This window comes from Cavia porcellus, unplaced genomic scaffold (assembly GCF_034190915.1).
Source record: "Cavia porcellus strain 051 isolate PalLab524CR breed Dunkin Hartley unplaced genomic scaffold, mCavPor4.1 scaffold_14, whole genome shotgun sequence".
Lineage (NCBI taxonomy): Eukaryota > Metazoa > Chordata > Mammalia > Rodentia > Caviidae > Cavia > Cavia porcellus.
In genome coordinates this window covers 61,735,382-61,876,321 of record NW_026947497.1, presented here as the reverse complement: position 1 = coordinate 61,876,321, position 140,940 = coordinate 61,735,382, and the positions used below count along the sequence as shown (strand labels likewise).

Below are 140,940 nucleotides of genomic sequence, written 5' to 3'. Positions count from 1 at the left end.
ACTTCTCACGCATTTTCCCACGTACACAGGTACGGGTGTTCCGTCTGCATAATGGACCTGCACATGGGAAGCTCCAGACCGGCTGTTTGTCACCTAGCAGCACCACAGACGTCTTAATGACTGAGCGTATTCCATGGCAGCAGTTCTTTTTTAAAAAATCCTCTAGTGTGGGACATGATGGTTAATTCATCACTCTCTTTTTTAAAAATGTTATAAACAAGGTCTTAGGGCAAATCCTTGATTATTTCCTTACAACAAATTCCTAGAAGTAAACGCTAGGCAAATGGTTTGTGAAATTTTAGGAGTTTTTAATATATACAGTCAGATTAATGTGTACAGAGTTAAAATAATTTGTACTCCTCCCCTCATATGCTGCAGATTCCCTGCGCCATGGTCCAGATTAGATGCTATATTTTTCTTCAAAGTCAGAACTTTGAGCCAGTGGGGCGCATAATCCTCAGGGGTAGACCCGCAGTTCCAATCTGCCCCCACCCCCGGAGAGCTTTCCTTCCAGATGATTCCATCAGAGACCTTGACACCAAAGCAGGTCTCACGGCACCTCATGTTTCTGCCCACCCTGGACATACATCTCACCAAACCACTCTGTGAACCGCAACCCGTGTGGACGCGGTGCTGACCTAGTTAGCCACCGCGTCTGCCTGGTCACCAGCCCTTCCAGCCATCTGGTCCTGGTGGGACAGGTTCCCTGCTCGGTTGGAGTCTCCACCACTCAGTTAGCTTTCTTCTTGCCAGGTTCCTGACAAGGGAAAATAAAAATATTTCCTACCTTGTTCATTACACCAAAAAGAAGGGATGGAAGTATTTTTCTCCAGTACTGAAGGGAATCCACAGACTTTCCACAGACAGACATCCGCAGGCTTTTTTGTGTTTTAGTTTGATACACTAAGTTGCTAAGTTACCCCAGCTGGGTTTTAACTTGGGATTCTCCTGCCTCAGCCTCCCAGAATGTTTGGATTATATGCGTGTGCCATCACACCTTGCTGGGATGGAAATTTTTTTTTACTTGGTAACTAGGTAACTTTTTTATTTTTTAAATTTTACAATCCTTTGGAACCTATTATGGCTTTCTGAAAGCTCTGGGAGAGCGTAGAGAGAGACCAGCTTCCCAAGGTTACAGGGATGTGGGCGTAAGGAGGCGCCTATGTGCTCTTGAGATTTTTTAAATATTTAAGATAGTTGTGCTTGGGAGGAAATGCCAATCATCTTCAAAAATGAGATTCTGCTCTGGGCTACAAGTGCTTTTCTGAATTCTTAGGATGGAGGTGAGTTGCTCCTCCAGGATGGTGAGATGTTTCTCCCTGCAGCCACACGGAACACTCACACGTGTCTGCGCGTGCATCTGTGTGCCTGGACTTCTGCCAGCAGTGAGTTCTCAGCAGGCTGACAAGAAGGCAGGACCGGGTCTCCGCCTGGCGTGGATGTGTCCTCCTGTGGGATAAAGGGCCGGCTCCCCAGTCACCCCTTTTCCTATGTGACAATGGGGGACATTGAGACCAATCACGTGAAGCAGCGTAGCCCTGTTTTTAGACCCTGTGATAACTGTGTTGCCTGTGGTCTCTGTCCTCTGCCCAGGTGTTCACTGAATCATAGAAGCGTCCTTCAAGGCAAAGCTGTATGCCCAGTGTCAGGGCAGGCACCACAGGCAGAACCCACACCAGTAATGCGACAGACCGGCTGTCACAAAGGCGTCCCTGCACTTTGGGAGCCTCAGTTTACCCACCTTGGAACAAGGCATCTCTGCTCATCGTCCCAGGGCGCCTGCAGCTCCCCTGCATGTGGAGCACCTGGCCTGATTCCCCCCCGGCCATTCTAGTCTGGTTTCAGGAAAACTGTCTATTTGATACTTTGTCTTGTTTCTAAATTGGGTTATTTCGTTTTTTGTTACTGATTTTTCAGTTTCTTCTCTAGTTTGGATTTCAGCTCCTTGTGAGTCTCACAGTTTGCAAAGCTTTCCTCCAGAACTGCGAGAGGCCTTTCCTTGTGCCCATTGCTTCTCTGGCTGTAGAGCAGTGGGATGGGGCGGGGGTGTGGTCCGGAGCAAGTGGCCCTTGCCACATGTGAGAGCCACTCAGCCACTCTGGAAGTCAGGCTGATCAAGCCTCCAGGGAATGGCCCGGCCAGCTGGGGCGGGGGAGGGAGGCGCGGCACGGGTGAGCTTGTTTTGCACACGTAATTATGAAAGCTTTAAAGCGTGCACAGTAAAGATGGAAAAGGAGACTGAAAACTCAGCTCCCTCATCTCACTCTGGCCCCCGGGGTCGGGGAACCCACAGCCCCCACACATCCTGACATTGCATTTCCCTGTGCTCTGTGATTGAGAAGGACTCTAGAAGGGCAGCTCTGAAACCGTCATCACCCTCACAAGACTGACAGTTACTCCCTGACGTTAGGTGAGCTCTCCTCCAGACACCACTTTAGACTGATCGCTTCCAGGCCAAGCTCCAGTGAGAGTCCTGGTTCTCAGCCGGGTGTCTTGTCTCCTAGGACTCTGTCATCCCTCAGCAATTCCACTCTCAGCTTCATCCAGCTGCAAAGCTTCTGGACAGCGAGAGAATCAGTCAACTAATGCAACCTATGGATGTGCAGAAGTGAAGCATATAAAACACAAATCTGAGTTCATATTAATGTACAAATGTCACTGGTCATTCAGGAGATGCAAATTGAAACCACATTGAGATTCCATCTCACCCCAGAATGAATGGCTGCCACCAAGAAATCAACCAATAACAAATGCTGGCAGGGCTGTGGGGGCAGGGAACCTTTCTCCACTGTTGGTGGGAGGTGCAGACTGGTACAATCACTGTGGAAATAAGTGTAGAGATTCCCCAAAACACTAGAATCAGGGATCCTATTTGACCCTTCATGCGTATCTTCCCAGAAGAATTTTTTAAAAATCCCACCACAGCAATATGTGCACACCGATGTTTATAGCAGCACGATTTGTAATAGATAAATCTTGGAAACAACCTAAATGCCCATCAACTGAGGAATGGATTAAAAGAGACTTTTTAAAAATATAACAGAATATTACTCTGCCATAAAGAAGTATAAAACTGAGACATTTCTAGGTAAATGGATGCACCTTGAGACTGTATTCTTAAGTGAAATAAATGAGACACGTGTGTATAAATATTGTTTTGCTTCTCTGGTGTGAAACTGAAAGTGTAAATAAGGACCAAAGTGTGTAATAGGTGTTGTGAAACAGGAAGAAATTATTCAAAAGAAAGGGGAACTAAAGAGGGGAGGGGGAAAGGGAGAGAAAACAAAGAAGGATAAAACAGAAACAAAGCTTTGTAAATAAGGAGGGGAAGAGGGGTTAAAAGGTGGGAAGGGATGGGGAAACAAAAGAATCCGGACATATTGTGCACAGGTACAAATTCCCTATGATGAATGTGATCATTATGTCTATTACATCTAAATTGTACTGATAAATTAAAGAATTTTTAAAAAATAAAAATAAATTGAAAATACCAGCTGCCTGTCCTTTCCTTCTCTTCTTCTCTATGCCATTGATCTGCTGGAGGAACTAGCTCACTGGTCTTGGGACGGCCCCTCCTTCCAGGTGGGGTGATTGCTTCTCAGCAGCGTCTGTTCTTCAGTTCTTATCCACTTTCCACAAGCCACCAAGGCTTGCTGAACGGCAGATCAGTCTCTCCAAGGCGAGATGGTGCCCTGGCTTCACACCCCACCCGCTCTAGCCGCACGCGGCCTAGGGGTTTTCAGTCAACGCATTCCCTAAGCTCTTCAGCCTCTGGTACTGGTTGCTTCCTAAATTCACATTCATCAAGGTTCCATGTGGAATGTTAACATTCATTCCTTCTACCTTTAACAGAGAAAATTTTTCCATGGGGGAATTTCCCCCAGCAACAGTTCCCTTGCCCAGTGTATAGTTATGCAGACCAGAAAGGCACTATAAATGTTTCAGTTTCTCTTTATTTACCCAATTTTGAAGCAACAGTTTAAAATCTTGCTCACTCTAGCAGAGAACCGTGATTTTTTCTTATATGTCCTGAGCTCAGGGAGTGTGTGCAGTTGATGTGTGTGTGCCCCGTTACTTCAATGCTGCTGTAAACTGTCTCCATCTCTGGAGTGGAACCCTTCAAACTGACCTCAGGGTCCCTTTGATGCGACTTCACTGGTCTTTCCAGTCTCTTTTCTGGCTTTCGATGTCCCAGGCCTGTCTGGGCCATCTCTAACCACCCTTGGGATCCTCATTTCTCCAAGGAGCCCTGCCTCTTCCCCTGGGAAATGGTATTTAGGGACCATAGTCTGGCCTGGAGAGGCGCTCACTGCCACCAGGGCTTTTCAGTGGAAAGAGCTGCAAAGGCATGTTTTTAAAGGGAGAGAAATACTAAATTGCGGGATTTCATTTAGCGTGTGGCTCTCCCGTCTGTGCAGCCTGTCGCCCTGGTGTGGTTATTTGGGAAAGGCTCCTCCTCTGGGTCTGAGTGCGGTAGGACACCTGCCTTCACAGCCTTTCTGTCTCCTTTCTTCTCTCAGCACCAGGAAGGTACTAACTGCTCGGTCCATAAGGGCAACACAAGGGCTGCTGAGTGTGTTTGCCTCCACAGAGCCAACCCCAGCTCACGGGTGGCAAACAGCACCCAGCTCTCATGTGGGTGCGCAGCCAGAGCCTGGCTTGGTTGCCTGGGGAGGTGGAGGGTGCAGCGAAGAGCATTACCGGCCTCAATCCCCCACTCACCGGCTGAGAGGATTACACATCTGGGTCACTGAGCAATCCTCCCGTCCCGTGGCAGGCAGAGCATGTGGGTCTCGGTCGGTGGAACGTGGGGGAGGGTGGAGCGAGCCCAGGACTGTGATGGAATCTTGGGGTTTGGCTTGAGAGTTTGAGTCTTCTGCATCAACCATGGGCAACATGGCCTGGACAGTCATGGTGCTTTCTGCCTGGGCCCCAGAATGAACACAATGACGCTGACAGGACCTCATGCTTCCTCAGCATGTGGCCACCAACCCCAGCCACCCTTAGCATGTGGAGCCGTCAGCCAGCCCAGCCTAAGTCAGCGAGCCAACAGGAACTGCTGGCCTTGCTTGTGGGATGAAATGCTTGCTTCCTAGCAGCTGGTTTCAGAAAAATCTGTTAGGCAGCATCATCAAACCAGTGCTGTCAGATCCAGGTGGGTAAAGATTGACACAGCTCAAGGGAGCAGGAGCCTGTGTGACCAGAGCGTCTCCGAGCTTCACTCCAGCACACTCTGCCTCCAAGTCAATGTCACAGCAGTTTCCCCCTCCTCTCTTGCTGTCCTCTGCCCAGCCGCAGGCTGTCGGCCTCTCTCTGGAAAAGAAGCCATACAGAAAGGAAGCAGAGGACAGGGGACTTGAGCCTCCTGACCAGACTCCGGCACTCACTACCTTAGCCACTACACTGCCCCACAGGAAGAATTCTGTTTCTAGAGTCCCTGCGCTCATCACCTCCCCACCCCGCCCATGCGGAGACCCAGCCATGATCACCAAGTCGTGGAGTTGGCACTGGGAATAAACCCAGGCCGGGTGTCGTGGGCCAGGTGTTGGTCCCAGGTGCTGCTGCTAAGAGTCTTTCCCAACAGCTGCTTTTCCCTTTGGCCTAAAACCTTCCACTGGGCCTCAAGGGCTGCTGAACCCCTAGAACAACAGGTCCAGGGGATTCAGAATGACCTGGAAAGAATGAGGTCTCATGTTCAGGGCCCAGTCTTTGTAATGAACTTCCTGTTTCCTTAGATGGCCTCCCTGCTGTCCCCTCTCTGCTATGACCTTTGTCATGGTTTGGATCCAGAGCTGGGGCTTTTAGAAGGTGCTGGGGCCCTGGGGGTGCTGTACTCAGTGGATTCACCTGCTGATGTGATCACAGCTGACTTGCTGCTAGGAAGTGGGCCTGGCTGGAGGAGGTCACCTGACCCGGAAGGGTTTATGTCCCTTCCTGTTCCCTCTGGACTCTGTCTTTCTCTAGTTTCCTGTCAGCCATGCCTTGAGCAGCTCCTTTCCACTTTGCCTCACTGCCATGCTGTCCTGTCCACGAGCCGAAATAAGGCTCTCCGCCTGCGAGTTTTGGCTGTTGGGTCTCTCGGCCCACCTATAAGGAGAGCGACTGAAACACTGTTCCCTATTTGATGAGATAGGTTTCTACTGGGTCCACCTGTCTCTTTCCAGCCTCATGGGCCAGGAGTCTCTCGGCAGAATCACACACCGAAACCACACCCTCCAAGCCAGTCTCTAGGTCTTGGGAAGTCCTAAATCTAAAATAGCACCCCCTAAGTAAGCAGAGACCCCACAAGTAACAGCCAGCCAGGTCCTGGCACAAGGACTTTCATGGAGGCAAGGAAGGCAGAGGGAAAGCCGAAGGGAGAGAGACTGTGCCCGCTGCCTCTGGCCGCTGTGTGTGTGGCTCTAGGCCACAGGCCTTGACAATGGCAGGAGGAAAGGACCAGGGCCAGCAGTCCCCTCAGTCACAGATGCAGGGACTGACTGGTTGTCTTCACTAGGCCTCGAACCTATGAACTGCTGTCTTCCCTCGAGACCTTCCTTCTCCAGAGCACATCATCTCCTTTCTTCCAGGCCCCATGACTCTTCTGCCAAGAGCTGAGGTGAGAGCCAGTGACACCTGACTCCCTGGGGCCCGTGTCCTGCAGGACATGGCCGATGTGGCTCGGAATGGAGCAGAGCTCTGAGGCCTCCTTTCCTGCTCTGGTTAGCTACGGTTCCCGTGTTCTGGGTGTCCCCTGGGGGACCTTTCCATGTTGTTATCGCAGTCTGCTGTTTCTTTTTAATTTAGAAATTATGCTTTCTTCAATCCTAGGAGTCCTGCTCTCATTTGAGAATTTACAGAAATAGAAGCACAAAAAAAAAGAGAAAACTTCGCTGGTCGCCTGTCACCCTGAGTCATAGTGAAGAGTTGGCTTCCCTTTTGCCCTCATCTCCTGGGCTCCCAGACCCAGGCCCTTGCCGTCTAGGCCCTGTACCCTCTCCATTGGCTGGGGCCACCACTGGGGCACCCTTAATGGTGCCTTCCCACCTGATTTTGTAAACAGCCCCTCCCCAGGAGTCCTGAGTTGAGCCCACCATTGCTCTCCTGCTGGGCATCAGCCTGCTGTTCCTTCACAGCTCGAACTGTCGAGCCTGAGCCTCCAGGGCTCCCCAGAGTAGCGCAGGGAGAGGTCTCCCCCCTCTCCCAAGAAGCTCCAGCTGCTGCTGCTCCCAGCCCTACCCGAGAGCAACCCTTGAGTACCAGAATTATCTCCGAATGTTGCAGGTGGACAGGAAGCTGGAAAGGAGACAGGAGCCACGGCTTCACGTAAAAGATGTCACCTTGGACTGGCATGCATGGCTGGCTGGGTCCCTGTCACCTCTCTGGTGGAAGCTTTGGTATTGCGGGAAACTAACCACTGTCCAGGAGCCCAGAAGAGGTGTGGTGGACCCGCACAGCAAGCCTGCTCTGAGCTCCCACCCTGGCTGGGGCCTCCCTCACGCCATAGTTTCTTCAAAGTCCGATTACAGGGAGCCCTGTTGCCAGTCTCACCCCCCATCTGGGTGTGGCACATAAGTAAAAAGTGCTCGGTAACCATGTTGACCATTGTATATTTGGACATCTTCCAGGACCAAGTCTCTTCCAAGACAACTATTTTCAAGAGCTATTTCCACTTGCAAGAACTCTTGAGGCCACCTCAGTGATTCCTTTAATATGACTTTGACTTTGGAACTGTAAGGTTTTGTAGCCTAGTCAAAAAGTGCTACATTTTTAAGTTTTCCCAGAGGAGAGGAATAACCCTCTACCTCATTTTAAACAACCACCTCCTACTTGAGTACCACAGCCCTTAGAGTCCCTGTCCCTGTGCCTGCAGGTGGAGACGGGGTAAACAAAAGTAGACCTTTGTCAGAGACCTTGTGAGGACGTTGATAATGTGAAGTATTACTGGAAGACAGACCAGGGACAATTTCCGTCTTCTGGGGTCACTTCTGAATTGATCCACCTGTTGGACTTTACCTTTCACTGTGAAGTCGGAGGGGTTTCTGTGTTCGTGAATCATTTACAACCTCCTTTCTGGAGGTTTTAAACATTCTCTTCCCAGCCGGCTTGGTGGTGCACGTCTGTAATCCCAGCACTTGGGAGGTAGTCTATATAGCAAGACCTTGCCTCAGAATCAAAATATTCTGTTCCATTTTAGGAGAAAATTAAAAAATGCATATCTGCATAAAAATCACTGGAACAACATACAGAGGGCCAAAAAAATGGTGGCTTGCAGAGGCCGCAAAATGAAACCCTGATGCCGTCAGTCACGGGGCCACCTCAGTGATTCCTTTAATATGACTTTGACTTTGGAACTGTAAGGTTTTGTAGCCTAGTCAAAAAGTGCTACATTTTTAAGTTTTCCCAGAGGAGAGGAATAACCCTCTACCTCATTTTAAACTGCAGCCCACAGCAGTGTGACAAAAAGACCTCGTTGTCTGTGTGTGGTACCATTCATACCTTCTGACGGGAGGGAAAGAGCCCTGTTAGTAACAGCAGCATGGCACTGCATGGATGCTTGTCCCAGCATTAGTTTCTGGAGTCTCCCATGGGAACCACCATAGTTATCAGAGACTCCCATGCTCCTGACACCATCGAGGTGGTACAGAAAGCAAACCACCATCCGGGAGGTCAGACCACCTTTGGTGGACCCGCACAGCAGGCAGCCAAGCCTGTCTCCTCCTCAGCCTGGGCTCCAGTTGCCTGCAGCTCTGGACACGTAGTAGGGACTGAGCTGCCACCCTGCATGTGCCAGCTTCCGAGGCAGAGTGCGGAACAAAGCGCTCAGCTTGTGCCCTCTGTTGGGTTCACAACTCCTCTTCCAGGACCTTCAGTGATTCTCAGGCTAAGTCACAGGTGAGCAGCTCTCCGTGCTCCACACAAGGCTCCGGGAGGATCCTGAGGCATCCTTCGGAAAAGCAGAGAGGATCCAGGGAGTCTGGAGAGGTCCCAGGTCCGCTTTGAGAATGGCTGTCACCCCACACAGAGCACAGGCACGCCTGCCACCCGAGCCAGCCCAAGACCCAGAGCATGGGACTCTGCAGTGGGAACCCCTAGCGCTGCTCTGCAGGCGGGCAGAGTGTGGAAGCGAGGCCGGTCCTGGGGCTCTGGCTCTGGCATCTGAATGTCTCCCCTAGAAGGAGGCATCCTGCCTGCTGCACACCCTCGGGGAAACCCCTTCCTAAGGGATCTTGAGAGTTCACAAGCCTCAGGCTGCTCTGCCCACTCTGCACTGCCACCCACAGCAAAGCCACACCGAGCTCAGGTGGTGACAGGAGCCTCTCTTGGTTCACCGAGCCTCAGGCTTTCCCACCTGTCCTAGGTGCATCCCAGCAGCTACCCTGTTACTGGTCTCTTGGGTCTGATCCCTACATGACATTCACCCTCTGGGCTTGGGGGCCCTCTTGGGCTCCCCAGCTTGGGCTGCTTGTCACTTGTGATTCATCCCTACTTTCAGGTTCTTCGTGGTTTGTTGATTTCAGGTAGCCTGCAATCCCTGCAATCCCCGGAACCCAAACAGCCCTGCTCATGGCTGCTGCTATCAGCTGGCATGGATATTTAGGGACATGTCTGTGTCTGCCATGTGCTATGAAGCTGTACTGTCTCCCTGTTCTTCCTCTTCTTCCTCTTCCTCTTCTTTATTCTGTTGCAGCACTTGAGGACTGTACCTAGACCTTTATACTAAGCTATATCGCAGGCTATTTTGTTATTTTATTTTGTTTTATTTTACTGTATTCAGAATCTCACTAAGTCTCTCAATTGCCCAGGCTGGGCTTGAATGTACAAACCTCCTGCCTCACCCTCCCAGAGTACTGGGATTATAGGTATGCACCACCACACCAGGTTTGTGGATCTATACTTTCTAGGCACTTGGTATAGTTATGACTTCTAGGTTGGCAAACCTGCTAGGTGAACACCGCTTTTCCCACACCACTTGGTGTGGCCATTTCCCTACCTGGGGGTTTCCCTAGCTGGCCCCAGAGCCCCTGGACTCGCCCAGACCCTGAAACTTGAAGGCCAAAGCCAGGCTCCAGGGATGGGGCTGGCAGGGGGGGGGGATTCTAATCAGTCTCCTTTTCTGAACACCTTTTCTGATGGTCAGTGCCTGAGCCACACTAATTATGAAAAACCTTAAATATGAACCTTGAACCAGTGAGCCCTGGCCCTAGAAATTTCCATATAAAAATTAAAAAAGGGAAAAAGCCCACCCCAAATTGTCCCAGCTCACAGCCTCCTCTCTTCGAAGGTCACCCTGAAACGTGAAGGTTGGTTTGTGACAAGCAGATGATTTCCTAAACTGCTCTTTGCCAAATCCCCAGAAGCCCTTGTGTGCTATGTGCACAGAGAGCCCAGACTATTATTAGGCACGTGATCTGTGTTGGGCATGGCCAGGTACTGTCACGGAGAAAGGTTGACATGGCACGGTGCCATCCCACACAGAGCACCACAGCCTTCTCCAAGGTGAAGCAGGTGGATGCTGCTCCCCTCTTTGTCTCCTGGGACTTGGTTTCCCCATCTGCAGAACAGAGGTCAGGAGAAGGACCTCCTCCATCAGTGTGGGGGCAGAAAGGGGACCCCAGAGGGTATGGGAGCAGGGAGACACGGGCTCTTCCTCTGGAAGACCCAGAGGGGAGTGTGGTCTGTGCGTGCACAGGAGAAGCTCAAGGACTGCCACTCCACCTTGGCAGCTGTTTCAGATGCTCACAAGAAGGGGACCGAGGCAAGCAGTCAGCCTCTTGGAAAGCACTAAGGATTGTTCTCAGGGAGACCTCTTCCTGGCAGGAGGACACACACGTCTCCCCAGCATCCTATCAGGGCAACATCCTCCTTTCCCAAGTGCAGGCAGCAGAGGTGCTGGGTAGCCTGGACTGGAGGAGAATGGGAAGACTGGAGGTGTCTGGGTGCCAGATTTGGGAGGAAAGTTGGGGAAGAGGAAGGACCAAGGGGCAGAGGCGGTGGACCCCCTTGTGCTAATCGTGACCCCCCAAAAAAGGTTCCAGGCTGCATTGTCCACTCTGACCCTGGGTCGAGTGAAGGGGGCATCTCAGGCTAAGCTGGCAGCGGGGTTCCTGGGACCTAAATACGCTCCTTTATTTTGTTTTTAAGAGAGAGTCCCTGCCCCCTCAGCTAACATCTGCTTCCTCCTGCTTTTAGGATACTGGTGGCAAACTGCATCTTTCCCTGTGAAATAACCCAGAGAAATGCTGGTCTAGTCCAGGCCTCTGGCAGGGCTTGGTGGGAGGGAAACCCAAGTCCTATGGCTCCTGGGGGGCTGTTTGACCCCCACAATGCACTTTGAAGAAGCCGGCCACCGAAGGGGAAGTGGCTCATCTCCAAGACCACACGGCCAGCAGGCAGAAGCTGTCACCGATTCCAAGCAGCTGGGTACCCAGGCCTGTGCTCTTGACCTTTGACCTGATGTCTTGAAGATAGACTTTATTTTCCAGAACACACTTTTTAAATCTTTTTGAGACAAGGTCTCAGTATGCAGTTCAGGCTGACCTTGAACTCACTTTGTAGCCCAGACTGGCCTTGAATTCGCAGTGATCCTCTTGCCTCAGTCTCCAAATTTACAGAGACTTAAGAAGGCGGTACTAAGGGTGCCCGGGAAGTGCATGTCTGGTTTCCCTATGAGAACCATCTTAGGTTAGTGCACACGCTTGTTAGGGTCAATGCCGCCGTGCTGATAAACGTGAGGACCGCTGCTCCTTTGTGCCCTAGTTTTTACTTTCTGTTTTCCTTCCTGTTCCAAGATGATTCTGCTTGGCGGTGGTTGTCGCATCTCCTCCGGGTGGTGACAGCTCCTCTAGCTAACCTCGTTCCTGCAACCCTGATAGTGTTTGGGATGTGTCTGGTACCTTGTGCTCTGAGGGCCAGGCTGGGCTCTGTCCCCGACTGAACGGACCCAGGAGCTCCTGCGGAGGGGACACTGCATTCGTTCTGCTACGGCAGAACCCACATAGTGCCTTCCATTCCTCTGTCGTCTCTGCTGCGTTTGGAAAGGAGAGCAACGACATTCCTGGGTCCACCTCGTCTGCTTCCTATTTGAAAGAACAATCTGAAGACAGCTGAGCTGTCGGGTGAACCACAGGGCCCAGGTCTGTGCCGGGCTCTGTTTCAGGGTCGCACGGTGCATTCATTCATCCCCTTCCACCCTCCCTGCAGCCCTGCTCATCCCTGCGACGACGACTGGGGCTGCCGGGGTTTGGCCCTGGAGGTCTCTGCCTGCCTCTTAGCCCTGCCCGGTTCTCTGGCTTCCTGTGCCATCCCTCATTGTGCCTTTGTCTCAACCTGTAGCACTGCACACCCAACTGCCTCCCAGCTCCTTTGGCTCCATCTCTGCAGTCTCCCGAGCCTCCACAACCTCCAGCCTGCCACACTCTCATAGCCAGCTGCCCATGTGTGTCCCCAGGAGACCCGCCACCCAGCACCCAATCATGCCCTGGAGGCTGGGGACACAGCCCTCACTCTTCACAGGGAGAACTCAGACTGGGAGAGAGGTGTGGAGATATGGTCTTGCACTTATAAAAATACATATGACCTTTTAAAACCATGGCAACACAGAGGCAAGGAGGCTGTAAGGGGAAGCATACTGGAAAAATGGCTCTGGACTTCAGGTTTGGGAATATTTTAGGGTGCTGGGCATGGTGGCGCATGCCTGTAATCCCAGTTCTTGGGAGGCTGAGGCAGGAGGATGGCAGTGGTTGTCACATCTCTTGGAGTGGGAGGCCAGCCTGGGCTACATGAGTCCTGCTTCACTCTTACCCACATCTTGCCCAGCTCAGAGTCTCTCCCAGCTCCAGGCCCAAGCCCTGATTATTGTCTGTTGACTTCCAAAGTGAATGGAATACAGGAGACACTTGGGGTGCTTCCTCCCAAGGGTCGAGCATCCCTCACCCTTGTCCTTTGATCAGAGAGTGGCTCTGTGGCTCACACTGCCCTGCACTGAATCGACAGCCTCACCTCTTCCCCTCATCACACCCTGACCAGGACATGTCGGGGACTAGGAGGCCGGGGTGCTGCTGAGATTTCATTTTGGGTCCCCAGCCCAGCCGGTGACACCCTCCCCACCCCAGCTCTTGGAAACCTGCACAGGCGGTGGGGTTCTGGGAAGAGGAATCGTCATGTCCAGTCCTGTCCCAGGGGCCTCTCCTCCCTCTGTGAGCCACTGCGGTGATGTCACGGTCACCATGACTCACTTCTCCCAGAAAGGTTCCTGTGGCAGTAATGACGGTCATTAGCGCTCACCTGGGATCTGCAGGCAGCAGGTAGCTCTGGCTGCCCCTGTGTGTGACTCAGGAGAGGCCTAGATGGTTGTGCCCGCTTGCCAAAGAGAAAGCAAAAACTTATCAAGGGGGTGGGCATCCCAGGACTGGGCCAGGTGGAGTGACAGCTGCCTGTGTGTCTGCCTGTGCTTCCGTGTTTTGTGACTTTTCATTGTAAAAGGGGTACCCACCACTTGTAGAAAACAGGAAGGGCAGGCATAAATGCCTGCCAGCTTATGGGGCAGGTTGTGAGTTCAATCCCTGATACTGATAAAAAAAAATTTAAAAGAAAACAGGAAAATTCAGAAAGCCTGTTTGGGGCACCTCACAACCCAAGACCACGAAGGTTTCTGTCCTCGCTCAGGTTTGATTTTGCACTGAGAACCAAGTCTCAGCAAAGCAGGATTTTCTTTGAACCACCTGCTTGTCTGTTTTCTACATGGTTCTCAAACTTTAATGAGAGCCATAACCCTGTGGTGGCTTCAGACCAGAGAGCCGAGCTTGGCCTCGGAGTTTCTGCTGTCGCATTTTAACAAGACCCTACCATGCAGTGCTGCGGCTGCTGGCCTGGGACCAGCTTGGGAATCACGGTCTAACTGCTTTTGCCTGACACTACCTAAGGCACCCGGTCCAAAGAGCTGGGTGTGTAAGGTGCCAGCCACTGAGCTAGGCCAGCTGTAATCGCTCCCAGCTCAGGCTGCCAGTGTCTTTTCCTAGCAGAAGGACATACGGAACAGGGCTGCCCCAGCCTGTGTGAGGTCCTCAGGGCCCAACAGTTCTTGCTTTGGGGCCTGACACCCTGTCAGGGCATTGCATCACTCTGTGGAAAAGCATGTGACACTGGAGGCAAGACGGAATTCCCGTCCCAGAAAACCCACAGCTCTGGGAGCTAATCTTTCTACTGAGGGGCTGATCTGTCCCTGCCAGAGGCCACAGCTCCTCAGACACATGTCCTGGCTGTCCCTCTGGGGCCCCTGTATTCCACTCCTCTGAACTTGAGCCCACCTTCTGTTTTCTGATCTTTACTAGAGAAGCCTGGCTAGGACTGGCTGAGACTCACTCTCCACCAATGTCCCCCTCACACGTTAAATACAGCCTGACTGCTGGTCACAGCCCATGGCTGCCCGCTGCCTAGACATCACATCTGCAGGAGGCTTCCTGCGCCCTCCCTCCCTGCAGCAGCCCTGCCTCCCCCCTGCACCTCTGTCCTACGCTCAGAGTCGGTGTCACCTGACCTGTGCTTAGGAATCTGTTTACTGGCTCGTGACATCTGCTCTTCCGACTTCCTGAGAGCAGAAGCCCTGTGAGGCAGGGACCTTGCCTACTGCCCCTCAACTGTGTCCCCCATTCCTCAAGGGTGCCTAGCACACAGCGCCTGTTCCGCACAGATTCGAGAATGAATTTGTGGCTCTGCGGAGTCTACTGTGATGGCAGGACCTGAAGTCCTCAGCTACACAGCTCAGATCTGGACTCTCAAATCCAAAATGGGTCTCCAGGTTTCTTAACGGCGTGATCAGATGAGGGGAGCCAGGGCCACACGTGGAGTGTGTTGTCAGCCTCTGCCTGGGCAGCCCCCTCGATAGTGTTGGCTAGAGGGCTTCCTCCAAAGGGCTGGAAAACCAGGGCAGAATCAAAGCCCAGAGGCAGACAAAGTGCTAGGCCAGGGGCGAGGCCACCCAGCAATGTGGAGAGTTAGGGATGGGGTCTCCCCGGATGTCTCCACAATCCTCAGTGGCATTTAATTTTAGATGTGCTTTTCATCCTCATTGTAGTTTAAGAAATACTGTCTAACTTTCTACGCTTAAGGCATGTTCATCACAGACTAAAAATCTAAGCGATTGTGTTTGTTTGCAAAAGAAATTCCAGAAATGGATGCCTTGCTAAAGAACCCTTCTCTCAGTCACCGCTCCTCTCTCAGTTCCTCCTCAGGAGTGGCTGCACTGCCAGCGCAGCATAAGGGCATTTGAACGTGATGAAAAGAATGGCTTGGGGTCCACCGTCCTACCCTGAGCAGCAGGGGCTGACCCTCGGAAAGCGAGTTCAGTTGACTTCTGCTCAACAGCTTGAGCAGAAGGATCTGAACCTTTCCCGTGGCCTGAAAAGGAATCCTCTGTGGTTACTAAGTCTCCCATTTCTGATCTTGGCAGTGTATTAGTGGAGTGAAGTCCTTGGGGTAGGGCTGACCAGAGTCAGCAAATAACAATACAAGATGACTGACCGGTTATCAGTTTCAGAGTAGGCAACCAATACTGTTTGCATGCACATCCCGTGAGATACTGGGAACCTGCTCATGCTTGAAAAAGGGCATGTTGTCTATTGGAAGTTCAGATTTCACTGGTGTGTCCTACATTCCTCGCACTGACCCTACCTTGGTGGCCCACTCTGATGCTGGGAGTGGAGGGACAGGAAGTCTGTGTGCCCTTTTCCTTGCCTGTGTCACCTGCAGCTGAGACTGGTTTGCTCTGCCAGACCTGTCCCCTACCCTCCAGCTGGCTGTGGGTCATGAGCAGCCGATGGCTGTGACCTTGAGCTGCCTGTCCGCCAAGGCAGCTCCATTCCCTGCACTGAGGGCTTTTACAAAGCCTGGCTCATAAGGCAAATCAGGGCAGTGATATTTTACAGCTGCTAGGAGCATTTGGTACTTAGACAAAGGGCTGTGGAGGCCGTGGAGGCCATGGAGGCCCATTTGTGGCTCTGCTCTCAAATGCAGAACACAACGCCTGTGTTATTTGTTGTGCTATTCCTCAGTTCCACTTTTATGCTAATAATACCTTGCACTCATGGTGTGCTTTAGATCTAGGACTCTCTGGGTGCTTTATTAACATAAAGCAGCATCACCTCCAAGCTTCTGGGTTACGTAACCCAACAGAGAGAGCTTTGGAGGCAGGCGGCGTGGCCCTTCCCAGAGGGGGCCTGGATGGAGGGGAGGACCAGCTGCGCTCACACCAGCTTGGTGCAGGCTCCCCACTCCTATTGGACCGTCGGCTTCTCAAGGACGAGGTCGGTGCTATCTCCTTCACTACCAAAATCGCAGCATGCACAGGGTCCTGAAATACAGCAGTGAACAGAAAATGTTCACTTAAATGAGTAAATGATGAGCACAGGGAAGCATCTGGGAGGAAACTGTGGGTTCCTCGCTTTTCCTGAGGTTCCGAGGGTGCGTCAGCCCCTGGGCCTAGAGTGTTCCTGTGTACAGGAGGGCCCTGGGCCAGGTTTCCGTCAGGTCAGGGAGGCCTGGGGAGGCTTGAGTGTTGGATGTCTTTCCCCCGCAGCAGGCATGAAATTGTTCAGCTCTCCCTGCCTCGGGGGTACTCAGGTGTGCCCTGAGCTCCAGGAGACTCACTTGACATCAGAACCTGCATTTGCTCTTTCCCTTCCCAACCCCTCTCCTGCTTTACTCAGGTTTTCCCAAGAACTCCTTCTGTGGAGTCCCTGTCACTAGGACCCACTGTCGGGGATGCCCTGCGGGCAGACGCCAACTCCAGGCAGACATTTGGTTCATGTTGCCAGTGACACTGTCTTTATGCACACCTTGAAGGACTTCCAGGAGAAAATCAACACCCACTACCCATCTAACTTTAGAGTGAGAAGTAGTAGGAGAAGAGAATCCATCAAGACTCTCTGTTGGGGCAAGAAGGTCATTTCAGCATGGACGCTGCCTGAAGAAAGGCATGGATCGCGCTGCCACTGGAGCTACAGACTCTTAGGCCCAAAGTGAGCCACCTTCAGAAAAACCTTTCGTAATCCAAGGGCTGAGACCCTGGGGGCTGCACGAAGGTTAGGACCCTGGAACCAAGATCGGAGGGGGCTCTCAGCTTCCACTTGCTCAGATGGACAGCAGGACCTGGTGCCCCTGGGCCCTGTCACATCTTGTTGGTTTATAATCTTTTCAGGGTTCAGGCTGATACCACTGTAACCTACTTCAGAAGGAGACATTTATTATTAACAGTGGTTTCACACTTCACTTTCTAGGGTACCTGCAGGTGATGCACTCTTACTTTAGCCTTTTTATAGTGCTTCATGGCAGAGCACAAGACCTTCTGGCTGACACCTCATAGATCATCAAAATGAAGACCTCTCAGCGATGGAAAAAAGTGGGGCGGGTGGGGTGGGAACAGCAACCTGGAGTGACTCAGATAGTGCCTGAGTTCACTGGTCTTCAGAGAGGGACCGTTTTCATTAGAGAATAAATGGTTCTTAGCATCAAGATGTCCCTGTTTCCCTGGAAACCCACAACAACTTGAAAAGAGCCATCTTCGGCAGCCAGGAAGCCAAGGGACACAGCCTGGCTCCCAGGTGGTGCAGCTGTGGGGTCACTGAGGCTGCCCACTCTCTTGGGTTGAGGCTGGGAGAGAGCTGGAGTTGGCCAGCCCTAAGAGACCTTCTCTCTCCAACACGGACCAAGTCATCCTGGCATTAGAATTTTTGCTGGCACTTTTTAAAAAAAATCATATCAGGAAGAAACATGTCTATTTTTTTTAACCAAGTTCTGCTTGAAGCCCCGCCTGGGCTGTGAGAGGCAACGTCTTCCTGTTCCTAGGTATGGAAGGGGGCACAAGAAGCCGTGGTCTTTGGGTTCTTTTTGCTCTCATGTCCTTGAGCTTGTCTCCCTCTCCCCACATGGCTGACTATGACAAATGGGAAGTTCCTTGCTGTCCCCTGATGTTTAATAGGTTATGCAGGCCAAACTCAACTGGCCACGAAGGGCAATTTTAGGGTCCTTAGTCCTAGAATCCCAGCATGTCTGAGGAGGATAAAGAGAATCACGGGAAGCAATTCTCAGAGAAGAGGAGAGAAACCAGACAGGGCACTCCTGCTTAGTAGACATAGGACCCTGTCAGAGTGCCTGCAGTCTGCTCTGGGGTGTCTGGGAGTCAGCCGTGTGTCATAGGCAATGTAAAACCCATCCATCTGCAAGGACCATCTTCCCTGTGTTCTTCTGTCAGCCATGTGACGGGAACCACCCACAGGACATTCATGTTATGCATCAAATACTTGCCTGTTGGTTTCCAAACCACACGTCCAATACAAGCAGAGCAACACAACCCAAGAGGAAATGGGCCTGGTGGGCACTGCGGCCCTGCTGCTGCTGCTGCTGGGCCTGTGAGCTTGGGGGTGGGCTCTGTGTACCAGGGGCAGGGAAGCAGCAGAGAAAATTAAAAAGGATCAGACAAATGACAGCTACCACCTCTTCACTAAGTCCTCCTTCGCACCCCCACTGACAATCTCCAGGGGTTGAAATCCTAAATGATAAAGCTGTGCCTGGTTGTACATGCTTGTAATCACAGTGCCTGGAAGGCTGAGGCAGGAGGATTGCTGTGAGTTCCAGGTCAGCCTGGGCTACAGAACAAGATCCTGTCTCAAAAGCAACAAAAAGCCCCAAAAGACAGAGCCTTTGAGCCGGCAGTCTCTGCTACATGTACGCGCACAGGATCCTTTATGAGAAGAAGGAAAAGCCCCTCAAAAGATTTCCGGAAAGATGGCAGAGTGGCAAGCAGCTGAGAAAGAGCCTCCTGCCCAGAGGCCCCGCCGCCTTCAGGATCCAGGCACCCTGCACCCCCTACCCCTGCCTCAAAGAGAAGATGCCACACCCCAAGGTTCCACTGTCACGGAAGCGGTAGTATCTCAGGGCCGCCACCCCAGCCTCTCTACCACCCTGGGAGCCTCAGGTCGGAGGAGCCCAAGTGCCTGTTCTAGTCCCCTGCACACCCAACACAAGTCCAAGAGGCATAGAACAAACCAGAAATTTCTGAAATGATGGCCACTGAAGTCAAGAAACAACTTCATGCTTGCATTGTTTGATTGGCTTTGCAGGCCTATGTCTGGTAGTCTGAGAATCTATTTAGAGGATAGCGGTGCACATTACAGTAACTGCGGATGATTTCCGACTGTCCTGTTTTTGAGATCCAATATTGTTCTCTTTGTTTTATTTCCTTTACAATAAAAAAAAAGGAAAGTAAAATCCCTCAAAGTGTGGCTTCATCCACCACAGAACCGCAGCCACGGTGCCAGGGCATCCAGGGTTTCTGCCCGCCACCTTCACAGTAGGGAGACACAGCAAGGCTCTGACACCCGGCTGGTTTGTGCGGGTGACCAGAGAGCACACACCGAGGCCTGCAGGTACCAGCTTCCATGGTTGTCGTGATAGTCATGCTGGCCTGGAGGGTTTGATGACAGAATGACCCTGTGAAGGTCATGTGAAGTCACCAGGACTGTGATCTGTCCTCTTCTGGGAACCTTGTCCCAGTTCTTATCTGCTCTTGCCCTTTTCTCCTGACCCTGCCTATCTACGCCCCCTCCACCCCTGCACACACTTCCCCCTCCTGTCCTTGTGGTTTCCCCCAGCCTGGCCACCCTTCCTCCTGCTGACTGAGCAGGCTGCGTCCTGGGCGGGGCCCAGGAGCTAAAGGGCGTTTCCTCTCACAGGGACCTGAGGGCTCCAGGCTGCCCGTGGGGATGCACTGAGTCCCAAGGGGAGCATGGGGCGTGGGGCTGGGAAAGAGGACTGGTTCCTAAGAACATGGCTGCGTTGGTGCTGGACTGGCTACGTAGCTGTGTGCATGTGTGTATTTGTGCGTGTGTGGGTGTGTGTGGGTGTGTGTGCATCCCGTTTATTAAAAGACAAAGTAAAACCGAGCCAGACTCCTGAGCAAAGCTCCCTCTCTCCTGAAATTGGTGGTAGCTGGGAGGGGGGGGGGGTGAACCCTAAGAAGCAGTGTAGTGTGGTGTCAGGGCATAGACAGCGTGGGACACATCTGTGATCCTGGGAGCCCCTGGGTCTCAAGTATTGTATGCAAATATGGGATGTCCCTCACCCTCTGCATCAGCGTTCAGTGATTGATACATAAAAAGCACTTGAACTTGTGTCTGGCTGTGTGCATGTTCCATACGTGTCAGCGGTCATGGTCCACCAACCTGACAAGGGCCAACTGCATGAGTAATACCTATGTGGTAGCCTCACACTTGAAGTCTTATTTTGCTGTTATAATGTTGAAATCCTTAATAATTTTGTCTTTTTCTGTGTTCTATCAGTGAAGGTTAGGAGATGATGGTCCACACATGGGAGCAGAATGTGGGCACCATGTGTGTCTTCTGCCCCCTCTTCCAGATGAGCATAAAATTTGGTCAGAGAAACTCAAAGTAAGAATGACTGACAGCTCCTGAGGGCCCAGAGGGGCCCAGCTTTCCAGGAACTGGACTTTGTCTCAAGTGTAGAAAGAGTGTCCTACACTCCGACCACAGCCACAGAGCCCCAGCACACATGACTTTCCCGGGTTAATCAGCCACATGCACTGGAAATAATGACACAGGAGGAAAGGGAAGGGCTGGGGATTTAGCTTAGTGGCTTAAGCGCCTGCCTGGCAAGCACAAGTCATGAGTTTGATCCCCAGAACCAAAAAAAAAAAGAAAAACAAACTGGTAGGAGTTACTCATACACCATCAGGTCTGTGGTTAGGAAGGAAAGGGTAAAACTGGGCAACCGTGATGTCTTAGTCTCTCTCCTGTCACTGAAATAAAATACTGATGCTTAAAGGAAGAAAGGTTGTTTTGGATTATGGTTCCAGAGGATTCAGTCCATGGTTGACAGATCCAGGGCAGAAGCAACATGGTGGAAGGATCCAGTGGAGGAAAGTTGCTCAACCCATAACAGCCAGAAGGGGTCAGTGGGTGTTAGAGATTAAAAACTGGTGGTCAATTTAATGCCAGCAGAATTAAATCACCATGATGCTGAGCACAGAGGTTCTACCTGAGAAAAGTTGCCAGCATAAATAGAGATGTGAAAACAAAGAGGAGAGGCATCGAGGCATTGAGGACTTGTGGGTTCTCCTATGAGTTGCTGTTTGAGCCTTTGGCTCTCCTGGAGAAGCTCTGGTCCTCCCGTTGAGCATTGTTTTCTGGCTCCAGAGAGGAAGACGTGTGCTGCTTGGTCTCCAGGATGAACTCATCACACTGCTTCCTAAAAGGTACTCGACTGTGCTTATTGTCAGAGGAGCTTGGGGCCTCCATGTTACTGAGGATGGCTGTGGTGCTTTTCAGGACAGCCCTGGTCTTGTTTTGAGCAGATTTCTTGGCTCCAGCATAGAACCCTTAACCTATCAGTACAGTTCCTTCATCCTGCTGGCATAGATTTTCTGGCTTCCACCACTGACCCTTGGGACTTCCCAGCACAGATCCATAAAACAGACTGGTGTGAGTCCTTCTGTGGGCTCTAGATCTCCAGCTGGACTCATGGGAGGCATTATCATGAGCCCTAGGTCTTCGTCTGGACTCATGTGGGACATTGCTGTGGGATTCAGGTCCTTGGCTAAATATTCTATCTTTGGTGTTGTGGGTAGATTTCCTGCACTTTGTGTTAACTCTGAGTGACCATCATAAAATAATATTATAGATCCATGTCCTGATTCTAATTGTTCTCACAACCTCTGATGACAACAGTGGGGTAAGGAGGCCTCCTTCCAGGTCACACCCCACTGAGCACCTCCCACCAGGCCCCACCTCCTCACAAACTCATCCACGGAGCCCACAGATGGGCACAGCATCCCATGATGCAGGCGCCTTTAAATTCCTACCTCTGAGCATAGGGAACTTTAGGGGACGTTTCGTATCCAAACCAGGATACATGTTGTCTTTGCCTTTCATTTCTGGACCGTTCAGCTGTGAGATGAAAGTAAAGTGAGTTGATGGAATGTATACACATTAGGAGTGAAGCAGGAACTTGGTTTTGCTCTTGTGGGAGTGAAATATACAGACCTGCACTGGCTCGAAATACAAATCATGTCATTTTGGAGATTCCATACCCAAGTCCAACACTGTTGTTTGTATATTCAAAATTGAGGTTGCATACTACAAAGGAAAACAGTAAAATTCACACTGATAATTTAAATTATGTATTTATCTATTTATATAGACTTGGAACAGCATTGTATAGCAAACAAAAAACTGACAAGGACAGATCCCAGAAGAATGGAACCAGCTTCACAGTTTAGGACTTTTAGCTATTTTTACTCACTGTCTTTGAACAAGAGGCCCCACGTCTTATTTTGCACCAGCCCTGATGTTTAAGGCACAAAGAGAACTGTTGGGGTGTCTTCAGCTGGGGCCTACTTCCTTTGGGCTCTTAATCTCCCAAAGAGTCCTTCAAGGCCCCTGTGGTGGCCTGCAAATGCTCTGTCACTAGCTGAGAAAATGACAGGAGCCCCCCCTGAGCCCTCAGTCCATGTTTGCTGAATTTCAGGCTGACAGGAAGCCCCAGCCAGAGGGAAGGGAGGGAGGAAGCCGAAGACCCTAACCCTGCCGTGGGCACTGGTGGCCGGAGTGTCAGCCCAGGGCCAGCCTGGTTTCTTGGGTGAATGGCAGGAGGGGAGCACGGGTTGCCATTTTTCTTTCCTGGATCAAAATCAGACAAATCTCCTGTTTGGCTTACCAGGCACTAAGTGGATAAGCCTGTGAATGTCAGTGCAAATTACAAGGCTGGCCTCCTGTCATCAGCCTTGTGCTGCTTCTTGTCACTTTAATGCAAAGAGACAGCAGAGCTGATAACAAGCCAGAAGGGTGGGGGATGGCTGTGTCAGGGACAGGGTAAACCATGCTGGAGAGGCCGATTGGAGACGGCAAAACCTCACAGTGATGCTTTTCCTTGATCACCTGTTTAAGGGCATTGGATACCTGGATAAGGCCTCCTGTATAGCCATAAAACTGAGCAGTTACATCCTCCATCCACCCCCCACCCATCCACCCACACGTGCAGCTGCCCACCCACCCACCCAGCCATCAGCTTCTCTTCATCTGTGAACCTCCTTGGAACCCTAGAACCTAAGAGGTTTGTGGGTCTCCTTATACTGCTCATAATCACTTTCCACACGTTTTCAAGTTAAAGTTTGAAGAATTCTTAGGGGAAAACTTCTCTCTTCCAAATGAAAAGCAAAGGCTTTGGAGATTTTTTTGTTTTGTCAGAAACAGCCTAGCACGGTGTCTGCCTGGCAAGCATGAGGTCCTGAGTTCAATTCCCAGTTCCAAAAACAAAAACAATAACAAAACAGCCCAGCGAGTGCTTAAGAGCTCTGTTTGTTCTCTATTAAATTTCATTTTCTAGACTGGTGGGTGAATGCTACTGTCTGAGACCCCTCAGCAGAGACATAAGATCCCTGATGGTGGAGGGATGCCGCGCGCTCTGCACACCCAGACTGGAGCATGCCCATCTGTCTTGGAGTCAGGCAGGTCAGCTTGCAAAGATATGCAGCCCCACTCCACCCTTCACCCACACGGAACAGTGGAGGAACTGGCACGGCCCAGACATGGGAATCCAGACATCTCCAGAGCTGTGCTTGCAGTTCTTTATGCCTGTATTTTGGCCTGAAAGGCCGTGCTGAAAGAAGGACTCAGAGAATAACTCCCTGGGGAGCACCCCTGTACCCTCTCTTTTTGCTCCCTCTCCTAGAAGATGCCCTGCCTGCCCTTGGATGCCATCCGCCTCTCCTGGGCGTGGGATCTGGCTTCCTGGACACATTGGGCAGGATAAGTTAAGCGAGGTAACTAACACCCCACAGGATGGGCTAGGAGAAGAGAGGTGGGAGCAGATAACACCCCCTTCCGTCGTCCTGCAGACCACCTTGTCCTCACCTCTTCTTACAACTTTCCAGCGAAGTCCCCATGCTAGGTGAGGAAGCAGCCATGTGCCCCGTCCCTGCTTGTGGTGAGCCCAGGCATCCCACTCATGCATGATTGCTTCTCCTGCCTCAGTTTCTCTTTTTCCCTCCTTGCCTCCCTCGCCCTGGCTGGCACCTTCTGAGCAGTTATGTGAATGCCAGTCTTTGTTCAGGTCCTGCTTGCTGGGGGACCTGCACCAAGACAGTGAGCACTGGCACAGCACCCTGCATTGCCCGCAGGTGCTTGTAGGGGTGCTGGTGAAGAAGCCTGGAACACCCACTCAGAAATGCAGAGACGAGCCCTGAGAGCATTCAGGCTGGCACTGGTGGAGCAGGCATGAAATGCTGGAAATGGGACTAAAAAAAATGGTGAGAAAAGAGGAAAAGAGGGGGAGCAGAGAGGAAAAGGGAGCATCCAGAGGTCTCCCCAGGGCTTCCACACCTTGAGAGTTTGAGGGTCAACCCCACCCATTGAATTTGGCCCCAAGCTTGCAAAGATTTCTAGTTTGAAGACTTAGCTTATAGCATGCATTCATGTTTTCTTTGTGGCAGAAGTAAAGAGTGGGGGTGATAAGTGTTGTGTGCTGGTGTGTCAGTATCTGCTGCTGTGTAACAAACTGTTCTGCAAACCACTGGTTGAAGCAACTATCAGTGACTTCTCACGATGTCTCTGGGCTACGTGTTTGGGAGTGTTTTGATGAGGTGGTGCCCTGTAGGTTTCTCAAAAGATCAAAAGATCAAGACCCTCAGGTCTTGGCTGGGGCTGACCCAGAGCTGGAGGTCCTGTTTGCAGACGGCTCACTCGAAGGACTGCAGGCAGGAGCTCTTGTTAACTTCCTTTGGGGACCCTCCCAGGGCAGCTGGAGAGTTCTCAGAATGTGGGAGATAGTGTCCTCTGGAACAGGAGCCATGGTCCCCCTGCAACTTAGCCCAGCTCTCTGCCCTGCTTATCACCCCGAAAGCCTTCATTTGATGTAGGCTTACATGGGGATAGGACCCCAGCAGGGGAACAAGTTCGGGGAGGAGACCGGACCCCATGCAGCTGGGATAACCCGGAGGTACCGGCTTCGACACCCTTCTGTGGTAGCTGGAAACCCAAAGGTCAGACAGGTTATGCAACCTGCTCCTAGCTGTTCAGTGACTCATCTGTTCATAACCCATAACCCAGCACTCAGCAGCCCGAAAAAGAAAGCCCATCTACGAGGTCAGAAGAGAACTGGACGCCAAGGTCAACCCACATCGCTGTGCTGCTGAAGATAAAGGGGAGGGTGAGCTTTAAATAGTGAATCCACCGCAAAGCTGAATACAAGAGCCCTGTCACTCATTCCAAGGGTATTCATGGAGTGCTTGGCCCCAACCTGGCTCTGGGCTGGGCCCTGGCACGGAGGGAAGGAGACCGTGATTCTGCCCACCTGGTCCGAACCCCAGTGGGGAAGCGGATGTGAGTGGTAGATTTCCACCCACAGTGGGGACTGCCAGGGGAAAGGAGGAGGGGTGAAGCCCCATGATCAAGAGCATAGAAAAAAAAAAAGAGCATAGAACACTGGGTTCTGCTGCCAGCTAGGCTTCTCCAAAGATGTGTTGATCCAATTATCACCTGACAGCCTGCAAGTGTTCCAGCACCTACCAGATAACGATGTCTGTTCACGATTTGTTTTTTTTCAGATATTGTATTTCCCACCTCCAGAAGTTCTGTTTGAATTTTCTTTTGTGTCTTGTGTTTCTCTCTTAATTGAGTTCATGTTTCCTTGAACATCCTTAAGTACGTTTATTTATGAGCTCTTTTAGAGCCATCCCGCCGCCCTTGTCTTCCAGTTTCATCATCTCTGTCATTTCTGGGCCTTTTTCCACATTTCACCCCCACCCCAGCTCTGAGCCAGGGGTCCCTGCAGCTTGCACACCTGGAACTTGTCACCTGGATGCCAGGCAATGGGAACTGTCGTGTTGGGTGTTGGATTTTGTTTTATTCTTTTAAAGAGGCCTGAGCTTTGGTCTGGCCCTGGATTACTCAGAAACAGTTTGATCCTGGCAGGGCTCAGTCTAAGGCTTTGCCATGAGAAGCACACTGAGTCCCTGCTTCTTCAGCACTGTCAGGGAGGTGATGCCTGTCTGAAGCCGTTGCCCATGCAGCACCAGGTCTTTTCAGGTCGCTGGCAAGAACACCATTATTCCAGATCCTGTACAGATGCTGGGATGCTTCTCTCCTTTTTTCAGGTGTCTTTTCCCAGCCTCGAGGAATTTCTTTACATACAGAGATCAAAGATGAGGTTTTTACCCTGCGGGCACCAGAACTCTGCCTGTAGAACGGCTTCTCAGGTGCTCTCCTGAAAACCTTGCCTCTCAGAAATTTGAATTCTGGGCCTCAACTCTGCAGGCTCCCCAGGCTTCCTGTGGGCACTCTGGGTGGCGAGCTGATGCCTTTGCAGGGCTAACTTTGTGTCCTTTTCTGGCCAATCTCAATCTTGCTTGGACTGTCCCTGTTGAAAACTGTTGTTTCATATGCTTGTCTGGTTTCTAGGCTGTTTAAGGGTATCGATTCATTCCTATAGCTGTACAATGGTGTGTTTTTTCTTTTTTAGCAACTGTAAACAGCTTTATCCAAGTGTAACTGATACACTACACTACACATGTTTGATGTGTAAAATTAGGTTTTGACATATGTGTGCATACAGGAAACCATCATGAAATTCAAGACAACAAACATATCCCCCACCCCCCAGATTCTTCATGCCCTTTCATAATCCTCCCTAACCCCCCTCCCCCGCCAGCTGCCTGGACCATATTTACTTATTAATCACTTATATTTGGGTGGTGTCCATGCTTTGGTTATTGCACATGAAGCACCGAAGTCTTTATGGACGTTTGCTTATTCCCAGGCAAACACCTAGGTAGGCGGGGCTGGGCCAGATGGTGGGTGTACACGGGTAATTTCCAAGGAACCTAACCTGCCCAACTTCTCCAGTGGGATCTGTCTTCAAGCTAGTTTTTATTTGTTTGTGTTTAGATCCATGTGGCTGTGTGGTAAATCCATGAGATATTTAGATGCAAATGTTCAACACCATTTATTCCAAAGCAATAAAGACACAGTGCCAAGGGTCATGCCGATAAGCACAGGGCCACCCTGGTCTGATGGGGAAATTCGGACAGCAGTGGGAAAAGAGTCACGACCTTTGGACTTTTTGTGTGGAGGTATTTAAATGAAAATGAAAGTGGATTTATTATTTGGGGACAGTTCATCCTTTTCTGGTGATTTTTTTTTTTTGAAACTATGAGATGTTGGAGAACTTGGGACAGAGCTGATTTTGATCTATGTCCTTGATGTTTGGACTTTGAAGCTCCTGTCCGTGAATAAATTCTGCCTTTGTTCCACCTTTCCCTGCTGAACAATGCCAGGAAACGGGAAGGAAATGTCCTGCAGGGCTAAGTAGCTTTCTTTTGATCCACATACCGATCAAGCTTCCAACTCCACAAGCCACGAGAGGATGAGGAATCACAGACACCCTGTACCATGTGGAACTGAATGGGCCGCTCAGAGCAGTCCACTCCCAATGCCCTCTTCTGCTCCCCAGTGCCCAGCACACAAGGGTCCTCTCCGTGGAGAATCCTTGAGGCAGCCAGCAATCCCTGCCTGCTATGATGAGTATCTCACACAGCCCAAGATTTCTCACACTTGGAGATGTAATGACTGAGGCCCTCGAACACCACATTACGCCACGGACTGGGGTGGTAGCTGTGTGGAATGGGGTGGGGGTGCTAATTTGCTCTGCAGCCTACGCATCACCCTGGGGATACAGAATGAACCAGAGACCACAGGGTCTGCAGGTGCTGCCGTGCCTGACCTAAGGAAAAACGGCACAGAGGCCATGGAGGAGGTGGCAGCTCCTCTGGCAGTGGCAGCCCCTCCCTTAGGAACAACTGATCCCCAGACTGTGGCTGGTGCAGCTCAAGGCACAGCTGGAAGAAACCTTCAACAGAACCTTCCTGCCCAGACCCAGAACCTTCCCCGAGAGGAGTGAGGAACAGCCTCAGCACCGTTCCGCTTTAGCTGTGGCTAGGATGGGGTCCCTGCTGTCATTTCTAGTTTCCCATCACTAGGTTTGGGCTTTTTTTGTCAGCAACTGTGTTCTTATTGGGTGGAGTTCTCCTCTTGCCTCCTACCCTCAGGCAGGATTTGGGGAGTGGGCTTGCAGAGAGCTGTCACAGGCACAGGGTCACCCTGGCACGGGCCACGCCCTGTCCTCGGCTGGGGTCAGAAGCCACACTAACAGCCTGTGGCCAAGCCCTGTTGCTGGGCTCACTGGGCTCCTGGTCACTGCAGCCCCCTGGTGAATACAGATGAAGCATGAGAGCCCGATTGGGAGAGAAGTCAGAGTGGACAGCAGACCGGAGAGAAGGGCCGACCTCACCCCGCCTTCCGCTTCTCCCACTAAGGCCCAGAGCCTACTCCTGTGGCCTCCACCTCCCACGGCGCTGGTCCCCTGGAGAATAAACGGTCGGTTGGTACCATGGCCTCTGCGCCCTGGGTACTGTAGCAGAGTGAGTGTGGTTGTCATGGCAGCAAGCAACATTTTCACTATCATCCCCAGCCAGTCCCTCCCCTGGGAGATGCCTCCCAGGACTCTCGCCTTTCCTGGCTTCTGCTCCTTGCCTTTGGGGAGGGCTGTTTCTCCCCTGTCTTCAGTAAGGGGGAATTTCAGATGGGCTGGGGGCCAGAGGGTTTTGAGGGAGATGAGCCAGCTAGGTGGAAGGCAAAGCGTGTGTTGGGGGAGGTTGGAAAGGTCGTCACTGGGGACAGAACCAGCCCCTGCACGTGGGGGAAGGTGGGCTCCTCGGGGTGCCCCTGCACCAGGCTTGTCTCTGAGAGGCCTGGGTGGCAGCTTCCACCCTTCCCTGGACCGCTAGGGTGCAAGGTCCATGCTCCATCACTGCCCCTGTGCCCTGGGCTTGTCAGTGATTTGCTGCTGAGTGAAGACACACGGGAATAAACATGGAAACACTGTTTAAAGAAGTTATTGCAAGGGGCTGGGGATTTAGCTCAGGGGCATAAGTGCCTGCCTTGCAAGCGCACCATCACTCCCAGGTACTTCAGCGGCTGGAAAGATCCCAGTGCAGAGCTTGTTCCCTGTGCCACCTGCTCTCCGATGACAAATACACTCATGGACCTGTGGGCATGGCCTTCCAGGCCGGCCTGGCATCCCATGTCACTTCGTTTCCTTGGCAGAATAGCCTGGCTGCACCCACAGGCCATCACTCGGGTCCCACACCTCGGCTATGGTGTCACCACCACCTGCCTAAGCAGGCATCACAGAGCCCCGGTGGCTGGCACAGCATCAAGAGGGAGCTGGGGTGACTCAGAGAAGAGCGTGTGTGGCGGAACTGGCGAGAGCTCACCAACCTGCTGACCTCAGGCCCTCCCTCCCCCCATGCTGTCTGTAGATGCTGGCAAGGAGCCCTTTCTCTAGGGAGCACAAAGGGCACCAAGAGAGGAAGGAGATGCTCCGGGGGACGCTGGCCATGCAGGAAGCCTATGGGAGTCTATGATGACTCCCACCCCAGCCACATGACATCCAAAGCAGGACAAATCAGAGCCCAGGACCTATCTAATGACGTCCTCACGTCTCGCTGCATCCCATCACAACCCTGTACCAAAGTTTATATCATTCTTGAGGGAGCAGTCAGGGCTGGGGGAAACAGGACAACTAACTGGGCAGAATGAAAAACCCACAGCTAAGGGGTCAAGGGAGGTGGGTCCTAAAAAGAAAGGACATGCACAGAACACAGACCCGGGGCCAGGGATTTAGCTCAGTGACTTAAGCACCTGCCAGAACACAGACCCACATCGACCTCAGGCTTGTAACTGAGCACTGTGGACAAATCAAAAAAGTGCTACTTTCATCCTTCATTTGAATCTGGTGCTGTTCACAGGCCCAATCAGAAATGCTCCTTTCTATTTTTATTTGCATATTGGCATTGCTGATCAAAAGGTACTTCCTGATCACTTACATATGGTAGGAAACCCAGTGAGTTTTTCAGCAGGGCAGGGTACACACACCTGACATCAAGTGGAGTTGGAGGGGACGACTGTCCATTGCCTCATTCGCGTGAGAGGGAAGCCAACCCAGGGGTTTTGATACAAAAGCTCCCTTCTCCTGTCCTCAAGGTCACTGCGAGGCTGCCACCCAGCTGCCCTCACTCTGCACAGCGAACTTCTTTTCCACCTTCACTTGTGCCCTTCCCTGTGGGTCTCGTCCACTTCTCTGTTTAGGACACCAAGACCCTGGAAGAAGCCCTCCTGTTGGGACCTTCCCTGCAGCACCACGTCACACCCATCTTCCAGATAAGGAAATAGAAACACAGAAGTGCAGTCACTTGCTTCGGGTCACCAGCAGGCCAGAGCTGTGGTGACAGTCCCTGCAGTTGTTGGGCATGACACATATCTCTCTTGGACTCAGCACAGTGGACAGGGGGCTCTAAGACCTTCCACAGCTCCGTGCAGAGAAAGCTGGGGGCTGCACAGGAGTCACGTCTGGCCAAGGCTTGAGAAGCTGGGGCTCTCTCAGGAGAGCACCTTGGAGAAGGGGCCTGCGGTGCACCCAGGATCTCAGAGAGCTGAGGCCTCTGGCTGCGAAGCCTGAAGCACATTTGCTCTGTTACCTAAGATTGTTTGGAAATGTCAAAGGCTTGATTTAGGTCGGTCCAGATGTTCGCCAAGGCTCCAGCTGACAAAGGAAGATTGGTTTTTAAAAACCGGCTACGAACATACTTTCCTCCTGTAGTTCCGCTGGGCTGCATCCAGGGCCCCACCTTGAAGTAGCTCGGTGTGTGCGCTGCATGTGTTCAGGACACTCAGGAGAGCCTGAGCCACCTCACCCGCTGCCTCCATGGGGCCAGATGGCTGTGAGAAGGCTGTGCAACCCCACTGGGGAGCAGGGACCCTCAAGTAGCTGCCAGCCAGGAGTCCAAAGTCCAGCTCCACTGTGTCCAGCCATGTAAACACAGGCACTGTACCTCTCTGTGTGTCTGATTTTCATCTGGACACTGTGAGGATGCTTGAAAATCATTTGGCCTGGACAGAGCCTGGCATAAGCCTTTCCCCAAAGTTAGCTAGGGGCACTGTGCTGTCCCTACCGCCTCCTGGTAGTGTTTGAAGGGGCCTGGGTGTGTTTGGTCTCTCCAGCTCATGCATGGTTCCTCCTGCTGTCAGCTCTGCCTCTGAGAAGGGCAGACCCACTCTCTCCACAGAGCCTTCTATGGCTCCCTATTACCCAATCAAAATCGCCCTGTCCTTGTATCTGCCTGCCATCCAACCCAGGGTGAACAAGCCAGGGGGAACACTTGAACAGACGAGATGGCATTTTACCCAGGCCAGAGACCATGCTTCCGGATAGTTCAGGCTGTGGTCAGGCCACATGTGCCTAGATGTTTGGACCAAGAGCTGGATTTGGCAGTGCTGTACCTATCCCCTGAAGGGAGCCTATAGCAACACAGCAGGCAGAAGTTGACCTTGGCCCTGCACTTGAGGCCACGCCACACAGGTGACCGCCCTCCTGCCCTGTGTTCACACCACCTCTCCCTTCCTGGAGCCCACGGCCCAGGGAGGAAAGGCAGCCTCCAGAGCTACGTGCAGCCCGTGCCTGCTCCCAGCCCTGCAGTCCAGGGCAAAGACGGAGCCACGCCAGGGTCCAGGGATCAGGGTGGACCCCACGCCTCATGACTCATGGGTGACCCAGGGTGAGCACTGGCTCCCAGCTGCCTTTGCATGGCGCCTGCCTCTCCGAGCCTCTAGAGGGTGACTCCGTGGATTAGGCAGGAAGTGAGCACCAGCTCTCTGAATGCTGGCTCTGTGCCTACACCCAGGCCTCTGATTACCTCTAGGAGCACTGAGAAAGGGCACAGTCCAGAGCTCCCTCCTCATGAGCCTGAGGTCCAACGTCACAGGAGGCCCCTTCTCCCGAATGGCTTGGGGCCTCGCATCTGCCTTGCTGCCACCGGTGGCCCAGGGGTCACCTTTCCAAAGTGGGAGTGTGGCAGGGTGCTGGCTCCTCAGCGGCCAGGTCAGCCCGCAGGCCCCTCCCAAGGTCTGCGTGACTATGACAGTGCTGCCCTCGGTCTCCAGGGAGGGGAGGCGGCTGTCTGACCCTGCTCTCCAAGGTCAGCTTCCTTGGCAGTTTAATCTCACCATCTCTCCAGCCAGTTGACAACCCCATGACACTGAGACTCTGGTGGCCAAGGCCAGGACCGCAGGACAGCAGGAGGAGGGAGGGGAGCAGGGGGTTAGCACTGGCTGTGGCCCTGGTCCACACAGCTGCTCGGAGAGCAGCTTCCCTGGCCCCGTGGGTTTTTCTGTCTGTGGCCAGGCGCTGCCTGGGAAGAGGTCTGGATTGTGTGAGCCTGATTCCCGAGTAATCCGATTTGAGGCAGCGCAGATCCCTTCTGGTTTCATCTTGTCTGGTCGAGAAAGCTACACATGGCCAGGAATCAACATAGCATAACCGAGAGGCTTTGTCCTGTGGGTGCTCCAAGCCTGTGCCGGAGGGAGCTCTTCCCAGGTACACGTCTCCCCACAGGCCACGTCCCTCTCCTCACCTTTTCTGCAATGCCATCAAACTCCCCTGAGGACGAGGACACCTATGTCGTCTGCTCTGGTGGGGAAGTGGCCCACAGTATCCATATCCCCCAGCCTATGGGGTGTCCCTTCCCTGGGATTCTGAAGCACCGCAGTGCCCTCCCCTCCAGATATGCCCAAGAAGTGTAGGGTGTCCTGCTCGGCTGGACGTCGCCTGACCCTTCATCCTGCCCTGGCTCCTCCCTTCCCTTCCTGCTCTTGGCTCTCAGCTGTGTCTCCACACACTGCAGGACCCCAGCTCCCCCGCCCCTCACAGGGCCTGGAGCCCTAGGCCCTGGCGGAACATCGAGTCCTTGGGGTGTGGGGACAGTGGGGTGCCACAGCACACGCAGCCATGGACGTCAGCAGTCCTCCCAGCTGGCAAGAGCCACTGCCAGCCTGGCCCCGGGAGCTCTCTCCACCATCTGTCTCCCTGGCCCCTGCCACTGCGTGTCACTGGGGCTTCTCCATCCTTTCTTCTAGTCTCTCTCCCCTGAGACCTGACATGGCCCCGCCTGCCGGTCCTCGGCCAGCTCTGCCCCTCTCCCTTTCCTTCACAAAGCAGTTGAGCTCCCTTGTGTCTCCAAGTCCCCTCCAGCTGCTTTGCTCAAGCCTGAGGGCTGTGTCCTCCCTGCAGGAACCCTGCCCCCACCAGAGGATCCAAAAGAAGCCGGATACAGAAGGTTCAATCTTCCAGTAGCTGCGTTAGAAAAAATTAAGAGGAACAGGTACGACTAATTTCCATATTTTCTGCGCAACTCCAGGTAGACAAAATACCATCATTTTCACATTTATCCAATCAGTAGAGAATTGTGAGATTTTTTAATTTTTGCTTATCACAGTCAGGAACCACATGTGGCCTGTGGCTTCCCCGAAGGACACGGAAGCTTCTGCCACCAACCTTCACAAGCGGTCTGTGCTGTCCAGGCCTCTGGGTGGACAGTGAGTTCGAGTCAGCACTCTGCGCTGTTCCCTGTCCTTGCTTCTGGGGCTCCTGCGCCCTTAGCAGCTCACCCAGATCTTTCTAGGGATGAAGCTCCTGCTCTTCTGCCCTGGACCCCAGGGCCCAGCTCAGCCTCTGCTCTCAGAGCCTGTGGGGACAGCTATACCCTGGGGGACTCTGGGGCTGGGGCCAGAGCCCCTAGGTGCCTCCAACAGCAGAAGCATTCCTGGCCCCTGGGCCCATGGTGACCCAAGGGCCACCAACCACCCAGGGGAATCAGCTCCTTCCAGAGATTTGCATGTGGATCCACAGATATGGGGAAGAAACAACGTGTTAGACAGAACAAGTGTCGTCCCCAAGACCCTTCTCCAGCGCCATGCAGACTCCCTGCTTGTCCTGTTTCCTTATGTCAACATGTGGAGGAAAATGTGATTAGGTGGCTCAGTTTCCCCAAAGCAGGTTTTAGGGTAATTATTGCCTTTCCCAATCCCAGAAAAAGGGTGAGAGGGGTCACGTCGTCAAACTAAGCAGATGTCTGAACTCTGCTGCAGTTCCCAGGGATCTGACTTTGGTGTGACCCCCTTTTCTGTAGCTTATTATGAGGGGTAAGAACTTTGGAAAACATTTTGTAGGTCTTCTGATCAATAAGTAAAGCAATCTCTGTATCTTATTAAATGTTCTCACTCTTCCTAAGCAGGGCTCTGGGAAAGGGTCCCCACCAGGACGGGGAACACAAGAGCTCCCACTCGGTCCCCAGCTCCATACCAGTTCTATGGTGTCTTAGGGACCTTGGGTGCCTTGCCCAAACCCTGCCAGATCCAGGACAGAGACAAGCAGACATGGCGAGCTGACACCCCCAGGGTGGGCTCCAGCCAGATGAAGCTAAGCTGGAGCCTCAGCCAGTGCATGTCCTGGTGACCTTGGACACTGCTCCCCTGACCTTTGGTTACCTTTAGAACATTAATGTTTTTTTAGAGCTAAGGATTGAACACAGGGCTTCGGGCACACGAAGCTCACTCTCCACCCTTGAGCTATATGTCCAGCCCTTAAAAATTCATACTGTATAACTTGCTTTTTCTCATTAATATTTAAAAAATGAACCTCCTCATTCTCACTAACAAGTATAACAAGTATAACAAGTATAACATCTATTATGAGCTGGGTCTTTAAACTCCACTGTTTTCTTTGTACTATGGAAATATCAGTGGAGATTGGATTCATGGACTTTTTAAAAATTCAACACATTGTGTGGGTCTTTCTGCAATTTTCACTGAATGACAAGCCTTCATGATCTTTTCCTATCAGCAGCTCATGTCGTATCTCATTATTTCCCACTGGGCCATGGGACTTCATAGTGTGTATTTAAGATGTTTGTAATTCTCATGTTTGCAAATAAACTTGCAGCAAATATCTTTGTGTAGACCTCAAAATGGAACCAGCTCAATGGAGGTTTACATACATTTAGGATTTTGCTATATTGTCCTCCAGAAATGATTGTACTGGTCTACATCTCCCTCAGAAGTGCCAGGGAACCCATCCCCACAAGCTAGGCAGCTCTAAAAACCACCAAATGTTAAAGTCTTCCGTGCAGGGGGGGTCACAGGAGACAGGAAGGCAAACTATTTTAGAGCCAGCATCTTGAAAGGGGGGCCCCTGGCCCACTCTCCCAAAAACCCAGATTAGCAGAGCAAGAGTGAGGGGCCTCCAAAAGCAGCATCCCCAGAGGAATTGAGGAGGACGTCACATCCACACAAGCAGGCCGATTTGTAAATAGAAATAATTAAACACACCAGACTAAGTCTGTCTACCCACGTCTAAAAACCAGCACAGACAGCAATGAAACAGCAAAGAGCAAGTTGGTATTGTCACTCACAAAACCTAGTTGAGGTTCTTAGATGCCAGAAGGGAACACAAATTAGCAAACGTATAGGGTACAGGAGGAAAACTAGCAAAGGCCTGGAAGTTTGAACATGCTTCTAATACAACTCTCAGAGGAAAAGAGGAAGAGAAATAATACAAGAGAATAGTCCTGAGCTGATGGATTATTGGCAAGAAAAAGCAGAGTGGACTCACACCTTGATACTGGCTGTTTTGTTTTAGAAGTTTTTCCGTGTCGGAATGTAAACATGCATTTTAGTTCTCTTGATGCTACACGGAAGTCCACGATGTGTCCAGATATGTACGCACAGGCGTACTATCATTTGCTTACTCCTTCTTTTAATAGCATCTAATTTATAAGAGTCACTGTACACAGTGTCTAATCAACATCCTGGACACACATCTTTGTGGACCTGGAGGAATATATTTGCCCAGTGATTCTTAGAGATGTTAATGCTGAGTTCCCTCTAAGTTCTGCATAGCTGCGGCCCAGATGGCCTCTGGAAAGGTGGAACAAATGAAGGTTATGAAAAATTTGACATCACATCAGTATCAGCACTGGATCTTGGGGTCTATTTCATTTATAGTAAATTGATGGTGGGTGAGAGGCACAATTTATACTTCCCCAGGAATGTGTCAGGCTGAGATTTCTTCATCTATTTGTGAGTAATACTTACATTCTCTTATGTGAATTGTCTGCCCCTCCATTCATTTCTCATTAGGTTTGTTGCTTCTTTGTACACTGAGTTTTAGAAGTTAGCTTCTATTCTTGCTCAGCTCTTTGTATTGTCATTCAATAAATCTTTTTCTACAGTGGTACCTTCTTCATGAATACTTCTATTTGCAAATAACTTGGTTCTGAATCAGCAGCATTTGGCAAAATTTGTGTTTGCAAACTGCATCGGGTGACCAACACAGCCACGGCCATCTCTCCCGCATGAACACACACGTGGCCTCTTTTCCAAAATCACGGAATGAATTAAGTTCCCGAACTGAGGTATCACTGCATCTACCATCTTCCTCCAGGACTACAACATTTTCTTCTACTATGTCTTTCGTATTTTTTCTAGCTCTCTCCGTGTTTTTCTAAAGATGTTATCACTGGCTGTACACTTAATATCACTTGACTTTCAGAAAGATGGCCTCTCCTCATTTTTTCTTCTAATAGCTTTTGGGAGACCCATTAGCTTGATCTTGCAGTTTGCTAACCTTCTTTTCATTTGTCTGTTCAGCCCATACGTTGAGTTTTTAAAAATGTTTCAGCAAGCATGGCCTTAATTTCCAAGGACTCTGATGGTATGTTTTCACAGAGGCTTTGTTTTTAGGTAAATGGGGCATTCTCTTAACTCTCTTGCCTGTTTGCTTGAGATTACCCTTCCTCCTGGTGCTGTGGCCTCTGCCCTGGCGTCCGGTGGGGAATCCACTCTGCCGTGATTGCGCATCACAGCTTCTGCTGTGATTCATCGCCAGGCTGCTCTTAGACTGGCGTCCCTGTTCCCAGAAACCCCTCCCGCTTCGGGACAGCAACCCACTCCTGACTGCCCACCACCACCCGGGCTCCATTTATGCTGTTTCTTCCACCCTCTTAGTGGGATCCTGGGAAACGAAGAGGTGAACCCAGAGCGCCCTTAGCCACAGTGAACTGTAAGATACTTCCCGAACGATTTCACGAGAACACTTTCCCAGAGCAGGGTTATTGGGTCAGAGAGCAGGAATGTTTGGGAGCTGTTGATACATATTTACAAACTGCTTGCCAGATGGAGGGACAGACTGGCCGGCAGTGCCCTGGACGGGGACTCAGCCGGGCAGGGTGTGATTCCTTGAACAGTCGAGTTCAGGGAGTTCCGTTTCCTCATTGGCGAGGTTGGGAGGTGGCAAGAGCGACATGAAAGAACACATCAAGGATGAATTATAGGAAGCATCTTCCCCGAGGCCCAGGCTATAAAAGCTGCTTGATTAACGCTGTTCGTCAGCGTCATTTCAAATAACTGGTTTGTCAGCATCAAAGAGTTATGGGCTCAGCCAGGCACTGAGAGAGAGTTTGCTCTGGGCCACGGGGCTTCACGCTGCTGATAAATTGCCTCCCAGCTTGGTTCCCCGGCTCCACCAGGGCAAGCTCCTTTTGCTTCCGCTCTGTGAAGGTTTGCAGTGGCCACGGAAGCCCTTGTAGAGGCAGTGGTGGAAATCCCTGGGCCTGCCTGGGCTGTTTCACTGCAGTGCTAGGTCCTGATCCCCCAGGCCCAGGCTGAGCCAAGGCCAGATGTGTTCCTCTGAGCTCAGCGAGGAGGAACTTCTTAGAGCAAAAATACCTGATCCTTGTTCTGGGCCAATTTCTAGTAATTTAACTCCCGTACCTAGAATGTTGACTCTTATGACTTCTTTTCCTTCTCAAAAATGTATTCATCAGAAATCCCAGGAAACCTCCCTGGGGAGGAGGACTGAAGCATGACCGTGGGCCCTGGTGCCTTCAGCCCAGAATGCCAGAAACCAAGGATTTCTGCAGGCCAGGGCCAGAGGAACGGCTGGAGGCGGCCCTTGCCGGACCACCCAGGTCACCGGCCAGGGAGATAGTCTGGGTTATCAGGAAGCATGTGATAAGATTATTCAATTAAATTAAAAAGACACAAAAGTCCAGCTTAATGGCAGAGAAGCAGAGGGAAAAGTATGCACTCCCAGCAGTACGGCAGGCCCAGAGCTGTGGTCAGGCTGGGCCAGCACTATGAAAGGTCACTGAGGCAAGGGTCCCGCCCAGAGGGCAGAGGCCATGTGGGGCAGAAGGGGAAGGGAGAGTCTTGAAGGGTGCAGCAGGGTATGCTGCTACCGTTTTGATTCAGTGAGCAGTCAAATGAACACATGACATAAAAAATAAAACCAAAGTGCAGGGCGTGAGCTTGATGTAACTGGTCTCCGGGAAACAAGAGTCGTGGCCCCAAGGCTCTCTTCCTTCCTCCTCCTTTGGGTCCACCCACAGAGTGGTGGGCCCCTGGGGAGTGGGCCAGTGAGAGGGGCCTTGTGGAGGCTGAGTCAGCAGAGGTGGGGGGGGGGTGTGCAGCAGCTCCTTAGAAAGGCCCTGCACCCCACCATCCCCATGCTGGCCTCCCCTCAGCAGCTAGCACGCAGAGTGCCAGCCAGGATCCCATCCAGAATGGGGTGACAGTGCCACCCGGCAGCCAGCTGTCCCCTGACTTGCTGCTGGGGTCAAGGGAGCCAGGCCAGAGAGATACTGCAGCTTGCTGCTAGCACAGGGGAGGCAACCGTGCCGAAGGGTTCAGCATCACGTGGTAAAATGGCCGAAGAAGCTCGGAGGTCCCATGTGACCTCTCAGAGTGCCTGAGGATAAAGACAAGGACCGCGATCCCGGGAGAGGAGGCAGGGACCTAGGGAGGAGAGCCAGCTCCACTGACCTCAGTGAGCTCCAATGCGCTCCTCCTCCCTGGGGAGTCGGGCAGTGAAGGGGAGGAGGAAGGACTCCTGAGTGGCTGGGGCCAGCCTCCTGGGCCTCAGGCTTTCTTCTCTGGGCGCCTGGTGCGCCTCGCCTGGGGCTCTGACTGAGATTGGAATCCTCAGTGCTTGCGCTTCTTTGGAAGAAATAGCTGCGTTTCTTTCTGATTGCAAGCAAGATACCTGCTAGATGCAAAAGCGAACAGGGAAATGGGTGAGCATAAAGCGTAAAGCATCTCTCAAACGGTGCAGCTGTAGAACAGAGCTGTCACCCACTGGAGAGAATGAAGACACGAGCTAAATCTCCACACAGCAAAGATTCGCAGCTTGGTGAAAACAGGCAGGTGGGGAGAGTGTGCAGTCCAGGGGCTGGCCGCCCTGGCAGCTCTCTGGAAAGAGACCTGGGGATCTGGCATCTGACTTCTCGCTTGAGAGACTTACAAGGATTTGGGGGCTGATTTTATGTGATTTTACTGCTTCTTCAAAGGTGAAGCAAAAATTTGAAAAAGAATTATCATTTGGTACTCAGTGAAAAACATTCTTTTAACACATATTCTTCCAAATTTTGTTTCCACCTATCATTTTTCTGTTTGTTCTGTGTATGTGTCTTATGTCTATGTTCCTTTTTTATTGTTGTTTTCTTTGGTGTTAAATAGATGTTTTCTAATGTAGCGTTTCAGTTCCCTTGTGTCTTTTTTCTTTTTTCTATGTTGTGTGTGTTTGTCTGTTTTGAGGTAACTTGGGGTTGAACCCAAGGCCTTCACACTGAGCTAAGTCCCCATTCTTTGTAATAGTTAAAAACTTTTAACACAGGGCCTTGCTAAATTGCTATATTGTCTGTTCTGGGAAGGCAAGGATGTGTCACTATGCCTGGTTTACTCCTGTGGTTTTTTTTTTTCTATATTTTGAATATAGAAATTCAGAATAATCTACAGTTTCAATAGCATGCAGAGGATTTGTTCAGCTGTGCCTCCGCTCTCTCCTGCCTCCTTTCTGGCACTGTTGTCATGCAAATCGCATCTCTACACCTGATATAGGTCAGCATTCTTTATGCTATTGCCTTTGAAATCAAATAGGAGAAGTGACAGCAAAACAGAATTGCACACTGTCTCCTGTAACACTTAGGCCATTTCCTTTGCCAGCGTTCTTTCCTGTGTGTGCATTACCTTCCTGTTCCTAGATTTCGGGCCAAAGGACTCCTCTTAGCAGTTCTTGTAAGTGTGCTAGTGACAAATTCCCTTTAGTTCTGCTGAACTGAAATATCTTATCTCCACTGTCCTTTCTGAAAGGCGGTGCTGCTGACTGTAGAATTCTTGAGTGATAATCTTTTGCTATTCAGACTCATATCATCCCACAGCCTCGGACCTCCACTTGAGTAACCCTATTATAGATCCCTTGTATGTGGTGGGTCATTTTTCTTTTGCTGCTCTCAAGGTTCTCTGCATCTTCCACTTGGAACATTCTGACTTTGACATTGGCTTCAGTTTGTCTCACTTGGAGTTTATTGGACTTCTTGGGTATATAGATTAAATAGTTTTCATTGAATGTAGAAAACTTTGGTGCTATTTCCTAAAGTATTTTTACCATATCTTTCTCATTTTTCTCTCCTTCTGGGATTCTTTTATACATGTGTTGGTACACTTGATAGAATTTTATGGGTTTTCTAAAGCCCCAGTGTGTGTGTGTGTGTGTTACTAGGAACTGAAGCCAGGGTCTGCAGACTGAGTCATACCTCCGCCTTTTAAATTTTTTTTTTATTTTGAGACAGGTTCTTCTCAAGTTGTCTGAATTGGGTTCAGACTTGTAATGCTCCCGTTCAGCCTTCCAAATTATTGACATTTTAGGCCTGCACCACCACAGCTGTCTCATTTGTTTGTTTTTGTTCGTCTCTCTGTCTTCATCAAATAAGACATCTCACATCTCGATAGATTTATCTTCAAGCTTGTTTACTCTTCCTTCTGCTTGATCTTTTCTTGAGCCTCTCTAGTGAACTTTTCATTTCAAGTATTGCACTTTTCAACTCTAAAATTTCCTTTTTACATTTCTTTTGCAATTTCTACCCCTTAAGCTATTTGATGGGACATTATAATATTGTCCTTTTATCTTTTATACCTGATTTCCCTTAATTATTTGTACCTATTTATAACAGCTGATTTAAAGTGTTTAAAGGGAGCGCCCTCTGCATGGACAGATTCTAGTCATTGTTCTTTTCTTCATATTTGCCTACAACTTTCTGTTTCTTCCCAAGTATAATTTTTTGATCACTGTATTAGGTAACACTATGTGGCATGCGTGAAAACCAGACTCCTCCCTCTCTAGGGTTTCTTGTCATCACTGTTTGTCTGGTAACTTTCTTGGGTTGCTTGTGGCCACAGAAGATTCTGCTGTCAGCTGAGCAGTGATGACTTAAACCTGCCGAACTCCCACATCTGGCACCCTAGCCACGGGGCTCTGGGTGCTGGACCTGCCTCTGACACAAAGCAGCCCACCCCCTGCCTGAGTGTTCCCTGTCTGCTTGTGCAGAGTCTGGATAAGCTCGAGTGCAAGACACGGTCTCTTGTTTCCCTGCAGCCTGCGCCTGGCTCTGGGTAGACGTGTGGCTCGCTAGGCCCCCAAGATTACTTCTAGGTTTTCTGTGGGCCTCCAGTTCCCTCAGGCTTCATTTTAAACATCTGGCCAGGCTCTTTAGTGTTAGTACTCCATGATGTGACTTTCTGAGAAGCTCCAAGCCTAGTCTAAAGATTCGCGGCTTCTCATCAAAAGCTTATGTCCTGTTCTTTTCTTATCTTATCCATCCCTACTGCCCTATTTAAAATAAAAGAGGTACCAAAGTTTCTGAAAATTTGGTCTTATTTAAAGCCACACAGAGGTGGCTTTGATGTGATGTCACATAAAGACCAGATCTGAGTCCTAAATTAGGCATGATGACCCACACTTATCTTCTAGTACTCTAGAAGGCTGAGGCAGGAAGGCTGCAGTTTAAGTCCAGAATGGGCAACTTTGTGATTATATATATATATTTTGCACTGAGGATCAAACTCATGACTGCGTGCTTGCAAGGCAGGTGCTTATGCTGCTGAGCTAAATCCCCAGCCTGGCAACTTAGTGATTTAGTGAGACCTTGTCTCAAATTTAGCACAGGTGAAGGCCCTGGATTAAATTCCCAGTACTGCAAAACAACAACAAAAACTGAACCCCATTTTCCTTTCTTTTTTGTTCATAAAATGTCACTGTCTCTGTTCCCCTTATACCCAGGAGCTCATGTTGTGGGATAGAATCAGAGTAAGTCTACTCAACCTAGATTTCCTCCCCTGGGGTGCTGTGGCCTCGGCACCCTGGGCCAAGGGGCCTGGGGCACACATGTGGTTCTGCCAACTCCCCTTTATCCCCAGTGATCCTGGGACAAGTGCAAGCCCCCTGGTGCTCTGCAGAAGTCATCCACGGGTCCCCAGGCCAGGCTGCACCGCCAAGAGGACCAGGCCCTCTTTCTCTGTGCCACCAGCCCCAGCACACAAAGCAGCCTGGGAAGGTCCAGCCGCCACACCTTTGCTGCTCTCCACGCTGGTGGCTAGCAGGGGAGGTGGCAGCAGGGTGGCCAGCTGCAGGGGGCAGGATCACCCAGGCTGCAGCTAGAGTCACGTTTCCCACTTGACTGGAAACCAAATCTTTAATAATACATAGATTTGAAGTGGCTGCAGGCTTGGTGCCGCCAAGTCCTAGCACAAAGCATATTTTTACAGCTGAGGTGATGGAGCTCTGAAAGCCGACGCTTGCCATGGAAACGCTGACACAGCCTTTCACTCCCTGCAGGGTGATTAAAATCCACATTTCCATTTGTTTTTCTTTATTTGGAGCAGGAGTTATTTGCAAGCCAGGGGAGTGAATCTCGCTGTGACAGGAAACTAAATGCTGCCCCCTGTCAGAAGCAAAGTGGAACTGTCCTCAGCTCACCAGGGCGAGGGGAGCTTGGTTTGGAGAATCTGAATCCGGGAAGCCCAGCAAAGGCTTGGGCACTGCTGGTCTCGCCAGAAGAGATCCTGTTTCTTGGAACAAGTATGGCAGGGCAGGGAAGACAGTGGCTGGGGATGTGGGATCAAAACAGGCCACCGTGAGCACCTGGAACTTGCCCCTCGGAGGACTCCTGGGAGTCAGGGTAGACAATCCCAGACCTGTAGCCTCTGCTGACCCAAAATGCTCCTGCTAACGAATCTTCAAGAACATCTCTGCACGCTTCCAGATCTTTTGATTGGGAAATCCGTAATGGGCCTGACCACACATGACTGCGCTGGGGAGCGCAGCAGACCTCCTGTCTGAGAGCCGATGTGGTCTCACATTTCCCAGCCTCGCACGGCTCCATCAATTCCACAGATCACATTAGATCTGGGCCCACTGGGATTGGAGCATTTCCTGGCTTCCTAGGCTTTGCTACAATTTTTCAGCACCTAGTCGGACTGGGGGTGCTCCTTGGAATGGGGGTCCAGAGGCCAGACCCTCCCAAAGGTCACCACATCCATTAGTGCACTAAAAGCTCCAAGCAGCCCTACAGGGAATGAATCCACTTGGCTTCATTTAACTTAGTGTTTCCCAACTGTATGAGCATCGCTTCTTCTTGGAGCATCTGCCGTCCTGTAACACGATGGGTCACACCGCACATGAGATGCTTTGCTTTGTATCTGCCTTTTCCTTCTTGTTTTAGGAGATTTTAGGGAATTTACTTTAGGGAACTTAAAGAATATCTTATCATCAAAAAGAACGGTTTGTGCTTTCATTGCTTGATTGATCATTATTTTTATGCCTGTATCTTGCAAACTAAACAACTACTTTGCTCTTGGGAGGCTGAGGCAGGAGAATCGTTGCAAGTTGGAGACCAACCTGGATTACATAGTGAGCTCAAGGCCAGCCTGGACTGCATCACAAGACCCTGTCTCAGAAACACACACATACACAATGAACAACTACTTTGAAGATAACCATTTGCAATATATTAACCAGTGTTAATCTTTTATTTTTTTGTTTTGAAATTCTGAGGCTGGGTGTGGTGGTACATGCCTGTCATCTCAGCACTCGTGAGTCTGAGGCAGGAGGATCGCTGCAAGTTCTAGGCTAGCATGAGCTACAAAGGGAGTTCAAGGCCAGCCTGAACTGCATAGTGAAACTCTCAAAAAGACAAAAAAAGAAAGAAAGAAAGAAAGAAAGAAAGGAATTCTGTATCATTTTTATTCTTTTTTTCATTTTTATAAAAGTATCTTATCATTTGTATTGTGCAAGTATTTCAAGCTTATTGCAAAAGATCCGGAAAAATAAGAACAGGTGAAGAGGGAAGAAAGGGCCCTGCAGTGCCCCCTGTGGATGCCGCGTCCACGTTTGACACCTTCTGTGACAAGGACTTTCTATGACAGTGGAGCCAATCTGTTCTCCCTGGACCATGCTCAATTTTATGACCTCTGGGTCTAAAGAGCAGATTTCATGAAATAAAACACATACTTCAGCCAGCAGAGGCCACAGAATAGTTCTGACTCATGTCCAAATTCCCCGGGGGAGGACAATTCCTCGGCCATATGTGGCACCTTGCGCAGGGTATAGCCAGCCAAGAAAATAAATGAATTGGTTAGGAGAGGGACCGAGACACACCGTGACTCCTCTGCATAATGGAGAAGTTATCACAAAAAATGAGAATGAAAAGCCCCAGGAGTTAGGAAGGTCATCGTGGAGGAAGGATTCAGAGGGCTGTAGGGAAAGCACAAAGATCATTCTTTAGTGCACCCAGCAAAGTCAGTGACAGTGGGGTTCACGTGGGGGGGGGGGAATGTCATGGGGGACCTTGAGTAGGAGGTGATATGCCCTCGGGGCCACTAGAGAAGCTCTGGGCTTGCTTGGCAGGGGGTTCCCCAAGACCTCCAGGAGCAGCAGCGACCTATGGGGGACAAGTGGCTCTGCATGAAGCAGGAGGGGTCACAGGGACCTTGGAACAGGCCTGGACAGAAGGTGCCTTTTTGTGACCCATTGTGGACACTGGAGAACATTCCCTCCTCGGGTCTCAGCTCAGAGAGGGTCTGTGAGGAGCCCAGGAGCAGCAGGGCGGGGCAGAACCCATGCCTGCCCGAATATGAACCCCACCAGCTCAAGGCTTGTGCTCTGTCTGGGTTTTTCAGAGTTGCATTTTGAGGAGAGAAAAATCCTCCTGCCCTAATTTAACATTTGAAGTCCTATGCTGTCTGAACTTTAAGGGAGAAGACCCATGTGCACCTCAGAGCACCTGCTTTTGAAGGTAATGGTTTATCCAAAGGGCTGAGGATGGCTTCCACTCTGTCTCTTGGTTGCTGGAGATCTTTCTGGGGTTCAGTCTCTGTGCACAATCACTACCCATAGTCTCTATGTCAGGCAGCTGTCTGCTGCTGTGACAAAATACCTGGGAAAATCAACCTAGAGGAGGAAAGGTTTAGGTGGGTCACAGTGTCGGGTGCAGCCTGCAGGCTCTCACCCTGTGGCCCAAGCTGGGCGAGCAGAAAGGCCACAGCAGAAGGGCCTGACGGGACAGCTGTGCCTCAGGGCAGCCCAGAAGCAGAGTGAGCAGGAAGAGAGCCCAGCATTGATGTCCTCTTCCACATCACGTCCCTGGTGACCTGTGCCTGCCACCCTGGGCTCACGGCAGATGGGAGTCCAGTCCTCCATCTCCGAACCACTTCACCCCATCGAGCTGGCCATCAGGGTGGACCCGTCATGGTCTCCTTGCTTCCCGCCCTGACCTAGCAAGAGCCAGCTGGTGCCTTGGGCTCTGCAGAGACACTGTACACACTGCAGGCCAAGAAAGACCCTGGCAGGCACAGGGGCTCCCTCACCACTGCCAGGGAAGCCTGGAGGGGCCACAGTGTCCCTCCCAGGAGGGGCAGCCTGGAGAGACGCTAGGCTTGGGAGGGCCACGCTGCCTGCATTTCGTCTCATCCTCGAAAGCTTCTGTCACTCGCCGACCTCCGAGCCCTTCCTGTCCTTCTTGGCACTGTCTTCCCCAGTGCCTCCCCACTGCCTCCTTCCTGAGAGGCAGGTCCACCACGCGTCTCGCTCACCTGGGTCTCCCAGGCGCCAGCGCCTGGAGCCCACGGATCTAAGTCCTCGCTGGCTGACGTCCTTCTGCTCTCTCAGTAGGGCTCAGGCCGGGCCCAAGGGTCCAGGCGAGGGGTGCTCAGGGTGACTCAGCCACGTCCACCCATCAGAACTGCAGTCTTCACAGGTAACAGCTCGGCTCCGAGAGGGAAAGCGCTTGGTTCCCTACATAAAAAAAAAAAAAAAAAACAGAAATACAAATCAGAAGCAAAATAAAAGGTAGATGACAGGAAAAGGGGACACAGATCTTTCTCAGAGGGGAAGGGGACCAAAAGTCGGAGGGAAGGGAAAGGGTAGAAACCCTGAGCTGTTTACATCCAGGCACCGACTTCCCACGAGGGAAGCAATCATTAAGCACTGTGAACACGGCCAGGAAGCGGAAAAGGGCAGGTGAGGCGCTGGGCTAAGTTCATAAGAGACAGGTAAGTGGCTCTCCTGCGGTTTCCCTGAGCTCACCGAGGAGACGGCCTGAGCTAGAATTGTTCGGATAATTTAATGCAGCTGTCTTGTACTCTGATTTGAAGGTAGCAATTCGCAGTGTGTGTACCATTGTTACCCCTAACTGTTGTGTTTTAAAATTTTTATTTTTTCCTCTATAAAAGAAAATAAAATAGCCAGGCATGGTGCCTGTAATCCAGCATCAGAAGGCTGAGGCAGGAGGATCGCTGCAAGTTTGAGATCAGCCTGGGCTACAAAGTGAGCTCAAGGCCAGCCTAAACTGTGCAGTGAGACCCTGTCTCGAAAAATAAAAAAATAAAATAAATTTAAAAACAGAAGAAGCCACTCTGAGCAAGCCAGTACAGTCTAATGAGAAGAGATTTGACAGTAAACAGCAGGGAAGATCGTTGCGGTCCTGCAGGGCTATGGTCGGAAGACTGAATTTATGATCAGTCACTGTGTAGATACATGAAAAATATCCCCAACTGAAGAGACAGACGTGAAAAGAATCAAAAGAGATCAGTGTATCTGGGAAAAACTGCCTTGATAACAATATGAGTTATGTCTGCATATGTTATTAAAACTGAAAAGTTTTAGTTTTAGGTCGTCTTCAAGAAACCAAAGCACAGAATGTCTCAAAAGCGGGGTGGGGGGGGGGCCTTAAACAGCATGAGAGTCCTGGAGCCAGCACTGTGACTCCTCCTCTGTGCCACCTCCGTCGATGTCTTGAGCTCTCTGCCCCCAGCTTCTCCCCTGAGATAAGACACAGGCGGACCCCAGGGGGTCTCACAGAGGCTTCCACGCCAGGAAAGTGGCCTCTTTGGAAAGATAGCTGAAGGTGCAGGTGGCAGAGGGTGCTGGCCTGACCTCAGCGTCCATGTCAGGCTGTTCCTGCCCACACAGCAAGGGTAGACCTTCGGGAGATGGGGCTGGTCCCACCTGCAGGGCACAGCAGCCCTCGGAGCTCCTGCCCCTGCCCGGTCAGCACGCTCGAGGGGAGGACACGGCCTATCCAGCCCTGCTGGGTCAGGGTGCCACTGAACGGCTGCCGGAGGTCGCCTGGTGGCCCTGAGATTCCCTGGTAGCTCCCTGGTGGCTCCCCAGCACGGGGGAGACACTGAGACTCATATTAGTGTACTATCTTGTGCTGGAGGAGCTCCTGCAGCTTAGGGACTGTACACCCCAAAGGTTGTGCTGTTCCTGTCCCAGTTAGTGCACACTGGGGGTCTCTCAATGACGAGGTGGATGAGAGTATCAACTCTGCCAAGTCGTGGGACGCCCAGACCAACAGCGACTTTGCCAGCTTCCTCTGTAGTTTCCGAGGTCACCAGGGCGCCATCTCTGAGGTGACAAAGAAGACTGAAGAACGGTGCTGTCATTGCAGTGCTGCCCTCGTTCCTTGGGCTAGAAGTCGGTCATGTGGCCATGCACACCCACGGGGGCTGCCTAGGAACCATGGTCCAGCTGCATGCACCCCGGGGGGAAGCCGGACCCCTGCCCCAAAGCTCACCAAGATGCAGGTGTCTCTGCTTCCTGCATTCACAGGCCCTGCAGCCCTCCTGCCGCCACCCTCCTACTCCCCACGCGCCCCGTCCCCCTCGCTCTGTCCCCTCGCCCAGCCCTTGCCTCCTGGGCCAGGCCCTTATGGTTTCACAGCTGCTCTTCCAGACTTTGCATTCTTCTGTGTGACACCCAAGGGCACAGAAAGCTTCCCCCCCCCCCCCCCCCGACACACACACTCTCGATGGGGCAGTGGGGCGGACACTCCCAAAGGTTGACAGTGGCCAGGAAGAGAGCTCTGTGTCGGCTGCAGGGAGAAGGTAGTGGCCTTGGCTCAGAGTGGAAGAGGCTTGAGCAGCTCAGGTCACGGGGGGACCGCTGCCCTGGGTGGGGGGAGCCTCAAGACGGCAGGTGGGCCACAAGGAGAGGGTGACACCGAAGCCTGTGTTCCTAGGAGCTGCCGTCCATCCCACCTCTCCTCTCTGTGCACTTGGGCCTGGAAAATTGGGCCCCAGAGCTTTGCCTCGGGATGTGACATAAGCAGCTGGGGCCCAGCTCGGCCTTCTTTCCTCTTCCTGGAGCAGCCCCAGTCCCGCGGCTGGGGGAGTAAGTTTCTGCCACAGCTGCAGAGACTCACGAGCGACTTCTCAGAGGTCCTCACCCATGTCCTGGGCTTGGGAGTCGTAAGGTACAGCACTCAGCTGCAACGGAGGTAGGAGCTAAATCCGTGGGAGACTCGGAAAAGGTCATTTCCTGCCCTGGGCCTCTGTTCCTTCCGGAGAAAGGTGATTGGACCAAACTACCTCTGAGGTCTCCTCCAGCTCTAGGGAGGCTGTAATACCAGCGCTAAGGAAAGCTGAGGCAGGAGAATCACGATTTTGAGTCCTCTCTGGACAATTTAGAGACCTAATTTCAAAATTAGAAAAACAATTTTTGAGGATATAGCTCTGCGTGGTGCAGTGCTCGCCTAGCATGTACGAAGTACCTAGTACCGAACAGAACAGAACAGAACCGACAACACGCAGCGCCCGGCAAGCCTGTGGTTTCAGCGCTGCAGTTCCACATGCACGCCACGAGAAGGCAGCACTGGCACAGCCTGGGTTTCCAGGGAATCTAGCGCTCTGACGCTCTGACACCTGGTGGACCTCTACCCTTGCAAGTTGCCGCTCTTGTCCGCAGCAGGGAGGCCTTGATCTCAGTCCCCAGCTGCTGTCCAGTGAGCAGTGTGTGGAGAAGAAGGTCCACTCCCGAGGGAAAGGAAAGGGCCTATGGTCCTGGGACCCCCTTCAGGGCCACTCCCTCACAGACCAAGATGCTTTGCAAGAGGCCTCCGTCCACTAAAGGTTCCACCACTCCTCAGTGATCCATGGACCGATGACCAAGCCTTTACCATATAGGCTTTGGTGGACACCTGAGATCCCAACCACAGCAGTCTCACCCCCAAGGTTCAGCCAGAAGCTCAAGAAGAGGCACCAGCAGCCCAACCTGGGGCACAGAGAAATGAGGGAAGTAGGAGAGGAAGATGGACCAAGGAGAGGCAGCACCGCAGGCCGGCCAGCACCTCCCTCCCCTTGTAATATGGAGGTCACTGCCAATTCCCATGCAGGGTATGGAGAATACAGAGCCCCCGGGACCCTCACCCAGTCCCCACACTGGAAATAAAGCACGTTATCCCAGCCAGGAGGCTGACATTGATACAATCCCCAGTCTTACCTAGATTTCTCACCTTATTTATATTCTCTGTGTGTGCATACATTACATATGCATGTATGTTTAGTTTTCGAAATCTTATGCCATGTGTATTTACCACCTGCCAAGATGCAGGACAGAAATGCACCGTATGAAACGTCCCCACGAGACTCATTGTCCTGTACAGTTAATATGCACTGCTGACGCTTTTTTAGAGGATACGGAATGGCTCTGGCATCACAAGGCTCCCTGTCACGCCGCCTAAGACCCAGCTCCTTCCTCTCCTGTATCCCTCCCCACCCAGCCCATCCAGAGTCCCCAGCAAACACCAGAATGATCTCTATCCTCTATTTTGCCATTGAAGAATGGCATCAATGGGAATTAGAAAGTCTGCATTCTGTTAATGTTATTTTTTTCCCTTCAGCCTAACGTGCTTAGGGTTCACCCACTGGCTGTACGGGGACGACTTGGTCCCTTTGGCTCTAATGATGTCACAAGGTTTGCTCTGCTGACCCTCTTGTCCTCCAAGGTCATCACTCTTAACGCGTTTTCAGCCTGTTTCTTCTCCGTTGCTCAGAGTGGCGGAGTCTAGTGATTTGTCTTCAGATTCACCAACCGAGTCCTCTGCATCCCTGCTATTTCTCATCTCTGTTATCATATTGCTCAGTTTTATAATTCTCATCCAGTTTCTTCTCTTCCTTCATTGAATTTCCCACCTTTTCCCTTTGTTTCAAGAGCCTTTTAAATCACCGTTAAAGCACCGGCTGCCCTCAAACCCTTCCAGATCATCCCAACACTTGACTCTGTGGCTGAGTTGGTTGTCTTCTCTCAGGCTGTGATCTCCCTCATTCCTGGCATGAGTGATTTTTTTTTTTAGTTGCCTGGTTATTTTGGCTATCATGTGAGCTGATTCAGGTCCAGCGTAATTCTTTCATTGAAGCAAGCCGCCAGCTGTTTAGGCTCAGCATGTGTCCTGGACAGCTTCTGTGTGCTGTGGTCCCCATGACAACTGGCTTTCTGGGCATCTGCTGTCAGCTCAGCCTGCTCTGTGTGGCTGGCACCACAGAAACCCCAGTCCCTGCTGATGCTGTGGGCGGAAGTTGTTCCGGGTCAGCTTCTAGTAGTTCTAGGGAAGAAAAGTGATCTGCACCCCATTGGGACAAAGACTGCTTTCTGGATGGGGCTTGAGGTGGAGTACACAGTTCTGGGGCCACCCAGCCACCAGGTGAAGGGTGTGGTCTCCAACCCATGGGATGAAGAGGCCTCCTGTGATTTGCTCCTGCCTGGAACACCTGGCTGCCAAGTGGAGAAGGAGCACACTGTTCCTGGCAGCTCAAGGTTACTGGGGCTCCCAAGTCACCCCCACCCTAGACTCCAGTAGCCCCACATATCCCAGGGGCACCAAAAGAGAGCCTCGTCTGAGGCAAGAAGATTGCAAGCTCAAGGGGAACTCAGGCAATTTGGAGACATTTTCAGAAACAAACAGCACAGCATGTGGTTCAGTGGTAGAGCACCCCTAGGTCTGATCCCCAGTACCAAAAAAAGGAATCAAAAAGTCTTACAGTAGGGAAGCCTATTTGCCTCCATTTTGCCTACAGTGCTCAGCTACAGAGCTCTTTTTATTTTCTCCTTAATGATCATCTCGTGGATATTTTATTTTATTTTTTTATTTTCTAAGGATTTTTATTGCTACATGCTTGGAGGATACAATGTTTGCATTCCTGGTGGGGAATCAGAAGCGCACATCCTCCACACCCATTCCTTCGCTTTGTCCCTTCCCACCCCTCCATCTGCAGTTTGAGCCCTTCCTTCTTTGCCTCTTGTGTGCACCTGTAATACATAGGTGTGCCCTCCTCGTGTGGGGCAGGCACAGAACACATCTCTACGCCCGTCTCATCCCCTTCCCACCCGGCTCTCCCTCCATTTATTGGTCCTCTCTAAGAAAGATCCACCCAGTACCAGGTCCCTGCACCTGGCAGTGCACCCTAATGCAATGAAGCCTTCAGCAGGTTGACTGACCTGGAGGGGCGGGCCCAGCATAGGCTGCCCAGGTCTGTGTCTCCCTAGTACACTGCAGCGGGCAGGAACACCTAGCCAGAGCAATTCAAACAAACTGTAACCGACAAAGAAAGAAACTGGGCCTCCTATATATGCTTGTATGGAAGGAACAAAAAGTATGGGAAGAGGGAGCAACAAGAAAGGGTCCTCAGTCCCCAATCCTGAGAACACTGATCCAGGAAAGGTAAATGCAAAGGAGAATGTGGACAGAAATCATGCAATATCAGGCACGGCACCAATAGACATAAAGCAATATCTCCGGGACCTCAAAGACAAGTTCAAAAGTGAAGTATTTAACCACGTAAAGCAAGATATAAGTAGAATAGCTGAAGAAATGCTAAAGACCTCCCAAGAAAAAACAGATGGTGGAATGGAAGAACAGGAAAAAAAAGGAGAGAACTGTTTGATGGGTAAAATAGAGAAAATGTAGAATACATGAAGCAGGTCCAAAGAGATTACCAGAAAACTAAAAACTCTATTGAAAGCTGGCATAACCACTTGACAGAAACTAAGGGTAGATTGTCTGAACTGGAGGACAGGTTTGCAGTGTGGGAGCATGAAAGGAAAAACTTCTTAAAAGTAACAAGGAAACAAGCAGTAACAATTTAAAGGCTAGAAGATGATAAGAGGATCTATAACTTAAGAATTAAGAATGTAAAGGAAGAAGCAGGGATATAAATTAAATGAACTGCAAAGGCTATTCACAGAAATAATCAAAGAGAACTTCCCTAATATGGGAAAAGGTAAAGATATTCAGATCTAGGAGGCATACAGGACTCCAGCCACCTACAATCCAAACAGAACTACACCCAGGCATATAATAATCAAAATTCCAGAAATCCAATATAAGAACAGAATATTGAAAGCTGTCAGAGACAAGAAACAGATCACTTACAAGGGAACACTCATCAGAATTACAGCAGAATTCTCGGCACAAACCATCAAATCACAAAGAGCGTGGGGGGAAATAATTCAAGCTTTGAAAGACAATAACCTCCAGCCAAGATTGATATATCCTGCACAACTGTCTCTAGAAATTAATGGAGAAACAAGGTGCTTCCGGGATAAAGAGGAACTAGGGTAATTTGCAACCACCAATTCAATGCTACAGAGATTACTGCAGGATATTCTAAAAGAGAAGAATACCAAGATTCCAGAAACAGTGGTAGAGAGGCCACAATGAATGGAGCAGAAAGCGAAATGAAGAAGACAAACTGACAACTAATGACAGAAAAAGAGCTCAACAGAAATGAGGCAGAACAGCTATTCTGGAGAAAACAAGACATCATAATAGCTAGTGCTGATTTAATATCATCTTGTTTTGAAGTCCCATCAAGCTTTTGTTCTTCTGTCTCCATCGGTCTTAACATGTTGTATCTTACTGGATTTTATTATATGTGATAATATAAACAAAAACTTTTATAGACAAGGAGATAATACAGAAATCATTGTTCATTTTCTGTTAGTTGGTTGTAAATACACTGTAATACTATCATTCTCTTGAATAGTTTTACATTGTCTTGATATGTTTGATGCTACAGTATATGAAGTTATACTCAAAGATTTCAAGGAAGGTGACACTATGGTAACTACTTTTATGTCAGAATATCTTGTGGTGAAACACAAAATATTTTGCTTAAATGCTTATGTTCTGACCTGTGCTGTTTTGTTGTTATGTCCTCTTTTATCTCAATCTCCTTTTTTATTATTAATTTTTTTATTTTTATCTTTTTAATTAAGGGAAAAAATAAATAAAATAGCAGGATATATTATAGTAACCTACTTTGATTTCCTATTAACTTGATTTGAAACCCTGATTGCTCTCACCATCTTGTTTTGACTGATTTTACTCTATTCTTTTTTGCTTGATAGTACCAAGTTTGAGAGTATAGGCAACAACTGTGAAGACAATAAGATTCACTATAATGCCCATTCTGGTTTGACTATTATCTTCTTTTGAAGTCCTGTAATGTCTCCAATGTTTTGGTTTTATTGGTTTTGTTCTTTACTGTTTTGTTCAATTTTATTATAACTGATGATAGGCAATTCTTAAGATAGCAAGAGGCAATATGGCAACCATTGTTGATCACCTTGTATTCTGTTTTTACATTATATACTATGTCTATCCTTTTGATTTGACTGACTCTATTTTGTTATGTCGCATTTGGTTTTATTCTCTTCAAAAAAAGTAATAAGAACTGTGGGAGTAGTAAAACCCCAAAAATGTGTAATTGTCATTGTAAAAAAGAGAGGAAAGGGGCTGGAGGTTTAGCTCAGTGGCATAAGCGCCTGCCTTGCAAGCAGGCAGTCATGAGCTCGATCCCCGGTACCGATAAAAAGGAAAAAGACAAAAAATAAAAAAAAAAAAGAGAGAGAGGAAAAGAAAATGCTCTAAAGGATATAACTACATGTATATTTAATTGTATAAGATAGATAACCATATCACTGAGTTTTTGTTGGATCATTGAACAGAACTGTTTGCAGTCTCACTGTTTGAATGTCCACTTTATATGCTTTAATTTTGTAACTTGAATAACTGTTTCTAAGATGACAATATGTAATCTATTAGCTAATGATTTCCTAGTGTTTTTTTTTTGAAATTCTGTATAACTTGTATCCTTTTTCTGGTTTTTTTTTTTTTCTTTTTCTCCTTAAATAAATTTTTTAAAAAAAGAACAAATTCCTCTTCACCAGCAGGTCAGGGCCCGGGTTCCCTCAGTCTACCAGGGCAGATGGCTGTCCAGTGACTTCACCTCTGACAAGCGTTGATACCCAGCATATATAAATAACGCTTACACCGAATGACAACAAGACAAATGTCCCAATTAAAAATGACAAAGCATTTGCAAATACATTTGTCCAAGAAGATGCAAGGCAGGTAAGAAGCACAGAAACAAATGCTCACCACCATTTGTCCCTGGGAAATGTGGAAATCAAGCCCAAGGAGACTCTACCACCCAGAGAACCCCAGATGTGTACAAAGAGTGGGGAGCCCTGCAGCCTTCTGGGGAAGCTGTTCAGCTGCCAGTCAGACATTTAAACACAGTCTCTATGTTTCTGGACCATCTCACTCCTGGATATTCATGCTCAGGAGCTAGAGGCCGGCTTACACGAGAACCTGGGCACAGCGGTTCATACTAGCATCGCTCATAGGAACCAAGCAGGGAAATAGCTCTAACGTCTTAAAGCGATGAATTAGTACATGAGATGTGGTAGAACCCAGCTGACAAAGTAATAGGCACAAAAGGGAAGAAAGCATTAGCACTCAGCACCCACGGACGAACCTTGAAAATGTTATGTTAATCAAAAGAAGCAGGTGCCTGAGGACATGTGTGATCTGACTCCATCTGTATGGTACGGGTAAGCCCTGCACTCTGTGAGGCTGAGGCAGGAGGATCTGAAGTTCAAACCCAGCCTGGGCAGCTCAGTAATTTAAGGACACCTCTCTCAAAATAAAATATAAAATAATAGCCTGGAGATGTGACTCAGAGCAAAGGCCCTGGGTTCGACCCCGAGAACAGCAAATATTAACAAAAAAGTCTCCAGACATTGACCACGCACTTACATTGAAGCTTTTTAAAATTTATTTTGTGGGTATGTAATGGCATGATGTCACTTTTTTCTAAATGGCCTTTTAATCCCCATGTTGGCAGAGGCAGGGTGAGTACTGTAATAATTCTGGGGGGAAATAACGGGATCCTGGGACTCGATTTACACTCCCCATCCTACCGAGAGTGGATGCAGAGCAGCTCCTTGCTTTGCTTCCAGTGACACTGTCAGATCTGTGGGTCCAGGTATGGGCAGCCCAAGTTCCTCACCAGCACCCCTGAAGGCTGAGCACTCGAGAGCATCCTGGCTTCTCCTTTTTAGCCGGAATTATCCACATAGACCTTACGACAAGCACAACTAATTAAATGAGCAGGAGAGTTAAGCACCCATCTCTGATAGTCCCCCAAGAAGACACAATGGAGTGCTTTTCCATTCGTTCGTGTTTAAAAAGAAAAAATCCGATCCAGGTTAATTCATGTTCCTTGGCAACTTTTCCAGTGAAGTTGTCATGGTTACAGGGCTGCTCAGCCCTGGCTCCACACTCCCTGCACTGCGTGGCTGAAAAATGCACCTATTGATCCTCTTGTCTTAACTATAAAGCAATGAGAAGCAACAGCATTTGCCCAGCCAGATGGAGCCATGGCCTCTTCTAATGAAAGTCCTCCTCCAGGAGCTGGGCAGTGTCCAGCACGACCACTTCCCCAGCCTGCCCCGCCCATGCTGGAGGGCTGGCCCCTCTGGGAAAGGAGAAACCACTCCCAGGAAGTCTCTTAGATACGACAGAGAAATGGTCCCCCCCTGGAATCTGCAGCCACCCAATCCAATAGAAACAGAGAGTGAGTGGCCAAGACAGCCACACACACAATTTAGGTTTCCTGGGATCCCTGTCTAGAAAGGTTTCCAGCTGGGGGTAACGATCAGGCAGGCAAGGGATGCTGTGGAGGAAAGGGACTCCAGCCAGAGCTTTTTCCTCTCCCGACCAGCCCGCTGCCCCAGTGGTGCCAATGGACAGCCCAGCCCTGGCCCGGGGAAGCACATTAGAATCGCGTGTGATCCCACCTCAGAGCAGCTGGATTTGGGTCGGCCCAAACACAGGTATTCTGAAATGTGTATTTGTGAGGATGGAGAACAGCGGCTGGACCACAGCTTCCTGCATCTGAATATGTGCTGGAATCCCTTAGGGTCCTCTGGAAAATGAGCTGCTGTCCTCCAGTGCCTCTGACTCCGTAGGCTTCTCTACACATACCCTCTAGCCTGGCCACGCTCCCTACTTCCTTGGCTGTTTCCATGGTTACAAGCTGCTCGTCCAGTTCTGTTCCTGGATCTGATCACCACTGGACGTGGCCAGTTTCACCCTCTCCCTGCCCTCTCCTTCCTCGCTTACCCCACCCTTCTGGGTCCTGCCCCAGCCCCAGGCATCCTGTCTATCTACCCTCAGCCCACAAGGCCTGAGCGTCCACCTAGTTTGTCTGGGATCCTACACAGGAAGTTTTTTGGGGGTCTTAAAATGTGTCATTAGCTGGTTGTGATGACATACCTGTAATCCCGGCATATTGGGAGACTGAGACCCTGTCTCAGAATAAAAAATAGGAAAAGGCCAGGGGATGTAGCTCAGTCCAAAGGCCCTGGGTTCCATCCCCAGTACCAAAAAATAAAATAAACATGGGTCATTTGCCAACTTTGTGATCCAAGTCCAGTTTTGCCACCTTGTCTTGGACCTCAGTTGTCTGACCCATGGAACAAAAGGACTGAACGAAATCATGGCTGATCTTTAACCTCTGCAAAACAAGTGACTTCTCTAAGATCTGAAGGAGTAAGCAATTGGTGGGTACAATCCACCCCAGCTCCATGGGATAAAGTACATTCATGTCGAGCCAAGGGGAAGCAAGCACACTCAGCAATGAAGAAAATGAAGAGCTAATTAACACAAAATGATTGCCAAGCCCAGGAGAAATAAGAAGCCAGTTCGCCCTTCCCATGAGCCTGTGCAAGCCACACAGGGCTTGGCTGAGTTGGGGGATCGCAGGCTGAGTTGACAGCAGCTGAGGTACAAAAACAACTTGCTACTTGTGTTGTTTGACTGACTCTGTAGGTCTAAGGCTGGCAGTCTGAGCAGTTATTGGGAGGATAACAATATGCAATATAGCAAATATAGGGATTTCCTTCTGTCTTGTTTTTGAGGTCCAGTATTGTTCTTGCTGTCTTGTTTAGCTTTATTTTAGTCAATGTTCTACTTTGATTCTGTTCTGTTTGATTTTATTATCTGATGGTGCAGGCAGCTTTTTTGAAGATAACAAGAGGCACTATGGTAGCCATTGTTGATTCTTGTATCACTCTCATTGTTTTGTTTTGATTAGCTTTATTCTGTTTTATTTTGTTTGGCTTTATTCTCTTTAGATAAAATTTTTTTTTGGTCTTTTTCCTTTTTATTGGTACCGGAGATCGAACTCACGACTGCCTGCTTGTAAAGCAGGTGCTTATGCCGCTGAGCTAAATCCCCAGCCCCTCTTTAGATAAAATTTTAACAAAACAGAAAATGATGGTTTATAAGTCCCCTTGTTCATTCCTAAGGCCCTCAAAGGAAGCTGGTTTGGGCTGAGGCAGTTAGCTGCCCGAGTCCAGTCTACTTGGAATCTCTGAGGACCACTGTCAGCTCCCAGGGGCTCTCTTGGCAAACACGTTCACCGCATGAGGTGTGGCGTGAAGGGCAGGTCACAGAACAGAGCGCAGGGCGAGCTCACTCTGCCCACAGACGTGGCACACAGAGAAAGCCTTTCCGGAGGTGACGTCTCAGCAGGCCAACTGCAGGTGCCAAAGGGTCATTTTAAACCACGGCGTTTCACCTTATAGGTGCTTTTACTTTCGCCCATAATGAGCCTATTAGCCCAGCTTCTGTAAGGAAATTGCCAACCCTTTTTGCAAACACCTCTTTTTTCAAGCTGCACCTCCTGAGTAGTATGCTAAGCCTTTCCGAAAGGCCCTGGGTCACCAATGTCACTGGTCAGCCCAGATCCAGCCCCCTGCAACAGGAGCACCCCCCAGAGGGGTTCCTCCCTTCTTTCAGGCTTGCAGGTTTTATTAGGTGAGGGAGGATGACCGTGGCCTCCTGCCCTTTGATCCTGGCCTTCCTTGGCCGGTGGACTTGATGGAGAAGGTATTTCTATGCCTGGATCTGCAGATGTCCCATGTCTACCAAAGAATGTGCCTGCCACCCTGCTGGTGGCTCCCAAAGCAGGATGCCAGAAGGAGCAAATTCCCAGCCCCTGTGGATGGCAGAATTGTGAATCAGAGTAAGAGATGACCGTTGGCTTGTGGTGCATCAGGAGTGAACCAGCAAGAAGTTTCTCTGCATATATTTTAGAGAAAGAAAACCAAGCTCCCCAAGTCTACGAGGCCCTCCAAGAGGTCTTCGCTCGCTCCTTTTCCCAGGCTCCTGTCTAGGCACACAGCCTTATGAAGTCAGCGCACTGAGCCCCACAGGCCCTCTCACAGAGGAAGGAGCAAGAGACTTGCCCAGGGTCACAGGAGTACTGGGTGGCTCTAAGCTAGGCCTCTCTCCTTCCAAATTCCTTTTGTCTCACTGCTGCTGCTACAGCTGCCGCTGCTGCTGCTAATGCAGCTACACAAGGAGTTGGGGAGGAATCAGGGGTGGCACAGATAGAGGGACGAGTTAAACACCGTGAAGCTGCAGAGAAGGACACAAAGTGCTCACAGGCACAGCACCCGGTGAGAGCAGAATGCACCAGCGCCAAGGACTCTCAAGGTCGCGTCTCCAGCTTGGCCTCCAGGACATTGGCACCTGTGTTGGCTGCCTTCCCTCCCCTCCTGTGTCACTTCTCGTTCCCTGACGGAGCTTCCTGGCACCAGGTCTCAAGTCAACCCAATTTAAGAATAGCACGGCGCATGGAAGTTCCAGAGGGGAGCGAACCGTGCATCACGCAGTGTTGCCATAATCACTCCTCCCCTCACTGGGATGAAGCACCGACAACATCTTGAAGGAGGATAGGTTTATTTGGGCTCACGTCTCAGCCCACAGGTGGCCACCTCCACAGCAGGATGGCATAGCAGAGCTGGAGGAACAGTGTGCAGGGAGATAAACTCTTCCAGGTCGCCTCCCTGTAATCCAGTCATCCTGCAAACACATGGGCTGAAAACAAAATGACAAGTGTCCAGTGTGACCGCTGGACTTCCAAAGCCCAGGGATGGGGAAAGGATGATGAGGGAGCCTTGTGTGTGCAAACTTCAAAGGAGAGAGGAGAGGCTACACTGGACTCCCCCACGCCGATCTCGGGGAAGAACTGAACCCTCCTAAGCATGTGTGGCCTTTGGTTTAAGAATCCTCTCCCTCCCCCTCTCCCGCAGGAATGATTCTCCTGCTCTGAACCAGGAAGTCTGACAGTGCCAGTGAGATCATTTGTCCTTTGCATCACGCTGACAGATCAAACTTATTACAATTTTCGCTTTTACAAAATGTCCCTTCCACCACCCAGGTTGGTACTTGATAGGGAGCAAACGCAAGGCTGAGGAAAAGAAAAGGCCAGGTCTGCACCCCGGAAATCAGGACACTTTTCCTGCACCCTGATGAGCATGGAGGCAGGCATGATGCCAGCAGAGGGCTTCTCTGTCCCCCAGCACTGGGAATGTGTGCCAAGGGACTGCCATAGCTAGCCTGGCTCAGAGTCAGACCACAAGAGGCTTTCAAAAAATCAGGGAAGCGAAGGCAGCGGGCTCCCAACCTGCCCTGGGGTGTGACAGCCCACCTTCTCTGAGGCCATGTGGATTGAAAAATGTACCTCGAGGGCCCTCCCAGACTGATCACACCAAGTGTGGTAGTGCACGCCTGTGATCCCAGCACTTGGGAAGGTTGAGACAGAGGATTACTGTGAGTTCAGGGCTGGTGTGGGCTACCTAAGTGAATTCAAGGCAAGCTTGAACTACGTAAGAGACTCTGTCCCCCCCAAAAAACAAACAAAAAAAACCCCAGTCCTCTGAATGATGCGTTGCTGAAGGAAACAGAACTGAATTGAAGAGCAGTGTCCCTCATGTAGATCTGTAGGGAAAGGGGGAAGAGAGGCAGGAAATAAAGGGGTGAGGGACTCAGGAAGCTTCCTGACCAGTCCTGACCCGAAAGGGGTAAACCCTTGCTGGAGGGAGCAATCGGGGGGGGGGGGCAGGAGAGCTGAGGAGCAGGGGCCCTCGCTGAAGTCCATGGTCCTCTCCACTGGGCAGTAAGGTACTAAGGAGACCAGAGCGGAAGGGGGCTGCCTAACAGAACATTCAGATAAGTAAAATACACACTCATGCCTGGAAAATGTCTCTATGTCTATGTCTATGTCTATGTCTTTGTCTATCTCTGTGTCTATCTCTGTCTCTATGTCTATCTCTATCTCTGTCTCTATCTCTATGTCTATCTCTATCTCTGTGTCTATGTCTATCTCTATGTCTATGTCTATCTCTATCTCTGTCTCTATGTCTATCTCTGTCTCTGTCTCTATCTCTGTGTCTAGGTCTATCTCTATGTCTATGTCTATTTCTATCTCTGTCTCTATGTCTATCTCTATCTCTGTCTCTATGTCTATCTCTATCTCTTGTCTCTGTCTCTGTCTCTGTGTCTGTCTCTGTTCCTGTGTCTATCTCTGTCTCTGTATGCTGCTACCTCCCTTTAGTTAACTGCAAACCTGACCTTGAGTTTAGCACCCCTATACATTTTAAAGATAAGACCTAGATGGGACAAAGGAAAACCCAATGGTGCCCACCCAGAAATTTACACATAGTCAGTGACAGGATTCAGCACCAAATTAAGGGCCTCAGGGAATGAAATAGCCAATCAGGTTGTAATGCAGTGCAGCTCAGCCCAAGCAGTGGTGACCCAGAGCCCCAAGCCCCATTCGTCCCTGGGGCCTCCTGCAGGGGCCAGGGCATCCACTCAGCATCCAGGTGACATCTGTATCATCGTCATGCCTGCGGGGTCACGGTTTCCAGTTCTGAGTGAGACATGAAGCTTACGCAGGTCACCCCACATCTGCCTGACTGCTGGTCTGACCCCAGTGTGGCCTTTCACACATACCCCCCTCCAATACTCCCCCCACACAGCACACCACCGGGGTGCCCTAGAGCCCCTGAGAAAGGACGCAGGGTAAACCCAGGCAGCAAGCAACATGCACAGGGGACAGTCCCTATGCTGGTCAGGTCCCAACCTGGGGACTCTGTGCCATCCAGTGGGCACTGAGGAGTCCAGCATTCCTGCTGCATGACCTCCCCTCTCCAATCTCCTTGTCCCCTCAGAGACCCCAGACCATATGTCCCCATGACACTGCCATGGTCTGATCTGATCTCAAATGGCCTCAAAGCCTTGTGTGTGTGGAAGGCAGCTGATCCTGGGGCTCAGGGCCAACCTTCTGTCCGGTGGTGGGGCCTGGCTGGGGTGATCCTTGAGGTGTGACTGGAAAGGTGTGTCTCCCTTCCAGCTCCTTCCCGCACTCTCTCTGCTTCTGGCCACCTTGCTGTGGACAGCTCTGCTCTGCCCAAATGGTTCCGCCCTGCTGCTTCTGCCTGGAGCCCCCGAAAACGTGAGCCAACATAAACCTCTCCTCCTCTAGACCGAGGGCATCTCAGCAGAGGTGACTCGGATGGACACCAAAGGTACATCTTCGTACCTTCGGCCCTTTCAGGACAGTTTAAAGGATGGGAGAGAGAGAGACAGAGCCCTGCCCAACACCCTGCTCTAGCGGCTGGGCCCAGGCTGTGGTTAAACTGGATCAAGCGACTGAGGGGAAGAGAAGAGGGACTGGTTAGTTCGTGGGATTTTAGCTTCAGCTCTCAATGGATCCAGGGATTCAGGCCATCCTGTTCCTTCTTGCCCCCTCCTGTGGTCGAGGGGGAAAGTGTCCAGGCCTTGCCTGCCGAGGTCTCGATGCTCACAGCGAGGGGAGGAGACCCCGTTTGGCTGGCACACATTGCCTGCCACAAACCTACCGTGCAGGACAAACTAACGGTGTTTTGCTGGGACGACCCTTGAATGCAGATCGCCATTCCTCAGTCTCCATGGTGCCACAGCTCCAGGTGGGTCCTCTGCCCCCAAATGCCTTCTGGGTTTGGAGAGCGTGCAAGGCTGGATGATGACATGGGCCGTGCTGCCCCGCACCCGCATCCTCCACCACCTTCAGGGGGGACAGTGTCGATGGTGCCACCAGGGGCCACTGGGTCTGAGTTCTGAAGGCCAAGTTGTCACATGGGCCTTGAGCTGCACAGCCCCGAGTTTCAGGACCGAGCAGCCTGTCCAGTCACCCACTGCTCTTCCCAGCCCCGCAGGTGACACTGGGAGAGGACAGCAGCCAGAAGGGGATGGTGACAACCAGGAAAGTCTGTGACTCACCCAAGGCCTACAAAAAATGGACCCCGAAAGTCCCATCCTTCCTCCCTCTGCATTCTCTGAGCCTCCCAGGACCCCAGAGTCTACAGGGTTCCTGCTGCATCTCAAGCCTTATGGAGAGCTGTGCTAGCCCCCGCCAAAACTGCACAACATCTCCAGATGTGTGTAACCAGCTCCTTCCTGGGAAGAGTTTGCGTTCTGACTTGCACCGCCCAGGCTGGCCTCTAACTCACAGCCCTCTCCTGCCTAAGTGTCTGCAGTGCTGGCATGATGGGAGTTTTTGTTTTCATGGCTTTCCTTCTTGGGGAGAGGAGTTGCTAATCCCTGACACTAGGATCCCACATCATACACAGTGAAAACCCATTTCCCCGGCCCCCAGTCAAGCAGGCAATGGTTCCAGGTGCAGGCACACTGGGGAACGCATCTCCGGGGACTTCCCAGCACAGTGACTTCTGGTTCAGGAGTTCACGCAGTTAATGTTTTCACTTCTGACTTCTCCTCCATCAGGACTGCACCTGGCAGGACGGAGTGCTCACCATCTACCTGGCATACATTCTTAATCACCAAAAGGGTACAACCCAGGGTTCCCTTAGGGATACAGGTAGTAGATGAGACACAGGCAGAAATTTTAAGTGAAACTTCCAGAAAATACTTTCCTTCTAGCCCTTCCTCCTCTTCCTGGTGGATCCCTATTAACAATGGCAGGAGCCTTGTTATGACCTCAAGGATAGAAGGTGTATTTTAAGGGCTGAGGAACAAAAAAGCTTAATAAATGTGGGTACCTGGATACCCTCCTCATTTCTTATAAGTAAACAAACCAATATACGTCAAGTGGGTCCCCAGTGATCCGTGCTGATTTATATTCTCATAGTATTCATATTCTCATTGTATTTTCTTAGTACCTGGAAGTCCCTATCCCCTGAAACCCTCACCAGTATCAGGCATCTAGCACACCCCATATTTGAATATTAAGTGTCCAGAGGAATTGTCCTCTAAGAAATACAAATCATGAGGCTGGAGAAAGTGAAGTAAATCGGGGAGTTACAGATCTCAGAAGCAGCTGTGGACAGGGCCTCTGAAGTGACCCAGGACCGCCCTACAGGCTGGGGCAGCATCCACAGGTACTGAGCATGACTTCCGCTGTCACTATGAGCAGTTACCTTCCCAGGGCATCTCCCTTTCCCTCAAGTCCCAGGGGAAAGCTGTCCCACTAGCCCACCTGTGCTGACACTTCAGATGGTAGGAGCAAAGGATTTCTTTATGTTTTTTGGACACAGGGTCTCACTATGTAGCCCAAGCTGGCCTTGAACTCACGGGGCTCTTCCTGCCTCAACCTGCTGAGTACCGGGATTGCAGGCCTGTGCCACCACAACTGGCCATGGCTGGGATGATTTGGAATTATGCAAGTTGTACATCTTCCTCCACAATTTAACATCCACCGCAGGTGATGCAATAGGTCACACTTCTGTTTCAGGACACAAATGATGGGTCCTTTAGAGGCTCCTGCCCCAGGGTCTGGTCTAATCATCCACACAATGAGGCCCAACAAATCCCCTACCCGGCTCCTGTGTCATGGCCAAAGAGTGGAGGCCACTGTGCAAGCAGACTGGGCTAGCAGGTGCCGGCCGCACCACCTGTCACCCCCAGCAACGCACAGGCCGAGGGTAACCTAGAAGGAAAAGCATGCGATAGGGGAGATTTGAGATCACATTTCTCCATGCAAAGCCTTCAACCTTCACCTTGAGGCTGTCTCAGAGAAGCAGCCCTGGACAGGGGCCAGGGGGCTCAACTTCAGCCTTCCTGTCACCCAGCCCCTGGCCTCACCCTTGCCTCCTCGTGCTGCTGAGGCACAGACACCGTTGCGATCTGCTGGGCCCTCAGGACTCTCCCTAAACACCCAGATAGATATGTGTATCTGAAACCTAGGCTGCAGGAAGTGCTTTTTCAACTGTGTGCATCCAGGTCCAGCTTGGACCAGCTAAGCAGCAAGGTGGGCGGGGAGCAGACCTCGCTGGCATCTCAGGGTGGCCAGGAAGAAAGGGGTGAGGCTGGGCTGAGGGGCCAGAAGGGAGGGCCCGTGGGAGAGCAGGTGCAGGGCCCACCCTGCTGGGCTCCAAGTGCTGGCCACATGGTGGTGGGCAGGATTGGGAAGGACTGCTGGCCTCAGTCTGAAACAAGGATGGACATGATCAATGCAAGGGGCCATGTGGAAGTGTCCTGTTCGTTCTTCATGGGAAGAACGAACAGGTCACTTCCACACAGCCCGAGCTATGTGACCATATTCCAGAGCCCAGTGGCTTGAAAAGGGGGGAAGTGACTTGATCTGGCCCTCGGATCAATCTGTGGGGTATGTACCTGGAGGGGGAACGGGGATGAATACAACAGGGTGGGAGACAAAGAGAGATTGAGACAAGTTGAGGAGTCCAATCAAGTCTCACTTATTCAGGAAGTGGTCAGATCCTTTATGGGCCAAGGGCGGGCTGGTGGGACAGGAAGAGGCTACGGGGTGGTTTCTGATGGGTCATCGTCACCTCCGGGCATGTGACATAAGCAGAAGAGGATTATGGTTAATGTAGGCAGGCACATTATGTGCCCATAGGAGTGAGAGGTGGGGAGGCAGCAATGGGACTGTCGTGCCACTCTCTACATCTCCTCCCTTTTTTATATTATTTAATCAGGAGTATGGCAGGCCCTGTGAGGACAGCGCCTGACTTAGGTCAAGGAACCTCATTACATGAACCCAAGCGGGCCTTACCCGTCATGGGCTTGCAGGACAGCAGTTGGTCCTGTGCCTGTCTTAGGCAGCCGATGGTGTAACATGTATGTCCTAGTTGCCCGTCTCTGGCTGCCTGTCCATTGCCCCAGGGCAGTTAGGCCGCATCATCGTATGGGCCACTCATGGGAATTCCTTCCCGGTAGGTTTGTTGATCTGCCATCTCCAGCTGCTGATAGTGTACCTGAATGGGCTTTGCCATAAACTCGTCTACCCGGTTATTAATGAATGTCATAATCCTCTGAAAAATACAAGGACCCACAGAGAGGAGAAGCAACAGGGCAGCTAGGGGACCCTAGGGAGTCCCTAGCAAAAGGGGTGCTAGGTAAGGGAAAAGCCCTCCCCACATCGAGGAGAAGGAGTTAGTGGCCATTTGTTGTCATTGCTGTTGAAGTCGTTCTTCTATTTCTTGGAGCTTGCCTCGCACAACACCGGACTGTTTGACATACAAGCAACATTTTTGCTGTAAGGCAAGACAGATTCCCCCCTGCTCTGCCGTGAGCAGGTCTAGCCCTCGTCTGTTTTGTAAGGCGGCCTCTGCCAGTGAGTCTAATTGGTTTTGGAGAGTTTTTATCATAAAGGATAAAGCTTGAACATCTTCAGACAACTGGTTAGACAGGTCAGTATATTTATCTAAGGCAACAGCAAGGCCAGCAGTACCCGAGGCTACAGCCCCAGTGATGCCCATTTCCACCAAAAGCAGGATCAGTGTTACTGTTCATTTTTGGCAGACAGCAATGTAATCAAGTGTTGGCACTGGGACAGGCTGGTCACCTGAGACAATATCTATGTTGGGCAGGAGGGAAGCAGTTATGCATGTACCTGTCCAGTTGACTGGAATATAGGTACAGGCCCTATTATTACCACAGACAAAAATGTGTCCTGTCGGGGGGCACAGAGGGCCTGTATGAGTGAATACAGGCGGTGGACAGGAGATGGCCCATATCAATAAGGGTAGAATCATTTTGGAGAGAGCCCTGTAGGCAGGCCATGGATATGTTGGGTGTTATTAATGGCTGGACTAGAAGTGACTGGGAAGGTCTACAGGTAAAATTATGTGGATCACGAAAGGGGTCAATTGTTGAGTTGGAGGGGAAGGCTAAGGGCATAGGAGTGCCTAAGGCCATGCACAACCAGCAGTCTTGCGCTAAAGCAGGGTTAGTGAGGTTAAGTACATGGTGAGTGGCTGAAAGGATATCATAAGTTTGTGGGTCTAAATCCACACCCCGTGATTTGGGGAGAGCTCACGGGTGGTAATTGATCTTTGGGAATAGACTGTCTTCTATTTCTTTTAGTTTTTTCTCAACATAAAGTTCTCTCATTTTGTCTTGAGGACCTCCCCCATCTGAGACATGGATTGGAGCCCTCTTATACCAACAGACCGGCTTGTTGATTTCGCCTTTGCAGGAGGCTTGGGTGTATACAGGGCTTCCTGATACAGAGGGGTTGAGGCCCCAATCGCCTCCGGCTGCTGCCATTTTTATTTTTGTAAGTATGGCTGTAAAATGAGTGACATTATCAAAGCCAGTACATTCCTGTACAGCATCACAACGGGAGCTATGCATCTCTATCTGATATGACTTACACTCCTGTGGGCAAGGCCCCGGTCGGTTATTTTGTTTGGGTATAGTTTGGGGTTTAATTGTGCATTCCCAATTTTGAGTTAATCCCCCTGTACGGGAGGGCCTGGCCACGAGAACCGCTAGCTTATTACCGCAGTCTATTTGGCTGGTTTGTGTTCCTCCAGACCGAAAAGAGCCTCCTCCACAGACACAGGGGGTTCTGTACATGGCTGTCAGCAGTTGTAGTCTGTTTGGCGAGGGTCCAAATCCACCATGGGTGTGGTACGGTCGGAGGAGAAGGCTGAGTGGGCAGCATAGGGCTCCGGGGAGTTGTGTCATCTGTAAAAGAGCACAGAGGGTTGTGCCTCAGGAAATGACATTATTCCTGGGCATCGCATGGGGTCTTTGAAGAACTGTCTACTTGTTTTACGGGATGCTCAGGTAGCCATCTAGCCTCTCTGTCTTGTTGAGAGTAAACACATACTGAGCCTCGTCCCCAGATAAGGACTGGGTCGGGGCCATTCCACATATTGGTTAGTGGGTCCCTCCAGAAAACAGACGCAAATCACGTTTGAGTTTGAGTATGCCAAAATCGAGATGCCGCGGAGCAGCCTGAAGCATCCAGGGTCAGAAAATTTAAAATGAAGAGAGCATGTGAAAAGATATTTCTAGGGGATCCCCGGGTTGGGTACCATGTCCCCCCTTTTATTTACTTGCTGCAGGTTCTACGGGTTGAAGGTTAGACTGAGACACAGGAAGTGCTCATTTCTGCCTCCTGACTTCCAGGACTGCAATGTGGCTTGGAGGCGGGGGCTGCACTCCACTGAGGACTCATCGCTCAGGTGGTCTTGATTGACGGTCAGCACCTGAAAGGGCTGCAGGCAGCTTGCTGTGTGCCCCCCTCCCCCCAAATTCGCAAGTAACCTCCACCACCTCCAAGCCTGACCGAACGCTGAAGTGAACCTTCGAGTCATAACCTGGTTACACCGAGGAAGTCAGGCTCATGCTAGCACCCAGTCCCAAGGCTTGTGACAGGTGGCTTCTCAAGGAGGGCAGCACGCAGGAGCCCGCCAGCAAGCGCAGAAGAGCCCCTGTGGGGAGGGGGTGAGCGGGAGACACCAAGGCTGCGGACTCCCTGACCTTGACCTCCAGCACGTGCAAGGACCACAGCAAGCTTGTGTTGAGTAAGCCATGCTCTCCGCGGTATTTGTTAGGACAGATACAGTCAGTGACCCCCTTTCCACGTGGGCGAGGCTTTTCTGCAACACACGCGGTCCCAAGGCAGTGGGGGGAGGGGCGTTTTTTTTTTTCACCCAGTCACTAAGTGGCGCCCCTCCTGGAGGGAAAGGGAAAGGGCCCTGTCCCTCACAAGGGAGGAATGATTCGGAAATGATTCGGAAACGCTTTTAAATCCCAGCCCAGCCTCACCGTGTTTTGTAGATCTGGAGATGCTGGCCCACTCCTCACCGTGTTTTGTAGATCTGGCCCGCTAGGCAGGGGCAGAAGCTCCAAGAGCAGCTTGGGTTGGAACAAGGATCTCAAGGCCAGGAGTGTGGGTTTAGGGGTCTCCCCGCACAGAGGCAGAAGGAGAAGCACCCGCAGAGCCCGGGAGAGGCCCAGCCTCACAAACCACCAAATCCCGCTGCCGCCACGGCTGCTGGTGCTTCCAAGCTCCGACTCCTGGAAGTCCCGGCAAGACCTCAAAAGCCAGCTTACTCCCTCCTCTTTCCAACCTTGGTATAAAGGTCGTTTAAAGCTTCTGATCAGCAAAGAAAGCCTTGCTGTGCATCACAGCTAGAATAGTTTGTAAAACATGGTGTTGGATTTCAGGTACCCAAAAAAACCCCAAAACCACGGTGGATTTTGTCTTAGTCACTTTCTTGTCACTGCAGCAAAAGGGCTGACATATACAGTTTTAAAGAGGAGGTTTGTCTTGGTTCGTGCTGCGGCTCACGTTGGCTGATGCCAAGAGAGAGACCTGGGGCAGGACAGCCATTCACCCCATGGCAGCCAGGAAGCAGAGGGAAGGGGAGCTGGGGGCAAGCCTGTGTCCTTCCTGGCCACAGCCCAGAGACCAGCCTCACCTCTTCCCAGCACATTCAAAGGATGAGCACACCGTGAGCACAGCACCCCAGGGCCAGTCGCTCTCCACACACAGGAAGCTGCTCACACCTGAGCTATAACTGCTGCACCTACCCAGGCATCCTCAGCACACTCAGTCTGTGTCCCAGGGGACCAACCTGCACATCCCCGGGGGCCTGACCAGGAGCCTGGGCGGCAGCCAGCACACACTCCTCTCTCAGCTGCGTGCCACTCTTCCTTCAGCTTTCTCAGGGAGAACCACAAAGTCAACACAGAAGTGTTTTAAAACAGAGTAGCCCAGCACTCAGTGGGCTGGGGCAGGAAGATTGCTGCAAGCTTGAGGCCAGCCTAAGCCACAAAGCAAGTTCAAGGCCAGCCTAAACTACATAGTGGAACCCTGTCTTAAAAAGACCAAAACAAGCAAACAAACAACAAAACAAACTGAAATCACTCACTGAAGGCCTAAATATACGCAGGTCACTGGAAGATGGAAATGTAAGCACCTGTATTCTCTCCACTCGAGCTCACCGTTGCTGGCATCTTGCTGACATCCTGCTAAGCTCTTTTCTGTGCACAGATATATTGTTAAGTACCTTCCGTAGCACTGATTATAGGAGCTGTGTGCAAAACATGATGAGTGTTTGATGTTTTTAATTATAGTAAAAGACACATGGCCATGAATCCCCTCAGAATACTTCCCCATGTGCTGGACACTCGTCCCATCACTGTTGTCACCTCTGAAGTAGTTCTGGAGTCCTCTTTCCTGAGTGTCTATATGAAGTATAATAAAAAATTATACTTTTTTATTATGCTGCTGCCGAGTGCTACCCAGCAGAAAGGCAGACTCATAAAAACAGAATGCTGTGTCCTTATCTTCCTTATTCATGGCGTCTGACCCCTGCCACTTCTGGGTCTTCCCTGAAGTCAAAATGACCCAGAAAGTTCAACTTAAAACATTGAGACAACTGAAGAGTACAACCGAAGACACTCAGGAAAGAGGACTCCAGGACTGCTTCAGAAAGTGGCCGGCATGATGGGCTGAGTGTGTTCCAAGTGAGGGAGGGGATTTTGAGGGCGGATTAATGGCACTGTGTCTATTATAATAAAATTTAAATATTCACCATATTTTTCAGTCACACCCATAAATTATTTTGCAGCATGCTTTTAGTACTTTCTTAGGAGGTCCTTTAGTGTATATAATTAATACTGTATTACCACAGAAAGAAATCATTTCTAAGTTTTTGATTTTTAAAAAGCTTTTTATTTTGGAATAATTACAGATTTACCAGCAATTGCAAAGATAGTATAGAGAATTTCCATAGAACCTCTTTACCCATTTCCCCCTGAAGTTACATTTTATGTGTTTTGTATCATATCAAAATCAGAAGTCTGACACTGATAGAAAGTTTGTCCGTGGTTGCCATTTCATCACATGTGTAGATGCTCATAGGAAGCAAGATGCAGAAAGAAGAGTCCATCCCCACAGAGAGACATCCTTCCCGCCACCCCTCAGATGTCTGACCTGCTACGAAGCCCTCCTAGCCCCAACAACCATGGATAGAAGCTCCATCTCTATAGCCTTTCCTTGTCGAGAATGTCATGAGATAGAACCAACAACGTGTGATCTTCTGAGACTTTTTCACCTGGCACAACTGTCTATAACAGCTGTTTGCTTCTTTTTATTGCTGAGCGGTCTTCAATGGTACTGAATATATCGTAGCTTGTTTATTCCCTTCTTGACAAACATTTTGTGTTTACAGGTTTTGGCAATCACAAATAAAGACGTTATGACCAATTTCATAAAAGTTTCCATGTGGACAGGAGTTTGCATTCATTTGGGATAAATGCCCGGGGCTGTAACTGGTGAGTCGTGATAAGTGTATGTTTCATTTTTTAAAAGACATTACCGAAGTATTCCCAACAGCAATGTGTGACAGATCCAGTCAAGATTTGGTTTTGGAACATCCACTTTACAAAAATACCCTTTAGCTGTTGTATGGGTGTGTGGTGATATTCCATCACGGTTTTCATTCAAATTTCCATCATGGCTAGTGACCTTGAATGTTGTCGTGTGCTTATTTGCTGTGCACATATCCACGTGAATAAAATATCTATTTGTCTTTTGCTCATTTTCATCCTTACAGCCCAGGATGTAGGTAACCTTTATACATGCATACTGCAGGTACTTTAAAAGAACAGGTACTCTGTTGCTAGGTGGAGGTCCTGTCAATATCAGAGAGATGAGACTTGCAGGAGACAATTTGAGCGGCTCCCCTTGAATGCAGAACAATTGCTGCAACATTAGTTAAATCCAGCCTTATTCCATATACTGATGTGTACAAAGTGGCTGTGCTGGTCCCTTCTCCCTTCAGTTGGCTCTAAGTGTGTAAATAGGCACTGGTATGTAGTTCTGGAGGCCAACCTGACAGTTTCCTGTTTCCTGGCACAGTGCTCTCTGTAAAAGACTGAAGCTCAGCGGGATGGCAGAGCCAGTCAGCTCCAGGAATGTTGGCTGGATACAGCCTCAAAATAAGAGGCTGTGAATACTTAGGGCACAAAAGTTGTCATATCAGAAACTGAAGCAACAGCCTCCAAAATTCATTCGTATGCTACCCCAGTCTAGTTATGCAGACTGGTCTTTCTGTTTATCTCCATGCATATTATAGAGATGCTTTTCTCTCTACCTGGATAGCTGGCTTAAGTTATTCATGTGGTTCCCGCCATCTTCCCTGTCACTCATCCCTGAGCCACCCCCTTCTTCACAAGATGATAAATTCTGGGAGACACTTGGATCAAGGCCTTTGTCCTCACATCTCACTTGGGTTGCCCTTGGCTGCAAAAAGTCAGGTATCTAAAATCCATGAATCAAGAAATGGAGGCAAATGTGTGTTCTGTAGTAAATTCCGGTAGCCACTGGTGTCTTTACTGTAGCTGTGGGTTGCGTTGGAAGAGGTAGATTGAAATTGCTGGGATTCTAATGTTTCAATGAGATGACAAATACAACTGTCCAAGTTGTGAGGAAGATTAAAAAGGGATTACAATGTTCAGTATTTGGATTGCAAAAGAGAGTGGTGTTGACATTGGGTGGAACTTTACCATAAGCTTGCTGACCTCTGCCTAGTTGTTTGAAGTCTGCAGCTACCCTTGCAGGTTCACTTCTACTGTTCTCAGTATTTGACTGGTTTATCCGCACACAGGATAAATCCACACACAGGATTACTTTTCTTTTCTTTTCTTTCCAAGACAGGGTTTCACTATGCAGTTTCAGGCTGGCCTCGAACTCACAGCAGTCCTGCCTCAGCCTCCTGAGCACAGAGACTACATGTGTGTGCTACCACACCCACCTTAGGGTTACTCTTTTTGGTGAGTCAACATTTTTATTATGACCTTGTTATCATTCCTGGGAATTTTTTCTTGCAGGTGGTTCAACTTGATCTGAAATTAGCCTTCTAATTTTTATCATTATTTAAAAATTGTCTGCCTTTGTACTAGACACAATTACTAGAAATTCTTGGTTATAGGCTTTTAACTCCAAGTATTTAAAGACTTTTGACTATTGACAGATTGCCCTGCATAAATTTACACCTCAAGGCTTGACCATTACCAGCTTATCATACTTATGTTAATGACAGACCTGGTCAGCAATTCTGTATGACTTATGTCCTTATGCATCCTAGCAAAGGCAAGCAATCTAAAATCTGTGAATCAAGAAATGGAGGCAAATGTGTGTTCTGAGGCTCTGCAGTAAATTCCAGTAGCCACAGTCCTAGGAACTGGGAGTGGTGTGCCAGCTGGATGTGCTAGGATGGGACAGGCAACTGAACCCAAGTAGCAGAGAGCTGGGGCATCCACACCCCTGTAGCATGGTGTGTTTTAAAAGCAGCTGCCCTATGAACACAGCATGTTTATAGCAGCACAGTTCATAATCGCTAAATCTTGGAAACAGACTATTGATGTCCATCAACAGGTGAGTGGATAAAGAAAAAATGTGGTATTTACAGCAAAGGGGTACTGCTCTGCCACAAAGGATACGTTGCAGTCATTTGCAGGAAGACGGCTAATGCAACTGGAGACTGTAATGTTACTCAAAACAAATCAAACACATAAGTTTAAATATCGTATGATTTCTCTTATATGAGAAATCCAAGGCATAAATTAAAGAGCAAAATAAAAGAGAGATGATAAGAAACAAGGACCTAGATCTTTTATAAAGGGCAAGGGAGCCAGGTGTGGTGGTGCACACCTGTGATTCCTACATTCTGGAGGCTGAGACAGGAGGATTGCTGAGAGTTCCAGGACAGCCTGAACTACATGGCAAAACCCTGGCCAAAAAACCAAAACAACAAATGGAAAGGAGGGAGAAAGGAGATTGAAGGAGAAGTAAACATAATTAAAATGTGTTATGCACATGTACCAACTCCCCCACGATGAGCAACCAGTATGTACTACAAATATGTACTGATAAAAAATAAATGCAGGTCATGTATTACTTTTTTGGCTTTATAAATTGCATTTGGTTTATCAGCGGAACTTGAATTTTAATTTCTTACCGGGGCTCTCAAAGCTGTGTAATCCTAACAAAGTAATGCTGTTCAGGACACAAACACTAACTCCCAGACTGCACAGGTGGAGCCGGTTGGATGCCCTGGGATGTAGACTACAACTCCCAGCATTCCGCGCGCCCGGCCCCCGGGGCGGGCCGAGGCTGGCTCAGAGTCCCTGTCTGCGCACGCGCGAGCCCCTGTCTGCGCACGCGTGCATGTGGCTCCGGGCTCGCCACTGGCAGGCGCACGGGGGCACCTGCGAGTCTGCTGCTGCTGACGAGCTGGACAGCTTGGCGGGCTGCGCTCGCTGACGGGGCCTCCCGGGCTCGGGGCGGCGGCAGCGGGGCCGCGAGGTGAGAGGCTCCAGGTGAGGCGCGCACTGGAGGCGGCTTGGGCGGGGGCGGGCAGGTGGGGACCGGGGTCGGCGGCACAGTCAGACGCGCGACGGCGACAGGGACGGTGACAGCTGCGTATTGGCGGCGGGGCGGAATGAAGTGGGGTGAACCGCGGCCACCCGAGTTCCTTGCCAAAGCGGGACCCTGTGCGGGCCTCCGGCGGGAGCGGCGACCAGACCCTGCAGAGAGACTGGCTCTGCCCCCAGGTGTCCCCCGGGACAGGTGTGGCCGTCCGGTCCCGGCTCCGGTTACTGGCTGAATGTTCTGGAGCCGCGTACCCATCCTCTCTGAGCCTCAGTTCCTTTTTCTGTGAAACGAAGATGCAGGCATCTTTACCCCAGCGCTGTGAGGATGAAGCGCAACCGTGCTGAGCAAGCCATCAGCAGACGTCGTGCTTGCAACGCACGGGGTGTGTTAGAGCCTTGGCCTGACTTTCAGGAGTCCGCTGCCTCCTCGGTCCCCCCCCCCTCCCCCGGGACTTGGCGATCTCCCAGTTCCTCTCTTCCCATTTCATATGAGGAGTCTACGTTCCAACAGAGCCAGGAAAGAACACCGGCTTGTCCTCAGGGGAAGGTACAGGAGACTGGCCCCGTGTTGCCACGCCAGCGTCCTGGTGGCCTCAGTGTGCTGGGTTTGCAGCAGTTGAGTGTGTTCCTAAGCAGCCTTCTGGGTGGCTGGTTCTTGCAACGAGCCTTGCTTACAAGATAGCAATAAAAAGGCTTCGGGTGAACGTAGAGCTAACCAGAAAATTAAATTACCATGTGCCTGTTCCCCAAGGAATGGCATTAGTCTCTCTCACCACGGGGCTACTCTCCCCCAGGACCTGTTTGTCCTGTGATTCTCCAGGTTTTTTAAATTGGATGGAATAGAATGTGAAAGGAAGAATCCAGAGATGTCATTGCGGAGTTTGGAGTCCCAGTCCCACCACTTAATAACTGAGCTATTAATAGCCCTGAGCATAACTTACAGGAGAAATGTAATTAATGATAAATTGTGATTAATGATACTCGCTTTCTGTTTGTAGTGGGGAGTAAATGGTCAAGCAGATAAAGTGGTTAGCACTGTGCTCATCATAAAAGCAGGTAACTAACTGTTAATGGTTAGATTACTATGGTTAGAGATGCTATTATGAAGATGATTGTCAGGAGCAGTGCTTTGCTTGCTTTGCCTATTGGCACCCACAAACCCGAACCTCCTTGTGAAGTGGGTGTAATTGTGTCTGTGTCTCAGGGCAGGAAGCCTTCGGAGGGGTTAAGAGTTGGCCTGGTATTGTAGCTGTACCTGATGTTGAACCAGAGCTCTGTACTGAGTTTCCAGCTCCAGCACCTGTGCCATTTAATTCTCCGGTTCTGCTGCCTGTTGCCTTTCTCTTCTTGGACCCAGTAATGACCCAGGCAGCCTCTGGTATTGCAGAGGCTGGTTGTACATGCACACTTCCTGTGCATATGCTTGGGTGAGCTGTGACACCGGAGGAGGGTGTCCCTGGGTGGGTCTGAGAATGAGGTGTTTGGAAGAGGTAGCCCACTGTGCCAGAGACCTTCCTAGGCTCGCACTGCTGGACCGCTATCTGGGTGAGTGGCTGGAGGAGTGGGGGTTGTAAGGCTTGGGCATGAGCCAGGTGCCCTTGTTTAGCTGCTGAGAAAAGGGCCTGAAGAGCAGCCCTAGACAGACTAGAATGTCACCACCTTTGTTCCGCTGCCCATGAGATTTCACATTGCTCCCAAGACCTCTTCTATAAAATATTTGGAGAAAACCATTCTGAGGGCTCTTAGTTCTAAAAAGTGGCGATTTTCTAATTGTAAATTGATTACTTCATCTCAGCACAAGGCATCATGTCACCTCAGGTGGGCCAAGCAATGCCTACATCTCCCTGCTGGGCAGACAGTCCTCTCTGCCTGGCCGGGTGGGGAGTAATTACAGAAAGAAGCCTTTGGTTGCTGAGTTACCGGCCAGGACTTGTGCGTCTCTGTTCCCAGAGCCATCCACAGCTGTTGGCCCTGGCATAATGAACATTCGCTGCTTGAAGGTCTACCCCGCTTCCCTGTCACCAATTGTCCCTTCAAGTCTGAGGACAGATGAGCACAGTGCTTAAAAAAAACCCTGCGTCAGAAGCAGTCCAATCCTGAAGCTCCTGCTTGAGCTGTGAGACCTTAAGAGACTTTCCCCCCACTAAGCCCAGGTTTTCTATGTCAAAAGAAATAGGGTTGGGGTGCAGCTCCATGGTAGAGCTACAAGGAGGGAGTGAGGAAGGGAAGGTGGAAAATACTAGCACCTACACTGGAGCTTTTTATGAGGCTTAAATGACACAGGGCAGGAGCAGGGCTCAGGAGACCCTGGCACATAAAAGGTGCAAGGTGGGCTGAGATGGTGGCAACACTGACCCTCAACCCACCCAGAACTGACAACCTCTTTTTCTTAGTGAGCCTGGGCAGGCTTGATCTTTTTCCCCTCCTGGTTTCTCATGTCCTCACTGGTACCTGCCCAGGGCTTAGTGTCCATAAGAAAGGTATTTCACTGTGTCAGTGGTGACTACTATGGCTGCTGTGTTACGCTAAGAGGTTTTCTCTTTTCTCCCTTTTGCAGAATATAGCAGAAAGCAACCTTCTTTGCGGTGCAGTGAATAGGAAGCCCAGCCAAATATTGGGAAGGGGTTAGGGGCCTTGTCTGCTGTGTGGCCACTCTTCCCAGTATAAGTCCTTGTGTGGGGTCATCTCAGACCCAGTGATGAAATGTACCCCGGTCCTTCAGCTGTGAAGGTTGGTGGCAGGAGTCCTGCCCATCCTGAAAGGAGATCAGGAGTTGCCTCCTCCTGTGGTAAGGAACTGGAGAAGCGGCCCAGCGTTGCTCTGTTCCGGGGCTCCTTTTGCAGGACCTGCCTTCCCTCCCCTGGCCAGCAGGTATGGGCATCTTTGTCCCCCACTAGTGGCCACTTTAGATCAGGCCCCGCCCTACAGCCCAGAGACCTGGGCACATTTCCTGCTACTTGCACACCACAAGTAATGCCATTGGTAAGGGAGGGAGTGGGTTGGACACGTCTTCTAGTAGGCTTCGTATGTGGCTGCTTCTGTTTCCCTTGAACTTAGCAAAGGCTGGGGTCCAACCTGTTTCAGCCTTTGAGATGGAGTGGGTTATCTTCAGTTAAGTCGGGCCTTTACCCAAGCTGGACAGAAATACCTTGCTGAGTACTGCAAGATTATGTAGTGTTGAAACAGCTCACAAAGCCTTGGAACAGTTCCTCTTAAAATCACGCATGCGTGAGAATCAGGTGGAAGGACCTGGACCTTGCTTGCAGAGTCTGGTGCAGCAGGTCTGGCGTGGGTGGGGCTCAAGGGTCTGTATCAGTGGTGTCGTGGTGACCCAGAATCTGCCGGTCCTGCTTTGGAGGTGCCTGGGACTGGACCCTCTCCACTGATGCCCTGCACCCCAGTTCGATCTGGAGCGAGGCTGTTTCCCGGCAGGGCCTCCAGGCTCAGACAGCTCTGACCTTTAGAGAAGTCCTTCCCTGAGGATGGAAGGGAGCCAGGTAGGGAGTCCTGTGTGCCCATGGCCCATGCCCATGCCGGGGCCCAGCTGGCATGTGTCACTGTCAGCCCACGGGGCCCACACAGGTACAAAGGGCACGCCCTGAAGCAGCCTCACCTGTACCACCAAGTGAGCATGGCTTCCGTGAGCATGATGGGGCTTCTCATCTTGGGGATAAGAGTGTCCTGCATAGAATGGAGTTCTCAACCTTGTGGGTCCTGAGTCCCCAGCACCCCAGAATTAGTGCATCCCAAAGGGCAGGCAAGTGAGCTCATGCCCATAGATCCGTTTGGAGGAGGATGCTGGGAAAGAGCTGCCCCTGGCTTATAAGTTATCAAGATCATAGAAGTCAAGGAACTGTCCTGGGTTGAACTTCAGAGGGACGGGGTACATAGAGCCCACACCTTGTCCTGGATCAGGCTGTGGACTGCAGGATAGAGACCGCAGACTTGTGACAGTATCATGTCAGTGTGAACTTCCTGCATTTGTGTTGTGTAAGAGAATCTTCTTGTTCTTCAAAAAGTGCACACTGAAATAGTAAATATTAAGTCCTGCAGGGATAAGATGTCCCCAACGTATTTTTATTGTGTTTTTGTTTTTGTTTTTGCTTTTTTGGAGACAGGGTTTCCCTGTGTAGCCCAGGTTGGCTTTGAATTCACAGAGATCCTCATGCCTCAGCCTCCCAAGTGCTGGGATTACAGGTGTCCACTACCACACCTGATTCCAATTTATTTTTAAATGGCTTAGACAAAAGATTTTGTGTGAAGAGAATGATAAAACAGATGTATCAGGAAAGCAGTTGATGGATTGGGAAGAGTGTAGGAGAATTCGTTGTACCACACAGGCAACTTTTTTATGAGTTTCAGACTATTTCCAAATAAAAGGAAGCAAATCCTGCAGACGCTGGTGAGCCTGCGTGCTGAGGGTCCCTTGCTGCTCTGCGTGTAGGTGAGGGCAGTTTTCTGACCTCCAGGCTTTGGTTTTTGCCTCTGTACGATGAAGGCGCTCACAGGGAGGCAGAGATGCTCACCTCGTGACTGGCCTGTGGATGCAGCTGATGATAATGTCACCTTCATTAGGAGAGGGAAGAGTCCAGGGTGACACCATGGTGATGGGACTGTGGGAACGCCCACATAGAAGTGTCATCTTCTGCCACTTGCTGACATTGGGTTCCTGCCTCCCAGGACAGGGACAATGGTCACCCGGCCATGGAGGGCTCCCCCTGCAAAGGGCCATGCCGTGGTCCCCTGATCCCTGGGTTTTCGCTGGAGAAACCTGGGGCTCCTGGCAGATCTTACCCCGTGCCATCCCGGTCACTACCTGTGCCTGCCCCGAGGCTGCAGTGCCCAGTCTGCCTTTCTGCACACTGAACCTGGCCAGCACTGTCTAGGACGGCAGAGGACCCCAAGGCTTAGGACACACAGGAGGGCCAGTGTGGCCGTGCCTGCTGTGGACCCCTCAGAGGAGCTGCTGGGCGCCCCCTCCTCTGCTGCTGTGTGATTGATTGGTGTCCCCTGGAGTGGTGTCTCTTAGCTGCACAGGTTCAGCCCCATCACTCGGCCCCAGGGGCCCACTACACAGGGGTCTGAGTGCCCTGTCAGAACTGGGTTTGGGTTTTTCTAGCGTGTAATCTCACCTTGAACACTTGTTACACTGGGTGCTGCACCCTTGTGTGAGCCTCATGTGAGTTCTATTGTTTAGTTCCTGCCTTCCTGTGTGTGACTGCACCAGGATGCTGTAGTGCCCCTCTGTGACCGGAGGGGACCACAGAGGAAGGTTTAGCTTCCTGAGGTCCCACCTGTGCCCAGCAGAAACAGGCGGCATAGCTAGCATGCGAGCAGCGGGCCACGTCTTTGGAAGTGCAGCAGTGTGGAGGGGTTGCCAGCTCCCCTCTGGCTGGAGCAGCCTCTTGCCTGTGTACCTACCCTGGACACGGCCTTAGCAGAGACTGGCATTGTGGGCACCAGGTGGGCCAGGCTGGAATTCCACAGATCTCCTCCTGCAGAAGGCCTTACCGTCACTGAAGAGGACATGGAGTCACAAGCGTCAGCTGCTGGCTCAGGATTAATGTCTGCAGCTTTGAGTTTGCTTTGTCTCTAAACTAAAGCAAAGAGGGGTTACCCTGGCTCACTGGTAGTTTAAGGACATGAGGTCTTAGCTGACTATTAAACGTACCTTGAAAATATGGTAAGTTTACAGACACCCCTCGGACGCCAACGGGTTTGCCAGTGATAAGCATCTTTGCCAGGAGCTGTGCCAGGGTATCAGGAGCCCCAGGCTGACTTGTGGTTCTGGTGCTCACAGGAGTGCTCCATTCCTAATGCCAAGGCCACACTGGACCTTGGGGAGAAAGCACTGCTGCCTGGGAGCATGCATAAGACGTGTTCCCGCAGGACCAGCGTTTCCGTACTCAGCACTCATAAACTCAGGCTGCACTTAGGACAAAACACTTTCAGTGATAGGGCAGGAATTCTCTCAGCGTCAGTTGTGAATGGGTCCTGTCCTTACAGTCCAATTGCTTCGTGCTCACAGGAACCAGGCCGCAGTCCCCAACTATGGCTGGCAGGTGCTGGCCGCCGAGCCCTCAGCCCAGCGGCCCCACCATTGTGGGTGGCTCATGTCTCTGGCTGCCCAAAGCCAGGAATTGCAGGGACGGGGCTGCAGGAGAGAGGTGCTTTAGACCACACCTCGCAGTGTGGCCTGCGCTCACAGAGCAGCACAGACCCTGTGCACCAGTGCATGATCTTCATTCCATCAGCGTGGTTGCTAGGTGTCATGGAATAAGTCAGCACATAGTTAAAGTGGGTTTCAGCTTCTTGGATGGAATCATAGGTTTGTCACCCTCCCATCCATACTGCATAGTTCTTTAAGGGAACAGGGAAGGTCGTAGCATGGGGCCCTACCTGACAGGCCTGATGTGCCCCAGAGAAGAGGAGGAGAATCAGAGCTGTTGTCTGGCTCTCTCTGGGCACACATGGGACCAAGGCAGTGATGCATGAGGCCCCACAGTAGCCCTCTGCAGGTCAGAGAACCTCACCAGAGGGCCATCGGCAGCCCTGGGACCGTGAGGAAATAAACTCAGCTTCTGAACCTCCAGTCTGCGGTGTGTCACTGCAGCAGTGCGCACTGACTGATAAAGGCGGGTCCTGCCAGCTCCTTTGGCCCAGGCTTTAACTCTGGGGCAAAGTCTCCAGGTCGTGGCCCCTTGGCTTCACTCCAGAATGGGGCCCTTGAGGAAATACGGGTGTGCATACCCCTCCACCAGGCCTGGCATCCCCAGGTGTTTTCCCCATCCCAGGCCTCTAGGCCCCTGTGGGCTTCTCTGTGCCCGGGCCTGGGGCTGGCCTAGTGCTGGGCCGTAGCATAGACAGTGGCTCCTGTGGACCAGCAGCCCCAGCCCCGCTGCCTGGCCTGCAGTAGGCACTGTGTCTGCAGATGTGCACATTAGCAGCGGCTTCCTCCAGCGCTTCCTGAGCAGGTAGGTCCAGAAAGGAGGGCTCCCTGTCCCTGGGACTCTGACCACCATGTTCCCCTGGGACCAAGTAAGTGGCCCAGGGTGGATCGGCAGCTTCCTGCCTCCGCCTGAGCTTCTGAAGACTTTTTATGGCATCTTTTGAATCTCCATTTGTTGCTTTCTTTTGAGAAAAAAAAAAAAAAAAAAATCCTTGCTCCAAGATGCTTTGCCCTGGCTGAGCTGCTAAGCTCTTTGCTCCTTATGCCAACTGGGTCCTAAATGTGGTACCCAAAGTAGAGGAGGCAGAGCCTTTCCGCCTCTGTTTATTCCTCTGGGTGCTCAGACACAGGCAGTGCAGCGATGGCTGCCATAAGTCCATTCCTTGAGCTGCACCCCAGTCACCAAGGACTTGGCTTTGGCCCAGGTTTCTGGGTTTGTGCCTGTCCCTCTTTGTGAAGCTTCCACTCCAACCCTTTGGTCCCCCTGGACAGTGCTGTTTGTTTCCTCCCACCCCACATGTTGAGCCCCCAATCCCCAGGGTTCCAGGAAGACAGAACCAGGTGTGGGCACCTGTCGATGTCCGCTCCCGGCCGGCAGGAAGGACACACGACAAAGTCTGGTAGTGGACAACCTTTTCTTTTTATTTTCCTTCTCCGTACAACCTGCCCTGGGTTCTCCCAGCTGAAGCCTCCTCTGGTCCGCTCCCCGCGGCTCCTTTTGTGCTTCAGTCTGCCCCAAAGCCTCTACCGGTCCGCTCTCCGCGGCTCCTTTTGGGCTTTTACTTCTGGGCTTCTACCTGGCTTCTTCTTCCGCCCAGGGGTGGCACCGGTATATATACGGGTACAGTGTCCAATCATGTTAAAGTAAGCAAGGCAAGCTGATTGGCTAACATCATCAGTTGCCAGGCAGACTATATTGTTGAGCGGGTTGCTTACGCGGTAAGCAGGAAACTAACGTGCTCGATGGGAGGGGCAATCTACCTCAGGCTTCACTCTTTACTACAGGCCTCACGTCCGCCAAGTGAGGCGACCGGGCTCGGGGCTGCGGCTCCCAACATCTCCCCCTATTTTATTTTTTATGAATGTGCACATCGTAGCCCTTCCTGGACTGGGTGCAGAGGCTTATGCCCTATGTGTAGGCCCACCGTAGGTCCTTGGCTTAGACCCTGGTTGGCCATGCCATGGTCTGCCAAGGCCCTGAGGCCCTCGTCCTTTTTCTAGGGCCAGGCACAAACTGGACGGAACCTGGATGCACACAAGCTTGCACTCATTTCCTCTCCGTAAAGAAATCCCCTCGGAGAGAAATTTAGACCTGGGCAGCATCTAACAGTCCAGCGGCTTACGTGCAGAATGGGGTAGGGCCTGGCTTAGGTCGAGTCGTGCTGGGGAGGCACGCTCTTACCCGTCATTGACTCACCTACCCTGCTGTGTATTGTCACCTTATGGAGGAGAATGAGGGATGCCCGCCATATCTAGACTCGGTCGTGGGCCAATTGAGCAAGCCATGCATATGCCTGAGGATCTTCTTGTCCATTTCGGGCTACCGCTATTTCTATTCATCTTATTGGTTGGTCTGTGATGGATCTCCAGTAGGGCAGGTCTGATCTTCAGTCGAGGGCTTTGTTGCCCGTGTCAGTCTCTCCGGTATCCACAGTGGTTCTCGTCCCGGTTCCTGTGGGAAAACACAAACCGCGCCTCGGTTCCAGCTGACCACTGGATCCGGGCCCATCCATTGTCCTGTCAGGACATCTTTCCACTTCACCCACCCTTTATGGTTGGGGGAAGGGTTGCAGTGCTCCACAGCTGGGGAGCGATTATCATTATTTAAATTTAAAAAATTGTGTGTGAATAGTGCCATGGATAATCGTGCCTTTGGGGCCAGGCCTTGGCCTACTCCCCCTTTTTGTTTTTTATTTTTTATTTTTTATTTTTATCTTTTTCGTTTTTTTTTTTTTTTTTTAGTGGTACCAGGGATCGAACTCATGACTGGCTGCTTGCAAGGCAGGCGCTTATGCCGCTGAGCCAAATCCCCAGCCCCTTTTTTCCTCGACCGGCGTTTTTCTCAGCCTGCTCGGCAGAGAACTCTGTGTACCAGGCTCGCCAATCCAGGTAACTACCCGAGGGCAGACACGCCTTTGCCAGCTGAATCCAGTCCGCGGGGGTGAGGGGCCCAGAAGACAGATTCTCCAGCATGGCAATGGTGTAAGGCGCAGTCGGCCCAAAGGTTGTAACTGCATTTTTAAGTTCTCTAATCTGCTTTATCTCAAAAGGCTCCCATACATTGCGTCCCTGGCCCATAGCTACTTGTACAGGAAATATCCCGTAGGGGCCACTATCTATCCCAGGTGGATGTACCTCATGAGACAAGCGTCCCCCCTGCCAAAGCCGCCTGTAAAAATACCGACCCGCCGGCGGCGGAGCATAAGACAGCGGCCGTGATTGGGCGGAAAATGGGGGCCCATGCATCACTTCCTGTTCTGGCGAAAGGGGAGAGAGCTCCCAGGCGGCCGCCTCGTGGCGAGGAATCGCCTCCGGAAACGGCCCCCAAGGTAAAGAACCCTGTGACTCCTTATCGAGCGACTTAGGCTCCTGACAGCTGGTCTCTTTGGCCTCCTTGCCATTCAACTTTCCCTCGTCCTCGGAGTCAGACGACTCCGAGGCTAGAGCCCCGTCCTCCTCCTTAGCATCCTTGTTCCCCTTGACGGACCCCTCTCGGGAGCTCCCTGACTGGGCCTGCTCAGATACCCTGCATACTTTTGTAAGCTCTTGAGAGCTTTCTCCACAACCACCCTCGCTCTTAGTGTTGCTACCTAGCATGTTTCCCATCTTTTAATATGTTACTCACCGCGTGAGGCCCAAGGAATCCGCCACTTACGCGTGAGCCTGAGGGGAGTCTAAAAGCCCTGTAGGTGCGCGCCACCCAGAGCCCAGGCTTATCCCCAACTCACCTGTCTCGCAGCTCTGTACTGGAGCGTTGTCCACTTCCACGTCTCGGGGGTGATCAGTCCCCGGGCGGGCCTCCAAATGTCGATGTCCGCTCCCGGCCGGCAGGAAGGACACACGACAAAGTCTGGTAGTGGACAACCTTTTCTTTTTATTTTCCTTCTCCGTATAGCCTGCCCTGGGTTCTCCCAGCTGAAGCCTCCTCTGGTCCGCTCCCCGCGGCTCCTTTTGTGCTTCAGTCTGCCCCAAAGCCTCTACCGGTCCGCTCTCCGCGGCTCCTTTTGGGCTTTTACTTCTGGGCTTCTACCTGGCTTCTTCTTCCGCCCAGGGGTGGCACCGGTATATATACGGGTACAGTGTCCAATCATGTTAAAGTAAGCAAGGCAAGCTGATTGGCTAACATCATCAGTTGCCAGGCAGACTATATTGTTGAGCGGGTTGCTTACGCGGTAAGCAGGAAACTAACGTGCTCGATGGGAGGGGCAATCTACCTCAGGCTTCACTCTTTACTACAGGCCTCACGTCCGCCAAGTGAGGCGACCGGGCTCGGGGCTGCGGCTCCCAACAGGCACCTGGCTCCTGCAGGACTTGCTGGAGCTACTGCTGCCTGCGCTGGGAGGCCTGTTTTCCCTAGTCCTCCTCCCCTGCCAGCAGATGGTACCCAGTGCAATTGTTTCCATTTTCCTTACAAAGGCTTCACACTTTGGCCAGGTTAAAAGGGCCGCAGGGAAACTTAATAATGCCATGGAATCCCACTGGGTCACAGCCTAGCACTGAGGACACTTTGGAAAGATGTCTCCCGCTGTGCTGTGAGATGTGGGACTCCCGCCCAGCTTGGATTCTGTGATGGGGAAGTTGGTACCTCTTAAGGCAGGAAGGTTAGGATCTGGAGGTGCCTTCCCTGCTGCACATACGCCCATGGCATTCTGTCTTTGCCCGCAAGTTAGCAATGCAGCCAGCAGCCACGGGCCAGACCTTCCCCATGAGCGCTGTACGTTGACGTGAGTATGACGCCTTCCCCTCGGCCTCATTGCTGCACTCAGAGGGTGCCATACAGGGCCGGTTACTGCTCCAACCCGGGAGTAAGGAGTCTTAGCTTTTCTGAGCCCAGAGAGGGTCAAGGAAGGAAGCTATCTGCACAGACTGGGGGCTCTGCTGGAAAAAGGGGTGAGGGGTGGAAGCCAGAATGTCTGATGCCATTTATGAGTGTACAGGACCAGGCCCCACATGCCAGAGGCAGCACCGCTGGTGATGCTCACTGTGTGGTCTTAGGTTCCATTTCCTTAGGAGCAGGCTTCTCTGGCTCAGGTTGAAAGTCCTTTGTGTCCAGTGCCTGTGATCAGAAGTGACAGTTCCAGCCTGGGAACTGAGCAGCTTTTGCTCGGAGTTGGGGAAGGCAGCCAGGCATGCCGAGAGTGTTTCAGCTTTCTCTCTAAGCTCTCCCCTTCCTCTCTGCTGCATACTTCCCCTACTGGGTAGAACCAACCTGGATGGAGTTGTCAGTTTTATACATCCACATTCAGGAGTTTCTACCAGTGCGTTTATTCTGACTTCTCCCTGGCCCCAGGAGGTGGGTGCTACCCCCCTCCTACTTACTGCCGAGAAGCCTGAGATCAGAGAGTGCCCAGCGTCCAGGGGGCTGGATTGGGTCAAGTCCATCTGGCCTTTAATCTCTCTGCGTAGTGTGTCCTCTTTGGGGAGGTGCCTGCAGCCTACAGAGCACCCTAGAAGCTCAGGCTGGCTTGGGATGCCACCCAGTAGACACGACTGCTTAGCAACAGCGTCTGATAAGATGTAAGACATTATTTTATTTCTTTGTATTTGTTAAGGCTTGCTTTATGGCCTAAAATACGGTCTGTTTTTGGAGTGTGCTCCATGAGCTGCTGAGAAGAATGTGTATTTTGTAGTTGTATGGAGTGTTCTGTAGACAGCTGTTAAATCCATTTGCACTGTGGTGTAGTTTAACTCTGATATTCCTCTCCTGATTTTTTTTGGCATGTGTGTGTGGGGGGTCTGGATGAGAGTCAGAGTGAAGCATTGAACTCACTATTGCTGTAGTGGAACCTAAATGTCCCTTTATGTTGATTACTGTTTGTCTTATGAAACTGGGCATACTGATTGGTCTGTGCATATTTATTTACAATTGTTTTATCTTCCTGGTAGATTGTTCCCCTTTACCAAAATACAGTGGCTTTCTTTGTCTCATAAAATTTTGTCTTTAAATCTGTTTTGTGAGATAGGAATTTAGTCACTCCTGTTTGTTCTCAGGTTCCAGTTATGTGGAATATTGTTTCCTGTTCTTCTACTTTTAATCTGCATCTTTGCTAGTGAGGTGTGTTTCTTGCAGTCAGGCGAGTTGGATCTTGTTTTTTAATCCAATCTGACAGTCTGTGTTTTAATTGAAAAATTAAAGCTATTTCCATCCAGTCATTTAGAAAGGTGTGTACTAATTCCTGTCATGAAGTTGTCTTTCCTCGTTCTCAGTAGTTTTCTACCCTTCTCCTGGGCATAGGATTCCTTTAAGTGTCTTCTGCAATACTCATTTAGTGGATATGAGTTTCTTTAGTGTTTTGTTGCTGTTGTTGTTGTTGGGGGGGGGTTGTTGTTTTGTTTATCATGAGTTGTTTATTTCTCCTTCAGTTTTGTGGCGTACTTTTGCTGGTGTAGTAATGTGTATTGGATACATCATTCTGTGCTCTCCTGGCCTACAGGATTGCCACAGATAAGTCTGAAGTTGTTTTCATGGCTTTACCTATACAAGTCGCTTGGTGTTTCTCCCTTGCTGCTTTCAGGATTCTTTTCTTGTTCTGTGTTCTTGCTGTTTTAGCTGTAATGTGTTGTGGGGAGACTCTTTTGGGGTGATGCCTGTTTGGGGTTCTAAATACTTCTTGAACCTGTTTCTGGATCTTTCCTAGTGCTTGGAAGTTTCATGTTATTATTTCACTAAATAGTTTTCTGTGCCCAGCTCCCCCTCACCCCACGACTGTCTCTTCCCACCCAGTCACAGTGGTGGGGTGACCCTGGAGCCCCTGAAGTGCAGCAGTTCTGCCTCCTCAGATCCCTAAAGTAGCCTGTCTTCAACAAACAGTAAGTCCCTGTCGGAGTGGACCTGCTGGTGCCCCTCCTAGCCATGGCAGGCGCTGCAGTGGATTTCTTCTCCATGCCAGCTGCCATGTGGACGGAGTCAAGCTCACAGTGAAACCCACACTGTATTTGCAGTGCGCCCTGGCCGTGGGCTTTCCCTGGGCTGGTGCTTCAAGTCCGCTGGCTCTCCCTAGAGCTGCAGCGCTGCCTTTGTTTGTGGAGATGGGGCCGTGTGCTCTCCCCGCCACCTGGAAGGCTTTGTTCCTTCTCTGTGTACTGCCTTCTGCTTCACGATCTCGGCCTTCCCTGCCCGCTCACTCTCAGTTCCCAGAGCCCCTCTTCTCTCTGTCTCACTGATTGTTCCCGAGGTATCTCCATCCCAGGTCCGAGAGGCTGTGGTCTGCTGCTGGCTTCAGTCTACCATATTGAATCTCCCTTTCCTGTCTCTTACAAGGGCACTTTCATTGGATTTAGGGTCCATCTGAATACAGTATCCCCATTTCAAGATTCTCCACTGATGACATGTGCAAAAACCCCTTTTCCAAACAAGGCCATCTTTTAGGGCTCTGGAGACACTGTGCAGTGCTGCAGTTGGTCTGCATAGGAGTCAGGTGGAAGGGTGCAGTTCCATCTGGAGACAGGTCCAGGCCTGAGACTGTGGCCTCCCTGCCTTCTGCCATCCTCAGCAGCAAGGGTAAAGGTCTAGAGGCCTCTGGGCACCCTAGGTGACCATGTCTGGTGTCTTCATTTCTTTTTTGGTTGAGGGGGTCTCAAAGATAGTAGCCTTTATGGCATGGCAGGTGACCTTCAAGTGGCTTCTCCTTTGTCCTCAGAGGCATACAGTGTGGGTGGGTACTGTCAGGGTGTTCAGACACTGGCTGTACCTGGGAAGCCACCACTGCAGGAGCCCAGGGCCTCCCACCGCGTCCTGCCAAAGTGTCAGGAGGTGTCCTAGGGTCAGGCTTCGTGGTCCCCAGACAAGGTTGCCATCAGGCAGAGTGACTCAAGGCCCAAGTGTCCGTTCCTTGAGGAGGGCCACGCCAGCCACTTCTTTCTCATCCCTCTGAGAGCGGACATAGGAAGCCGTCCCTTTGTCTTGCCTGTGTTGCTCCTGGTACCCCACTTCATATTGGGGTGCTGAGCAGGTAAGAAGCTGAAGCTGGCCTGTTGCTTCCTCTTGGTCTTTCTGACACTGAAGGACCAGAGAGTGACCTGTCCATTGTCACACAGCAGGGTGACAGGCGTGGTCTGTGGTTTCACAGGGTCCTGGCTATGGCATGTGGCCATCATGTGTGGTGCACACCCACATGGGCGCACTCTGATGTTCTAGGGACCAGGTGACGTGAAACAGCAGCCCACAGAGTGTGCATTACAGTTCCGGTCACTGTGGCTGGGGCAGGGCTGCGGCCCATTGAGACAGCTGGGAGGTCACCCCCGTCTTTGGCTCCTGAGGTGAGTCAGGAAGCAGCTGGGTGATAGCAGTACGATGAGAAAGTGACAGCAAACCGCCTGGGTCGTACACAGGAGAGAGCAGCTCACAGCTTATGCTGGTGGCCATCATGCAGTGCCTGGCCTTTTCCGAATCTGCTGCACCCACAACCCCTAGACTGGGAAGGCAGCGTATGCCAGGGAGACAGCAGTTCTGCTTGGAGCAGTGTGGATGGTTCACCACTGTCCCTCCCAGTGATGGAGCTGAGACACTGGACATGGTAGGCCGAGGGAGGAGCAGGACCTCAGTCCACAGCTGAGGAGCAGCACAGGGTGGGTCCCCTGCACTACCTTTTCATCTTCTGTGGGTGCCAAGAAACACCGGGAATGGAGACAAAGCCCAGGCCTTCTTGGCAGAGTGCAGGAAAAGGAGCAGCCGAACTGAGCAGGAACCATCTGTCAATAGACATCCTTCCTGGAAAACCCCAGGGAAGACTGCGTCCCCTCCCACACAGAGGCATACATGTCCCCTCTACCCACTGTGGGAGGCCTGGGCAGGAGGCCCAGAGCCACAGCCCAAGGCTCTGTGCTGGCTGAGCCTGGCTGGGGTTGGCCAGGGCTCCACTGACTGGGGGTTCATTTGGGCCTCTGGGGACTCTGAGCTGGATGGGGCTACTGGGATGGAGGGCACTGGCAGAGTAGGTGGTGCAGCTGCCCTGCAGCCCGCTGCCTGTAGCTTCCTGTGAGTGCCATGTGTCTAGGGCTCTCTGCTGGGTGGGCACGCAGAGCCAGCGGTGTCTGGCATCAAGGGAGCAAAGTGTGTCAGGGCTCTGCACCGCCCAAGCCAATTCCTTCTTCTGTGTTCTCTCCCCTGCAGGCCTGCGCTGGTCCTCAGGTGCGCATGGGGATGGGTGCGGCCTGCCTGGCTGGTGGCATTTCCCTGCAGCCTGCTGCACCTTAATCCAAGGCGGTGGCCCTAGGATGCACCTGTCTGCGGTGCTCAACGCCCTCCTGGTGTCGGTGCTGGCGGCTGTCCTGTGGAAGCATGTGCGGCTGCGTGAGCACGCGGCCAGCCTGGAGGAGGAGCTGGCCCTCAGCCACCAGGCTCCAGAGCCTGGCGTGGCCCCACGCATTGACTATCCCAGGGCCCTGCAGATCCTGATGGAGGGCGGCACACATATGGTGTGCACAGGCCGGACGCACACGGACCGTGTCTGCCGCTTCAAGTGGCTTTGCTACTCCAGCGAGGCCGAGGAGTTCATCTTCTTCCACGGCAATGCCTCGGTCATGCTGCCCAACCTGGGCGCACGGCGCTTCCAGCCAGCGCTACTTGACCTGTCCACCGTGGAGGACCACAACGCGCAGTACTTCAACTTTGTGGAGCTGCCTGCCGCTGCCCTGCGCTCCATGCCTAAGCCCGTGTTCGTCCCCGACGTGGCGCTCATCGCCAACCGCTTCAACCCGGACAACCTCATGCACGTCTTCCACGACGACCTGCTGCCCATATTCTACACTCTGCGCCAGTTCCCGGGGCTGGCCCACGAAGCCCGGCTCTTCTTCATGGAGGGCTGGGGCGAGGGCGCGCACTTTGACCTCTACCGGCTGCTCAGCCCCAAGCCGCCCCTCCTGCGGGCCCAGCTCAAGGCCCTGGGCCGCCTGCTCTGCTTTTCCCATGCCTTCGTGGGCCTCTCCAAGGTCACCACTTGGTACCAGTACGGCTTCGTGCAGCCCCAAGGCCCCAAGGCCAACATCCTCGTGTCTGGCCATGAGATCCGGCAGTTCGCGCGCTTCCTGACGGAAAGGCTGAATGGGAGCCACTCGGGGCCCTTGCCAGCTGAGGACTATATCGTGGTCTTCAGCCGCACCCACAACAGGCTCATCCTGAACGAGGCCGAGCTGCTGCTGGCGCTGGCACAGGAATTCCAGATGAAGACAGTGACAGTGTCACTGGAGGAGCATACCTTCGCAGACGTGGTGCGGCTGGTCAGCAGCGCCTCCATGCTGGTCAGCATGCACGGGGCACAGCTGGTCACTGCGCTGTTCCTGCCACGGGGCGCGGCCGTGGTGGAGCTCTTCCCCTATGCCGTCAACCCTGACCACTACACGCCCTACAAGACGCTGGCCACGCTGCCCGGCATGGACCTGCAGTATGTTGCCTGGCAGAACCTGCTGCCCGAGAACACGGTCACGCACCCCGAGCGGCCCTGGGACCAGGGTGGCATTGAGCACTTGGACCGCGCCGAGCAGGCCCGCATCCGGCAGAGCCGCGAGGTCCCACGGCACCTCTGCTGCCGGAACCCTGAGTGGCTCTTCCGCATCTACCAGGACACCAGGGTGGACATTCCGTCCCTCCTTCAGGCCATCCGGCGCGTGGTAAAGGGCCGCCCGGGGCCACGCAGGCAGAAATGGGGGGTCGGCCTGTTCCCTGGCAAGGTGCGGGAGGCGCGATGCCAGGCAGCCGTGCAGGGCGCCTCTGAGGCCCGGCTCACAGTGTCCTGGCAGATGCCCTGGAATCTCAAGTTCCTGAAGGTGCGGGAGGTGAGGTATGAGGTGTGGCTGCAGGAGCAGGGTGAGAGCACCTACGTGCCGCACACCCTGGCGCTGCAGAACCACACCTTCACTGAGAACATCAAGCCCTCTACCACCTACCTAGTGTGGGTCCGCTGCATCTTCAACAAGACGCAGCCTGGGCCCTTCGCAGATGTGCTGGTCTGCACCACGTAGCGGCATCGGGCCGGCTCTGTGGTCCTACAGTGGTGACTGCGGACGATGCCTTTATTCATTGAGCAGACGGCAGCCTGTCTTTCCCCCTGCCCCTGGGGGTGGACGCCCACCCTTTCTCTGTCCTGGTCATCCACACTGAGGCCCCTTACAAAGAGGAGGTGAGGACCCAGGAACTACACTGGCTAAGTGACCTTGTTTCCTTCCGAGTCCCTGGGGTTGGTGCCAGGCCCCTGGGGACCTGCCATCATGTGGTCAGCAGGTTCACTGGTGCACCAGTGTGTCCAGAAGGGTCATTAAATGATTATGAATGTCTAGGGGTGTTCTCATTGGACAGAAAGCAGGGCGCTGGTCTGGGTGCTCTGACATCTGTGGTCACCCAAAGAGGCAGAAGGGGCAGTGCCCGCATGGTGGGGTAGGCAGGGCGCGTGGGGGGTGGAAGCCTGGCGGTGCATGGGGCAGGGCGTGGGGCAAGGAGCCACCTCCATTAGGGCTTCCCTGAGGCTCGGCTGGATCCACAAACCTGGGACCTGTGCACTGTCCCTGCCTCCTGGTTCCCCCAGAGGGATGTGGCACTGTCGCCTCCCCAGGAGGAGACCTTGAGAGTGCTCATGCAGGAGGGGATGAGAGCACATCAGTATCCCGGGACCCAGCGCTTCAAAGCCTGAGTCATCACCCCCCAGGCCCTGCAGAGAGCCGTCTGGCTCCCAGAGCTCGACGTTTCCCAGTCCACACAGCCCTGCTGCCATTCATCATGCTGGGGCCAGAACCCCAGTGTCCTACATGGGGACAGAGTGGACTGCCGACCTAGGCTCAGGTCGTCCTGTCAGGGAGAGGAGATAATGGGCAGCAGGACGGAGGTGCAGCTGGCGGGGAGGACAAGGAGCCTTGCTATGGCTCAGGCAGAGAAGGCAACTCCAGCCATGGGAGTGCCCAGGCCGAAGCCATCTCCCACACTGTTCCTGCAGCCCACAGCCACCGGGAGAGGCGGCCTCCATCCTGCCACAGGGCTGTCCATCATTCAGTCTCTGCAGCAGCCAAGTGCCTAGCTCCTCCTCACAGGCGCCATGTCCCTTTCTGTCTTTCCTGTCCCTGACCGTAGCCTCCATCCGGCAGCAGCCACACAGGAGACCTGACCCCAAACTGGAAGTCTGGGATATGACTGGCTGCAGGGGGTGGGATGGGGCCACGTGTTAATTAATCTGTAAATCTGATGGAATCCCTGTCACACCACCAGAGGGTTTTTGGAGGGCAGTGGGAGAGGAGTGGCCTGATTCACACATTCCAGGCAAATGCACAGAAGAGGTAAAGAAAAAAGGAAGAAAAGATGGGCGCTGGCCTTGCTGCAGGGCAAAAAAGTAACTTCCACTAAAACAGTGAAAATCATGTTGATGGAGAAGTTGAGAAGTTAGTATCAGGGGACAGAGCAGTGCACACCTGGCCCATGTGTGGACGTTAGGCGGGAGGTGACGCTGCAGGTCAGCACGGGAGGAACCACTGGCTGCACCTGGTGCTGGCATGGTAGGCTGGCTGTGTGGAGGAAGCTGGGTCCCCGTCCTCCAGTGTCCTCTCCTGTGGGTCTGCAGTAGCTGTGAAAGCATTGCCACACAGCATTCTAACAGGCTGCAGGGAGTGCGTGACAGCCTCTTGGGGGTATGAGGCAGTCTGCATGGAAATAAAACTTTTCCACCTGGCCAGAAGCTCCAGAGTCAAGACACACATGGAGACTGCAGGGGCGCAAGAGCACCAGGCTTCTGCATAGGTGAGATCATCGGTGCTTACTACACACAAAGACCTCGGGCTCAGCGACAGCAGCCAAAGAATGCCAGTGACTCCTGCCGAGTGAGTCAAAGGAAATGCAGTCTTTAGGATTTCCTCTCATGTGGATTTCAGAAGCTCTGAGGAGAGCAGTGCTGGCGCGGGCTTAGGGAAATGAGTGGTTCTCTGCCCTCTGGAGAAGTGTAAGTTGAGGCACATTTCAGAGAGGATTTGGCAATTTCTCTCAGAATTGCAGAGCCCTTTGACCTGCACATAAGGGAGCCCTGCGACAGGTATTCCCACACCCAGCCTGATGTCTGCAGCCAACCTAAACGTCCACTCTCACCAAGAAAGCTGAGTGAAATGCGGCACATTCCTGTAATCGTCAGTACTATGCAGACCGGTTCTGACGCAATAACCGTGAACCGCCAAGCACACAAGGACCTGGTACGTTATTTTAATTTGCATGTAGTGTGAGCCTGAGACAGACACACATCTCTGGGGAACCCCCAGGAAGTTCACTTTTTGTCTTCTGTACTTCTATTTGGGAATTTTGTTTTAGTGAGCATGTATTTACCATTTTTAAACCAAAAATAAGAATTGAGTACCTAATCTCTTAGCACGTGGGCCAGAGGTGTAATTCTAGGAGTCCTTTTACCTGACTTGTTGCACGTGTGTACAGTGCACACACACACCAGGCACGCCTGCTGACCTGTGCATGTGCAGTCTCCCAGCTGTGCACAGAGCCCGTGCACCGCTGCAGGTAGGTGGTGCAGTGCCCAGAGCATCCCTAGACCCATTCATGGGTGCCCAGGGCTGAGAGCCAGCACTCAGAAGGCAGAAGCGCAGCACCACCTCCACCACTCCAAGCAGCGAGGCCTGGGATGCCCACGCATCCTGCTTTCTGGCGCCAAGGATGCCGTCACCTCAGGGTCATATCACGCGGCACCTGGTGGTGGCTTGGCCGGCCTGCTTGGGCAGCAGTAGCCCCCAGGTCCTCATCCCGGAAGAGTGGGAGGTTGTGCTTCCGGATGTGTCCCAGCAGGATCCGTCCCCGCTGCTCCAGGGTCTGGAGGATCCGTGTCAGCCCCAGGGCCCCACCTTGGCTCTCCCAGAACACTAGGTCCGTCTGCAGGGACTTGAGCAGCAGGTTCTGTAAACAGCCAGACGCCAGAACCTGCACAGCTGCCTCTGGAAACCTGGAGCCCACGACAAGAAAAGCAAGGTGACCTCAGAGAGTCCCTGTGAAAGGTGAGGCAGATGGGCAGCCCCCTAGACCGTGCTGCTCTCTCGTACCCAACAGACAGACTAGCAAATTGGGTAGGGGAGGACAGAGCCTTCTGCAGGGCCTGTCCCACAAGCCCAGGTCACCCCTGTCACCCAGGTAGGGCAGCGTGAGCACAGGAAGGCTGGGTGAGTGGCATGGCAGGAGAGGTTCTGCTGGCAGTGGGGTGGCTGCGTCTCACAGGGCAGAGGTCCTGGACATGAGCTGCCCACCCTCCTGCTCTATGCCTCCTCACAGGCCCCTGCCTGTCCCAAGCCCAGATCCAGCAGAGTGGGCCCCTGCCCAGCCCCCGAGATCCTCACCCATCTATGCCCTCCAGCAGCCGGAAGTTGAGCTTGTCCTCCGGGTGCTGCAGGGTGCCTGCATTGTCGATGTAGACCAGGTGAGATGGGTCACTGCTCCGGACCTGGGGAAGGAGGTGGCCAGAGACAGTGGGCACAGGAGCAGGCTCATGGCTTTCAATTCACCCTATGGCAGGGGCCTCCCTGGCATCGGGATGAACCCTGCCAGAGTCCTCAGGGGGCACGTAGGTCACTTGTGACACAGGAACAGAGCTGTAGGACTGTGAAGCCACCTGCAGACAGTGTCCATCCAGGCCAGAAGGGTGGGGATCCAGGGTTCAGAGGGAGCCTGCTCCCCAAGGCCACAGGCCTGTGCTGCCTGCCCAGCGATGTGCTTCCTTCAGATGGAGTCTGCAAGGCTCCATTTCCACAGGAGGAATCTGCACCCAAAGCCTCTTCCCAACCAGAACACTAGCCACAAAGCCCTCTGCACTGCTCCTGAAGACTGTGTGGCATGCACAGTCCAGCACCTGTGTCCTTCCTTCCTGCGTCATTCCTCATCCACCTGCTTTCCTGTCAGCTGCAGCACCCTGGCTCTCCTCCAGGGCCCCACTCTCCCCTCTCTCCTGTTCTTAGATCAGAGCCATGGGGTTCCTGGAGATTCTTGGGGGTCCTGGCTGGGGCGAGGCCCCGAACGTACCAGGATATGCACCAGCCGCAGCTCCTCCGGGTTCCGGCACTTCTCTCGCAGCCGCTCTTCCACGCAGGGGTCTGAAGGCTCAGGCTGGAAGCCACAGCAGTAGCGGTCCAGCCGGTCATGCACCTGTTGGGGGACAGCCAGCCTCTAGGGACCCCACCCATGGTATACCTCGGGACCGCCAGGCTCCCATATGCCCACCACCAGCCCACACATCTGCTCGTCCACTTGTCTTGATTTCTGCTTAGGGCAGAAAGTGAGATCTCAAGAGACCTGGGTGTGGGAGGACTTGTTTGACAAGAGACAAAGAAAAACCAGGCCTTGGGAGGGTCCACCCTGCACGGAGCTCCCGGGGCACCCTTTGCACTCAGCCTGTTTGGCCATGTAGCTCTTCTTCATCTGACAGCGGGGGCCATGGAGATGTGGCCTGGAGACTGTGGCACGCTGGAGGGACAATCAGGGCGGTGCCAGGCAGTACAGACTGGGACAGAGCCCGTGGTCAGCAAGCCCTGGGTAGCTGCTCCCCTGCCAACCTGGTCCTGGAGGGACTGGGGACCCCTCCCAGGGACAGAACCTCGGCCACCTCATCCCACAGGGTAACACCGGCACCTGCTTCTCAAGGACATTGATGGTGACGTGGCATAACAGGGGAAACGTCGAGCCTGTGCCCAGCTCTCACAGAGCTCCTGGAGCCCCAGAGGTTCCACTGGGAGCGCCTCTATCCAAACTTCTGGGAGGGACCCGGGCCTGGAACCCTCCCAGACCTCCCTGCCACCTCCTCACCTAGCTGTGCCCTGAAGGAAAGTGTCTCCCTGAGCTCTGTGTCCCTCTCTCACACTCCTGGACAGGCCGGTCCTGAGAGTCCCTGATCTGTCCCCAGGCCACCAGAAGTACAGGCGCACCAGCCCTGGGGCTGGCTGGTGCTGCTTGTGGGAGGTGTCTGGGGGGGGGGGGTGTTGAGCCTTTTAGCCTGTGGGGTCCCCTCAGCCTCCAGGTCACAGTGTGAGGCCAACCGGACCACCAGAACAAAGCGGACAGTGATGTCAGAAGAATGCGTCACTCTGGCAGCCAGTACCACTACTATCACCCCCACTCACGCCCGCTCCCAGCAGGCATGTGGGGAGGCAGTGCCACCCTCATGTCACTCTCAGGGCCGTGTAGTCTTTGCACACTCAGCAGCCAGGGGGAACAGAATGAGTGTGTGTCCTGGTGGGCTGAGTACGTCCTTGGGTCGTGAGCAGGGCAGGTGTGGACAGATAGGGGCAGAAGGGCACTGGCTAAAGTGGAGCCACATGTGTGGCTCCAGGGTCCTTCGCCCAGGCCGGAGATGAGCGGAGAGCCGCAGGCCCGGCCTTGCTCCTGCCGCTTTCAACTGCACTCCTGACCCCTCCCCAGGACTCCGGGTGGTTTTGGGGGAGCTAAGTCAGCCGGGCTGGCGGGCCGGGCTGCAGGCTCCTGAGGACCCATACTGCACCGGGTCAGCACCCGCATGGTTCGGGGTGCAGAGCAGCGAGCCTGAAGCAGCGCGGAGCATCCCTGCCATCCTGTCCTGCACTGGTGTGCTCTGTGCCCCAAACCGCACGTCCCTGGCCCAAGTGAAAACTCAGCATTCCGCAACTCCACTTTCCACTGCAATCGCTCCCTGCAGCCTGCCGCTAAGTCTGGGAATTGTTTTCTGTCGGAGCCGCGCCCATCTATAAACCGGAAGCCACTCTGTCTGCGCAGGTGCCAGCAGCCACAAGTCACAGAAAAACCTGACGCAAACGACCTGCACCCGCGCAAAACTAGGCTCAGGCGTAACAGGCGGGCAGGCCGCAGGGTCTGCAGCTCCCCGCAAGGGCGCCCCCGCCCCACAGCCCGCAGTACTTCAGACGGCCTGCAGGGGGCACTGTGGGCGTGGGCGTCCTTGCTGGAGTTCAGCAAGAGGAAACAGAAATAGAGGGTTTCTCCCCGCAGCCTTGGAACCCGAGCCGTCCGTCCACCGAGTCAGGAGCATCCAGCCAGCCACCCCTGACCCCAGGCAGTTAGGGGCGCCCCAACCCCGAGCCCTGTGAACCCAGAAAGGAGCCGGCAGGAGGAGCGCCCGCATAGCCCCGATTCCCTACCAGAGCCCGACGCACTGCGCACGCGCACACATCCACGCTTGGCGGAACCTCTGCAGGGGCGGCTGCTGCCCAGGGGTCCAGGAGACGCCTGAGGCTTTGGAGGCCACAGCACAGGCTTTGGGACCTCGGCACAGACGCTCCACTCTGCCCCCGCAGTGCCTGTTGTCCCTGACATACACAGGCGGGCTCGTCTGTGTCCAGCAAAACCTCACTGCGGTGCACTGAAGTGCTAACGTCGTGAGAACATTCTTTTTCTGACTCTTCTCTACCATTTACAAACACTAAGACAAGCAAGTGTGCACATCCTCCGTCTGGCGAGGCTGGAAGCCCAGAACTGCCCCAGGATTCACTTCCTGCCTGGGGCCCAGCCGCCAGGTCTGCGCCTTGCCTGCTCAGAGCCGGCTCAGCCTACTCTCACAGCGGGAACCAGGGGCTGCTGCAAGACTCCTGGCCCCCAGCTGTGCAGCCCGGCGTCCCAAGATCCATGTCCCCCGTGAGCGTCAGCCGGGAGGGGCTTGGCCCGCTGACCTGGCCTCCGATTAGTTAGCTGCGCCATCTGGTTATTTTTCCTCTGAAAAGAAGCCCGGTTTAGCAGCAGACAGGCAGCCAGGTCTCCTGCCCTCATCCGCAAAGGGCGGGGTTCGAGCCTTTTGAAAAAACAGGCGTTGCCCCGAGAAACGATAATCCTTTGCAGCCTCTGTCTGCTGGCCGGCCAGGAGGCCTTGCAGAATCACCACGTGGACTCAAGCTGTCCTGTCATTTGAGTGCAGAGAGTCCTGTCCCGGGGCCTTCCCGAGCCCCTACAGGGATTGACCCTCTCGACTGCTCCCCCAGTCAGACGCACACACTGCTGCTGTCCCCTTGGGAAAGTGGGGGACACTGAGTCACAAGGGCTGACTATTGTGCCCAAGGTCACATATGTGGAGCCTGGATTTGAACCCCAGGCATCTGGCTGTGCCCTCGGAGTCAATCAGTGTGGCACCCTGAGGTCACACCAGCCGTCATGCATTCCTAGACAGTGACCCAAGCTTGGTTGCGTGCAGGGTAGGAAGGACACCGTCGTTTGCCTAAGAGTGACACCAGGCTGAGGCAGGGGCCGCCATTTCTCCTAACAGACCCTCGGGGATCCAGGCCGAGTCTGGGGTTCCTTAGTCCTGCCTGATCCAGGACTGTAGACTCTGGAAGAGACACCTGCTGTCCAGGGGCCCCTTCCCAACCCGGGGCAGTCACAGGCCAGGTCCTGCGGGGTGGAGCAGTCTGCCCTGGGCAGGGCAGCTCACCTCCCACCCCCAGAATTGCAGTGTAGCCTTCTGAGGGGGTTCCACTCCCCCCAGGGGTGGCAGGGAGTCCAGACGCCTGTCACAGAGCCCACAGAGGCGTTGGGGAGGTGGAAGAGGTGGGGAGCAGAGGTGCTCTCCTCATGGAGGCTCAGAGGCAGAGCCCTGAGGCAGAGTCCCCATGGGAGATGGACCTTCCAAGGCCTCCACACTCAGCTCAGAGCATCAGTGAATCCACAAATAGGCACAGCTCTCCCCCATCCATCGCCTCTCCGGAGTCCGTTCATCTGGGCAAGTCAGTTAACTCACACGCAGCCCCAGGAGGTAAACACTCTTCTCAGCCCCACCTACAGATGGGGAAACTGAGGCTTAGAGGGCTAAAGAACCTACCCACAGTCACAGAGCCTCTGGACTCATCCGAGGTGCCTGCTTGTGACCAATAGAGGGAGAGAAGCGCTTGGAAAACAGGAGGGAATCTGAAAAGCAGCTCTGAAGTGTGGAGAGCTGCTTACAAACATCACCTGCAGACCCAGGAGTTGGGAAATGATGTGCTTGTGAACTCTCATTTTGTTAAAATTGCCACTCAGGGCCAGGGATGTGGCTCAGCAGCACAGTTCCTGGCTGGCAAGCACGAGACCCTGAGTTCGATTCCCGGCACCAAAAAAGAAAATAGTTTTAAAAAAAAAGTTATAAAAACTTCCACACGGCAAAAAGACTGCACATGGACACTTGGATGTGAAAGCAACAACCCCCTAAGGAAAACACAGGCTAATTTAGAAAAGGTCTCTAAGGGTGTCAGGAGTCCAGCGGGGGAACAGGAAGCAGACAAGGGAGATGGACAGGCTTTGCTCGGTTCTGCTCTTGTTTGCCTAAAGCTGAGACAGAACTGCGGTGCCATTGTGCACAGGCAAGGTTGGCAGCTTAGTGACTGAAAAGAGCATGGGGGCCCCACAGTTTCAAGGACCCCCATTTTTCAGGGTTTTCTACTCGGGTCCCCTGGGCTGAAATTAAGGGCCTTGTCTCATGGAGTTCAAGTCCTTCTTCTGCTCATTCAAGTTGCCAGTGGATGCCAGACCTTGCAGCTGTAGGAAAGGGGTGCCTGGAGGTTTTGGGGCCCTCCTGAACCCCACCCCACCCCATATCAGTCTGTTCCTGTTCTTCCTGGAGACCGGCAGGAGACGGTCAGGTGCTTTACCTTCACCTGGCTATGCCAGGCCCACCTCGGTCATCCCTATTTTATTAACTCCATCACTGATCGGCAACTAATCATGAGTGATATCACCTGAAATTCCCACCCACACATGGGGGCGCTTAAATAGGGAGAGGCAATCTGAAGCCAGTAGAGAATCCTGGCTATCACACTTCACCTAATCTAGGTCCTGCTTTTAGATGCCACCTTTAAATGCCCTCGGGGACCCAGTACCAGTGACACCCGCAGGCCCGTGTGACTGTAGCAGGCTCCCTGGGAAGGAAGCTGCCTGGCGGCACCAGCAGTAACTCCAAATCTGCGGTGTGGCAGAAAGAGCGGGGCCATGTGGCCCGGGCCGAGCTGCCCTGGACTGGATTCCAGCCCCAACACTCAAGGCTCTGTGACTGTGGGTAGGTTCTTCAGCCCTCTAAGCCTCAGTTTCCCCATCTGTAGGTGGGGCTGAGAAGAGTGTTTACTTCCTGGGGCTGCGTGTGAGTTAACTGACTTGCCCAGATGAATGGACTCCAGAGAGGCGATGGATGGGGGAGAGCTGTGCCTATTTGTGGATTCACTGATGCTCTTAACTGAGTGTGGAGGCCTTGGAAGGTCCTTCTCCCATGGGGACTCTGCCTCAGGGCTCTGCCTCTGAGCCTCCATGAGGAGAGCACCTCTGCTCCCCACACCTTCTGCCATGATGCTCCCTGGAGGCGCTGGCCATGGACTGAACCATCTCAGCTCGTGAGCCAAGAACCTTTCCTCCTTTACATAGTGGCTGTTGGCTAACGGGAAGGCTGACCATGCTGCGTCTGTTATCACACAGATGCTGCAGCGGTGAGGCGAGCTGTCCTGCAGGCCTTGTGCTCTGGATGCTGAGTTGTTAACCTGCCAGGGGTGGGGGCAGGACTGTCTTTGTTGCTGTCTCTGTGATTGTTCTGTGAGCTAGAAGACATGGACCAGCCTGTGGTATATGAGGAGAAAAGAGAACTGAGGATGCGGAACAGAGCGGCACTCAGAAGAAAAACTGTCCACAGAGGCCCTGGCAGTTCATCCATCCATCCATTCATTCATTCCAAAGGGCTCAAGTAGGATCAACAGAGGTGCCTCAGTCACCTTCCCCAGTGCTGGGACGAGATACCCACCACCTGTGGAAGAGGTGGACACTGTCTAGCAGGGAGCCCACGAGGGCACAGCAACCCTGGGCCTCGAAGGGGCTGCCTGGGCTGATGCCAAGAGCCGGAGCCAGAGATGGAAGCTGGCGGAGCAGGAGCCCTCGAGGGAAGGCCTTGCCTCCGACATGCCCAGGTGTCCACTGTGACCCGTGTGTGCCCTGAGTACCCCTTGGTCTGCAGCAATGGCCAGGCCATGGGACAAGTGCACTCCTCTCCTGGGCTACTCTGAGCCGGTCCCACCACGCTCTCAGAATCCTCCTTGGAATCGAGCTGTCCCCCACTGTGTTGAGCTGCTGGGTCAGAGCCCCATCACCAGCTGCATCCCTCACACATACTCATCCCTACAGGCCTCTGGGTCCCCTCCCAGGGAAACACCCCACTGGAATGGGCCTCAGGCGCTTCAGGGGCCCCAAACCAGGACCCCCCCACCGAGGGCTCCCAGGAAGACTGGACAGAAGGGGAAGTAGGCAGAGGCAGGAAAGCACAGTGTGGTCTGGGGGGCTTCAGGACCCTGCTCTCAGGGTGTGAAGTTCCTTCCCAGTGGGAGTTGCAGAGTCCCTATGAGCTCCAGCCACACCCCTCACCCCTGCAGGGCTCTGCACAGCGCCCTGCACCCCACCACACTGCCCCATGAGCAGCAGCAGACACCCTGCCCCTGCTCTACGCCCCACAGGGAGAAGCCACCAGTGTCCCCTGAGGCCGCTTTTGCTGTCCCAGGACGAGGTAGGACGAGGTAGGACGAGGACTCCTACCTTTTGCCAGAGCAAGTGCACCTCTGGGTGCAGCACCCTGACATTAAGTGAGCAGAGGTTTTCTTCCTCCCAAACACACTCCTGCGTGCACATGTGCAGGAGTGTGCAATGTGTGTGTTTGGAGCAGTCTGGTCTGATCACTGTACATCTGTCCCCCTTCACACTCGGCCGAGTGTGCTTCTCCCTGACACTGGGCCAGGCCATCAACTTGCTGTGGCTAACGATAGGGCAGCAGATGCGACCCTGGCAGACCTTGCCCTGTGCTGCTTCCAGTCGCAGGGCAAATTCCTGTGCCAGGGCAGCAGAGTGGAGAAATGCAGAGCCACCCTGAGCAGCCGCCCCCAACCTCCAGACCCTGCATCGAGAACTCCAGAGCCGATCCGAGCTGCATGGGAGAACCCTGTTACGCAGCAGTGCTGTGGCCATCACTGATGCCCTGGGGTCCTGAAGCCCAGGCATGGAGTTGGGCAAGGTGTTCGGGGAGATGCTGGCCTGCTCTGCTGCGTCCAGCTCTGTGGTGTGGTGGGGACACAGGAACACACGGAAACACGGCTTTAGAGGGGATCAAACTGCTACAGGAGCTGACTTAGGTAAAAATATTACAGGCAGTCAGACAGGGTGGGGAGCCAGGGCAAAAGACCAGGTACTCACAACAGTGGAGAAGACGGACACCTCCACTGTGGGCCAGGCCTTAGTACAAAAGATAAGTTGGGTGTGGTGGCCAGTGCCTGTGATCCTAGCACGTGGGAGGCTGAGGCAGGAGATCTTTGCAAGTTCAAGACCAGCCTGGGCTACAAAGTAAGCTCAAGGCCGGCCTGAACTGCATAGAGAGACCTTGTCTCAAAAAGACAAAAAAAAGATAAATGAACCCACACACTTCTTAAGGATAAACTTCAGGGATTAATATTCTAAATAGGTCTGTAATGCCCTGAGGAAGGCAGGTGTCACTAACCAGCCCTACAGGAAGAGTCAATGCTCTCTAAGCACGCCCCCTTGCTATAGACTGGCTTCCCCATTTGTCCTGATGTAATCAATTTCACCTGAGCAGTTAATCTTATTAGTTTGCCATAGCTATCTTCCACCTCATGCCTACCTTGTGAGTTCCCATTTTCCCCATCTTGGACCCGCCTCACCTTGAGGTTTTGCTCTAAAAGTCCCTAGAAAAGACAGGGGCCCGGCAACCTACTAGAACCCCTTTTGTCTCTCTGCCAGACAGACAGAAGCTTTCTTTCTCAATAAATATATTCTGCTCTTAACCTCCATTGTTCCTAAAATTCATTCTTTGATTTTAGAGAGCGTGAGCTCCTACTGATGTCTAGCAGGCTGGCTGTTTCTTTCCCCTGAGGAGACAGCAGTTTTCCGGGCACAGAAAAGACTGCATCGGGGGTTTATGCCCAGCCCCGGGCTGGCCGGGATCTTGAGTTCCTGTGCAGAGAACCCACATTCCTCAGTCCGGCCAGGGCTTCTAGGAAGGAGGCATCAGCCAGACGTGGGTGTTTGACTTGACCGACATCCAGCAGCCCAGGGAAGAGACTGTGTGAGCCCAGCCAGGTGGCTGCTGTCTGTGCCACCCCTCTGCCCATGCCTTGGCAGGCGTTGGTTCCCACTGCGTGCCTCATGGCCGGGCAGCGAACAGAGCAGTTCTGTGTGGAGGCCGGGCACTCAGGCCTTGGGCCTGCTGCAGCAACCCTTCCAGCCCTGCTTCCCACCAGCTGGACTCAAGCTCTTATGGACGGTGTGGCTCTGGACCTCACCATCCCGACTATGTCCCAGTCTGCGGCTATGACTTCAGGCCCATGGATCACCCCAGCTGGGTCTGTTTCCCAACTTTAAATGGGTGCCGAGCCCTCAGAGTGTCAGGCTGGCGCCTGCTCATCAAATGTGTGTCCTGCTGTGGGTGCTGTTCAGATCCACTCACAGAGACCAGAGGCCCCCCTAGCATCTGGCCAGGCTGGACCCCAGAGCCAGGGTGGGGCCCCGGGGACAAGACTCAGAGGCAGGATCGGGTGCCAAAGCAGGGAAGCCAGCATCACCTCTGTGGGTAACAGACTCGGGTCCTGCTGGGGGCTCAGGGTCAGGCTCGGGTACTTAGGGTGCCCGTCAGTCATGGAGCAGGTGACACTGAGGGCCAGGAAGGAGAAATGGCTGTTGGACAATGAGGAGTGAGGCATGTGGCTGCGGGAGAGCGTGGCAGATGCTTTGGCTTGGGTGAAGGTTGTGTCCCAGCATGGCAGAGGCAGGAACCCAAGTGCCCAAGTGGACCCCAGCGACCACCTCTGTGTCCTCCCTGCCCTCTGTTGCTACTTGTCCCCCTCACTGTCCAATTAAACAGCTGCCTCCAGGTCCTGAGACAGACTCAGAGATGAAGTGCGGCAGGGTGGGGGCTGGGAAATAGCAACAGATGGCAGCCCTGATTTGCAGGATTTTCTGATCTCCATGGTCCCTGTCCAGTTGCCACGACCACTACAAGAGAATGTGGGTTGGCAGCACGAGGCATAGCACTGTATGGCACCCACGGCACAGGGATGGGTCACTACATAGACACAGTCGGCAGCAATCGCATGGCACAGCCATCAGAACGTGGTTGCTACTGCTGTCTAACAGAGATGTTTACATAGCATGTATAACTTTACTCCAAGCATTCTTGGGATTGCACAGCTCTCGGGGTTCACAGCTGTGTCACGGCACCCCTGAGTGCCTTAGCCATCAGCTCTCGAGGGTTGATACGAGCTAGCTCCAACTCCACCGCATGAGTACATGGGCACAGAAAAACAACAAACAGTGGCGAGCATCCCAGCTGCCCTGGGTGGACAGTCCAGGCTTTCCTGGCCCCTGACCACTTACCTGCAGCAGGAAGTCGAAGAGTGCCAGGCGTGCCCACTCAGCACGATGGATGCCCAGACACGGGGCCTGGCCTGGCCTGGTGCTGCAGCCATGTGCCAGCAGGGCTTGGTACTGCAGCCAGCCCACAGCAAGAGAGTTCTGGTCCTCCTCCGGATCGGCCAGATGCTGCACGTCAGGTGCCCACCAGATGACGGGCCTGGCGACACTATCCGTGTAGCGGTAGGGCAGCAGCGGGCTGCGGAAGCGACGGGCCACAGCAGGCAGACTCCGGCGCAGCCCCAGCACACGGTCCAGGTGGAAGGCCAGCACCTCCAGCAAGTCCTCAGGCCGCTTGATCAAGCCGCAGAGGCCCCGGGAGCAGTGTGGGCCGAGCCCGGGAAGGGCTGTGTCCTGGCGGGCGCCCTCAGCAGACAGCTCAACCTGCAGCACCTGCCCGTGGCCGGGGACCCGAGCTTTGCCCACCACCTCGCCCTGGGCCAGCAGCCGCAGCATCTGCACATCATGCTCTGTGAGCCATGGGGGCATCTGCCCCCCAATCCCTGGGGCAGCCAGTGGCTGGGTGTCACACCACACAGATCCTCGCAGATCCCCAGCAGAGCCAGGCCATGGTCTGTCCCAGGATACTGGTGTGGGGGCCCCTGTGTGCCCCCCACCCATGAAGGCTCTGTCCCCTGCTCCCAGCAGACCCATGCCTTCTGCCAGGCGGGGCCATGGGGTCAGCCCTGCATCAGCTGCCCCATTGGTCCTTTCATGCAGGCTGCCTGAGGTGCCAGTCTTGCTCTGTGTCTCCTCCATGGAACCCTCATGCCCTGGCTGGGCCCGGGCTTTGGCTCCTGGGTCTCTAACCTCCTCCTCTCTCAGAAGCACAGAACTCTGGGTGCGAAGTCCCAGGTCTCCTGTCAGAGTCACACCCCTCCTGACCCTTCTTAGATGCCTGCTGCCCCTTCCTGAGGGCTGCTTGCTCCTGTCTGCTGGCCCCTGGTGGCCTTGCTTCTCAGCACCAGCAGTGGTGGGATTTCTGGGCCACACTCGGCCTTGCCAGAGCCCCAGCATCCTTGTCCGCTGCCTCTGTCTGGAGCTCAGGACCTGTCGGACGTGGGGCATGAGGGTACCAGTGTCCCCCTGAGGCTCCATAGGACCAAGGTCTGGGTGGGTGACTGGACACTCTGCAGGGAAGTGGGTGATGGTCACCACCAACAGGCCCATCAACAGGCAGAAAGCCACCACTGTCCATCTCTTGCCATGCAGCCTCCTCCAATGCCAGGATGCCTGGGGAGGGACAGAAGAAGACAGCCTGAGACCCAGGAAGGATGGTGCTCTATAGTTAGTGTAAGCATAGTTCTGCACTTAGCAGATGACACCGTGTATCAGTGTTTGCACCATAATTATAGATATCTTTCCTTAGATTAAGGGGGTGCAGTCCCGGTTCTTAGGCTGTGTCAGCCTCCATGCTATTGTTGTTGTTGATTTTATTGCTACAGCCACAGCAGCACATTAGTTGTTCTTGACAGGTTTTCTCTATATCCCAGAGTCCAGATTGTCATTATAGTATTTCTGCTAATTCCCAAAGAAGATGACGCTGGGTCACATACTCTGCAGCCTCCCCTCCTGAATACAGAGGTGGCTGGATACGGGGACACAAGCGAAAGATAGCCGTGCCCAGAGCGCAGCCCTGACATCTACGCTAACTAAAGAGCCTCCATACTAGGGACAAGTCACCCGTTGGAACCGACCCGCAAAGCTCAACATGTGCATGCACCACACATGCATGCAGACGCACACACACGTGAAATACTAGAAGATGAGGCAAGGAAATGCTCCCCCAAGCCCCCAACTCTCCCATAGCTGAGCCATGGGGGGTGAAGGAGAAGTGGGAAGACACCAAATTCAAGAGCTTCTGCACTGCCAAAGAAACAGTTAGAAGAGACAACCTAGGGGATGGGGGAAATTCTGCCGGCTGCTCCTGAGACAGAGAACTAAGATCCAGGATATATGGAGAACTGAGAAACATCAGACCCCGAAAATAACAGACCCAGGCAAAAATAGGCAACTGAAATAGACCCTTCTCAGAAGAAGTACAAGTGGCCAATAATTACACAGAAAAATGTATAGCACCTCTGGCCATTAGAAGAATGAAAATTTAAAAAGCCCTGGGATGCTATCTTACTCCATGGAGGATGCCACCGTCGAGAAATTCAGCAACTGCAAACGCTGTCAGGGCTGTCAGGGGACGGGAACTAATACAGCCACTGTGGAGATCAGTGTGGAAATTCCTCAAAATAAGAAATTAGAAATTTCATTCAGCCCAAGTGTCACTCTCCTAGATACGTTCCCCAGGTGCTAAAGGCCTTATATTGCCAGGCTGCATGTACACCCATATTTGTAGCAGCACAATTCTAAATAACTGAATTTTGCAAATGGTCTGTATACACACTGACAGGTAAAGGGACACGGAGAATGTGTATTTATGCACAGTGGAGGACTAGTCGGCCCTACAAAGAGTACACAAGTCATCTGTAGGAAAATAGATGCCCCTGAGACCATAGTGTTAGGCGGAATAAGTCAGATGCACAGCTTAAATATCACAGGGTTTCTCTTCCAGGAGAAACCCAAAATATAAATAACAAGCAAGACAAAAGACAGGTACCAGGAAATAGGGAGATGGATCTTTCACAAACAGGAAGGACAAAGAGAGGGAGGGAGGCGGGAGGAGGGGACGGGAAGGGAGCACAAAAAGAATTAAAACGTGTGATGTCCAAGTCCCAACTGCACATGGGGAATGGGGCCATTCTGCACTGCAAATGTGGACTAAAAAATAAAATCTAAAATCATTAAAATTGAAATTTGTTTCAAGCAGATGTGGTAAACACGTAAACACAATGATGACTGCCATAAAAGATTTTATCAGAGCCACTGCCCTCCAGAAGCAAAGCCAAGCAGGGCCACACAGGTGAGCAGACAGGACAGAGAGGTCTGAAAATGCATGGAAAAACTGAACTAGTTCCCTTCCTCTCAAAATGGACTTAAGACCTAACCCTTAAACCTGAAGTTGTTATGGGATTATTTCCAGAAGACACAGGCGAAGCACCTCAAGATGCTGGCGTAGGCCACAGTGTTTAAGATAGGACTCTAAAGGCATAGGCAACAAAAGCAAAAACAGACTAATGGAATTACATCAGCTTGGAATGTAGGCTCAATTTGCACAGGACGTCAAATCAGCAAGGCATGGAGAGCAGGGAGGTGCTGATGGGATGTAAATTAATTGGTGCTGCTACTGTGGAAAACTGCATGAAATTCCTAAAAATTAAAAACAAAAGTGTATGTGACTCAGCAGTTCCAATTCCACTAATGGGTCATGAGCCAAGGGGCTGAAATCATAGTTCCAAAGAGATATGTGAACTCACAGTAATCAAAATATAGAATGGGCATTGTGGTGCACTCCTGTAATCTCAGCACTAGGAAGGCTGAGGCAGGAGGATTGTGGTGAGTTTGAGACCAGCGTAGGCTGCAAAGTGAGCTCAAGGCCAGCCTGAACTGCACAGTGAGACCCTGTCTCAGAAAGAGACCAAAAAAAAAAAAAAAAACACTGGAATCAGACCCCCTTCCCTAGGAGAATGGGGAGAGAAGAGGTAGTGTGTTTATGTACAGACTAATACCTGCCCAGGAGAGGAGTGAAATCCTTTCGTGTGCAGCAACACGGAAGGAACTGGAGGTCGCCGTGCGAAGCAACAGGAGCTGGACCCAGAGAGATGCTTCTCCCTCACTTGGGGAAATCGAGAAGATGACCTCGTGGAAGAACATGAGACACAAGTCACCAGAGACGGGAGGGGACAGAGTGAGAGCCCCAGAGTGGAGGAGTGCCCTCAGCACAGGACAGCGACCAGGGGTGACACAGCCCGTGAGGACACAGCGTGACCAGAAGAGTACGAAATCCCTCACTCAGAAGGGCTGCTGGTGGCTGGAGAGAAGGAAGCGCTCGGTGCCCTGATGCGATTGCTACACCCGCGCTCAGCTGCCCGATGGAGCCTGGAAAGAGGCGCAAGTGGGCTAAAATGCAAACAGACCGACCAGGCTTGTGTTTGACCAAGGCGGCCCGAACGGTGCACTCGCGGGAGGATGATGGGCTCAGGGTGGGGACGCGCTCGCAGGACGGGGACAGAGGTCACACGCTCCTGTTCCCACAACATTATAGAGCACGAGCAAAGTGCTGCTTTTTAGGGTGAGGCCACATGATAGAGGTGTGAGTGTGTAGTGAAGGACTTGGGCTCTGACTCCAGGCACCCTCGGTTCTGTCCCCTGACCTTGGCTCGCTCACCTTCACCGACCCGTCGACCTCAGACAGTGAAACTGGCAGCCATCTGGGGCTGGAGTTTCTGTGCCTGCTGTGAGCTTAGCCCAGCAACCGTCAGAACAAAACTGTGCCTGGGGGAGAAGCCGAGAGCAGCTCCTCATTGCCCTGGCTTAGAACCACATGTCCGTCCTGAGAGTCACTGCGCTAGACCCAGCGGGCCTCTGAGGCTCGGCGTCCAGGGTCAGGCTCCACGGCCGCGCCAGGACCCTGCTCAGGCCCTCCAGAGCACTATGATTTTCCTTCCACATCAGCAACTTCAGGACCAGGAAAGGCTTTGGCCCCTATAATTTCTAGCCCAACAATTTAAAGGAAAAAGAAAGAAAACCAAAGGAATGAAAATGAAAGTCTGTTCAGCACAAGGCTCACACGGCAGCAAGGCAGGGCAGGCAGCACCCAGGCCTCTTGAGCACTCGGACCCTCTCCCCAGCAGGACAGAGGACCGGAGGGCCCAGTCTGGGGGGTAGGGCGAGCTCAGGAGGCTCCGGAGCGCAGTGTGGGGAAGGAGCCGGATCCACCTGCCTTTACGGGTTGGTTTGCTTGTTTTGTGGCTCTGGGGATGGAACCCAGGCCTGCATTCTCCTGCTTCTTTTGTCGTTGCTTTCAACAACTTCGGGTAACCTTGCTAAGCCATTCCGGCGACTTCCAGCGGGCCCTGACCGCTGGTGATTCAGCGCAGTGTCCGCACAGTGTCCGCACAGCAGGTCCTCCAGGACAGGGAGACGCTGCTGCTCACGATGAGAATCACCCCTGGCCTGCTGTCCGCCTTCGCTGACCTGCGCACGCTGCCACCTTCCTGGGGCCTCAGAAGAAGCATGCAGAGCAGGACAAGGGGCCACAGAGGTCCACACACATGGGACTTAGAGGATGAGATGGGACACAGGTCCTCAGAGGGGTCGTCTGAAATTCTCTGCGTCACGTTTCCCAAGCCCACCTGGTCCATGCCAGCCTGTGAGTTGCTCCGGCCAGGCTGGGTTGGGCACAGCCACCCTGGGACGGGAGGGACATTTTCTTGTGTGCTGATGGTGGCAGCTCCTGCTGAGGAGGGAGGTGAAGACCAGCAGAGCTCTTCAGAAGTGACAGCTCTGAGCTGCAATGGCAGAGTCGGAGCTGGCAGTGACCCCTGCCCCAGGCGCACCCCAAGCCCTCGGAATGAGAGAAGGCCGGCAAGCACCGCTCCAGAGAGCTTCGTCCAAAACAAAAATTACATTTCAAGAATGGTAACAGAAACTGGAATTAACTCCCAGCCCACTCTATAGATCTTTATACATAAAATGCTGAAACGGTGTTTTACAGGGCGGTGGGGATTTGAGGAGCTTCAAGAAGCGGCCCAAAGGCGTCAGGGTTCTGTCAGGGACCTTGCCCTGGGCTCTGGGCTCCCTGCAAACCCCAGATCCTCGCCTGCAGGGAGAAGTGCTGGGCAGGAAGCACTGGAGCCCGGGTCACCTTGCTCTCCCTCCTCACAGAGCTGCACTGTCTTCTGCACCTGCCAGAAGCTGACCCCAGGGGCTGGGGATTTAGCTCAGCGGCATAAGCGCCTGCCTTGCAAGCAGGCAGTCGTGAGTTCGATCCTCGGTACCGATAAAAAAAAAAAAAAAAAAAAGAAACAGAAGCTGACCCCAGATTGTAGCACTGTGGGGTGGGGGACTCTGGGAAATCCTGAGGCCCTCAGGACACAAGCATGGGAGCCTGGGCACCCCGGGACAGGATGCTGGCGACCTCCCCTGAAGGACACTGCTGCGACATCAGTTTTAGTCCACACAGAGCCCTGGACAGGAAATAGAGACGCCAGTGTAAAGAGGCCACCCTCAGGCCACTTGCTGTCCCCTTGTGAAAACACAACTGATCCAACCAATCTCTCCCCACCCAGGTCGAGCTGGCAGACCGAGGAACACCTGGAGCAGAGTGAACCCTGGCCGAAGACTCACCGAGTAATGTCTCCCACAGGGTCAGCTTTTTCACTATCATGGCTAGAAGAGGACGTCCCTGGGGCCCCCGAGGCTGGCAGCCAGGATGGGCTCTCACCACACGCACATCACAGGAGCAGGACTCGGTGCCCAGAGATGCCCAATCACCAGCTGCAGGTGACAGGGGAACTAAGTAGAGGGCCTGGGATTCCTGGTGGGGTCTTCAGGCTCCAGGGACCCTGTCATCCCCACACGGGCAGGAAGGGTGCTCCCAGCTGGCCCAGGGAAGGCACACGGCAGGGGCCTCAGAGGACCTCAGAAATGCCAGGTCTGGGTCTTCACCACACACACTGGCAGCTGGCACTGGTAAGACACAGAACACACAGCTGTCACTCCACACGAGAATGGGCTGGGACACCCAAATCCATGGCTCTGGCCCATGAACATCTTCCTGTGACCTTTAAATCACCTGTAACAGGTGACCAGGATTCCCCATCCAACACCAGTGTTATGGAAGCAGCTGCCTCGCTGTATCACCGGGGAATGACAGCGAGAAGAAAATCCCATTCACACAGTCGATGAAGTCGCTCTGTTCTTACAAAGCCCACATGACAAGGCAGTATCTGGAAGGGTTTGCTGGAGGACACACAGGAGCTGGACCAGGCTTGCTTTGCTGTTTGATGTGACTTAACATCAGTTTCTCCATCAGGGAAATGGGTACAAAGACTGTTCCTGCTCACAGAGTGGTTAGGGCGGATGAGTTCTAATATATGTAAGTGCTAATAGAATAAGGGATGGCAAATGTCTCAGTCCCGATGGGGGCATCCCTGTCACAAAAGCCCCAGGGGGTTAGACACCCATGGAGCTTCGAAACACTGTGCCCCATCTGAGTTGCTGTCTGGTGCCCTGTCTTTCCATCTAAGGATAGGATGGTGCCAGGGTCACAGCACCCAGAACTGATTGAGAGAAAGTTGAGAAGTGATGGAATGGCTCTCAGGGATGGACCCCAAATATGTGCCCAGAGCCACCCTTGCTCAGGTGACCAGGGGAGCACACACCACCCTTTTCAAGGGGATCCTGAGCGGCAGGCTCCTGAACGTGGCTGTGTGACCACGTGTGGTGGAGTGGAGTGGTCACGGGGTCCTGGGCAGATGTCTGCCACCAGCAGCGTGGACACTGCTAACAGTGCCCGATAACTGGCCCCAAGGGAGGTCGGGGCAGAGCTACACTTGCAGCCTGAGGTGGCAGAGCTAGACGTTTGCTATTCTCTCCGCAAGTTTACCACACGGACAGTCCGTGGGCTGTAGGAGACACCCGGAGTTGTTGGGCTTGTGGGCTGCCCTTCCCAGGAGCCCTCAGCCCCAACGGGGCTGGTAGCCCTTGGACTCTCCAGCTGTGTTCCAGCCTCAGCCCCTGCTGCACGAACAATGTGACCTACTTGCTTCTTATCGGAAAGACAGATGGCTGCTGACTTTCTCCAGGGAACCGCGTCCTCAGGCCCAGCCTGGACAGCCCGAGGCTCCCTGGGGCAGGCTGAGTCAGGAGCCCAGCCTGCCAGTCCCACAGGGCCAGCCCCTGGACACAGCTGCTCTGCCAGCCTGGCCGTGAGACAAGTTGCTCCTCTGGGTCCAGGAGGAGTTCAGGGCCTCCTCCGTCACCAGCCTGGCCTGACGCCACACTTCACAGCACCCAGCCAGGAGCCAGGCTGCCTGGGGTCCTCCCCACACTGTTGGTCCCACTGGGCGACCTGGGCCTCTGTGTCCTCCTCTGCACAGTGGGATCACAGCGGCACTTCCCACAGGGATAAGGGCCCGCTCTCCACCTCCCAGAGCAGACAGCTGCTAGGGCAGGCCCTGCGCCCTGCAGGGAGAAGGATCCTGGAGAGAGAGCCTTGAAAGCGCCCTTCTGCGGAGGAGGACTGTGCTCTGTGACCCCCCAACCTGAAACACCTCAGCCAACCACCCAGTGAGAGTTGTGTGAGCTTTTGGAGGTAAAACATTCGAAGTAGAGCCTGAGAGCCAGCCTTGCGGGTGAGCCTGAAACCCTAGCGCTCGAGAGGCTGAGGAGATCACAAGGTTCAAGCCCAGCTTAAGAACTTGGCAACTTATTGAGATCTCATTTCAAAATTTAATGAAAAAATATATAATAATTTTTTTAATTTTAAGGGCTGGGGATGTAGCTCAGTGCAAAGGCCCTCAGTTGGTTAGCATTGTCACCACCATGGGGGGTGATCTCACAGCAGGGAGCACAGACCCCGGCTAGGGACAGGTGCCCACGGATGGGGCTCCAGCCCTGGACCTGCCTGGACAGGGCTAGGAGGAAGCAGCCCACCCCACGCCTCTGTCCCGGTCACTCTGCCCCTGCCCCTGACTGACCACAAATTGGGGGGCCCGAGAACCCCTCTCTGCTGCCTCCGCTGAATCAGGTTTTGTTCCTGCTCACAAGGCCGTCGTATGGGGTCAGCACCGGCCCTGTGGGATTCCGAGACCCTGAGAGCAACCCAGCTGCTTGCACAGGAACAGCTTCACATTTCAAATGCTCCAGGGCAGTGGTGCAGATGGTTTGGGGAAGGGGCAGACGCTGCGTACAGATAAATCAACCTGCTCCCCGTTGCTACGAGTCAGAGATGAGGGCCAGGCCTGCATCTTCCCACAGCCAAACTTCTGCCCGCCCAGGAGGCCCAGCCAGCTCCCCCTCTTCCTTCGATCCATCCCAGACTCCCGTGGGCAGCAAGGATGGAGGTTGACAGGAGCAGACCCACAGGAGAGCTGGGAACCTGGCTCTGCTGGGCAGGTCTGGTAGCAAACACATTTAGTTTGGCTTGAAGTGATTTAAATAAATGTAAGCCAGTGTGTAAAATCCAGCATGTTTCACATGAAAATTCAGATTTCCAGCTTCCCTTGAGAAGGGAAGTGGCAGCTGCCTGTTGAGCCCACGTCCCCACAGAGTTAGAGGAGGACTCGGCTTCCTGTCCTGAGGACAGGACCCTGCATGCCTCCTGAGATCCCACCACCCCTCCTGCCTCCCACGCCCGAGGCCTTAGCTGCTCATGGCTTCCCTGTTCTCACGGAGAGCTGCTGTGGTTTATATCTAGATGTTCCCAATGTCTCTGGGCCCAGAGTGACTGGATTAGGGGCTGACTTGCTAACGGAGGCGGAGCTTGGCTGGAAGGGAGGTCACTGGGGGCGTGGCCTGGGCCCCTCCCTTCACCATGCTTCCTGTGCCCATGCTGCCAGCAGCGCTCCTCCGCCAGGCCCCTCTGCCCATGTCCTGCCTCAGAGCCACCAACCATGGACTCAAAGGTGAGCCTTAAATTGTGGGGTCAGGTATTGTGTCTCGGTGACAAGAAGGTGGGTGGCGCCGAGGTGAACTCTCCGGGGACGCTGTTTTGCTGGGGGGGGGGGGGGGTTGTGTTTTTACTACAGCCAGCAGCCCAGGCTCATCAGTACTTTCAGGCCCACCTCAGCCCAGGGACACGCAGTCTGCTGTGACAGCCGCTGGCAAGTGTCACTGCTTACTTAAATTTATTAAAGTCTGACACTTCCTTTCCTAGTTGTAGTGGCCACGCATCCAGAGTCTGAAGGCCACCAGCACAGAGTGGCCACTGTGTGGGCCGCACGGCATGGTCACCCCCACTGTCTCAGCAGGAGGGTGGGACAGCAGGTGACCTAGCGATGAGACCCTTTGCTGTGCATGCCTCCTGCAATGCCACTGCCTTTCAGGAAGGGGCTGTGTATCGAGGGGGAGGGGCACACAGACAGGGAGTGGAGAGTGCACTGCGGCCACCAGAGACCCAGAGAGAGGACCTCCATATCCCCCACAGAGAAATCGCTCTGCCTGTCCATGCGCACCTCTGGCCCAGTCCCCACCGTGACACATCAGAGGCTCTGGAAATGGGACTCCTGGCCCCTCGTGGAGATGCCACTTAGATAGTGGGGTTCAGCCACTTTGTGAATTGCTGCCCCTCAAACAAAAAGCACAACAGTCAAACTGGCCTCAGGGCCGTCCCCCACCCCCAGTGTGGCCTCCTAAGCCCTGTACCCCACAGCCCTCCTGCCTCCTCACACCCAGCCAGCCCTTCCTGCTCCTCTCTCTGCTCCTGGGGCAACAGATTTCTAGATATTTACTTTCAACAGGAAATTTCCCAAAACCAGACACCAAGATGCAAGGGCTTCGCCCAGGTGCGAGAAGTTTCAGGCTGACTAAGTTGTAAGGATGGGGCTCACCCCGAAGTCCCACATGAGGTTAGGGGATGCATCTCTGGGCCACACCCCAGCCAACTCCTCTTATTTGCTGATCTTTAAAATGGGTCGAATGCTCAAAGTCCAAACACTTAAAGGAGTCAATGAGATCAAGAATACGAGAGGAGGAGAGGGTGATGCTCCGGCCTTGGTGTGCTGATGCTTTTCTTCTGCAGCACAGGGAGCTGTGCGCACCGCAGTCCCAACCAGCTTGACGCCTGGTATGCACCAAGTCAGCTGCGGGTCGTCCTCCAGCACCTGCTCACTGCAGGCCCGTGCACAGCCCTGGGCTCCCACCCTGCCTCCAACCCTTCCTGGTGGAGCCCTGGATCTTTCTCAGGGTGCTTTTTTTCTTTTTCTTTTTCTTTTTACTTTAAAAAATTTTTTTCTTAATTTCTCGTTTGTATTAGTAGTGTTTACAGCACACAATGATCATTCATGGTGGGGAGTTGGTGTATGGATATAATAACACAGCCTAATTCTTTTCTCACTCCCTACCCTGTCTCCCTCCTCCTCCCTCTGCCCCTTGGTCCCCTTCCCTCTGCAGAATCCAGAATTCCCTCTCCTGTCTCCAGTAGACCCTTCTCTTTCAAATGCATAAAAGACACAGGTTAAAAATCAATTACAGCCCAACACACTAAGGAAAATATAAAGAATAAGTGTCTGTTAAAACCTCACATGCAGAGTACATGAACAGCCAGATCAATCCAGACATCAGCAATGCATGTGATTCTGGAGTGGCAGCGCCCAGGGCTGCCTTTCACACTGTGGCCACTGTGATGCCGGATATGGTGCCCGGGCACGTGAGGCAGGAGACAGCGGCAGTCAGCAAGTGACAGCAGGAGCCAGGTGGACCACGAGGCCCAGGCATGGAACAAGTGTGCTACACAAGCGACACGCACCCTCTGTGACGGCCCCTGCTCTGACCCACTGGAAACAGCTTTCCTAGATCTTTGTCCTTTTAATGAGCCTCTGGGCCGGACCAACACATGCTCGGTAGGCACCTGCTGGCGGGGAGAATAGGGCACTGGAAAGGAGCTGACCCCTGCCGACTCCCAGGGAGGGAGGACAGGGCATGGGGTGCGGCTCCAGAGGAGAGAGGTCTGAAGGGGACACAGGCACCTCTGTGGCAGCAGTGAGCTCTCAGCACCAGGGTGTGGGGATTCGGATCACTGTGGTGACCGACTGTACACACCGGGGCTCAGGCAGTGGCCTGCAGACCGAGGCCCACTGTGTGGATGGAAGGAGGGGCACTAGGTGGTGGTGCGCTGAGCAGGGACCAGGTCCCCAGAAGGTGCACACGGGGCCTCTGTGTGGACAGACAGCATGGGCACCCAGTGTGACAGCATCCTTCCTGAGTCACAGGATGGATGCTCACGGGGCCACCTGCTGGCCACCCCAGCCTCTGCCTTCTCACAGGCCAGGCAGCCCAGCTGTAGCCCCTGCAAGCCACCCAGTGTCCCTGCCCCTAAACAGGTAGGTGTGAACCCAGCATACCTCTGCAGCTGCTCTGTGAGTGTGCAAAGGAATAGGGAGGAGTGTGTCAGGGTGAACATGTACTGTGCTTGAGTGTAGAATGATGGGTGTGATCACATGTGTTGGTGTCACTTTGCACTGGGTGCAAAGTGCTGAGACACTCACTCTAAGCAGCTGGCGGAAGCGAGGCATCTCGGCCTCCAGTGACACCCTTGAGGTAGGGTCCCCAACGCACAGTGGCTGCATCTCACCTGCCCTACTGCTTCCCCTAGACACGGCCAGGGACTTGGAGGGTCCATCCAGGGTCCCCACACTGCTTCCCGACTGGCTCTGCCCCCACCCCTGCAGAGTTGGCTGCTATTGCGTCCCAGTGGCCAGAGCAGGTGTGGCTGTCCACACTACTTCAGGATGCATCACTCAGATTCCTCCAAAGAGACCCGAAACCAGGCGGGACTCCCCACAGCCAGCAGGTATCATCTTATAACTTAAAGACAAAAAAGGTCAAGGGAGATGAAACGAGATTTTCAAAACACTCTCAGGCCTCAAGACAGAAAATGTTCCCTTATAATTAGTTCAGAAGGACCAGCAACAATATTAAAAAGAACAAGTTCATAAGTTCTTCCTCAACTCTACGTTCAGAAAAAAGATGAGTCAGCAGCATTCTAGGTCCTAACAGGGAAGTCCAAGCAGAACTCGAGGCCTAGAAGGAAGAAATGATGCCACCAAAGGACTGCAAACAGGAGGAAACGCCCTTTAACCCTAACCAGGACAAGCCCCTCCTTGGACATGCTCCTACAGGACACGCCCCTCTCCTAGTTGCCCAGGTAACAGTTCCTGTTCCAGTTCAGGTTGCCTCTGTCTTAAATGAAAAACTGGTCATTGGGCCAGGGATTTAGCTCAGCGGCATAAGTGCCTGCCTGGCAAATTCAAGGTTGTGAGTTTGATCCTGGATCCTGAAAGGTTCTTGCCTCAATAGAAATTATGGCAGTGGTCTAACGAGGTGGAAGGCCAAAGCAGGAATGCCTACCACTTCCTGCTTCTTCCCCAGCTCCTGTTTGCGTGCAAAGAAAACTCCAATTGGTGGCTCGCACATCAGCAATGCCCACCCTAAGCACCACCCCAATAGGAAATTATATGTATATATCATGCCCTACGTTCTGGCAGAGAAGGCCAGGTCCCAGTGGTCATGGAGTTCTCTCCATGTCCTTAAAATAAAGGCTACTTGTTCCCCTTTTTTCTCTTTCCTTGCATCGAAAACCCTATCAGGTACCAACAAACAAACAAAACAAAACAAAACCAAAAAAAGAAAAGGTCACTACGATGCACATTGTATAAAGCAGTCCCCAACTTACAACCCATTCTGCCTCTGTACTTCCTGCTTGCTTATCTCATCACCAGAGAGCAAGGCCTGATATTCTGGGAAAGATGCCAGCAAGTGCCCATTGGTGTAAGTAGACCTGCCTCCAAAGCCTGAGTGTCATCTCTGTGTTTCTGCTTGCCACAGCAATGTCACCAAGCATTTATATGTGCAAAGGGGGCTTTTTAATCCTTGCCAGAATATCTCAGGAATTTCCTACTGCCTGGCCCAGGACTGATCTGGGCACTGGGAGAGCAGAGAGGTGGCAACAGTTGTCCTTACCATCAGACTGGTGGGGTCCAGCTCAGGACTGTAAGCGGACTGCAGAGTCCCAGCACCGGGCTGCTGGGGGACAGGGTCCCAGTGCCAGCCTCCCTCTCCACCAGGGTCCTCCACCTCCTGCTTGGATCACTGTCTCTGTGTCTCTGTCTCTCTCCCTCTGTCCCCCTCTTCCCTCTCTCCTTCTCTGGTCCTGGTCCTTGCCTCTCTTCTGTCTTTGACCAGTTCTTGGCAGATAGACAGCATTTCTGGAAAAACCGCTACCTGACTTGCCTTCTAAACACAGAACCACAAACCTCCTGCCCAGGCCAAGGGGATCTGAATTGTCCAGGTGGCCCTGGAAGAAGCTGTTTGCCCTCAGCGGGCAAACAACCGCCGAAGTCAAACAAACCTGCCCACAAGTAAACAGCCCTGCTGCAGCCCCTTCCCGCCACTTAGCCGAAACCGAGCCCGCAGCAGGCAGAGAAGCTGGGCCACAGCCGTTGCCCACCCAAGGGGCCGGGGAGGGGGTCTGGGACCACAGGTCAGGCAGTAGGGTGGCTAGCACTGCACTCAGCAGTTACTGGAATTATCAAAGCAGCACGCACAAAAGCAATCCGGAGGGCGAAGGGAGAAATACCCCCTTCCTCTGGCTCCTAAGAATGCCACGGTCATCTGTGTCACTGAATTAAAGTGATTGGTGTTGTGGGGAAGTCCCTTCTATGTCATAAACTGAGGGTGCTGCCTGCCAAGTGTGATGCGTTAAGAGAGGAGCAAAAACGAAGGCCTACCCTCAATCTTCTTGTCCCCATCGCCCTCCTCCCTGTCCCCTCTGGACACTCCTAGTGTGGTCCCCTGATGGTTCTGACTCTCCTCTCCCTGCAGCCCTCCCTCCTGCCAGCCACAAAACCCCTCTCTCGGTGCCTGAGCCCTTCCACTGTGCCCCTGTGCCCTTGGGACAATAACCCAAGCACCCAGCAGAGTGGGCAGCTGCTCTGGCCCCGTGCCCATCCCAGAGGCCCTGCTGTGGTCTCCACCCTCCCATGCAGCCATCTCACCATCAGGACATGACACTTCCGTCCCCCGCCCCCAGAATCTTTATGCTGCCCTCTGCAGTCAAAGCCTCCCCGTCCTGACCCCTGCAGGCGCTGGCCTGTCCTCCATCCTGTGGCTCTTCCCTTTCCAGGAGGCCACAGACGTGACTCACTCCAGAGGCAAGCTTGGAAGACCGATTTCTTCTGTCCAGGCTCAGGCATCTGTCCAAGCAGATAAAGAGTGGATTCACCCATGTCTGTGGCCCCCAGCACAGCAGTACCACTGTTTGCTCATCCAGCCTGCAGTAGCAGGACCCCTGGGTGCTCCTAGTCTGGGGTAGTCACATGAATAAAGCGACAGTAGGCCCGGGCATCAGGTCTGGGGTGGGCATGCTTTTATTGCTCTTGTATAAATAACGTAAGAATGGGGATGCTAGGCTCTTTGGTAAGCACACAGGAACTCTGTGAGAACCTGGCCGCTTCCTCTGGTGTGGTTTTAGCACTGCACTTATCCCTTTATTTTATTTACTTTTAAAGTTTTGTTTGTTTCTTTTTGGAGACACTATCTTGCTATGTAGTTCAGGCTGACCTGGGGGGTCCTCCTGCCTCAGCTTTCTGAGTGCTGCGACTACAGGCATGCGCACCGTGCCTGGCTGTTTTCCCCTTTAATGTTGGGAGTTTTGGGTAGTCTGCAACCCGGCTGGCCTGAGAGCATCAGGGTGCTTTTGTTTTGCTTTTGAATATTAACAATAAGCACATCATGACCTTTCCTTCCCTCACTGGACATAGTGCAGGCCATCCTCCACTGTTCCTACCCCAGGATCCCTCCCCCCTGCCCACATCCCCATCTCCTTCATCACGGGCTGCAGGGGCCTCCTTGCTTCCCCTGCTCCAGGCCAGGCTGGCTCCACCCCACACACTACACAGGCCCCAGGCCGCCTGCTGCCCTGTCTCCTCCCCACGGCAAAGCCACAGAGAGAGGCCTGGAAGCAGAGTCACGCATAGACCCGAAAATCCAGAGCCAGCAGAGGTAAGGGTGAGACCCTTCCTGTCCCTGTCCTCCAGGTCTCATCCCCCTCCTCACCCCGCATCCTAGGACACACCACACTCACCTCCCACCCCGCAGGCCGGGCAGGGGGAAGGAGCCCCTGCCAGTGGGAATGTGTGGCTGGGTGGGCTCCCGCCATGGGCTGACCTCACACTCAGTGCCCCAAACATGGGCCTGTGCACCCGGCTCAGAGACTGCAGCTCAGCTTCCTAGAAACAGCCCCGGGCCCACAGCACCCACACTGCAAGGAAGCTGGTGGCGCCCTCGGGGTCCACGCCTCACATCGCAGGTATGGAGCATGTCTGGGCTGGGATGAGTCAGGCTGAGGCCCAGCTGCACTGTGTTTCTTGGAAGCAGATAAGGAGCGGATTCTCAGAGGACCGCTCTCACCCTGCACCGCCCACTGTTCCCTGGACCAACCCTGCTTGGTCTGGGCTCCCGGCCCAAGCCTGCGGCCAACCATGCAGATCACAGAGCCCGAATAACAGGAGTAACAGGAGTAACCGGAGCCCCAGGTGAGGGGCCCTGGGGCGCAGGGGCAGCCTTCTCCCTTTTGCATGGCCAGGCCTGGGGTTTCTGATTCCAAAACCAGTTTATCGTCTTCTCAGCTGAGCCAGGGGCTGCAGGGGAGCACCCGCATGACACCCCAGGGGCTGTGTGGAGTGGGTGCTGCAGGGAGGCCCTGGATACGGCCTGGACACACAGCCCTGCAGAGGTGTTCCTGCCTGCTGAGACTGCACACAGCCAGCCAGTCACCCTAGGTAAGCTTGGGCCTGCTTCTCGCCCTTGGAGCAGCTCCTGGAGGCTCCCCAGGGCTGACACTCAGTAAAAGTCATCTCTGACATCCTCACCGCTGCATTTTAGGGCCTGACAAAAAGAAAACCTGGGTGTCCCACAAACCCCACATCACACCATCTACCGGCTGTAAGAGAATACACTTCTCAGAGTCCACCATTCCCCGTGACAACCCACTTTACAGATGAGGGACTGAGGCTTAGAACCCCGAGGCCCCTGCAGACCCACACAGCAACTGCCTGGCACTGACCTGGGTTCTTCTCCGCTCCCCAGACCACACCAAGTCCCTCAGTCATGGAATGAGCTGTGCTGCGGTGCCCAGATTCTTGTTTCCTTAGACTACAGGGCAGACCACACTCCAGCAAAAACCATTTGGCTGTGCACCAGCAGGGAGCGGGTACCACACAGCCATGCTGGGCACGCAGGTGTCACTATGGACAGACGCAGGCGTGAACTCGCTACCTGCAAGCAAAGTGAAGCAAAACCCAGCAGACACAGAAGCACATGTCTGGTAAAATCACAACTCAAAGAGAATCAGTATGTGCTCAGAGAGAACCGGAAATAAGACAAAATGATCACTGCGACCCACTGCGACCCTCACGGAATTGCGTATGTTGCATCCAAGAAAACACTGTTTCAGGTTGGTAGTAGTCTTAACTTCTCTGAATATTTTTGAAGTTCAGAGTTGTGTGCTGCTCCTTGCAAGGAACAAAAAGGACATGAGCCCCAGCACCCCAGACACACACACACACACACACACACACACACACACACACACACACACACAGCAGAGATCCTGTCCACCTCTGGACAGTCCAAACTGTCTTCACGGGTCATCTAGAGCTAAGGGCATCTCAAATGACATTTGGTCAGCCTCTCTTCTTCCAGGAAGCAAGCTGAGGCCCCAGAGGACCTCCCCCACCCTGCCTCCTCCTGGGTGCCAGGCTCTCCGAGGCCCGGCCCCCAGGCCACAGCACATTTGCAAGGCCATTTCCCTGCCCCTCAAGCTGGCCCTGAACCTGACCAGCACCGCGCACCGTGCCTCCAGTCCTTTCCTAAAACAGACACAGTGTCACATGGAGAGTCTGCACAGGCTCAAGGAAGGGACCAACAGGCCCGTGCTCCCGTGGGCCACCTGAGCAGGAAAAGACGGGTCAGTTGTCCCCTCACCCTTAGTCACCTTTACAGCCAGGAGCCCCCCTCTGGTACCCCTAACTTCCCCACACTTAAGGTTCAACCCTGCACCTCTAGTTCCGCCTTCTGGAGTTTAAACCCCACTGTTCCCTTCTGCCCAGCAGCTTGGAGAAAGAACCAGGGAGGACTGGGGAGGAGAGGCCTCACAGAAGGCCATGCACACTGCCCCTTCCGGCCCCTGCACCCCTGCCAGCCCTCCAGGCCCACACCTGCACAGAGGTGCCCTGAAATCCAGGCCCACAGCTAAACTCCGAGGAGCAGCCCTGGGCTCCAGTCTGCACTCTGTGGGCTTGGAGGGGAAGGAATGGGGAGCCTGTGACCCAGAGCAGAGCCCATCAATGAATGCCCTGTCCAGGCTTACAGGGGCCAAAGGCTCATCATCTCTCCCACCTGCTCAGTGTCTCAGAGGCTCAAGAGAAAGGATCCCGCCTGCTTCCTGCCTCAGCCTGACCAGCACCCACAGTCCTCTGTGGTCCTGTCCAGGAGGCAAAAGCTAAGGAGGTGGGAGTTTGGGAGCCAGCGCTGGAACCTCAGGGAGGTTTAAGGCAAAGTGTCGGGGTTTCCTTAAGCACAGCCCAGCCAAGTGCAGCACGGAGCTTGCAGGCACTTTCCAGGGGAAAAAGGCGGCTGGAACGCTTCTGATCCAGCGGAGTTGGGACCTTGTTTTCCCCACCCTAGGCTGCAGCTTGTGCTGGGCTCTGGCTCAGCTCCGTGGTGTCGGTGTCAGGAATAACAGCCCAGCCGCCCCCTCCCACTGCCCCCACCCACGGTGCCTGCAAGGCAGAGCCCTGGCTGTGCGCAGAGATGAAACCAGCACTGAGGTCTCGTCTCAGAGGCTTTGTCTAGAAGCCACCTGTCCAGGTGTCCCCCACACCTCGGCTTTGTCCCTCTTCCCAAAGCCACCTGTGTGGGCGCTCCTCGCCCAGCATCTCTCCTACCATGTCTCTGCGCCTGCTGCTGCTGGCTGAAGTACGTCTGGGTTCCCGGTCCAGGGTCCCCCCTTTCCTGCTGAGCCAGATCCTGATCTGCAGGGTAGTACCCCGCCTGGCCCAGCCCTGCCCGGCCCAACCTCCATCCCAAGCGGAAGAGGGGGCTCCTTTCACAATAAAAGCCCTGCCCAGTTCAGGCATGGGATCCAGGTCCCCCTGTAGGGTGTATGGGGCTATGGGGTGGACCCCCACACTCACACCCCAGCTGGCCACAGAGCCTTGGAAAGATGAGTCTCTCTTGGAACCTTTTCACCAGTCCGGGCTCAGCTCCCAAGGGCGGTTTGGAAGGAAAAATCTGCTGACCGTTTAGGATCATTAACAAGGAGCAGATTCTCTCCTGGAGAAGGGATCATTGTTAGAGTTGCTGGAGTCCTGGCTGGGCTTGCCCCTCAGGGCGGTGCCCTGGGTCAGTGGCTGCAGTCCCTACAATGCTGCAGGGCTGCATGCTCTGCAGGGGAAGAGTGCTGGGTTTGAATCCATAGCCCGGAACTGGCCTGGTGGCCTTGCTGCTAACAGCTGGTGGCTTCCAACCAGTCCCTGGGGCTTTTGGGGTCCCACCCTTGGACCTTATGGTTCTTAAGAGCTGCCAGGCAGTGGAGAGAAGTGGACAATATCCAAAGGAGAGTGCCCCGAGAGTCCTGATCGAACGGGAGCATGGGGGAAACAGGTCTCCCCCAGATGCCTGCCCCAGGTACAGGTGAACTTACTGACCCCACAAGGAGGGAGAGCGTGGAGCTCTAGAAATAGACCCCGGGTTGAAAGATGAATTCTGCCACATTCAACCGTGTGACCTCTCTAAGGCAGTGCCTGCCTCAGGAGGTCCCATAGGAAGTCTCCAGTGGGCAGCGAGTATCAGGAGTGTCACACTCCTAGGAGCTCCCTACAGCCCTCCTGTTCCTCTCCAAGCCTGGCTTGGAGCCTCTGCAGCTTTGGGGACTTTCTTACCTTGTCCCAGGACCCAAGCAGCAGGGTACACCTTAAAGGTGTACCTTGAAGGTAATTGTACCTACTTGTACCTTGAAGGAAGGACAGCATTGACCAGCCCAGTGTTGGTCCCACAAGGCAGGAGCCTGCGGGGTGGCAGACCCCATCTCCTGGGACCTGGCAATGCGCTCAGTCACAGGACCCTGATTTTCAGCGACATCCACCGTGGTCCCCTCACAAGGGACAGAAAGGAAAAGGCACTGAGCTTCCTGTCAGCAGGCACTGAGCTTCCTGTCAGACATGCTGTGGGCCTGGGCCTTCCTCAGCTGCCGCCTGGTGTCCTGGCCCACAGGGTTGCACAGAAGCCGAGATAAACCAGGACAGTGCACACAACTGGACTCCTCCCATCCCTCGCCAGGAGTGACCAAGCACGGTGTCCTGAGCCTGCTCCAGCTCACGGCCAGCTGACCTCTTTCAAGGTGGCACCCTGGAAACTCTTCTACCATACACAGTTGCCTAGCAACCCGAGAGGGGCTAGGCATCAGTTTCCCCAGAGGCCTGTGGGTTAAAAGGCCTTGTCCCCAGGTTGGCACTGGCGGGGGGCAGCGGGACCTTCGAGAGGAGGCACCTAGTGGAGGTCTCTTGGTCCTCCAGCGATGCTTCTGCTCTGTCATCGATGCCTATTGCGTGCTGCCTCTCCACACACCCAGGGCAGGTGGGAAGACCCGTTACTAAGATGCCGGGTCCTTGCTGCCACTGTAACGCCTGACAGTCAGAGGCGTCTGTCCCTGGGTCGTGGAAGACTTTGAAACCCTTTCGAGCACATCTCTGTCAGTTTCTCATCACTGAGGCAGAACACCCGATACCCACAGCTCCCAGGAGGAGATGCTGGTCCGAGGCAGGAAGGGCATGGCGAAAGGGGCTGGTGGAGGGGAGCTGCGCCACCCACAGCACACAGCAAATGGAGAGAGAGGCAGGGACACCCATCTGGCCATACCCCAGTGACCACCTCCAACCAGGCACCCCCAACAGGACGCAGCTATGGCCCCAATGATCCAATCATCTTCCACATACAGGGGCCTTTGGGGGCCACCAGGATCTATACCATAACAGAGGTGCAGGCTGGAGAAAGTCTGGGATACGGGAAGCACAGCAGATCTCCACAAGGGGCAGAACAATACCATGCCAATGGACGCTCAGACAGTAAAGCTGACACCAGGGAGGTGTCAGGCGGAAGGATCCCAGAGGACCGGAACAGAAGCTACCCTAGCTGCACCGAGGCAGAGCATGTGTGTGCCCTGTGACCGGATCCTGGTGCGGAGCTGAAGGGTGATAGACTGGATTGGTCCAAAGCTGTGACCTGGTCTAACTTGTTATTTTGGCCAAATTTACAGTGAGAATCAGAAGCAAAGAGGAGCAGGACAGAAGAAAACTTTGGGGAATCTGCAGCCTTCCCTAAAAAGGACTGCGAGTGAAGGCATGACCCAGGACACCGCAGCTGGTACCCGTAACTCGAAGCCAACTGCTGTGCACCAGGGGGAGGCAAGATGCAGGGGACATCTCCAGACCTGACATCTCCAGACCTGGAAGGTGCACCTTCCGCACCTTCCAGCTCAGACACAGGAGGGAGCTATTAACACTGAGGGTGTGCACTGGGACGGAGGGGACTTTCCATTTTTCTGTGACTCTAAAAGTGCTCTAAAAAATAACAACTTTGGGAAGAAAAAGTATGGGGAAAGAATAGGCATGCACCAGATTAATATTTCTTTAATCTAGGTGATGGTTACATGGTATTCTGCCTCTTTTAAAGTTGTGAAGTTGGGGCTGGGGATTTAGCTCAGTGGCATAAGCACCTGCCTTGCAAGCAGGCGATCGTGAGTTTGATCCCTGGTACTGATTAAAAAAAAATAAAGTTGTGAAGTTTAATCATTCAGGAAAATAAAGAGAATGATGAGACAAAAATATTTGAAAAAGTCGATGCATGGTTAATGTCTTAGAGGATTTTTTAATTTTCCAAACAATTAATAATTAACAATATAACATATTGCTGGGTAGGAAAAAAAGATTCTGTGTTAATGGAGCGATGTAGAAAGCCTGGGCTAGACATGGTGGAGCATTCCTGTAATCTGAGCACTGTGGGAAGCTGAGCAGGAGGATCATACGTTCAAGCCAACCCTGAACAGTTTATCAGAACCTTATCTTTAAATTAAATGGGGTATTAGGTCAGTACAAAGCCCTGAATTTGATCTCCAGTACTTCCCCCCTCCAAAAGAAAAACGCAGAAAGAAGGAAGGAAGACAGGGAGAAAGGAAGGGAGAGAAAGCCCAGAAACAAACCTATGTTAGAATTTAAGCACTTGAATTGTGGGGACATCATAAATCAACAGGTTTGAAAAACATTCACTGTTACAGGGATTCACTGTTCTAGGGATTCACTGTTACAGGGATCCACTGTTACAGGGATCTGCTGTTACAAGGCTTCTGTAACCACCAAGTGGTTTAACACTGTAAAAATCGAATCTTGCTTTTAAAATGTAGCATAACATAGACAGGAGCCAGTACACTTATCCGGCCAGATACGCTGTACACAATGAGGCATTATACACTGCATTAACAATCTTAAAATACTGAAACACAGTGCATTAAAGGGCATACAACATTAAAATTTTCACACCAGAGATTAAAGTTAGAAAACTAATATAGCAAAATGTTCAACCTTACTAACTGTAGTAAAGAAATACAAACAAAAACAAGTAGCATTTTATACCAGTTAATTTTTAAGTTTAACTTCTGTGACTGTGTATCATGATTCTCAGTTCTAATGTTCAAAGACACCTGGAAAATTAGTAAAACACTTCCGGATGTGTCTGGGTGGGTCACAGGGACATCCCTGGGGCCGACTTGCCCCCAACATATTCCCACCACTCTTTCCAAGCCACTCTGCTTCCCGGCACCATGAGGTGAGGAGCGTTGCCCCATCACACCCTCCTGCCAGGAAGCTTCTCCCTGGGGCCAGTCAACCATGGACTGAGCCCTGCTAACCGTTCAGTTGTATATGTCAAGCATTGTGTCCCAGCAACAGGAAACCTGACCAATACAACATATGCTACTGGTGATAAGACTGAAGTCAAGGGCTGTAGTTAAATATTTCTGCTACCAAAATAATTGGAACAATACTTTAAAAAAGGTACCACGCATGGCAACATGTTTTTAAAATAAATAATTTTTATACTTTTGGGTTTGGTTAAACTCAGTTCCAGAAATTTATTTCAAGAAAATCATTCCCAAGAAAGGGAACTATACTGATGATGTTATCACAGCAATGTGATTTTCAACCACTAACCACTCTGGCCAAACATGGCAGTACCCTAAGGTCCATGTTAAATGCTGGGTCCCAGGGTGGTGCTTTTAGGAGGTGGCAGAACCTTTAGGGGACAAAGACTAATGAGAGGTCCTTAGAGCATTTGGATCCTGCCAAAAGGGGACTATGGCACCCTGGTCTCCTCCTCTGTTCTGAGTCACAGACAAAATCACCTGCTGCCCACACACATGCCCACCCCTGTGTCCCCCGTGAGCCCAGGTGCTGCAGCCGGGCATGTCCCTGGCCAAGCTCTGGATGACACCATTCACACTTGAAGCCTCCAAATCTTGAGCTAAATAAAACTCTTCTCTTTGCAGTTAGTTGTCTCAGGTAACATAAAGCCAAAAACCACAGTCACAAATGGAAATTTCCTAGTGCACTTCAACAACAATGACCGACAGAGGTGAGTCTCTAACCTGAAAGAATTCAGAATCTGAAGAAGGGAACAACACAGGGCATGTCCACTCCCAGTAACTATGCTGTGCATACAGAATTGGGAGGGCAGGAAGATGCTTAAGACAGTAATAATAAAAGGAAAACAAAACCGAGTATTTCATCTGCTGTGGCTCACTGATGTGCACACATGGACAGGAGCGAACAATGTGTGTGGAAAAAATACAGAGGAATCTGCTGGGGAGGGAGATTAAATTTCTTCCTAAAGCACTTAGAATTAACTTGTACACAACTGTGATGTATTTTTGCCCTGTGGTAATAGTCACAATACACACACACACATACACACATATACTGAATTATATAAGCTGAACCACTGTTTCCTCCTTCCTGCTTCATAGGTGTAGAAACTGTTTAAAGTTTGACACAGCAAGCTGATGTTGCCAAGACAACCAAAGCTGTCGGAATGTGCCTACTAGATTGTCCCTCACGAGGAAAAACGAGGCTAAAAAGCAAAGAGACACAGACTAGTTTAAAATGCAGGAACCAGGGAGCTCAGTTTTCCCCAGACAGAGATGTGAGCCTTCGTTTACCTCTCTTCGATTCACTCAGGCACAGGAACAAGCGATCAGAATGACACATCCAGGATCCACCTGCCTCCCGCCACCCAGGGTACTCTCAGGCGAACAACTAGCTTGCAGCTGTGCTGATGTTTCCCTGTAGCAGGCAACGGCAGCCACCTGCAGGCAGCTGCAGGCACACAGCGGCCGCCCTTCTCCTTAGGTCTGTTAGGCCTCGGTGCTCACTGTCTGGCCTCCGACTCGAGGCTGTGGTCAGGGACTGTGTCTCTCTCGGGGTTTATGCCCATGTGATGAGCCACAAGTAGGATATGTTGCATGTCCTGTGCAGTGTAAGGATCAGCAGGGCAGCGGGACATGGATCCTTAAGCATCAGTGGTCTGAAAAGCGCTAGTGTAAGCTCTTGAATAAATTTTCCAAAGTCGATTCAGAAGCACTTATCATGATGGTTAGCTGTCTTTCTCGTTTCAAAAACTGGGGGAAAGGACAGTAATATAACATGATCATCTTTTTACTTTTCAATAAAAAGACATTTTTTAAAACCACAGTATAACAAAAGCCTGCAATCTTCATGATTACATCATAAAACAAAACTTCACTGCCAGAAGGAGAAAACACAGGTTTCCAAGAACTGTGAGTCATCTCCAGCGGACACACTGAGCTCTCCTATGGCAGGGCTCTGCCTTCTCCTCACTTTCCCCGTCACGAGTGGAAATCCCCTAGTCTTTTACTAGTTCTCATTTAAGTTTTGCTCATCAGTTTAGTTTTCTGGCTTTTGCTTCCTCCATCCTTAATTCCTCCCACCATGCCAATGATGTAGCTAGAAAGCAAAGCAGTGGCACACACAGCCCTGCGCGCTCCAACGGGGTGGCACCTCCACCTGGCACCCAGTTCCTGGTTGGCACCAACCCATAGTAAGGTGATGCCAGAACCGCACTCACACTGTCAGCTTGCCAGCACGCTCAGGGGGCCCAGTGTGCCCCAGACAGAAGAGCGTCCTGAGGCTGGTGACTGCAAACACAAGAGATTAATGGAATCAGGCTGGGCCGGCTACACACACAAGTTGCCTAGTGTGAGATCTCTGCTTCCTTTGTCTCCTCTGTGATCTGGTTTCCTCTTGAGCTCAACAACAAATCTCTGACAAGTTCCTTTTTTTCCTTTGTTTTTTCCCTCCTTCCCTTGCTTTTTCTCCTTTTTTTTCAAGACCTCATGCACACGAAGCAAGCACTCTACTCCTGAGCTCTCACCCCAGCCCTTTTGGAGCCAGGGTAAGCTGCCCAGGCTGGTCTCGAACACACCAACCTCCTGCCTCAGCCTTTCAAGTAGCTGGGATTATAGTCCTGCACCATCACCCCTGGCTAGACAAGTATCCCTTTGCTGCCTGTCTAGAAACAACCCATGAATTCAATTAAAAAGCAGGTATCAATTGACAGATAACACATGTGACCACACCCATCACATCCTGCATCCTCTGGTCTCATTTCTCCATGCTTCTGCATCAATTCTCCTCACCCTTCCCTTCCCAAACATCTTGGGTATTTAAATGCGCTTGGACGGCCCATTAAGTCAGGCTCTTGTCTTCTTTACAATACCTCCTCTTGGCTGCTTCTTTAAACAGCAGTGCTGCTTCCAGCTAAAAACCTTGCTTGAGTTCACACTTTCTGCCCTTGGACACAACGGTCTCAAAATAAATCCTAACTCTCCTGATTCCAGGGCATCAACATCCAGCCAGTTACACAGTGAGACGACAGAGAATGTTCTGGTCAACAGAAGCCCGCATATGCAAGGTGGTTCCCTAATGGAGATGAACATCCCGGGACATGGTAGCTCCCGGAGGCTTAGCACAAAGCATCACGGACATGTGTGAGTCCACGGGCTGGGAGCAAACAAGCTGTGCCACTGGCCCTCACAGAGATAGCAACTCCAGTTTAATGTGAGGCCGAAATGCTTACTGATGACCAACAGCATGCTACCTGCACATCTGTCAGCAGAGTATTCCCCAGAAGCTTGCGGTGACACAGGACGCTGAGCCATGTGGTGAGCCATGCAGCAGCAGCCTGGCGCCCTCGAGTTCTCTGCACCTCCTGAGGGCATTCCTTTCCTCGCACCGATTTAACTTTGTATTCACATAAACAGGTACTGTGAGGTCCACACGGTGGGCAGCCACTCGCATGACCCTCCTTGACTCTCCTTGAGAAGAGGAACAGCCACCTCCATGGTGATAAACGTGGCCCCATCTCCATGTATTGAGGTGTACAGAGCTGGCCAAGCCATTTCTTTGTCCCTTCAATTGGCTCTAAGCAATGTAAACTAGGCTGGCTGAGGAGCTGATGTGTTCTCTCTGAAGCAAAGGGACAGGTCAGTGTTACCCCGCCCAGTGACTCTCCAAATCCATGGTTGAGCTGGTGTGGGATGGAGAGCCATGCTCCACACCGTCAGCTGGGACTGAGCCTCAGGAAAGAGGCTGTGACCTCCTAGGGCAAACAGGACTGCCCATCAGAGCTGAAGCACCGACCCCAGATAATCAGCTACCGCCTCAGCTGTGCTATGCGGATTGCTCCCTCTGCACTGCTTGCCCTGTGTATTACAGAGGTGATCTCAGCCTCCTACCTAGCCCAGCTCATGATAGTCACCTTTATCCCGCCACTCGCACTGTCACTCATCCCCGAGTCACTCCCCTCACGGGGAATTAATAAAACCCAGGCTGGGCTCTGGGTTTGGCCTTTGTTCCAATAAACACCATCTCAGCTGGACTTAGGACCCCCATTAACTGTGTGTGTATGTGTGTGTGTGTGTGTGTGTGTGTGTGTATCTCAGTCTTTATTCTCACCTTAGGTTGCACTGAAAGCAGTAGATTGGAATTAACTCATGAGCACTCTAGTCACTTCTCCATGGGATTACAAATGTAAACCTTCCTGGACCAAGATGAGGGCAGAAAAGGGTTCTCCATACACACAGCCAAAACTACCTAGTGACATATTTCCCAGCAGACATCACCGTCATCCCACAGCACATGACAATGTTTTCTCAGCCCCAACTTCCCTCCAAGCATGTGGCCTTTGACTGGAAGAAGATAACATGACAAAGGGTACACAGGGCCATGGACTGCAAGTTTGTCACCTGTTCCTGAGTCATCTAGAATTGCCAATCACACGGCTTACAACTGCATGAAACACTGTTCTACCCAGCTGTGGAGGGGGAAATACAGCAGTAAATCATTCCTTGGGGCCTAGATGAGATGCCCAAATGGAAAGCCACTTCTTTGTTTAATACATCCGTCTCTTCTGAAATGTCAAACCAATCCAGCAGCTAGAATTCAGCTATACATGGCACCTGGCTGCAATCAACCCTGAAAAAGTAAAACCACCAGTTGCCATTCCCAGGTTCCTATGACATCCATTCTTAAAAGCAAAACCATCCACTCCCATCGCAGTCTCTCCTGTCCTGAGCTGTTCATTTCTGCAGACTGTACTCAAACGGGCATACCACACATTCCTGGACAGTGGAAATAGGTCCTACTTTCTCACATGTGATTCTACCCTTGAGAGGAAGTAACAGCCTGGCTACAGAAACAAAAACCTAAACCCTGAGTCCCCTACAGGGAGGCAAAAACCCTAGCATGTAACTGGGTAGCACGGGCACCGTGTCCAGGTATGAGAGGGCAGACACAGAGTACACGCAAGAAGGGTGTGTGCCAGCCAAAGCAGACAGGTGTGGCTTCCAAGGTCCCGTGTGTGCCCAGGAACACCAACTAGAGGGGGAGAGCATGGCAGGTGCGGAGGGAGCAGGGCTGTGACGCAGGTGATGGAATGAGAGGATGCGTGGCTTCCAGACTGCAGATGGAGGGCTGTGGAAGGCTGCAGGCAGGACCAGGCAAAGGGGAGGGGCCCCTACCGGCCTCAGCAGGGGGTCCCCAGCAAAATCTCTGACAGTGAGCAAATGTGACTCCTGTGTGATCCACACACAGCCCACGTTAACAGGGGACATCATGAGGTCACTGGCACTGCACTCACTTTGAACCTGTCTCTTGGGGGTGGCTTTGCAGTGTGAGTTCTGACACCGAGGGCAAGTATCTCTCTCCAAGGCCCTGGTGTTCCGTGCCGTTGAGGGGCTTCTCCCTGGTGTGCACCCTCCAGTGACAAGACTGTGTCTTTGTAGACAAAGGCTTTGCCCCTCCTAACCCTTGCGGCCTATCCCTGGAGTGGATCTCCCCTCCCCATACTTGGGCAGTGGGGTTGGGAGCTCAGAGCCCTGCCGCACCCCAGAGGCAGGGCCACTGTCCAGCACGGATATACTGATGGTGACAAAACTGGAGTTGAAGCTGAGAGCCCCCTCACACTCCCCACATACAGGACTTCCCACCGGAGCGGCCTTGCTGGGTGCCACGTGTGCAGAGGTGGTCCCATGCGCTTTGCACTCAGGGCCGCCAGGCACTGGGCACCAGCTGGTGCAAAACCAAAGTCACTTGGCCACCTTGCACATACCGGCTGAGTGTGACCAGCTGGTGCTGACTCCCACATCCCAATCGCCATGGCGGCACCTGCCCCCCAGCAGATTTACGGGAGACGCGGGCTCCTGCAAGTGGTGGTGTTCAGGCCAAGAAGCAGCACTGTCCTTTCCTCCGATCTCCTTTTCATCCTGTAGGAGTGTCTAATGGGCAGTTTCTGACCTCTCATTTCACCCCTTCCTAGATGCTCGCCATGTCTAGTGCAGCCTCTGACTCACAACTACCTTGGAAACCAGGTCCCACTCAAGCTCCACTTTTGCACCTGATGAGAAAAAAACACACGGAAACCCCACCCCCGGGCTCTGCTTCAGGGAGCAGATGAGGCTTAGCATCGAGGTTCAGGGTTACTGGGTCCCCGGGTTCTGTTAACTCTCCCCCCACGGTGGCAGCAGCCTTAGATAGTGTGCACACAGCTGAGCGCGATTGCATCCCACCCAAGCTCTCCTGATGGACACGGAACTAATGCACTTCACATCACTTTTATGTCCCACAGATACTCACTTTATTTCCTCTAATAATGTTAAAAACCTCAACCATCATCCTCTCACAAGCCATCCACAGAACAAAGAAGACAGGCTAGATACAAACAGGGCTGCACCTCCCCACAAGTTTTCACAGACTGACTGACAGTCTGTGAGGTATTTGAAAAGCAATTATGTAACAGTATGTCTGTAAGTGTGACATCTGGAGATGTGGTACATTTGCCAGTTTCAGCACAGAGAAGGCAGTAAGGAAACAATGCTCTACCCTGAGAAGGAAAAGGCACCATGAGTACCCAAGTCTACAGGGAGAAGAGGACCAAAAGTAACAAGTGAGTAAGGTTATAAAAATTCTAAATGTGTACTTGCTTGCCTTTTCTCCTAGCTTCTTTAAAAGACCAGGCTGGAGTGTAGCTCAGTTGCAAAGCACTTGCCTGCTATGTTCGAAGCCCTAGATTTAACCCCAGCACCAGAAAACACAAACAAATAAAAGCTAATGATTTTGAGGATTTTACGAGCTTTGCAACACAGTATGTGTAATAATCACCAAAAACTCAGGGGAGGAATGGAGTAGTATGTGAGTGAAGCTTCTACCTTACTGGAAGTCATCAAAGATCCGAAGCAGCTCCGACAGGCCCGCCTGTATGCATATTAATAGCACAGCAAACCCTCCATAGCTGTGAATGCTGACAGCCCACTGCGGCACCTGGGTGACAGGCTCACTACCACTGCCTTCAAGTGACCTACAAGGAAAACAGTTCAAAATTCATGGAAGAAATGAAATGATCGTACCAGAAAGAGGTTATTCAATGCAAACAAAGGAAGTAAAATAGCTACAGAGAAGCAGATATTCAAGCAGAGAACAGACAATAACACGTGTGTGTACGTCAGACAGACAGAGGACCAGCCCCAGCTACAGACAGCCCCGATTCACGAAAGCTACTCCTTACAACGCTCTGACCCTTTGCAGGTCGTGAGAGTGACCCTCAGTCAGAAGAAGCTGTACTTGGAGGCCTGAATTCCGCCCTTTCTGTGGGCCATGCAGCACGCAGTGTGACACTCAGTGCTGGGTGGTGACGGCAAGCTATGTGGCTCTCGGTCAGCTGTGTGAACATAGGCAGAATCACGGAGCTATGTGCTGGCGCTGCCAGACTAGGGCTACAATGTTAGAAAGGTCAGGTTTGTGGAAAGAATTTCTGAATCATAGCATCTGCAGCTCACCTTACGGTTACTAGGGGTAGGAGCGACTCTGCTGGTATCTATAAAGACACAATGTGTTTGGACTCCCCTTGATAGTAACACTAGACAAAACCATCAAATAAAACACATTACGGAGGTAAACACCTTATAACAATACAAGCATCCATTTACCAGCAAGAGGCAACAGCTGTAGGTATGCTTATACCTAAAGGAAAGAACCCTGAAATACTTGAATAAATCAGAATCGAAGAAGAAACAGTAACAGATGGAGACCTCAATATTCCACTTTTCATAGCAGAATGAACTGGCAGGTGAACATGGAAACAGGGCACCTGAATACCAATATAAACCCAAGAGACAGAGACACACTCTGCCCTGCGAGTACATACTCTTGTCAAACAGCAAAACGTGTATCAGCTTGCCTGGTGTAACTTCCTAATTTAAAAACTTCAATCAATAACCTAGTCTTTCACTGTAATAGAGAGATCCTTTCAGAGCAAATTTAAAGAAAAGCCAACTTAACCAACACAAGAAAATAAAAATCAGGGGGAAAAATGGAATAGAAAGTAGAAATAACACTAGAGAAATGATATTAAAACTTGCTAATCTGAAATAATATTGAGAAAGTTTTAGCTAAACTGATAAACATCCCAATTACTGCAACCAGAAATGGGAAAGATTAACGTAGATTAAAAACTGTAAGAAAATGGTACGAGTAACTGTATCTCAGGAAATCAGGTAACTCAGCTGAAATGACAGATTTTTTCAGACACAAACTACCTCAACTGACTAAAAATGGCAAGGCACCTGCAGCCGGAGACTGACTGACAGGGATGCCCACGTTTGCAACATTTATTCAACAGGTTGTACAAGTTCTGACCATGGGAAACAGGCTACAGGAAAAAAAAGTGACAGACGTTCAGACTGGAAAGGAACAGCTAAAACTATGTTTATTCACAGATTATACAACTTTGTATATAGAAACCTAAGGCACATCAAACTTTTGTGCTAAAAGAACACTATAATAAAGTGAAAAAGATGACTCCTAGAGTGGAATAAAATATTTGCAAGTGATACATTTGGTAAGGAGTTGAACCAATTTAAGAATGGGCGAAAGATCTGAACAGACGCTTCTGCAAAGATTATATACCAATGGTCAGTGGCATAAAAAGATATGCAAAATCAGTAGTCACTAGGGAACTGCAGACTGGAACCATGGGACGTCACTTTATATGACTACAATCACAAAGTGGGGACGTGGGATGGTAAGAAGCAGTGAAGATGCAAACCTCACACACAGCCAGGGAAAGTAACACGATCTCAGCCACTCTGCCTAGCAGGTACCACACACTTGTCAAGAGGAATGATGTGTCGATGCAAGTTACAAAATGACCGAATGCTGAAAACATGTAAGTTAAAGCCAGTTAAAAAACTACATATTGTATGACTGAGGTGACAAATACCCGCAACAGGCAAATTTCCAGACACACAACCAGGTAATTCGCTGCCTGAAGCTGAGAGGCCCACAGGGCAAGGGACAGTGACCACAGTGGGATACAGGGTTTCTTTTGGAAGCAACACACTGCTTCAGTGTGTCATACAATGGAATGCTTCTATCCTTGGGAGTATGCAAAAAAGCTTTCAACATAGATTGTGGCGATGACTGCGCAACTGCTGTGAATATACACTAATTAGCACTAAAGGGTACCTGTTAAAAGAGAGGAATGCAAGATTTGTTAGTCTTATCTCCATGCAGTGGCATAAAAAAGGACACAGGAGTCTGCTTTGTTTGACAAAATGAGTAACTTTAATGAATACTGAATCTGTGGAAATCCAAGCATTTAGAGAAAGAAAGAAAATGTGCTGTTGCCATAGTTTAAGGTGGCTCTTAATTTCTTACAAGGAAAACTGGTATAGGTCAAGAATTAAGCTTTCGTCCTGTCTTCCCAGCACTGAGGATTTCCAGAAATCTCTGTATCCTAGCGGATGAAGTATCTATAAACTAGGCGAGTGTATCTTCTTAGCTTTAAGATGTAATCTAACAGAAAGAAAAATTGTATCTATAAGATACCTTAAAATATTTCAGTATAAGTGACTTTAAATTGTGATATATTAATTATCATGAAAAGCAGAAATTGTTTTTCCATAGGTTAGTAGACAAGATAATACTGCATCACATTTAATGATTTTGTAAAAGCGAGAAAAATTACAAGCAGGTGGTCACACATAACCAGTACTTGGAAACCTAGGGTGTTCCCCATACCCGAGGGACAGAAGCACTCCAGGGTGTGACACACTTGAAGCCGTGTGTTACGCCCTGCAGGCCAGTCACTAACAGTACAGGTAAAGGTCCCCATGTGCTCTCTGTGGTGCTGGGCAGAGAATATGTCTTTCCTTTTAATGCTGCAAAGACAAGCAGAGCACACACAGGAGAAGGCAACCCTGCTTAGCTCACCCGCAAGGCTTGGTTCCCAGCCCATCCTGATCAGGGCTTCCTTCTCTTGCTCCATGTCAACATTTAGAGCTGGTCTATCCTGGGACGCTGCAGCTTGAAAAGAAAAGTGACACCATGATGAACAAAGTCACAGGGTCGATTCCATCCTGGGACTGCAGAGACACCAGGCAAGGCAGGGACAGTAACTCCTAGGTGGGCTGTGCAGGAGGTACCCTAGTATCAGCAAGGGACCCTGGGAGCTCCAGAGGGTGTTCCCCAGGAACCTGAAGACCACAGGAGGGAGAGTCCTACCTAAAGCGAAATGAGACTTTGTACTTGGTTAGAGAATGTTAAACTGTTGTGGAAAACAGATGTATGGCTCCTAAGAGCAGCTCTCAAAGGGAGACACAGGGATTGATTCTCTCAAGACAATCTGGAAGTTCAATAGTAGGGTAAGGGCGCCAAGATATACCTCAAGTCCTGCTGGACCCAGAGAATCACTTCTAAGGAGGGAATGGAAGGAAGGTAATTTTTATGATTAAAAAAAAGAACACCTCTTGGCGGTCAACAGACTCCACAGCCTTCAAAACCTGCCTGCCAACCACTGACACTGCCATCTGAGGCCATTTAATAGATGAAGGAAGCCCAGAAGATATAGAGAACAGAGCTCTCACCCAGGGAAGCCACGGTCCTGTAATTCTCTACCATGGCTTCCTCGTACAGGGCCTTCCTCGTAGGTTTCAAGCTGGCCCATTCCTTCTCAGTGACTTGCACTGCCACATCGTCAAAAGCCTCCGAGTCCTGAAACAAATTACACCCTCTCAAACTTCATGGTATGATGACAGTCAAAACTGTCACTGAGTGCTCAGGAAAGGGCACCTATAATGACACTAGTTTGGTGTGAAATGTGCTGTGTAATGATGATGGTAATACAGGTTTATACATTTATAAAAGGTAAGCTATACAATTAAGACTTGTGTCAAATGCAAGTTACACCTCGGTGAAATCTGCATGTTTTCCATATTTATATAGACACATATGTACACAGTACACAGACAAACATATGCATGCATGCACAAAACACATATATACGCACATGTATGTACAATGAAACACAGCTCACCTGGGGTTTGGACACAGTTCCCATAGTATGCCTCTATTATTCCCTGGAGAAAGACAAAAGTCTCAGGAGCTGAAGTAAAGCAAGAAACATTAGTGACTATAACTCCTAAGTACCTCTGACCCATCCTATTTTAAGGTTACATGAACTACTGCATTATTTTTATCAGTTATCGCTTGTTATCAGCAGCAAATCTAGACTCACAGAAGAGAGCAGGCTCACAGGCATGCAGGAAGGAAACAGATCATCCAAGGAACTAGTAATGAAAAAGTAGACTGACAAAACAAAGACTTTCAAAGAAAATATAGCATAAACCCACACAAATATTGCTGCTAAATTCATGCAGGATTTCTGTCCAAATTCAGTGATTTGTATCTACTGCAGTTGTATACTGTAACTTTCTAAAATCTTCATGGTATCACGATATCTAATAAACTTCTCTTTCAGTGGACACTTAATAGGATATATTAAAAGGACTTAAACTGGGCGTGCTGGTACACGCCTGTGATCCCAGCACTTGGGAGGCTAAGGCAAGAGGATGGCTGCAGATTGAAGGCCAGAATGGGCTACATAGTGAGTTCAAGGTCAATCTGAACTGCACAGTGAGATGCTATTTATTTAAAAAAAAAAAAAAAAGAGGGAGGAAAAAAAGAAACAAGGTCTCATCTGTACAGCTGAAAATCTGAAAAGCAAATCATCTGGAAGGAAAACAGCAACAGAAGCCACCCACAAAACACTCCCTCTCCTCCTATTTTTCTACGGGGTAAAGCATGTAGCAGCTGATCCGTAAATAAAAGCCAGAATGGGGCGCAAACTGTAAGCCAACACCTTTCAGTAAGGGCAGAGACCACCTGTTTAAACCGATAGATCACAGACAAACCTCTGGAGAAGAGCCCGAAGGAGGAGGTAAGGAGAGCTAGGTCAAGCCACTCTGGGCCCTAACAGCTCATGCCCTGCCCGAAAGGACGTTAACCACGGCGCGCGCACGCAGCACGCGCACACACACGCAGCACATGCGCGCGCAGCACTCGCACGCAGCACCCCGCGTTAGGCAGCTTCAGACTCTGAACTGAAAATGGAGGAACAGTGGTCAAATAATTAAAACATGTCATATTCGCGTGTCAATTCCCCACAAGTGTGTTTATTCTGTACTGCAAACGTGGGCTAACAAAGCTTTAAAATGTCTCTGCGCCAGTCCAGAGGGCAGCGAGGCTGCTGCTCTCCATGCTGACGGAGGAGCGGGTGCCATCTTGGAAGGGAGCACACGCCCGTCCCAGCACCCTCCGCCCTCCACCCTCAGCCAGGATGTCGCTGGTCAGGCCAGGTGGCTGAATTACTGCAGCCCAACTTCCTGGGCCACCAACAGGATGAAGCGGCCAGGCAGGCCGCAGGCGCCACAGGCGAGGCGTTCTGAGGACAGTGACCCACGCACCCCTCGGTGAAGTAGCCATTACCGGACAGCACCCCTATTGACCCCGAGCAACGAGCCCGCTGTAGGAATGAGTTACCCTCCCTCGGGGCCCTATCGGGGTCTCAGGCCCACTCACCGTGGCTCCCAGTAGCCTCTAGAACTTCGGACAAAAGCGGTTGAGCAGTGAAGGCACGGTACTCAGGTACAGGCCCTCGGGCTGTAAAATAAAATGGCTTCCCCGGAAGTACGTCATCACGCTACTCTGCTATGACGTTGCCTCCTCGGATTCGCTCTAGGAAGCGTGGAGGACTGCAGCATCGTGGTCGTTCTGACCGCCAAGCCGGGAAGGGTGAAGACTAAAGAGAGGCTTCCAGGAGTTCCTAGGCTCATTCTTCCTTTGCTGGCCTAGCCTATTTCTTGGATAAATAGGCTGAGATCCTGCGTAGCTGTTCTTGCTTGGCTTTGTGGGCTCCTGTCTTCAAAACGAGCAAAGCCAGGCATTGTAGCTCACGCCTGTCATGCCAACCCTGGGAGGCTGAGACAGGAGGATTCCAAATTTGGGCCCACCTGGGAAAAGAGCGATTTAACAAGATTGTGTCTCAAAATTTAAGGAAAGGGGGAGCAGGTTGGGAATATAGTTTAGTATTAAAGCTCTGGGCTTAGTCCTCAGCGTGCACACATTTACACATGCACACACACAAGCATAAATGAAGAATTCAACACCTGACATGTTTCCCGGGATTAATTTGAGGCCTGGCTAGCTTAGGAAAGAGAAGCCTGGGAAGGGCTTGCTGGATGAAGAAGGCCAGGGACTTGCTTTCTGTATACCCAAGTCACTGCCTCTGTCCTGCAGGAGGACCAAGGATGAGGGACAACATAGCCCTCACAAGTCCTTTCTACCCCACAGCAACAGCCTCACCTCTCCCCTTCCTGTGGCCACTGTGATTCCCACCAGGCCCAAGTCCCTCACTTACGCTTATGTGCTGCTCCTTAGAAACCAGCACCCTGCCATGATGCCTGGTCCACGGGGCATCCACACCCCAGCCATGCGCCACCAAGACCGGAACTTGCCCAGTACCCTCTGTCCCTATGTGACTCCTGTCACCCCACTCATGATAATTTTTTATCTCCAGTCCTCAGTGGTTGGATCCTATGGGAACTTCACTGATCACCCCCCAAAAGACCTTTGAATATGAAAAAGTCGGATTTAAGGTCTGACTCCCTGCTTATCACAAAATATGGGCTTGGGTATGTATGTTGAGGCCAAAGCAAGAGAGTCTGTGCCATAGTGGGTAGCATAATACTGATTTTAGAACAGGGCTTAGTTTCACAAAATGTTACTGTCTCTAATGTTAAATTGACACAATTTGAGTATGACAATTAGAAGTTTCCATTGTAATTGTTATAATTTATAAATGTGAAATTTACTATCAAGCTCTAAGGATACACACATTTAAGTACTTTTTAAAAAAACACTTTTTGAAAAATTCTCACACATCCAGTTGTTTTAAATATAACTC

General features: G+C 52.1%; 3 protein-coding genes and 1 long non-coding RNA gene across 9 annotated transcripts; 2 read left to right on the top strand and 2 right to left on the bottom strand.

Annotated features, from left to right (window-relative positions):
- Positions 1-32,205: 32,205 nt before the first annotated feature.
- Positions 32,206-44,291, top strand: LOC134478739 (uncharacterized). Of its 2 annotated transcripts, XR_010051570.1 has the most exons (3): positions 32,206-32,478; positions 33,172-33,262; positions 33,377-44,291. It is a non-coding gene; the product is annotated as an uncharacterized LOC134478739 (long non-coding RNA). The 2 variants fall into 2 exon arrangements; XR_010051569.1 differs by having other exon boundaries at positions 33,172-44,291.
- A 29,381-nt stretch (positions 44,292-73,672) lies between these two features.
- Pomgnt2 (protein O-linked mannose N-acetylglucosaminyltransferase 2 (beta 1,4-)) lies at positions 73,673-91,325 on the top strand. Its single transcript, XM_005006828.4, has 2 exons — positions 73,673-73,831; positions 89,167-91,325. The coding sequence occupies exon 2, from the start codon at positions 89,271-89,273 to the stop codon at positions 91,011-91,013; it is 1,743 nt and encodes a 580-aa protein (XP_005006885.1). The 5' UTR covers positions 73,673-73,831; positions 89,167-89,270; the 3' UTR covers positions 91,014-91,325.
- A 1,884-nt stretch (positions 91,326-93,209) lies between these two features.
- Gask1a (golgi associated kinase 1A) lies at positions 93,210-123,238 on the bottom strand. The gene is made up of 5 exons (XM_013160378.3): positions 122,964-123,238; positions 104,368-105,636; positions 95,035-95,157; positions 94,356-94,459; positions 93,210-93,967 (listed from the first exon to the last, which is right to left on the bottom strand). The coding sequence occupies exons 1-5, from the start codon at positions 123,153-123,155 to the stop codon at positions 93,691-93,693; spliced, it is 1,965 nt and encodes a 654-aa protein (XP_013015832.2). The 5' UTR covers positions 123,156-123,238; the 3' UTR covers positions 93,210-93,690.
- A 13,001-nt stretch (positions 123,239-136,239) lies between these two features.
- Positions 136,240-139,963, bottom strand: Krbox1 (KRAB box domain containing 1). Of its 5 annotated transcripts, none has more exons than XM_063260989.1 (5): positions 139,557-139,963; positions 138,013-138,081; positions 137,564-137,690; positions 136,911-136,997; positions 136,240-136,493 (listed from the first exon to the last, which is right to left on the bottom strand). In XM_063260989.1, the coding sequence occupies exons 2-5, from the start codon at positions 138,034-138,036 to the stop codon at positions 136,435-136,437; spliced, it is 297 nt and encodes a 98-aa protein (XP_063117059.1). In that variant the 5' UTR covers positions 138,037-138,081; positions 139,557-139,963; the 3' UTR covers positions 136,240-136,434. The 5 variants fall into 5 exon arrangements, with proteins under 5 accessions (XP_063117059.1, XP_063117056.1, XP_063117055.1 ...); XM_063260986.1 differs by having other exon boundaries at positions 136,911-137,003; positions 138,013-138,055; positions 139,557-139,929; XM_063260985.1 differs by having other exon boundaries at positions 136,911-137,003; positions 139,557-139,927.
- Between the last annotated feature and the right edge of the window lie 977 nt (positions 139,964-140,940).

What these genes read in the sequence shown, in the direction of transcription:
- Krbox1 (XM_063260986.1), bottom strand. Translation starts at nt 138,036, where the DNA reads ATGGGAACTGTGTCCAAACCCCAG. An exon ending in GAACTGTGTCCAAACCCCAG is followed by an intron (nt 137,691 to 138,012) that starts GTGAGCTGTGTT and finishes AATTTGTTTCAG; the next exon opens with GACTCGGAGGCTTTTGACGA. An exon ending in CAGGACCGTGGCTTCCCTGG is followed by an intron (nt 137,004 to 137,563) that starts GTGAGAGCTCTG and finishes TTTCTTTTCAAG; the next exon opens with CTGCAGCGTCCCAGGATAGA.
- Pomgnt2 (XM_005006828.4), top strand. Translation starts at nt 89,271, where the DNA reads ATGCACCTGTCTGCGGTGCTCAACGCCCTCCTGGTGTCGGTGCTGGCG.
- Gask1a (XM_013160378.3), bottom strand. Translation starts at nt 123,155, where the DNA reads ATGCCTGAACTGGGCAGGGCTTTTATTGTGAAAGGAGCCCCCTCTTCC. An exon ending in GCAGCAGGCGCAGAGACATG is followed by an intron (nt 105,637 to 122,963) that starts GTAGGAGAGATG and finishes GTCCCTCCCCAG; the next exon opens with GCATCCTGGCATTGGAGGAG. An exon ending in TCTTCGACTTCCTGCTGCAG is followed by an intron (nt 95,158 to 104,367) that starts GTAAGTGGTCAG and finishes GTCCCCCAACAG; the next exon opens with GTGCATGACCGGCTGGACCG.